Below are 144,179 nucleotides of genomic sequence, written 5' to 3' on the forward strand. Positions count from 1 at the left end.
CCCCGACTCCTGCCAGCCAAATCTCACCCCACCCTCATCCGCAATCCCGGACAAGGGTACTTTCAGCATAATAGGAGCAGGGCAGATCAATTAGCCAATCGAGCTTACTCCAACATTCAATACGATCCTGTCTGATCTTGGGTTTCAACCCTTTTTCCTACCCACTCCCCATATCACAGAATACTACAGTGCAGAACCGGCCCTTCAGCCCATCGAGTCTGCACCGACGCATGAAAGGCCCTGACCTGCCCACCTAATCCCTCTTGCCAGCATTTGGCCCATAACCTTCAATGTTACAATGTGCCAAGTACTCACCCAGGTACTTTTTTAAAGTATGTGAGACACCCCACCTCTCCCACCCTCCCAGGCAGTGCACTCCACACCGTCACCACCCTCTGGGTAAAAAGGCTTTTCCTCAAATCCCCCCGCCCCGACATTGAACATGTGACCCTTCAATTGACGGGAACAGCTGCTCACTATCCACCCTGTCCATACCCCTCATAATCTTGTCCTCCTCGATCAGGTCACCCCTCAGTCTTCTCTGCTCCAGAGAAAACAACCCAAGCCTATCCAACCTCTCTTCATAACTTAAATGTTCCATTCCAGGCAACATCCTGGTGAATCTTCTCTGCAACCCCTCCAGCGCAATCACATCCTTCCTATAATGTGACAACCAGAATTGCACACAGTACTCCAGCTGTGGCCTCACCAAAGTTCTATACAGCTCCATCATTGAAAAAATTTTTTTTTTAAAGAGTATCCAATTAATCTTTTCCAATTAAGGGACAATTTAGCGTGGCCAATCCACCTACCCTGCCCATCTTTGGGTTGTGGGGGTGAAACACACACAAAGACGGGGAGAATGTGTAAACTCCACACGGACAGTGATCCAGAGCCAGGATCAAACCTGGGTCCTCGGTGCCGTGAGGCAACCGTGCTAACCACTTGTGCCACTGTGCTGCCCTATACAGCTCCATCATGGCCTCCCTGCTTTTGTAATCTATGCACCGATTGATAAAAGTAAGTGTCCCATGTGTATCACCTCCCACTTTTCAGGGTTAAATTCCATCTGCCACTTATCCGCCCATTTGACCATCCTGTCTATATCTTCATGTAACCCAAGAAATGCAACCTCACTGTTAACCACCCGGGCACTCTTTGTGTCATCCGCAAATATAAATGACAGAAAATAGGGTGTCCAGCGCAGATCCCTGTGCTACGCCACTGGCGTCCAGACACAAAAGCAACCGTATATCCTCACCCTCTGTCTCCTACGGCCAAGCCAATTATGAATCTACCTTATCAAATCACCATGTATCCCATGTGCATTTGCCTTCTTAATAAGTCTCCCATGTGGGACCTTGTCAAAGGCTTTGCTGAAATACATGTAAACTACATCAAGTGCACTACCCTCATCTATACACTTGGTTGCATGCTCCAGAAGCTGTTCTCCAGTCCTCTGGCACCTATCCCATGGCCAGAGAGGAATTAAAAATTTGTGTCAGATCCCTGGCCATCTCCTCCCTCACCTCCCACAGCAGCCTGGGACACAATTCATCCAGATCTAGAGATTTGTCCACTTTTAAGCCCGCCAATACCTCCAATACCTTGTCACTCCCTATGACAATTTGCTCAAGAACCTCACAATCTCTCTCCCCGAGTTCCATAACTACCTCCTCATTCTCTTGGGTGAAGACAGATGTGAAATATTCATTCAGCGCCCGACCAATGTCCTCTGGCTCCACCCACAGATTCCCCCTTGGTCCTTAATGGACCCCACTCCTTCCCTGGTAATCCTCTTCCCATTGATATACTGACAGAATATCTTGGGATTTTCCCTACTTTTACGGCCAAAGCTTCCTCATCTCCCCTCTTTGCTCTCCTAATTGATTTCTTAAGTTCCATCCTGCACTTACTGTACACCACTGATGCCTTGTTGATTTGCTCCCCTTGTACTTGTTAAAAGCCTCTCTTTTCCTTCTCATCATATCCTGAGTGTCTCTGGTCATCCATGGTTCTCTGGGTTTATTACACCTTCCTGTCATCCTAGAGGGAACATATTGGGCCTGTACCCTCCCCATTTCATCTTTGAATGCCCCCCACTGCTCTTCTGTAGTTTTCCCCACAAGTAACTCTTCCCAGTCTACCTTGGCCAGATCCTGCCTTATTTTATTAAAATCTACTCTCCCCCCCCCCAATCCAAAATCTTTTTTTGCAACTTGTCTATTTCTTTGTCCACAACAATTTAAATTGAACCATGTTGTGGTTGCTATCCCTGAGACACCAAAAATCTGTCTGTTCCAGCCTTAAATATAGTCAACGATGGAGCATCCACAACCCTCGGGGGTTGAGAATCCCAAAGATTCACAATCCTTTTTTTTTTTTTTTATAAATTTAGTGTACCCAATCATTTTTCCAATTAAGGGGCAATTTAGAGTGGCCAATCCACCTAGCTTGCACCTTTTTGGGTTGTGGGGGCGAAACCCACGCAAACACGGGGAGAATGTGCAAACTCCACACGGACAGTGACCCAGAGCCGGGATCGAACCTGAAGATTCACAATCCTTTGAGTGAAGAAATGTCTCCTCATCTCAATCCTAAATGGTCGGCCCCCCCTTAATCCCGAGACCGTGATCCCGTGTTTTAGATTCCCCGACCAGTGGGAACAATTTCTCTATCAAACCCCCTCAGAATTGTGTAGGTTTCATTGAGATTACCTCCCATTCTTCTAACCTATAAAAATATAAACTCAATTTACTCAGCCTCTCATCATAGGGCAACCTCCTCACCCCCGGGGCCAATTTAGCGATCCTTTGCTGTACGGTCACCAATGCAAGTGAAAGTGAATGTCTCCATTGTCCCAGAGGACCATAGGCTGCTCTCCCTTTGAGAGAGCTGACTGGTGGTGATTTAACCTGAATTTATCCTCTCTTAAATGTGAAGACCAAAACAACAGAGCATTTCACATGTGCTCTCACCAAAACCCTGAACAATTGTAGCAAGACTTCTTTATTCTGGTGCTCCGATCGCCTTGCAGTGAAGGTCGACATGCAACTTGCCTTCCTAATCGCTTGCTGCATCGGCATGCATTCCTTGTACCAGCCCACCCAAGTCCCTTTGAATATCAAATGGCACGGTAGCACAGTGGTTAGCACTGTTGCTGCACAGCGCCAGGGTTCCAGGTTCGATTCCCGGCTTGGGTCACTGTCTGTGCGGAGTCTGCACGTTCTTCTCGTGTCTGCGAGGGTTTCATCCGGGTGCTCCGGTTTCCTCCCACAGTACAAAGACGTGCAGGTTGGGTGAATTGGACATTCTGAATTCTCCCTCTGTGTACCCGAACAGGCGCCGGAATGTGGCGACTCATTACAGTGTTAATGTAAACCTACTTGTGACAATAATAAAGATTATTATTACATCAACACTTACTAGATTTTTATGTTTTAAACAAATTTTGCCTTTTTTTATTCTTACAACCAAAATGAATAACTTCACACTTCCCACAATCATATTCCATGTCATCTTGTTTCCCACTCACGTAACCTGCCTGTATCTTTTTGCAGCCTCTCTGTGTCCTCCTCACAGCTTATCTTTCCACCTAGTTTGATATCATCAGCAAGCTTAGATACATTACTCTCTGTCTCTTCATCTAAGCCTTCAATATAGATTGTAAACAGCTGAGACCCAGCTGAGTACTCCACTATGCCTGCCAACTTGAAAACACCCTGTCTATGCCCACTCCCTGTTTCCTATCCAGTAACCAACCCTTTGTCCACGCTAATATGTTACCCCGAACCCATAGTCTTTTGCCTATTAACCTTTGGTGTGGCACTTTATTGAATGTCTTTTGGAAATCCAGGTATACAACATCTACTGGGTCTCCTTTATCCACGTGACTAGTTACACCCTCAAAACAGGATTTCCCTTCAGTAGAACCATGTTGACATATTTTAATCATACTATTCTTTTCCATGTGTTGGTAAGACTGCTTTAATAATAGATTCCAGCAACTCCCCGGCAACTGATGTTAGGCTAACTGGCCTGTCATTCACTGTTTTCCCTCCCCTTCCTCCCAATCTAGTGGGACCGTTCGTGAATCTAAGGAATTTTGGAAAATCATAGCTTGACCACATCCACCGACTCTACAGCAGATGTGGCTCCATTGCATTGGTGAGTAAGAATCCTGGCTGATTGACAAGAGTGGGACGTCACCTAAAATAATTATTGGTGCCGTTCAGGGAATTGAGGCTTCTGCTAGAAATTAAATTTGATTTGCAATTTCCAGCCAGAATTTTTGGCCAGTCCCACAGGAAATGTGAAATCCCTGGGCCTTTTCACGTCTCCAACAGCTGACCCAGCCAGTTAGATGTACATCATCCTGTGCAGGTTGATATACTAATGCATGACGTACTGTGCTACTGTGCCTTTTGACCAATTTCTTCTCTTATTTTCTTTTTGACCTAAACGGGTTCCACAATACTGAATGGGTGCAGCCATAGTTTTCCTTTGTGTCAAATTACCCAGTAGTTTTCCAATCCCAGTCAAACACTGGAGTAAAAAGTGATAACCCCAGACTCAGCCAGCAGCATTCAAAGTGTCTGAATGTCACTCTAGGACTGAGTAATCCTCCACAAGCTTTCCAAGCCCAACTGCTAGATAGATAGATAGAAGAATACAGCACAGAACAGGCCCTTCGGCCCACGAGGTTCTGTCAGTGTTTGTGCTCCACACAAGGCTCCTCCTTCATTGGTTGTTATCAACATATCCTGTATTCCCCTCTGGCTCAAACCTCTCCTTAAATGCATCCATGCTATTTGACGTGGCAGTGCTCCACGTTCCAACCACCCCGTATGGGTCAATGCCCGTATGAGGCGCAGAGTTAACCTGCTTTATCTTGCTCGGTGCCCGTTGGATTATTGCACACCCGTCATTCCTGCTGCACAGTAACTCCATATGGCGGGCTCCCCTCTGCTCTACAATCAGCCTCTTCCCTCTCCGAGCTTTCTTCAGTGAATGAGTCCACCCTTCCATCTCCCCCCAGCCATCTTCTACACCCGCAGGGCAGCTTCCAGCCAAAGTTGTGCACGCTGCACTTTTGGAACGTTCCCTCACCCAAGTGAACTTGGTGCCTGATCAAATTATTGAACCTGTGGGTCAAACATCACAGGTGAACAATTGCAGAACGGCCCTAATGAGTCAATATTTATCATTAATATATAGTAACACTGGTGTTATCCTGGTCCTCCAATTCCTTCTTGTGTTCAGTTCAAATCTCTTCATGGTCTCGATCCACCCTAACTCTGTAACATGCTGGCCAGCCTTACAACCCTCTTGTGTTCGTCCATCTCTTGTGGATCACTGAATTCCTTTGATTCACCATTGCTATGCTATGTTTTCAGCATTCCAGGCACTGCCACTCCACCACCTTTTCCATTTTGCCTGTCCTTCCTAAATACGGAATACCCCTGGATGTTCAGTTCCCATTCCTGGTCACCCTGCAGCCATGACTCTGTAATCTTCACTATATCATGCCCGTTTACATCTATTGCCCAATCAATACATCCACTTTATTGCAAATTCTCCATGCATTAGGCCATAAAGTCTTAAGGCCTGTCTTTTTAACATTAGTTATCCCATTCCACTATTATTTATTGAGGACCAGTTTGATTCTGGCCCTTAATTTCTCTGCCTATCACTTTTCTTATCCCCGTTACTGTCTTTTGTTCTTGTCCTGGATTCCTACTCCTCATACTCCTTGCATAGGTTCCCATCCCCCTGACATTTTAGTTTAAACCTTCCCCCAACTAGTCCAGCAAATAGTCGCCCGAGGGCATCAGTCCCGGTCCTGCCCATGTTTAATCCGTCTAATTTGTACTGGTCCCACATCCCCCAGAACCCAATGTCCCAGGAATTTGAACAATCCTCCCCCCCCCACCTCCCCAACACATACATAAAATCTCTTCAGCCATGTATTCATTTGGTATATCCTTCTATTTCAACTCTGACTCGCTCATGGCACTGGTAGTAATCCTGAGATCACTGCTTTTGATGTCCTACATTTCAATATACTTCCTAACTTCCCATATTCTGCTTTTAGAACCTCATCTTTTTTTTTACCTATGTGGTTTATCGCAAAGTATAGCTGGCCATTGGCCCTCCACCCACCCTCTTCAGAATGTCCTGTCATTGCTCTGAGACATCCTTGACCCTAGCACCAGGGAGGCAACACACCGTCCTGGAGTACTGTTTGCAGCCACAGAAATGACACTTGATTCCCCTGACAACTGAATTGATCTCCCGCCTGACGCAGGTGGTGAGGCTTGCAGAGGATAGCAAATGTGGTCCCTTTGTTCAAGAAGGGGAGTAGAGATAACCCCGGTAACTATAGGCCGGTGAGCCTCACGTCTGTTGTGGGTAAAGTCTTGGAGAGGATTATAAGAGATACGATTTATAATAATCTAGATAGGAATAATATGATTAGGGATAGTCAGCATGGTTTTGTGAAGGGTAGGTCATGCCTCACAAACCTTATCGAGTTCTTTGAGAAGGTGACTGAACAGGTAGACGAGGGTAGAGCAGTAGATGTCGTGTATATGGATTTCAGTAAAGCGTTTGAAAAGGTTCCCCACGGTCGGCTATTGCAGAAAATACGGAGGCTGGGGATTGAGGGTGATTTAGAGATGTGGATCAGAAATTGGCTAGTTGAAAGAAGACAGAGGGTGGTGGTTGATGGCAAATGTTCAGAATGGAGTTCAGTTACGAGTGGCGTACCACAAGGATCTGTTCTGGGGCCGTTGCTGTTTGTCATTTTTATAAATGACCTAGAGGAGGGCACAGAAGGTTGGGTGAGTAAATTTGCAGACGACACTAAAGTCGGTGGAGTTGTAGACAGTGTGGAAGGATGTTGCAGGTTACAGAGGGACATAGATAAGCTGCAGAGCTGGGCTGAGAGGTGGCAAATGGAGTTTAATGTAGAGAAGTGTGAGGTGATTCACTTTGGAAAGAATAACAGGAATGCGGAATATTTGGCTAATGGTAAAATTCTTGGTAGTGTGGATGAGCAGAGGGATCTCGGTGTCCATGTACATAGATCCCTGAAAGTTGCCACCCAGGTTGATAGGGTTGTGAAGAAGGCCTATGGTGTGTTGGCCTTTATTGGTAGAGCGATTGAGTTCCGGAGCCATGAGGTCATGTTGCAGCTGTACAAAACTCTGGTACGGCCGCATTTGGAGTATTGTATACAGTTCTGGTCGCCTCATTATAGGAAGGACGTGGAAGCTTTGGAACGGGTGCAGAGGAGATTTACCAGGATGTTGCCTGGTATGGAGGGAAAATCTTATGAGGAAAGGCTGATGGACTTGAGGTTGTTTTGGTTAGAGAGAAGGTTAAGAGGTGACTTAATAGAGGCATACAAAATGATCAGAGGGTTAGATAGGGTGGAGAGTGAGAGCCTTCTCCGGCGGATGGAGGTGGCTAGCACGAGGGGACATAGCCTTAAATTGAGGGGTAATAGATATAGGACAGAGGTCAGAGGTAGGTTTTTTACGCAAAGAGTGGTGAGGCCGTGGAATGCCCTACCTGCAACAGTAGTGAACTCGCCAACATTGAGGGCATTTAAAAGTTTATTGGATAAGCATATGGATGATAATGGCATAGTGTTGGTTAGATGGCCTTTAGTTTTTGACTTCCCATGTCGGTGCAACATCGTGGGCCGAAGGGCCTGTACTGCGCTGTATCGTTCTATGTTCTATGTTCTAGATATCAACAATGCCCAGATTGTGATTTTTAAAATCATATTTAATATTCTGAAAGACATTCACAAGGAAGTATTTCAAATACAAAGTCAGTAATTGAAACGACGTTTCCGATCACTGTTCTCTGGAATGAAGAGAAATCAAATGCTGCATCATTCTTCAGATCAAATAACATTTTCCACCCTTTAAAATTCCACAATCCAACTCATTCCAGTCAGAATGAGAACACTGAAATCCAGATCACCTAAAAAAATCAAATTTGAACAGAAAATAATGGTTAGACCTTTAATCAGAAAGAAAGATCTTGTATAAACAGACATGATTATGAGTTATTTTAGACAAGATTAGCTCAACTTCTGCTTTTATTCATCCAGTTCAAGATATTAAGAAAAGCCCTGTTATTCTGTCAATGCTGCAGACAGCAACATTAATGAGGTGATGCGCTCTGACGCCAGCCTGCACGCATGTCCACAAGGTCACAATGGGAGACCCAGGATATGGATGTGTGTGTGTGTGTGGAGGGCTTTGCAGGACATGGTAGATACTGTCACGATGGATGTGCACCAAGGTTGGGCGCGATTCAACCATCGCTTTGCGCCCGGCGCAGATCTGACCGTGCTGGGTGAATAGCGACAAAGTCCAGAGATTCGCTCCGGGCGTGAGCCATTTTGCGATTCACCCGACTCGCTCCTAATGGTGAGTTCCGGATCTCGCACAAAAATGGCGAGACTATCATTAACCCTCATTTCAATCTCGTTATTTAGATTTAGGACTGAGTTTAGGAGGAACTTCTTCACCCAAAGGGTTGTGAATCTATGGAATTCCTTGCCCAGTGAAGCAGTTGAGGCTCCTTCATTACATGTTTTTAAGGTAAAGATAGATAGTTTTTTGAAGAATAAAGGGATTAAGGGTTATGGTGTTCGGGCCGGAAAGTGGAGCTGAGTCCACAAAAGATCAGCCATGATCTAATTGAATGGCGGAGCAGGCTCGAGGGGCCAGATGGCCTACTCCTGCTCCTAGTTCTTATGTTCTTATGTTATAGAGATTAAATGCGAGTGCAGCGGCCTCCTGGGAATTATCCGACCACCCAATGGAAAGTCAAGTGAGCATTGGTTAGTACTCCTTTTCCAAAATGTGACGCTCGCGCAATGGCTGCTGAGGGGTAGTGAGGAGGTGACTAGACATTTCCATTTTCTGGCATGCAGCTCAAGGGCACCAGAGCGGCTGCCACAGTGCTTGGGGGTGTGGGAGATATCTCAGGGGAGTTGGGCTTAGTCAGGGGGCTGAAGCGTTCCAGACCTGGGGTTGCCCCTGGACCAGGGGTGAGTGTCTTTGTGTCTGTGAGGCCTTCAAGCCATCTTTAAATATTGTTGAGATCCAAAACAGGGGCAACCACAGATTCACTTCCAGGACAAAGCCCTGCTGTGGCTTCTTTCCTGAAGATCTATTTCACTCCCTTTGACTGTGAGCAGCCTCTAGCTTCACAACCGAAGGCTATTTCAAATGAAGAATTAGCTTTTTTGGTTGTGATAGCACATCATAATCCTAAACTCGCAAGTGCCTCCTCGTCGGCACACGTACCATGCTTCAGAGGGTGATTAGTGCACAGCATGTCCAGGAAACTTTGATGCCTAAACACTGCACCTGAACTCTAGGAGCGTCAGCACCATAGAGGTAGCTGCTAACAATCAAACACTAAAGAGCAGGGCTTCAGCACTGGGGATCTTCTCGCAGCCAAAGGGTGAGTGTGTGGATCAGGGGAGGGTATCTGAGCAAGGTTTCCTTAATCTTCCCGGCAGAGATCTGGGGCGAAATTCTCCCCGACCCGGTGGGGCGGGGGGCCCCGGCGTAGCGGAATGGCGCCAACCACTCCGGCGTCGGGCCTCCCCAAAGGTGCGAATTCTCCGCACCTTTAGGGGCCAAGCCCTCACATTGAGGGGCTAGGCCCGCGCCGGAGCGGTTGGCACCATGCCGACTGCCGCCAAAACCGGCAACAACGGCCTTTGACGCCCACCGCCCGGCTCCGGGGCTGGCCGAAAGGCCTTCGCCGGTTCGCGCATGCTGCCGCTGAAGTCACCACCGGTGCATGCGCGCTGGGGGATTCTCTTCCGCCTCCGCCATGGAGGAGGCCGTGGTGGCGACAGAAGAAAAAGAGTGCCCCCACAGCACAGGCCCGCCCGCCGATCGGTGGGCCCCGATTGCGGGCCTGGCCACCGTGGGGGCACCCCGGGGGTCCGATCGTCCCGCGCTCCCCCCAGGACCCCGGGGGCCCGCTCGAGCCGCCGAACCCGCCACCACCAGAGGTGGTTCAAACCACGGCGGCGGGAGAGGCCTCCCAGTGGTGGGACTCCGGCCCATCGCGGGCCGGAGAATCGCCGCAGGGGGCTCGCTGATCGGTGGGGCGTGATTCCCGCCCCCGCCAATTCCCGGGTGGTGGTGAATTTCTGCCACGGTGGGGGCGGGATTTTCGGCGGCCCCGGGCGATTCTCCGACCCTGCGGGGGTCGGAGAATTTCGCCTCTGGGGTCTAGGGGCTCCTGATGTGGCCAGGGTGTGTGTGCAGAGTAAGGTTTACCAGCACAACTGGCTTGCTGGATGGTACTCTGAGAGAAGGTGGGTCATGTGAGGGTGGGGGAGGTTTGAGGATTTTGAGGGTCCCGAGATGGAAGCCCTAAGTGCTTGTCTATCTCTCTTTCTCCGATTCCTTACAGGTACAACAATGTTTGCTGGTGTGGATTTCATGGAGGCCGTCCTCGCGTTGCTGGTGACAGCTAAGGCAGTCAGACGCTGGTGACGGCAGCAACATCAACACAGGTCAGAGGCAGCACCCCATGTGCAGGGGGCCTCCGCAAATCCTGAAAACCCAGCCGGCCATCAGGCTAAGTAGGGAACCAGAAGGGGAGGCCAGCGACGGCCCAAGGTGTAGGGGCGTCGTTGGTCATTTAATGAGCCGACGGACACCATGTGCCACAGAAGACTGTGTCTCGACATGGAGACAGTGCGGTACCTGTGCCATGCCCTTGCGGAGTTAGCACCCCATGGAGGAGGAGGACACCCTCTCCCGGTCACCGTGAAGGTCACCGCAGCCCTCGGCCTCTGTGCCACTGGATCATTCTAGGACTCAAGCGGCGACATGTGTGGCATTCCATAATCTACAACCCACAAGGGCATCCAGGAGGCAACCAATGCTCTGTATGCCCAGGCATGAGACTTTATCACCTCTGAGCTGGACCAAGTCCACCAAGATGTCTGGGCTGCAGTATTTGCTGCCATCACAGGGATGCCCCAGGTCCAGGGGTCGATTGGCCGCACGCATGCCACCTTATGAACACTGGGGCATCAGGGAGTGCTCTATATATTTTATTTTTTGGGTACCCAATTCTTTTTTTTCCAATTAAGGGACAATTTAGCGTGACCAATTCACCTACCCTGCACATCTTTGGGTTGTGGGGGTGAGACACATGCAGACACAGGGAAAATGTGCAAGCTTTACACGGACAGTGACACAGAGCCGGGATCGAACCCGGGTCCTCTGCGGCGTGAGGCAGCAGTGCTAACCCACTGCGCCACCGTGCCAACCGGGAGTGCCCTAAATTAACAGGAAAGGGTTCCATTCCCTAAGTGTTCAGATCCTGTGTTACACCATCTCTGAATCATGCACGTGTATACCCACAGGCAGCATGAATGTCAGCTACATCCTGGGGCACTTGGACATTCCCGGTGTCTTAAAGGACCACCCCAGGATGATGGGTTGGTTAATAATAATCTTTATTATTGTCACAAGTAGGCTTACATTAACACTGCAATGAAGTTATTGTGAAAATCCCCTAGTCGCCACATTCTGGCGCCTGTTTGCGAACACAGAGGGAGAATTCAGAGTGTCCAATTCACCTAACAGCACATCTTTCGGGACTTGTGGGAGGAAACCGGAGCACCCAGAGGAAACCCACGCAGACACGGGGTGAATGTGCAGACTGTACAGACAGCACAGATAGTGACCCAAGCCGGGAATCGAACCCGGGTCCCTGGCGCTGTGAAGCAACAGTGCTAACCACTGTGCTACCGTGCTGCCCAAATTCATGGGTGACAAGGGATATCCACTAAGGTGATGGCTGAGGCCCACGCTGCCACCCGTACTGTCACTGAGCGGTGCATCGAGCTGTTAAAAATGTGATTCTGATGCCAGGGCCGCTCTGGTGGTGCCCTGCAGTCCACCCCCCAGAGAGTCTCCTGCTTTGTGGTTGCCTCCTGGGCCCTCCATAATCTGGCACACCTACGGAGCAGCATGCTGGAGGAGGAGGAGCAGGAGGGTCATGCAGCCTCATCTGAGGAGGTGGTCCAGCAGGGGCTGAAGCACGAGCCAAGGACTAGCCTGAGGATGGAGGACAGACTGAGGCGAGGGTCCGCCATACCAGGAGGACCAGGGAGTGCCATTGTCTCCCGATTCTTATAGGGCAAGACTGTGACCATCAGCCCCCCCACATCTCTCCCTCCCCATTTCCCTCCCTTCCCCAATCCGATCTTTCCCTCATTTCCCTCCCTCACCCCAATCCCCCCTCCCCTCATTTCCCTCTCTTCCCCACAATCCCTCCCCCCAACCCCACCACAGTGTTCCACCCTCCAAGGGCCCGTGTTACATCACTCCAGGGTGATGGGCCTGTGTTGTCAGCGGGTCAATATACAAGGCAGGAGGGCGATGATAATTCGCTGGGAGAAAAGCTCTGGTGCTCCTCACTTTTTGCTGAAGTCTGACTCCTGCCTTTCTGCTGACAGCGCACTTACAGATGTGGAGGCAGCCGCTGATTTCAGCGCCCTGTGGCCTTTGATGCCCTTGGAGGGCATCCAATGGAGGGCCAGGAGCTGGAGGGCTGTGGTCGACTTTAGCGGTGTCACATGTGTCTCTGTGCCACCCTGTTCTGCCAGCTAGCCGTGAGATCCACTGCTGTCAGGACGGGCGGATTCGGAAGAACTGGAGACCGTCGGTGACTCCCTGGTGGCAGGTCCCAGGTTGGCCTCCCGATCTTTTTCCTACTTTTAAAAAAAATTTAGAGTACCCAATTCATTTTTCCAATTAAGGGGCAATTTAGCGTGGCCAATCCACCTACCCAGCACATCTTTGGGTTGTGGGGGCCAAACCCACGCCAGTCATGTGGTCACCAATCCCTGTACCATCACATTCAATTGCAGTGCCTGTGTTCGGATCTTCACACCAGTAGAGATGAGGGTCATGAAATTGCAATTAACAGCACATGAACCACGTCTGGTCACCCCGCACCACGTACACTTTCTTTCCTATTGAATCAAAGACCATCATTTAAATCACTCCCGAGATTTCAAAACAAAGTCTGCACATCTTGATACAGTCCAATTTGATTTTAGCGAGCTACTTGATCAGATACCCACACAGAAACACCTTGGGTAATTCCAAAAGAGATTCCAATTAGGTAATGCAAAGATGAGGATTGCAAATCTGCCAAAAAAATGCCTTGGAAAGAGATTCCACTTTTGACAATCGGGAGAAGAGAATTTCAAACATGTGAATGGACTGCAAGGTATGTCCATAATCACAACCGTGTGAAAGATGCAGATTGCAGCTAAAAGTCACCCTTCACTGGGCAGTCAGTCACAAAATGGAGCATGAATTTTTTGCTGACTGAAGGTTGCGCTCAATCATTATTTTAAAACAAGCCTCTTCAACATGTACTTTGTCACTCTGTAGGCCGAGTGTAGGAATATAAACCTGGAACTCGTGATCGTGGGATATATTGGGAAGTGGAACACCTCCGGCGGGTGATGAGCATTGGCGAGTGCAGTACCCCTCCTGCCACACAACAAGCCCCTCTCCAGCACCTACCTCCCTCGGTTCTGCTTGCAGGTTCGGCAGGCACCACACAGCTGAGCCGGCAGTTAGCAGCATTTACCCTGCTCCTGTCTGGGAATCCTAACGCTGGACCTGCCACTGAGTTCAAGAGTACACTCCCAAAGCAACCATTCTCCGCCTGCGCAGTCAGAGACGAGTGCTAAAGGGTACCAGGGTTCCAGCACTCTGCGCAACACTGCACAGCTACAAGCATTGAACATGAGGAACAGGGGTAGGCCATTCAGTCCTTTGAGCCTGCTCCATCATTTAGGCAGATTATGGGTGATGTATAACTTTAATTTTATTCAATTACCGTTGCTCCACAGCCCTTGATACCCCCACCCAATTAAAATCTATTGATGAAAGCAAAATATTGCAGATGCTGGAGATCTGTAATAAAAACAGAAAAAGAGTGAGGTTCTCTCTCTACAGATGCAGCTAGAGACTGGTTTAGCACAGTGGGCTAAAAAGCTGGCTTGTAATGCAGAACAAGGCCAGCAGTGCAGGTTCAATTCCCGAACTGGCCTCCCTGAACAGGTGCCGGAATGTGGCAACTCGGGGCTTTTCACAGTAACTTCATTGAAGCCTACTTGTGACAATAAGCGATTATTATCGTATTATTGTGGATAGCACAATGGCTTCACAGCTCCAGGGTCCCAGGTTCGAATCCGGCTTGGGTCACTGTCTGTGCGGAGTCTGCACATCCTCCCCGTGTGTGCGTAGGTTTCCTCTGGGTGCTCCGGTTTCCTCCCACAGTCCAAAGATGTGCAGGTTAGGTGGATTGGCCATGATAAATTGCACTTAGTGTCCAAAATTGTCCTTAGTGTTGGGTGGGGTTACTGGGATATTGCGATAAGGTGCTCTTTCCAAGAGCCGGTGCAAACTCGATGGGCCGAATGGCCTCCTTCTGCACTGTAAATTCTATGATCTATGATTATAATTTTTTAAATATACATTTACAGTACCCAATTCATTTTTTATTCATTCATTAAGGGGCAATTTAGCGTGTTCAATCCACCTACACTGCACATCTTTGGGTTGTGGGGGCAAAACCCACGCAAACACGGGGAGAATGTGCAAACTCCACATGGACAGTGACCCAGAGCCGGGATCGAACCTGGGACCTCAGCGCCGTGAGGCTGCAGGGCTAACCCACTGCGCCACCGTGATGCCCCAACAGAGGCCGATTTAATAGATGCAAATGTTTTGTATGAGTCACAACACGTCATGGGGGGGGGAAGTATGAAAATACTAAATTACTGAAATAATTGCAGCAGATGTTTCTGAACCAATAATTTCCTGTTGTGTACTCTTATTTCTCTTTGCCAATTCCTTCTCTCCTCTTCTGAAATGCTACGTTTGCGCAGTCATTCTCTGGTACCTCACCGTGCGGCTGACAGAGCAGCATGGTGCGCAGTGGTTAGCACTGGGACTGCGGCGCTGAGGACCCGGGCTCGAATCTGGGCCTGAGTCACTGTCCGTGTGGAGTGAGCACATTCTCCCCGTGTCTGCGTTGGTTTCACCCCCACAACCCAAAGAGGTGCAATTTAGGCGGACCTAAAAATTGCCCCTTAATTGGAAAAATAATAATTGGGTACTCTAAATTTATTAAAATAATATGTGTGAGCACTGATGCTGAATGCTGGCAGGATGTTTTATTGCAGAAGCCATCATGTCCGATCCTGTAGTTACAAATGCTGATGTCCAGTGGGCTTCATCAAATAGTGGTCACAGAGTTGAGAACCCTGGCTGACTTTCCATTTCCTAACCCAGGGTGCTGGGTCCATTGTCGCATCCATAAAAACACCTCAGGAGAGATCAGCTAACTTAGCACTGAGTGAGGAGCAAATCTAGGCACCTTCCTGGTCTGTGTCTCTCAGCTATTCACGCGTTGAGCCATCAAGGACACACACTTGTTTCATAAAGTGGACACGAGGACAATGCCAAGGAAAGTTGTACAAGAAAGTTTAAAACGGAATAGGATTTGGGCAAGGGGTGGGGGGAAAAGGGACAAAAGGTCTGCGATATGGTGGAAGACGGGAGAGATTAAATGACAGAAGGGGTAGTTTTACAGGGTTACGTGGACATCTTTTGCTTCCTTGTTTCTTTTCTTGCCCCATCATTATCCCCATGAGGAGGCGAATAGATGACAAAGCACTTGCACCATAGAAGGAGAATGCAAGAACTGGTGCGTGGCTCAGGCATCTGCTGTGGAATGAAAGTCAACACTGGCAAAACCAAAGTGCTGCATATCTCAAAATCACCAAGAAATATTCAGATACTCACAGAGGAAAAGAACTAGAACAGTACAAAGGTTCAAGTATTTAGGAAGCTTAATATCTGCAGATGAAAGAAAAAATAAATAAGAACAAGGTTCTTCTGGGAAATGCTGTATTTAGTGGTGTTGTGTATGGATGTGAGACTTGGACCTGATGGAAAGGGGAGACCAACTTGCTAAATGACACTACAAACATCACAAAACAGAATTTGGGGAGAAGGGCCACTCAACATGTATTAACTTATCCATCCATCTACATTAGGGCAACACGGTAGCACACGTGACTTCACAGCGCCAGGGTCCCTGGTTCAATTCCATGCTGGGTCACTGTCTGTGCGGAGTCTGCACGTTCTCCCAATGTGGGTTTCCTCCGGTTTCCTCCCACAGTCCAAAGACGGGCAAGTTAGGTGGATTGGCCACGATAAATTGCCCTTAGTGTCCAAAAAGGTTAGGAGGGGTTATTGGATTATGGGGATAGGGTGGAAGTGCGGGCTTAAATGGGCCGGTGCAGACTCGATGGGCTGAATGGCCTCCTTCTGCACTGTATGTTCTATATTTCTTCATCGTAGTCTTGACACAGGAAGGAGTGGAAGGCATTTACCTCCAATGCCCAACTGAAAATACTATTCCCAGTTTTGATCACCCTTTGAGTAAAATTCTTCTGATGTGTGTTCCGAACTCTCCTTTTATCAGTTTTGATCCATGTCTCTTTCTGCTTCAAGCATCCTGGCAGCTTAAAATACTCCCTGCCTCAGCCACATCTATGCATTTGACTAGCTTGTATTTGCCTACAAATAGAATGAAGAGAGTGCCACTTTAAAGTTGAAGTTACCTCTACTCACCGTGGATAGAGCTGTGGTCTCCTGTTGTAGCGTCCTGGTCTTGATCCTCTACCTGGGGTAAATAAACAGGCCATGTAAAACTCAACAATGAGAGTGCCTGCTTCCCAAGAGTGGTACCTACAGCTTCTTAAATTACTGTAGCCAATCAGTACAAAAGCAAAGACTTGTAGATATGCAGTGACTGTCACAACCTCAAATGGGGAGTCTGGAATAAACTTCCTGAGAGGGTAGTGGAGGTAGGTTCGATCGAGTTTTCAAAAGGGAATTGGATTGCTATCTGAAAAGAAAGAATGTGCACGGTTATGGGGATACGGTAGGAGTGTGGAACTGGGTAGAATGCTCTTTCAGAGGGTCAGCGCAGACTCGATGGGCCAAATGGCCTCCTTTTGCACTGTGAAGGTTCTGTGAAAGCATTTTACAACAATTTAAATACAGTGTGCTTTTTTGCAACATCAATCAAGAGCGGCTCCAATACTATTAGCTGACGATGCCACTGATTTGCTGGCACTTTACCTGGTGTTTAGTTTGGACTTTTCAAAATTTGGATAGAAATTTTAAGATAAAGACAAAAATTCCAATCTGCATTTCACCAGGAAAAGATTAATACAGAAACTCTTCATCAGAAATATTTCAGGGCACAGATAGGGGCACCCTCTCCACCCCGCACCCCACCTCCCCCAACATGGAATTATCAAGGAATTCTAAAAAAGCATAAAATGGCTGAAATAAAACCCAGTGCCTTGAACGGAAGAGTTAACATTATTTTTTTTAACCATCTGTGAAAATCTATCACAATGACAGCTAGAATCTTTAAAGATAAAGTACAGAATCAAATTAGATTTCAGATTTACGGACCAAAACAGAAAATGCGGCAAACATTGAACAGGTTAGGGAGTGTCTGTTCCAAAGGGCTACTCTGCTAATAAGACATGTCTGTTCGAGTGTCTGGATTTATCATACAATTTTGGTCGTAATTGCCGATTACCATAATTTGAATTTGCATAGAGGTACTAAATAGACACCTGCGGGTTTAGCACTTAAGTGCTCATTAGATGAAATTTTTTGTGGAGAAGTATTTGTGAGCTCCACGCGCCCACGTTCATTATATGTGTGGAATGCTCTAGTTGTCACACAGAGTGGCATGCTGCAGGTTGGCTCAGAGACCAAGGAGACCAAGGAGAGGACGCGTAGGCTCTCACAAATGCTGGCCCAGTCAGCGACACCCACATTCCGTGAAAAAATCTCCCAATGTGCATTCCTCATTAGTTGGCTTTGACTGGGATGGATTTCCATGTACATCACTTACCCGACTAACCGAAAATTAATTCTTTCATTCAATCTTTTTTTTTAAATTTAGAGTACCCAATTATTTTTTTTCCAATTAAGGGGCAATTTAGCATGGCCAATCTACCTAACCTGCGCATCTTTGGGATGTGGGGGTGAAACCCACACAGACATGGGGAGCATGTGCAAACTCCATACGGACAGTGACCAAGGGCCGGGATTCGAACCCGGGTCCTCAGCGTCGTAGTCCCAGTGCTATCTACTGCGCCACACGCTGCCCCTTTCATTCAATCATGATCTTTTCCCCTCCATTTCATTAATTCGACCACAGTTAGCACGCCTCTGAAATTTCCCCTCCTGTTCTATATTGTGAATAGAACATTCAACACATTATCATCGTCCTCCCTACATACGACTTTGTGATATTAGATTCAAACGTGAATTCACTAGGGTCTGAAAATTGATGAACTCCTTCCTTCCCTTGGTCCTCCCTTCCTGTTACTATTTACAGGCCAGGAATATCCTGAATGACTGCTAACTTGCCAACTCTTCCCAATTTATTCACCTTGCCCAATCGCTTCAACAGCGACTGGTATGGCCCTGAACCTAGGCTTCTCAATAATAAAAAAGGAATTTGCGTCTCTGAAAGTTGCCACAGTTTGTGTGGAAGTCAGGGAATTAAACACAAGGCTTTATTCAGTAATAAGAATGAAGAGCCAGCCGTAAATGCAGCGCTGACATAGTCAAAAATGTTTGTTGCACAATGCGCTGTTTTTACCAGGTTGGGAGGCAGGAAAAATTTTAAATTTCAATTTGCTCAGCACATGTTGCGGTATTCAAAAACTCATAAGAATTAATAAATCAAACACAACTCCCCGTTCGACTTGATCATCTTTTAAAAAATAAATTTAGAGTACCCAATTAATTTTTTCCAATTAAGGGACAATCCACCTACTCTGCACATCTTTGGGTTGTGGGAGCGAAACCCACGCAAACACGGGGAGAATGTGCAAACTGCACACTGAGTGACCCAGAGCCGGGACCGGTCAGCTGGTTGTTGCACTTCATACATTATAACAGTGACTGCACTGCAAAAAAAGTACTTCACTGGCTGGAAAGCTGTGAGATGTCCTGTGGTTGTGAAAAGCAATGTGAACATATCAGCCATGATTGAATGGTGGAGCAGACTCAATGGGCCGAATGACCTAATTCTACTCCTATATCTTATGGTCTTATGGGATATACTTTGCGATATCCTGTTTGCTGATGATAGTACACTAGCCGCTGGTTCGGAGCTGGATACACAACGTAGTATGGACCTTTTTACCAGTGCACGTAACAACTCTGGCCTTACAATCAGCACAAAGAAAACTGATGTATTGTACCTGCCCCAGGAAAGCCCTATCTCGAGCTCAGGGCTTCAGCAGCACATACATTCTGTCGAACTGTCTACATCAAGAATTGCCAAAGCAAGTGTAGCCTTCGGCAGGCTTCGAACATCAGCCTGGGGATGAGGAACAATCTGCCTAACAAACAAAGTCTATGGAGCAATAAATGTACCCACCGTGCTCAACAACACAAGATTCAGACTGTGTACCAGCATCATGCTAAGAAGCTCATTTTCACTTGAGCCGCCTTTGGAAGCTTCTGAAGATCAGATGGCAGAACAAAATACCAGACACTTGCTCGCTCCAGCTGGCATGCCAAGCATCCACACCATATTGAGGCAGCCACAATTGAGTTAGGTGACCATGCAGCCAAAATGCCTGACACTCACTTACGAAAGTGAACCTTCTATGGAGAGCATGAGTGTGGGGTGCGCTTTCATGGCAGTCAAAGGAGGCGCTGCAAGGATACTCTGAAGGCTTCTTCAGGAGCTTTGATCGAGATGTCAGGTCGTGGGAATAGCTCCTCTCAATTGCTGCACTTGCTGCAAGCTGATAAAAAATGGTGCGGCTCGCTTCGAAAACAAGCACGTATCAGAGAGTGACAAAAAACCCACTGGGAGGAAATCTCGAACCAGCAACTTGTCCAAAACTTAACCGTCCTATTTTCAGCAGAACCTTCCGGCGCAGATCGGCCTTAGCACTCAGCTACATACTCACCAGAACCCTACCAAACACCCTGAATGATGATGAACATGGTCACCTTCACAACAAAAGATGACAAAAGAGAGAAAAAGCTTAATCACAAGGGTGGGCATGACAGTTCAACCTAATATTGTTTGCTGGATGGATCATTATTATATCAGTCATCAAGAGGAGGGATTCTAGCTGCTTTTATCTCTCTCCCTAGCCAGATGACACTGCAGGACTTACTGGGGATTAACTAACTCAGCAGAATCTGAGATCGGGGTCGTGATCCAACGGCCACACTGCGCCCGAAAAGCAGCTCGCGTGGCCGATAGAAACTGGGAGACCCATTCCGGGATCTACCCCCTCGCAACATCTAACGCGATATCGCGAGGGGTTGCGATGTGAATCCCGCCAATATCGTTTTTTAGCAAATCTGCAAATTAAAGTGCGACAGCAAGTCTCGCTTCAATGTGCAGATTCCCGAGGTACCCAAGGCTTTGGGATCTATCCACTCCGCCACGGAGAGCTCGGGTGAGTGCCGTTGAGCACTAGTCCCCACAAACTGGGACCTGACAGAACGGCACCTGTAGGGCCGGATTCATGTCGAGGGCCTCAGAGATCAGGACGTCATTGGAAAATGGGGCTATGTGTTGCCTAGTCCACGCGTTCCCTGCTGAGGCCCCTTATTTAACGCAAGTGACGACGTATCGCCATGTGTTCCTCAACACTCGCATGGCTGAACGCGCTCGCTATTGGACTTTGTTCCCATTTAGTTGAATTGCGCCCCAGGTGTGGGGACTTGGAAGCATTGCGTATAGCATATTAGATCAGAGGGAAACTATGTTATTCTCTTTTAAGAACAGTTACTGTGTCAAACCTTGTGCTTTACTTGCAGCCTCCCCGACCCAGAAAGACAAAGATAGTGAGTGTAAGGGAGCATCACCACCTCCAATTTGCCCTCCAAGTTAAACACTATCTCAACTTGGAAATATGACTTCACCATTGGCAGGTCAAATTCATGGAACTTCCTACCTAACAGCACTGTGGGAATACCCTCATCAGGTGAACTGCAGCAGTTCAGGAAGAACTTTCTCAAGGCAACTGGGGTTGGGCAATAAATGCCAGACTGGCCAACAATACCCATGGCCAGAGAAATAAAAAAAAAAATTTCCACAGGATGTGGACGTCGCTGTCTCGGCCAGTATTTCTTTCTCATCCCTAACTGTCCTTGAGAAGATGGTGGGAGCCACCCTTTTGAACCACTACCGTCCATGTGGCACACCTTGTTAGGAATGGAACTCCACAATTTTGACCCAGTGACTGTGAAGAAAAGGCGATATAGTTCCGAGTCAGGATGGTGGGTAGCTTAGAGGGGAGCTTGCAGGTGGTGGTGTTTCCCATGCATCTTCTGTCCTTCTCCTACTAGGTAGAGGTCGCAGATTTGGAAGCTGCTATCGATGGAGCCTTGGCGAGTTGCTGCGATGGATCTTGTAGATGGTACACACGGCTGCCACTGTGCATCAGTGGTGAAGGGGGTGAATCTTAAAGATGGTGGATGGAGTGCTGGTCCAGCAGGCTGCTTTGTCTTGGACGATATTGAGTTTCTTGAATGTTGTTGGCAGCTGGACTCCTAACCTCTGCCTTGTAGATGGTGGAGTCAGAAGACAAGTTACCCACTGTAGAATTCCCAGCCTCTTGCCTGCTCTTGTAGTCACAGTATTTATGTGGCTGGTCCAGTTCAGTTTTTGGTCAATGGTAACCCCCAGGATGTTGATAGTGGGGGATTTAGTGAAGGAAATAACATTGAATGTCAACGGGAGATGCTTAGATTCCCTCATGTTGAATGGATCAATAAAATCACCAGAGGAAGTCAGAAGATTTTGTTTTGGGGGTGGGAGTTCCTTTTTAATTAAGCACCAAAACATAATAGATGATGATGTACTTGATTTTTAGCATACCTGTTTGTGCTCGATTGGCAGGACCAGGCTGTGGATACCTTCCCTGATACCCCTGGTGATGGCTGGGGAATGGAGAAGTGTGGGGCCGTTGCTCACACTGGGCCATGTGATGACTGCCTCCTCTACCACGGGCACCAGGCCTTTCCCAGTTCTCTAGCGCTGCAAAAGGCATATAAAGACAGATCAATTTTACTCAATACATTGCACACTACTGAAATAGTCAACAAGTAAATGATACTAAACTCATCCACAATACGAGAATATTATGTGCAATTTTACAAGAAGCCTTTAGTAGTTTTCAACTCCCTTTTTCTGCTGATTTTTCCTGTTCCTCACTTGCAAAGGCATTGGCAGAAAACACTTAAATATTTCATTCCATCTCTGGGATCTGTCCAATGCAGGAAAGGTGGCGAACAACAAAACTATTAAAATTCAGCCTTGGCAACTGACCTGCTACCCAAGGCCGGGGGTTGCTCTGTATGCTTCTATTCTTCCTCACACAAATACTGTTGATGAGGGACTTCAGCTTCTGAAACTCCTGTAGCAGGACATCCTACAACCAGGAACAAAAATGATCAGCAAGCTGACAAAGAAAATAAAGGCATCACACATCACACCATTGAGCAGCAGCCACCACTACAACAACAACTTGATTTTGTATAGTGCCTTTAACGTAGAGAAAGGCCCTATGGCACCTCACAGGAGCGCTGTGTTTTTTTAATAAATATTTTTATTCTCCTTTTTCACATTTTCATCCAACTTTACACCCACCAACAAACAATCAACAGTAACCAATACAATGTCAATCCCCTGGCCAACAATCCCTTCCGCCCACCAATCGCCAAACAACCCTCAATATTTTAAATACAAACATCAAAGGAAAGGATTCAGGAATCTACCATCCGCCCATACATAGTCACCAACAACATACACATCCTTGCCTTTGTGAGGTGCACCCGATACACCACCTTCAGCTGTATCAGCCTCAACCTCGCGCACAAAGTTGAGGCATTTACCCTCCAGAGCACCTCACACCACAACCCCTCTTCCATGCTCTCTCCCAGCTCTTCCTCCCACTTTGCCTTAATCCCCTCCAGCGGTGCCTTCTCCCAGAATCGCCCCATAAATCACCAATACCACCACCCTCTCTCCACTGCCCCTGTCGTCAGCACCTCCTCCAACAGTGTGGAGGCCGGCGCCCACCGGATAGTTCTGTATCTCCTTCTTCGCGAAATCTCGGACCTGCATATACCTAAACATTTCCCCCTGCCCCTACCAATATTTCACCCCCAGTTCCTTCAATCCCGCAAACCGGCCCCCTAAAAACAAATCCTTTAATGCCCTGACTCCCTTCCTCTCCCATCTCCGAAAACTCCCATCCTACTTTCCTGGCTCAAATCTGTAATTCCCCCGAATTGGCATTTCCCTTGACTCCGCCCCCAGCCTAAAGTGCTGGCGTAACTGCCTCCAGATCTTCAATGTCAATACTACTACCGGACTCCCCGAGTATTTCCCCAGAGCCATCGGGAGTGGCGCTGTTGCCAATGCCCTCAGCCCCGAGCCCCTGCACAGACTCTCCTCCATTCTAACCCACTGCGAATCCCCCCACTCCACTCTAACCCAGCTCCTCACCTTCTCCGTGTTTGCCACCCAGTAATAAAATAGGAAATTCGGAAGACCCAACCCCTCTGACTGCCGTCCTCTGTGCAACAGCACCTTCCTAATCCTACCACCTTCCACGAGGTAATCATCTTTCCGACCTCCTTGAAAAATGCTTTGGCAGATCTGCAGGCACTGAAATATAAACAAAAACTGCGGCAACATGTTCATTTTAACCGCCTATACCCGACCTGCCAGCGACAGAGGGAGACCATCCCACCTTTCCAGGTCCGCTTTCACCCGCCCCACCAGACTAGTAATGTTATCACAGGAGCATCATTGATCAAAATTTGACTCTAACAGACAACGGGACAGATGATCAGAAGTTCAGCCAAAGAGAGTGTTTTCAAGGAAGCCTTAAGGGAGGAGTGAGAGAGATAGAGATCGAGCGATGGAACCTTAGAGAGTGGCGGAGAGGAAATTCCAGAGCTTGGGCACTTGGCAGCTCAAGGTACACCTGGCATTAATGGGAATGATTCAAATTGGGGATGTCCAAGAGGACAGAATTGGAGAAGCGCAGCGGTCTCGGGGAATTGGAGCATTAGAGGAGGTTACAGAGATAGGGAGCAGCATGGCCCTGGAGGGATTTAAAAAGTAGGGTGAGAATTTTAAAATCAAGAACCTGGTCAACTGGAGACGCTGTAAGTCATGGAGCACAGGGGTGATGGGAAAATGGGGCTCAGGGTACGGGCAGCAGAGTTTTGGATAAGCCACTTTTTGGAGGTTGGAAAGAGGCCAGTTAGTAGAGCACTGGAAGAGTCAGATTCAAAGATAACAAAGCATTTAACGTGGGTTTCCATAGCAAAGCTGATCCAGGGTCGGAGAATTTGGAAGGCCCAAGAGAGGTGGTGGTGAGGCGGAGTGGGATGAGGATGGACAGTTTACCATTATTACAGTTGAATAGCATACCATTTGTGATTTTAATGGGAGGCATTTCTGCAGTGTCAGAGATGGAAACCTTTTATAAAAAATACATTTAGAGTATCCCATTCTTTTTTTCCAATTCAGGGGCAATTTAGCGTGGCAAATTCATCTATCCTGCACATCTTCTTGGGTTGCGGGGGTGAGACGCACGCAGGTACAGGGAGAATGTGCAAACTCCACACGGATAGTGACCCGGGGCCATCCCGTCACCGCTATAAAACATTAATGAGTCCACTTAAGGAGCCCCACAGGCTTTACGCTGCAAATGACTGTCCTGCCGGCTGATTCGCCGGGACAGCTTTCGTCAGCGCCCAGCTAACAAGGGAGAGCAGCACTGAAACAGATCCTGCACAGTCAACCCACACAGCTTGCAGCCATGCCGCCGAGAAGACGAGCTGACCTGGGCAGATTACTGGAGGCCAGACGGGATGACCTGTTCCCCTGAGGGTCTCGGAGAGTCAGCCAGAGTGCAGGCATGCTGCCTGGCAGGAAGTGGCAGCGGGCATCAACTCAGCAGCATGACCAGAAGGACCGGCACATAGTGCCACATGAAGATTAACAACATCCACCGGGCTGCATGGGTGAGTTGCCACCGGCTCCTGGACCCCCCCCCCCCCAAACACGGGCTGTCCGCCCCCCCCCCCCCCCCCCGCGATGATCGACACATGCGGCTAACGATGCCCCCTCTGTGTCCCTGCAGGGTAAGTTGGTCCACAAGAGATGGGAGAGGGAGCTGAACATCAGAGTCCTCACCCCCTATGAGGAACAGGCCCTGAAGGTCGCGGGGTGGGCAAGCACAAATCTTGAGGTCGGCATACGCCGTAGAGGTGAGGATCCACTAGCCCCCATCCAGATGAGTTGTTACTATTTAACAAATGTGTCCCCAACTTCCCCAATCCCCCGATGGTGCCAACCCCTCCCCACGCTCCCAGACCCTTCACCACACTCACACCATGCACCCAACCCCCCCCCCCCCCCCCCCACGTCCTCCTTCCCAGTGCCCTCTCAGTGATCCTCAAAATGTCTTCCTTGCTCTTCCTTGATCAGCCGTGATGACTGGCGGAGCAGGCTCGAAGGGCCAAAAGGCCTCCACCTGCTCCGACCTTCCATGTATCTATGTACCGCTGTGTCTAGGTGTGTCCCCAGGATGCTCATCAAAGGTGGAGGCAGCCTGCTGCCTACCACGTCTCGTGGCCTTTGATGCCTCTGGTGGGTGACCTCTGAAGCTGGAGACTGACCATTCCCCCCCACCGATCACATGTTCATTCTCCGCAGGATCTCCAGCCGACGGTGACGGCCCACCCGGGGTGGTCCATCCCCCCCTTGCCTCTCATGAGAACACCTCGGAGGAGAGCTCCGAGATTGCCACCCTCCAGCAGTGCAGAGACACATACCTCGGTGGGCAACAGTGAGCACCACATAGTAGCTGATGCACATCGGGTGGAGACAGGAACGCCCAGGTGAGACAGCAGTCGTGGAGGTCTGCTGGGTCGCAGTCAGATGCTGAGCCTCGGGACCAGGTTTACCCGGAGCTGATGCAGACACTAGGGTGCAGTTGGGACATTCAGAGGGAGATGTCAGCGACACACCAGCTGGCCAATAGCCGATTGGAGGAGTCCCAGAAGCTATGTGCACAAGAGATGGCGCCTGCGAGGCCAACACTCCTAGGGTGGCGACCACAGTGGAGAGGCTGATGCACGATAGCATGAGCGGAGGTGCCTAGGCGTGGCTCAGTTAGTGAGGCCGTAACTGAGCGCCTCGACAGAATGTCCGAGTCGCCGGAGAGACTTGACTCAATAGCAGGGAGACCTTGATGAGGCACTGCAGGGAATGTCCCAGTCTCAGGTGGGCATTGTTGAGGCCTTCCAGAGAACGTCCCGGTTGATAGGGGTGATCTCCCAGTCCCATGTGGGCATAGCTGAGGCATTACGGGACATGTCCCAGTCCCATGTGGGCTTAGCCGAGGCGCTGCTGAGAATGTCCCGGTCACTGGGGACGTGTCCCAGTCACTACCCCGCAGGCACAGCCTGGGCTCGATTCAGTTGCCCTTCTGTGCCGAGATGAACTCCAGGGCCCTATGAGCACCGGCCGGGAGGAGTGGGCGCTGAGTGGCGACAGTGGGCACCAGTTCCTCCGAGACCCATCCCACTGACGGCAGCATATCTTGGGGGTCAGCACGCCGGCAAGTGCGCCGGGGCCCTCCAGCCTCAGAGGAAGCCCACCAGGGCATCAAAGGCCTCGAGACGTGGTAAGCAGCAGGCTGCCTCCACCTCTGATGTGCATCCTGGGGACACACCTAGATGCAGCGGTAGAGCAAGGAAGACTAAGCACGTTGACGATCACGGAGAGGGGACTGGGAAGGAGTAGGTAAGGGGGGGTTGGGTGCGTAGTGTGCATCCCGCCGGGAAGGGGCGGCATCATCGGAGGGTTGGGGAAGTTGGGGACACAATTGTTAAATAGTAATAATCATTGACCTCAACCAATATAACACCTCTGGCACTTTCTTCCACAATGCGAGCCGAGCACCAATCCCATGGACCCACCATCTGGTCGCGGTAATGTCCCCAGTGATGGGGCCCAGCCCCTGGGTGTTTGGATATTGGCCATTGCACCCGTGGGGTTGCCTCCCACGGTATTCAGGCACAGTGTCCAGGCATCATGATCTGATTCAAATGCTAGGCAATAACTCCCACATGTCACATGGCCCACCCTCCCACGGGGGGTCCAGTTGGGAGGTGTGAAGTGCTCACTTAACTATGGTAAGAAGTCTTACAACACCAGGTTAAAGTCCAACAGGTTTAATGGCCTTGTCATGCTCTCGCCTAAGTGCAACGCGGCCAAGGAGATCATTTGGAGGAAAATGCTAGTTAAAGGCTGGGGCAAGGGGGTACCTGAGAGGAGGTTTGGCCAGTGGACTAGGGAAGGGAGAGAAGTGGCAGAAGCAGATGATGTCCTCAATTCTGGTGACAAAGAAGGTAATCAGCTCCTTGCACGTGTTGAAGGTGAGAGTTGAAGAGGCGGTGGTGGTGGTGGTTGGGGGGGGGGGGGGGGGGTAGGTATCAGGAGACTGTCTTGTCATACAGGAGAGATGTCGGAGGTTATTTTTGCATTGCAGGGTGATCTTTGAATGGTAAGCAGTTTTAGCAGAGGACAGCAGGACCGTTTCTGCTTTACGTGGTCCAGCCAGATACGGCAATGATTGACTGAATAGACTCTAATTGCTAAACGTTAAAGTCTGTGTTCCTGTGACTTAAGGGAGCAGAGATGAGGGTGTAACAAGGAGAATGACCAGGCTGAGGAAGGGATTTAACGGCGATATAGTCAACAAAGATAGAGGTGAATTTGTGATTGAGCAGATTGGTAGCTGCAGAAATGTTGTAATGAATGGAGGGCTGAAGGCTAGACAGTTGGTAATTAATGATGGAGAACAAGGAACACGCACAATTGCCAAAACCAACTTGGCAGCCGACAAGCACACAGTTAAAGCAGGCAGAGTGATTGAATTGGTAACAGGGCAACACCCACCCTTTCCATCCGCACCCCCAACTCGATCCCTCAGCTGGGGGAAAAGGAAATAAATGTTGCGCTCTCTCCCAACAACTACCCAGTGACCCTGCTGAAAAGTACCCACGTCGGTGTCAGGTGAGAACAGGATGTGATGCCCTGCTTGGTCGAATGGCTTGGTTGACACTGACATGTAAAGAGTGAGTGCTTGGGTGAAGCAGCATCTGTAGACCCTTCCTCTCGTGCCTTCAGCAGATGTGGGGAGAAAGCTGGACAAATACAGTAGCATACTGCAGTAAAAATCCTGCTGCACTTTACTCAGAGTTTGGAACACACAGAAATCGCAACCACAGCTCCTTAGTAAGGTCAACATGCAGCCACCTCAAACCTTTTTTAATAATACTGTTCCTATCTAAGAACATATTTATTTTTAATATACACAGGGTGTAAAAAGTTTATTACCTCACATATGTAGAGAGAAGCTGGCCTACATTGTACCATCGAGATTAATCATTAAGTTCACCTTGTTTGTGATAACCGGTTTTGCATGTGTGTTACCAGATGGTATTTGCTTTGGAAAACAATCTACTGTAAACCACTATCATTAGTTGAGAAATATCTCAAGCATGCACACTCCATCTGTAGACCTACCTTCTTTTCGAGAAGATCCTCCATTGTACATCCATTGTGAGACTGCAGATACTTTGTGTGGAAAAGCTTCCCGTCAAACACCTCCCACGGCATCAGGTCAACCATTTTAAATGGAAACCCACAGGCACTATTAGCTGAAACGAGCACGGACAGGCCCCGAACAAAAAGGGAGGCCAGGTGCACAGCCCGAGAGTCAACACAGGGCACCTGAGAAAGAGAGCCAAAGGTTAATGGCTGGACAATGACGGCAGATTATTCACTCCCTGCACTTACTGTGCGAAACAGTGGCTATCAGCAAGAGGTCCATCTGGTAGCATCTATACTAACAGAATGGCCAAAGTAGGTTTGAGCAGCACAGCCAAGAAGGCACACAAAACAATTTGCAAATACATTTTCTCTCCCTTGGCGAGGTAAAATCAAGCACTGAACTTCATCAATTGCCTCCGTAGCTGATTTAAGCAACAGTGATGCAGTCTGGTGCTTAACATCTGTAATTGCAAATTAGCACAACAGAAGGGTGAAACAGTCATTTTACTGTTGCATACGAAAGATGCAGAGTTACGGGAGAGCTAGACATGGTTGAAGGGAAATTGATCTCAGTGAACCTGTCAGAGATTACGAGAAATTGTGAGTTGTCTTTTTGGAAGCAGGACAATCACGTAACTCTGAGTTTGCAGCCCTCTCTGGCAAGGCAGCCATTTACTTCTGCACGTCCAGCTGCCCTGAGAAGCTGGTATCGCTAGACCAGGTCGGAGGGAAGTCTGACAATGTAAACTAGGTCAGGTAAGGATTGCAGAATCCTGCCATAAAGAACGCGAGTTTAAAAAAAAATGACAATCCTGTATCTTCAGGGCCATTTTGATTAGTATCAGTTTTACATTTCAATATTTGTTTTAAATTAATTTCAAATTCTCAAACCGCCATGGTAGGATTTGAACTCATATTCCTTGGGTTATTAATCCCGCTCACTGGTTTATTTTGATGAACACAGCTAGGTTTTATTTAGTATAAACTTAGCGAACCCAATTATTTATTTTCCAATTATGGGGCGATTTAGTGTGGCCAATCCACCTACCCTGCATATTTTTGGGCTGTGGGGGTGAGACCCACGCAGACACGGGGAGAATGTGCAAATTCCGCACAGACAGTGACCCAGGTCAAGATCGAACCACGGTCCTCAGCGCCGTGAAGCAGCAGTGCTAACCATTGTATCACCGTGCTTACTCGAGCACAGCTAGTTAATGCAAATGTGTTTTTGCTCTCCATCCAAACCCCTACCCTTCTCTCCTAAGCTGCTGGTTCCTGAGTGGATCGCACAAAGTATCAATGCGCGGGATTTTCTAGCCCCTCCCGCGGGAAGGATCTTCCAGTCGCGCCGAAGTCAACCAAGATTTGAATAGTTCTCCGCTGTGGGGGATCCCGCTGTGGCAGGGTGGGAAAATCCCAGCCCATGTGCCACATCCTGCTGGTAAAAACCCTGCAACAATGCTTACACTGGTGGATTCTTTCGTGTCAGAGTGGACAGCATCAATCAGGGAAGGATTGTCCTTGCGCAGTCTGGCAGACTGATCTGACATGGCAGGGTCCAATGTGGTTCAGTGGGTAGCTCTCTCTCAGTCGCCCTTGAGCTGGATGCCGTGTGTTCAAGTTGCATGTCAGCAACTGCACTGAGGCATTGCTGCTCCGCAGGTGCCGTCTTTCGGATGTGGCTTTAAAACCAGGCCCATGGCACTATTTTGAAGAAGCACTGAAATTCGCCCTGGCACCCTGACCAACATTTCCCCATCGACCAACTTCAGGTTGAGAGAACAGTTAATAAAGCATATTGTATCCTAGCCTCTATCAATAAGGGCATTGAGTGAAAAGCAAGGAGGTTATGTTAAACTTGTGTAAGACACCTAGCTTGGCCTCAGCTGGATTATGGCATCCACTTCTGGGCACTGCACTTTAGGAAGGATGTGAAAACATTGGAGAGAGTGCAGAAAAGGTTAAATGAGAATGTTTCCGCAAGGATGAGGAAATTCAGTAATAAATAGAGTGGAGAAGTTGGGACTGTTTTCCTCGGAGAAGAGAAGACAGAGTAGATCTGATTATTGGCAGAGTATTCAAAATCATGAGGGGTACAGGGCAGGATAGATAGGGAGAAACTGTTCCCGCTCATGAAAGGATCAAGAATGAGAGGACAAAGGTTTAAAGTAATTATTGGCTAAAGAAGCAAAAGTGACATGAGAAAAAGAAATGTGCACAGTGAGTAGAATGCCCTGCCTCAGAGTGGTGGAGGCAGATTCTATTGAAACATTCAAAAGGGGATTAGACTGTTACCTGAATGGGAACAATGTGCAGGGTTATGGGGAGAAGGCAGAAGGATAACACTAGGTGAATTGCTCATTTGGAGAGCCGGTGCAGATACGATGGGCCAAATGGCCTCCTTTGGCACTATACCAATTCTGCAGTTCTGTGACTAACACAGAATATCTGGTCATCATCACACTGCTATGAGGGCAGCACGGTGGCGCAATGGGTTAGCCCTGCTGCCTCAAGGTGCCGATGTCCCAGGTTCGATCCCGGCTCTGGGGCACTGTCTAATTCTCCCCGTGTCTGCGTGGGTTTCGCCCCCACAACCCAAAGATGTGCAGGCTAGGTGGATTGGCCACGCTAAATTGCCCCTGAATTGGAAAAAATGAATTGGGTACACTAAATTATCACATTGCTTTTCACAATTGACTGTTGTGTTTCCTACATTACAACAGGGACTACACTTCAAAAGCACCCCATTGGCTACAAAGTGCTTTGAGGTGTCCTGGTTTTGAGGTATTTTGAAAGTCACAAATGCAGGTCTGTTTTTTCCCTCCTTTAGCCCAAGGTCAGAATCATAGGCACAGCACAGACCAGTCTCTGCACTGCAAATAGCGTATATACAAACACAGACCCCCGACAATTTGAACAAGAAGCTGTGAATATTGATAGGAGTCCCCACTCAGAATTACTAGCTCACTTTGAACAGTCCTAGCTCAAGGCTTTCTGTGGAGAAATTATATTTTGCAAATTGAAGCCGAGGGAGGAAAAATAAAAGGGGAACGGCTCTCACAATGAGGCAAGGGGGGGGGGGGGAATCAATTACTTTATCATTACTATGGTTAGGAAATCAACAGGCAGAGATCGCACGCATAAGGACAGGAAGGAGGTTTTGAAAAGCGTCTGCTCAGAAATTTGTGGACGGGTAGTGCAAAACAAAATGTCAGTGACGTTATGTGTGTGGAGCAGCCAGTAACCGAATCACACGTCCGGGATTTCTGCAGGGCTCCAGTGAAGTTCCCAACCCAAGTGTATTCTTCTCTCCCAGCAGAAGTAGGACTTGCAGCTGAGGGAAAAATAAGGAAACAAAAGGAAGAAAAGCCAGAACCCCAGTAAAACTGAGCGCTCCCCACACGTGGGCAGAGAAAGCGGCTGGTCCGCAGAAGGCGAAAGACAATAGGACAAATGCGAGGCATCTAACATTACATTAAAATGAAGGGATTCCGTCTGCTGGGTTATAGATAACAGACAGTGGGGCTTTGTGAGCTTCGACTGACAGCAGTTAAAACAATACCAGTGTCCTAACAAATTTGCTACAAAACCCATTGCCAGTTTCTAAACGTGTACTGTATTTCAATTAGGTTCCTCATTGACCTGTACAGTATGGGATGCAGATAGGCAGGGGAAAAGTCAGTATAACAGTCCATGCCACATAATCAGCATTCGGTCTAGAGAATTTGTGTGAATTACCAGTAACGCAATATGCGCAATGCCCTTAGCTTTATTTTTTAAAAACTTTTTATTCCCTAATTTCTCACTCTTTCAAGCGGCCATTCGTTCGGCGCATGCTGAACTGGGCGAGAGCATATTGGCCAGCTATTCACCATGTTGGGGCTTCATGGCTTAGCCCGATCCCATTACCATTAGCTGTCTGCTTATCTGCACTTTCCACTGCCGGTCACTGGGAAAAAGAACGTTTATTTGGGAATTTCATCTTCCTAGTCCATGTGCTCTGAGCCTAAAGGCATTGCGCCGTACTGCTGCCAGAGGTCAGCTGATTCTGCACAGATCAGAGACATTGGGTTTTCTGGGGCTCAATTTCATGCTTTTTGGCAGGGTAATAATAATAATCTTTATTAGTGCCACATTAACACTGCAATGAAGTTACTGTGAAAATCCCCTAGTCGCCATGTTCGGGAACACTGAGGGAGAATTCAGAATGTCCAATTCACCTAACAAGCACGTCTTTCAGGACTTGTGGGAGGGAACCGGAGCACCCGGAGGAAACCCACACAGACACAGGGAGAACGTGCGGACTCCACACAGACAGTGAACCAAGCCGGGAATCGAACCCGGGTCTCTGGTGCTGTGATGCAACAGTGCTAACCACTTGAGGGTGGGAAAATGAAAAATGAACGGTCTGCTTGCCCCTGCTCCCACTGTCTGAGCCCATCAAATCAAGCTTTGCATGTCATCTGGGGGGCTCGTCGACCAATCGGGATCCTCGGCTGGGACGTCATGTGGCAGAGGGATTATGCCGTGAACAAGAAGTTGATCATGGCTATAAATTTTATGGCCTCCTACTCTCTTGCTTTCTGTTTTTTAACAATTGCAGGCTCCAAAAATGTTTTAAATTGTTTTAAGGAATCATACAGACACTGCCCCAGCAGAATCTGCTGCTACATTCAGCTGTGGTCCCTGTGACAGGCCTTGGGCGGGATTCTCCCTTTTGCCGGCGCTCGAGGATTTCCCGACGGCGAGGGGCGGCCCCACATTGGGAAACCCCATTGACTGGCCGGGGTAACGGAGAATCCCGTCGGCAGATTGAGGCAGAAATGCAGCGGAACGGAGAATACAGCCCCTTTACTTCCATCCTTGTGCTGCTTTATCATTGTTGCCGTAAAACACTCCCAAACCCTTTCACATCCGATACCCGGAAAATGCAGCGGGCAACAAAAAAAACTCAGACGATTGGATCATTGACAAGCTCAATAGCTTGTTAATTCCCATATTCAGAACAGCGGGTGGACTTCAGATTTCCGCACCCATTCACCTTCCGTAGTTTGAGAGACTGGTGTGATGACACTGTATTGCCAACCCAACGACATCACAACCTATTTTACATTGGCGCCAGGGAGCGGCTCACTTGATTTGAGGCCGTAGAATCCAGCCCCCCCATCGTTAGGCTGGATATTGTCTTTACCCATGAAGTCTCAGGGAAGCCAGAATGAGTCCATCAAAAGCCCACTGGTCAGCCTATGTATCGACCAACTACAGGCAATTTGAGAGTCATTTGCCACATGCTCCTCGGTTAATGAATCAAAGTGCTCTTCTACATTCAGTCATAACTTTTACTCATTTTTTCTTTGCCAGCTCATTCTTCTTCCACACTAAGCATCAGCCAATTCATTTTGCTTAAAGCAGTTAGCGTAGGGAAATACATGTGTCAGGTTTCCAGTCATTCTCAGTTTACAATCTAATCCCAGGAGCCAGCCTCTGACATGCTAGTCACTGGATTCCTTTACACACAGGCTTCATTCTTATAAAAAACGGTGTTCACATTTTCTTTGAAGGGTTTAAAGCTTTCATTTTCGATTGGGATGTCCTTCTCCTTTTAAGTGTGTTCAGAAATACTTCTCCGATCACAACACGTGGTAGGTAGATGGTGGTAAGTAGTTAGGAGTGCATTACAAAAGCGTAACACAATCGATAGGATGGGATGGGATGGGGGGGGGAAGGATTAAACAGCATCATGAAGTGCAACAGCAAAGCTCAAAACTATTTCTGCTCCTGACCTCCATATGCGTTCCTGTCTTGAAAGAGATGTGAGATATTTGTTACTCTGCAAACACAAAATGTGAGACAGGCTTAATGGCTCCTCTTGTTTCAGAGTGACACTTTGTGGATCGTGGAAGGGAGTGTACAAAGGTATCGCACAATCAACACCGAATGACCTACAGCTTTTATTTCACAGTCTGCCGCTGGGAATTGCAATGCTGTTTATGGCTATCTTAGAATAAAACCGTGGAAAAATCCGCCACTCCCAAGACTGGCGCAGACTTTGCCACGTCAGTCGCAACCCAGGGATAAACTTGGCCGTGATTTCTGAGGGCTAGTTGGTGTTCAATCACCTGTTTTTGAACCAGGTCTTTCAAAGCCAGAAGGATTAACAAAATGGGACAATTTTACTGATAGTCCGAAGCTGGCCATTGAAATACACAAGACCACCAGCATGTGAATATTTGAAGTTTCATGGAATGCTTTATTGTATTAAAGACAGGTTGTTGTTGTTAATAGAGAAAAGGCAGCTTAACTTTATCAGTGTGAATTTTTTTCTCCTGTGACTGATCACAAGAGAAACAGATGGGGAAGATATTCGGCCCATCTTAGTCCGTCTAGCCAGAAAAATGCTAACGTTCTTCCATTTCAGCATCACATTATTCAAATAGCCGTTTGGTAATACAGAACTTGAGTGCTGCCGGAAAAAAAGAGAGACTTTTTTGTCAAAGCTTTTCGTGTACCACTCACCAGGACTATTGCAAGGTACCAATTTTAGGGAAAACCACAAATTTATTTACTGTATGAGAGGAAAGATTGGTTGGCAAGTGGACTCTGATTGATAGAGGCATTGCCAAGCAGAATGCACCAATTGTTGGTGACTGAAAGTTAACTGAGACTGCAGCGGTCAAGAAGGCAGGTCACCTCCAACTTATCAAGGGCAACTAGGGATGGGCAATAAATGTTGGAATGGGCAATAAATGTTGGAATGGACAATAAATGTTGACCTAGTCAGCTATGCCCACATCCCACAAATGAATTTTTAAAATTGTTGAAATTTAAACCAGGCAGCTTGATTCTGATTGGTAAAGGCATTGCCCTGAGGAATGAAACAGCGAATGGCTGGCACTAATTATTTTCATTGGTATTCTTGCGATTGTCCTGCTGAGTGCAAGATGAAAAGCTTCGACAAAATGTCTCTATTTTAAGCAATAATCAATTTACTCCTTCAATGATTCCAGGGTTTTACCTCCATTACTCCATCTAGAACATAAGTAGTTTCAAGTTTGCAAACTTCCTGACATTAGCCTTAAATCTTCCTGCTTTCTGGCTTTTTCCCTTTCCTACTCACAACTTAATTTAAAAAAAAATAAATTTAGATTACCCAATTATTTTTTCTAATTAAGGGGCAATTTAGCGTGGCCAATCCACCTACTCTGCACATTTTTGGGTTGTGGGGGCGAAACCCACGCAGACACGGGGAGAATGTGCAAACTCCACACGGACAGTGACCAAGGGCTGGGATCGAACCTGGGACCTCAGCGCCGTGAGGCGGTTGTGCTAACCACTAGGCCACCGTGCTGCCCCATACAACTTAATTTAAAGCAATTTTCTGAACGTACCATTTCCCTTCCCTTATCTATCATATTTACCTTGACGGAATCACCTTTCAGATTTGTTAGAAAGGCACCAGAGATGAGGGATCATAACTATCTGAAGAGACTCCAGAGATTGTTCTCCTTACAGTAGAGAAGGTTAAGAGGAGATTTGATAAGAGTTGTTCATAAATCATGAATGGCCTTTTTAATAGAGTAACCAAAGGACACAGATTTAAGGTCATTGGCAGAAGAACCAGAGGCAATGTGAGCAAACCTTTTTAATAAGCACATCTGGGAAGCACTGCCTAAAAAAAGTAGCGGAAACAGATTAAATTGTAATTTACAAAAAGGGAGTTAGATAAATACTTGAGGGGGAATTTGTGGGATTATACAGAAAGATCAGGGACGTGGGACTGATTGGATAATTCTACCAAAGAGCTGGCACAACAATGAATGGCTGAATGGCCGCCTGCTGTATTCTATCAGCATGGTAGCACCGTGGTTAACACTGTTGCTTCACAGGTCCAGGGTCCCAAGTTCCATTCCCAGCTTGGGTCACTTGTCTGTGTGGAGTTTGCATGTTCTCCCTGTGTCTGCGTGTGTTTCCTCCGGGTGCTCTGGTTTCCTCCCACAAATCCCGAAAGATGCTGTTAGGTGAATTGGACTTTCTGAATTCTCCCTCAGTGTACCCGAACAGGCGCCGGAATGTGGCGACTAGGGGCTTTTCACAGTAACTTCATTGCAGTGTGTAAGCCTACTTGCGACAATAAAGATGATTTTTATATCTCCTTTGCAAGCTAAAAAACCCAGTCTTCCTTCATACCTCAGACTCTGATGCGAGATCAACCCCATAACTCCACTCTGAACTGCCTTCGGTGTTTCAATGGTACCCCTATGTCTTGATGACTAGAATTGGAACATTACTCGAAGTACAGCCTATCCACAATACCGCACAGTTTAAACAGGGCCTGCTCCAGTGTATACTCTAGTACTTTAGTTATGGTGAAGGAGCTCCTCTCAGACCATTGAATAGTTCACTGAGCTCTCAGTTCCAATGTTGACACACCTGCTTTGTGTTTCCACAATGCTTTGTAATTGTTTCATTTCCAGGTTACAGTTATCCTTTTTAACCCTGTTTGATTCATTGCCATTACTTCATTTCCAGGTTACAGTTATCCTTTTTAGCCCTGTTTTATTCATTACCATTACTTTTCTATTTACAAGAGACTGAGGGCTTAATTTGATAGAATCCCTACAGTGCAGAAGGAGGCCATTCAGCTTATCGAATCCGCACCGACCCTCTGAAAGAGCACCCTACCGTGGCGCACTCCCCCTCCCTATCTCGCAACCCCACCTATGGGTAAGTGAATGGTTTTTGAATGGGTCAATATTGGGCTCACCTGACTTCTACACTTGGTGCTATTGGCAATATAATTATCATTTCAGCATTTTAAGACCAAAAATCTGACAAATAAAACTATCAACAGACACATATATGGAAAGAATAATTGGAAGTGGCATTAATGTTATTATTATCAGAGTAAAGCTGCCATTGTGCACACTAGTGGGCTGAATAAATCACGGCTCCACATCGGCAACTCCGCAGGTTTGGGATATTGACAGGGAGTAAAGTTCCGACTTTGAGCTATGAACAGGGAAACTCACCCCCGTGGAATGTGCATTAGAGACTTGGAAGAGCTCCATACATGATTACAGACTTCAATTTGAATGGACCTGAATTTCCAGTTTGTGCTCCCATATGGAGCGGTCCCTGTTGGATCACGGAACTGGAACATCGCCTGGAAGATCGGAGAAAATTGCTACCTTTCCCAACCAACTCCCCACAAACACTATCTGGTAAAGTTTCTATTTTATCCTGGGACAAAGTAATGGTTAAATCCAGATCTTTCCAGCTCAATTGCTAGCACAGCAGGACAACAAGCCCATGTACGTGGGCTGGACCGGGCACTTCAAATAATATGAGGTTGAAAAACCAGTTTACCTCCATTCAATAAATGTTTTCTGGTAAATAGACCTGTTTATGTTTATACTGCTGGACTTTCAGTCGCGTGATTGGTCTTGCAAATGTAAGCAGGCACTAATCTTAAGGAGTTTGTTTTGTAACTAGCCCTGCATTCGTCAGTTTAAAGAGTTTATCAGGATGACCAGGCAAGGCCCTGCTGTTGCCAATATTTGGAGTAAATATTAAAGTTAACATATAAATTCTTCTACTGCATAGGGGATCTATCCCAAGTGATGTGGAGATTTGATAAGAGTAGAGAGGACAGAGAGGAACTGTTTCCACTGGCAGCCGGATTGGTAACGGGAGTTTTAAGGTAACTGGCAATAGAACCAGAGGGGACAGAAATATATTTTTTTGAACCTAGGGGGTTCTATAATCTGGGGAGGGTGCTAAAAGCAGGTTCAGTAGCAACTTTCAAAAGGAAACTAGATCGGTGCTTCAAGGGCGTACGGTTTTGTAAGATTTACGGAAAACAATAAGTGGGAGGACAGAAAGGAATTAGATCAATTCGACAGATCTTTCAAAAAGCGGCGGCAGAGGCATGATGAACTGCCTCCTCTTCCTGTGCTGCATGTTTCAGTCTTCGGGTGATTTTGCAATTCATGACACATCACTCACCCAGGCTGAACTGGAGGTTAACTTTGTTTTACTCACCAGCTTCAGCCTTAATGCACCTTTTATTTCGGTGGAAGGTTGATGCAGAATTGTTGCAACAATATCCACTGATAACATAGCGATTAGACAAAAAGCCATCACTTTCTATTAGGGAAACGCAGCTTTCTTTTGCTTGCCAAAGTCATTAATATTTAATTCCCTGGGAGTGTTTATGTCGGTCTAATCCAGGAGCTGGGAGTCGCGTTCGTTATCGGCAGCAGCATAGATACTGATAGAGCTCTGAGCATTCCCTAAACTGTAGCCAGCTGTCTCTCCCTAGCTGGAAATAGCACAAACCCTGGACAGATGCAACACTTGCCAAGACTGCAAACAATGACTGGATCTCCCACCCCGACAGGTGCATCAGACCTGCGGCAGATGTAACACTGTTGTTGTTGCATTCCAGGCCACCTGCAACAATGGTCACCCCACCCCCACCCACCCACCCTGCCAGCAGGTGCCCGGGACTGGTGGCAGATGACAGGCAGGTGTCCCAGGACGCTTCCCTGCCCCTCCCCCCTGGTTTACTGCAAGCCTGCGCCCTTCCTCAGGCAACACCTGCTGCGGCAGACACAGGCCTGCTCCAAAGAGCAATCCGATGCTTGTCTCACTGACTGCCAGCCCCACCCATGCAACACAAGCAGCCTTTCCGAGTCTCTTTAATCACTCACTTGGACCACTTAAGCGTTGTTTAACTATTGACTGGCAGACATTCTTCAAAGAGGATCAGGCTTTTGGTTTTTCAGGTACTGCCAATAACCAGCCACAGTGCATCCAGATCTACCCAGCCCCTGTCAGATTCCTTAATGAGAAGCATTTCCCTTAAACAGCAGGACATCCTCATTATAAATTACCCACTCTAGCACGATGGAATGTGTGCAGTTCAAATGAGGGATTGCAAGGGGCAAATTTTACTAATGAAAGGATTTGCTTTTTTTTCTCAAATTAAAGTGGGGGTGGGGTAAGGAAAATTTACATTTTCAGTTCTAAACTGAACCAATTCAATGCACTGTAATAAAAAAAACAGGATGTAAAATCCAAATTGGAAAAGACGGAAACATTACATAGCCTGACCTAAGTGTCGGCACCTGAAAGCATATTTCACAGCAGGTTCAAAACTACATTCTGCTGTTTCACTGCCGTATTTGGTATGCACAATAGATGTACAGCGTTCGCTGTTCATCTGTCTTCACTCCAACAGCAACAGTCTTCTGGAGGCAAGCATTGTGTGTGTTATAATGAGTCGTGTGCGCTATAGCAACTGCCCCGTAACACAGTATGAGAAAAGGAGTCAGGAGTCAAAGTTCAGCTGCCTTACAACAAAAACCACACTCTCAACTGCAGGCCTTTTAATGAGGGCCTGGCATATACCTTGGAAGTTTTGGATAATTAACCAACTCTGCTAGTTACACCTTAAAGCATCTTCCAGTTCCCCTGACTGCCTCAATGCAAGTAAAATGGTCAACATTCTAAAGTCCAGGATGGAAGCAGAGGGAAATAAATTAGAAGCCATTTGCAGTATTCTGTTCATAGTTGCATCTGTTTTGTCCACAACAGGCACACACAACTGCTAGATTTGGATGTTGCACACAAGTTTTGTTAACTGGTCTTGACTATCTGAGGTTTCTCGGAGCAGCTTGTGATATTCAGAGCCATCTAGTTTGAAACGAGTAAGATTCTTTTAGATATTAGTGTACCCAGGATGAAGCAGGTCAACAATCCCACATGAAGCAGCTCTTACATTTTCAAAATTCCTGTAACGGCACTTTACCTAATGATTAGCAATGACAGCTGAAGCTTAGCTTATTGACTCAAACGCTGTTAACCACAAAAGCATTTAGAAAGTGTGCTGAATAACTGCCCAGTGACTGATTCGCAAAGTATCCACTCATTCTGCAGCACTCCTGTGTCAGACTAGTATTCTGTTTGCAGTCTCAAAGATGTGTAGCCCCAATGGGTGGCACGATGGCACTGCTGCCTAACAGAGCCAAGGACCCGGGTTCGATTACAATCTTGGGTGATTGTGGGGAGTTTGCTCGTTCTCCCCGTGTCTGCGTGGGTTTCCTCCGGGCTCTCTGGTTTCATCCCACAGTCCAAAGATGTGCAGGTTAGGTGAATTGGCCATGCTAAATTGCCCCTAGTGTCCAACGGTTAGATAGGGTTAGAGGGTTACGGGAATAGGATGGGTGAGTGGGCCGAGGTGGGATTCTTCTTTGGCGGATCGGTGCGAACTTAATGGACCGAATGGTCTCCTTCTGCACTGTAGGGATTCTATGAATTCCACATCGAGCTCCGCCAAACCGGTGGGGCAAGTACAAGCCCTGTTGTGCAGCCAGTCCACATTATATAGAGCAGAAAGTGGTCATTCAGCCCATCATGCCTCTTTGAAAGGGCTATTCAGTTAGTTTCATTACCGTACTCATGCTATTTATCCTCCGCACGAGTCTGCAGACAACATGGGAGTCTTGTTCGCCAAGTGGATACAATCTCACTGTCATCCTGGCTCTGTGGCTGCAATTCAGAGGTCGGAGGTCCAGCACAATGGAGACATGATGCCATGCACGTCTGCAATGAGCAGACACCGAGCGCTATGCTAACATTTTGAGAAAGGCACTCGCCTCTCCAGTCCCAATTCTCTAATTAAATCCATATCCGTTTGAAGAGGCTGCACTTTATGATCACAGAAAAAGGGTACACGAATCTGGACGGGTCTAGCAGCATTACATCTAGGTGCTGTAACTATGGGGGATGAGAGGAGGAAGATTCCACTCAATGCAGAACAATGAGTATGTGGTGGGGCATGTCCTTTACTTGGTCTCTGAATGTGGCCTACATGAGCAAGGCTGCATCTAATGCCCAATCCCACAAAAACAACTTTAACCTAACCATACACATCTCTGGACACGAAGGGGCGATTTATCTCGGCCAATCCACCTAACCCGCACATCTTTGGACTCTGGGAGGAAACTGGAGCACCTGGAGGAAACCCACAAGACAACGGAGAATATGCAAACTTCACACAGTCATTTTCTCCCATACTTCCTCATTTAATTCCAAAAAATTTCCATCTACGCCCTTTTCCCTCGTGCGCTCATTTAGCTTCCCCTGAATTTCGACTCAGCTACCGCTTCTTGTGCGAACGAGTTCCACATTCTCACCACTCTCTGGGTAAAGAACTTCCTTCCGAATTCCTTACTGGATTTCTTGGTGACTATCGCAGATTGATGGTCTTTAGTTTTGCTGTTCCCCATAAGAGGGAAAATTTTCTCTGCACCCAAAAGGAACCATTCTGTTTGTCCTCTCCGAATGGTTAATAATAATTGTTAATAGTGTCACAAGTAGGCTTACATTAACACTGAAATCCCCTAGTCGGGTGGCACGATGGCGCAGTGGTTAGCACTGCTGCCTACAACGCTGAGGACCTGGGTTCGATCCCGGCTCTGGGTCACTGTCTGTGTGGAGTTTGCACATTAGCCCCATGTCTGAGTGGGTTTCACCCCCACAACCCAAAGACGTGCAGGTTAGGTGGATTGGCCACTCTAAATTGCCCCATAATTGGAAAAAAAATAATTGGGTACTCTAAATTTATGTTTTTTAAAAAGAAAATCCCCTCGACACCACATTTCAGCGCCTGTTCGGGAACACTGGGGGAGAATTCAGAATGTCCAAATCACGTAACAGCACGTCTTTCGGGAGAACCTTGCAGTATCACCCATATAAATATTTCCTGTGCTCGAGCCAGTGCTTCTCTATTCTTTTTATTCATGGTTATTGGAATTGTACACAGTACAACACACAGGTGTGGTCTAACCAAAGTTCTGTAGAGGTTTAAGCAACTTCCCTACTTTTCAATTCTATCCTTCTAGAAATACACCCTAGGGCGGCATTTTCCAGCTCTGCCCGCCGGCAGGCTCATCCTGCCCCGCTGACGGTGAGCCCCGCTGCCGGGCTCCCCTGGAGGTTCAAAAGATGGGGAACCCCTTTGACAGCGGCAGGACTGGAACATCCCTCTGCCAGCCAATGCTGCCACAAAACGCACCCACGTCTTCTGCCAGGTTTTTTTGAATGGCCTTTTTATATTTTTTTTTATTTAGAGTGCCCAATTTTTCTTTCCAATTTGCGCATCTTTGGGTTGTGGGGGCGAAACCCACTCAAACACGGGGAGAATGTGCAAACTCCACACGGACAGTGACCGTGAGTCGGGATCGAACCTGGGACCTTGGCACCGTGAGCAGCAATGCTAACCACAGCGCCACTGTGCTGCCTGAATGGCCTTTGAGTGGTTTATTTGTACTCCCAACTTCATTTGCTTCTCTACCCCATTTAAATTCTTATTCTTTTATCAAACTTAGCGTGGAAGCTTGGCCAATGAGTAGACAGTCCTTCAAAGACGAATCTTAGTAGCCATCCCGTCTTGCTGTGATGATGGGCTGTAATGTGACAAGCTGAGTGAGTTGACATGGACATGACGCAGGTTCAGTGGATTGTAACCATTTGGGAAAACCTGCAAACCTGATCTGAAATCATTCTCTCCCTGGGCCAATGTCTGTCCTCCATCATGACCTGTGCTGCTGATAAGCAATAAGATGCCATGCTCTTCAACATGACTACAGGATGTTATCTAATCCAATCATTTGCAGGAGGGGATCCAAATGTATGGAGGTAGGGAAGATCAAATGAGTGTTGCCTTAACTTCACTAGGAGGAAATGAACCCGGCAATGAATTCCCCAGTTAATGATAGGAGGTGTTAACAATATTTTTTCCAATTAAAGGCCAAATTAGCGTGGCCAATCCACGTAACCTGCACATCTTTGGGTTGTGGGGGCGAAACCCACGCAGACACGGGGAGAATGTGCAAACTTCACATGGACAGTGACCTAGGGCCGAGATTTGAACCCGGGTCCTCAGCGCCGCAGTCCCAGTGCTAACCACAGCGCCACGTGCCGCCCCTTGTTAACAGTATTCATCCTGTACTTCCTATTGAATGCAGCTGCACTGGTTAGCACTGCTGCCTCACAGCGTCAGCACCTGGGTTCAGTTCCGGCCTTGGGTGACAGCGTGGAGTTTGCACGTTCTCCCCGTGTCTGCGTGCGTTTCCACCGGGTGCTCACTGCAGGTTCCTCTCACAATCCAAAGATGGGCAGGTGAGGTGGATTGGCCATGTTAAATTGCCCCTCAGTGTCAAGGGATGTGCAAGTTAGGTTATGGGTATAGACCTGGGTCGAGTGCTTTTTTGGAGGGTCTGTGCAGACTCTATGGGCCGAATCGCCTCCTTCTGTACTGTAAGGATTCTATGAACAGCTTTGCATGCTATCAGTATTGGTAACGCATTTATACTGTCCCTTTGTTGGAAGGCACTATTTGCTGTGTCAAAGATAACTTTATAACAACGGCCATGTCTAATTGCCGTTTTGGTTTGATAGGAAGTTTTCTTTTGCTATTGGAATATTAAATGGTAGATATAGAATAAATAAATAAATAGGGCTGGTTTAGCACTCTGGGCTAAATCGCTGGCTTTTAAAGCAGACCAATGCAGGCCAGCAGCACGGTTCAATTTCCATACCAGCATCCCTGAACAGACGCTGGAATGTGGCGACGAGGGGCTTTTCACAGTAACTTCATTGAAGCCTACTCGTGACAATAAGCGATTTTCATTTCATTTCAAATATATGTGCTTGGTGATGGCACAGTCACCGGGCTCCCTGCTGTGCCCTAAGACCCAGGAAATGTGTATTGAAGGTTATCAGGGTCAAGTAGATGAGGAGAGTAAATCACTTACCTGTATCTGAGCGAGATGGTCAGTTGGCTTGTCCCGGATACAGACAGCCTGAGCTAAATATGCATCCAGGTCCTCCTGACAGATCTGGCTTGCCTAAAACAAACAATGAAAGACCTTTTGAACATCGGGTTCCGATCCTACTCCAGGGTTTGAGCACAGGAATCAAGGCTGGCACCCTAGTGTGGTTCCGAGGAAGTGGTGCACTGTCAGATGCCAATTTCAGGTGAGATATAACACAGAGGCTCCATTTACCTGCTTCCGTGGATGTAAAAGATCCCGCAGCGCTATTTTGAGCAAACTATCCCTGGTGGAGTGGCTAAAATTTATCCCTCACCAGACAAAAATGGGAGGACGAACTGGGGACAGAGGTAGGGTGGGGACTCTGGAGCGAAGCACTGAGCAGGGTGAACTCCCCCTCCTCCTGCACAAGGCACAGCCTAATGCAGCTCAAAGTGGTGCACAGAGCGCACCTGACCAGAACCCGAATGAGCAGGTTCTTCCCAGAGGTGGAGGACAAATGTGGGCGGTGCCAGAGGGGCCTGGCCAACCACACCCACGTTTTGGGCTTGTCCCAAGCTTGCTGGGTTCTGGACAGCCTTCTCCGAGGCAATGTCCAAGGTTGTGGGGGTGAGGGTGAAGCCATGCCCAATAGTGGCAATCTTCGGGGTATCAGAGCAGCTAGAGTTACACATGGGGAAGGGGGTTAATGCCCTTGCTTTCGCTTCCCTAATCGCACGCCGGAGAATCCTGCTCGGCTGGGTGATCGGATTCACGCCGCCCCCCCGGGGATTCTCCGACCCGGCGGGGGGTCGGAGAATCCTGCCCCTTGTGTTCTAAGGAGGGGATGATGTGACTGATTTTGCTCTTGGTCAATAGCACTGTAGGTAACAGATGAGGAACATATCAGCCATGATTGAATGGCGGAATAGACTCGATGGGCAGAATGGCCTAATTCTGTTCCTAAAGCTTCTGAACTTATTTAGTGATTCTCAGTTCATATTTAATTGACTGAAATTCCATCAAATAAACCTTCATGTTTTATATACTGCTGCCTTAAGCCAAGGATCCAACGAGTGGCGATCTCCCAGCAAATAGTTCAAAATCTTTTATTTTTCCTTTACTGTGCAGTCTGTCTCTCTCCGCTTAAATTTACTTCTAGTTTCTTGTTTTGTGGCAGCGCTGAACCTCAATACGGCTACATTTATTGTAAAGCTTTTGGGAGGGCTTTCATCTTGGTCAAGCATAAATACGCCTTTCCTCAAAGAATGTCCTCCTTCTCACTAACTGATCAAGAGCCATTTTACTGCTCCCACCTTGTACTCAAAAGGCGTCTTCATCCCTTCATGTATCGTCTCACTCGCCCTCCCTCACTCTCACACTCTGTCTCTCTCACTCCCCCCCCTTCCTGCTGATCTGACTCTTCCCTTTTAGTCCCACTCTTTCCCTCTCTGCCAAGTTTAACTCTTCCCCCATCCGGGCAGCACAGTGGTGCAGTGGTTAGCACTGCTGCCTCACGGCGCCGAGGTCCCAGGTTCGATCCCGGCTCTGGGTCACTGTCTGTGTGGAGTTTGCACATTCTCCCCGTGTTTGCGTGGGTCTCACCCCCACAACCCAAATATGTGCAGGTTAGGTGGATTGGCCACGCTAAATTGCCCCTTAATTGAAAAAAATGAATTGAGTACTTTAAAATTTAAAAAAAACTCTTCCCCCATCCGATTCGGCTGCTGCATTTTTATTTTTTGTTACTGGGCTGTGGGATTCGCACTGACGTTTAGGAACTCGTTTTCTGTCCACCACATCATTAAGGCCACAAAAAGGAGCAAACATATCTCCCTACCTGCAGCGTGACATAGATCAGCAAGCAGCAAAGAGCGACAGCAGTGGGAGGCTCGAGAGGAAGTAACTCCTCAGCAAAGTCTTGTAGGCCAAAACATGCAAGAAATGTGCAGTAACGTAACTTCTGAACCTCTACCCCTTCTGTCAGCCACAAGGTTTGCAGATCTGGTGTTCCTCCTGCAAATAAAATATTTGGCTTCGAAGTTTAAGACATACTTTAATCGAGCACCATCACAGTGCAACTAGATAACTTTTAGGGAGCAGTCAAAGTCGTGCCTTGCAAATGATGATTCCCCTCGCTTTAAATTAAGGAATGGCACAAAAGTGCAGATGGGAGCTGCCCTGATATAGTCCGAACAGAAGTCTCTGCCAATTGCTGCTGCTGTGTGCCAAATTAACTGGCCACAGCCCGATTAGTAGTAGGGCCACTACAATTAGTCTCAGTGCCCCTGTCGTAGAGAAGGAAAAAAATCATTCAGGGTTCCTGCTATCCTCTGAGGCCCGGTCGGAGACTGCACACGTGCAGACGTCTGCTTGTGAACTCCCCCACTGCCAAACGGAGCAGAATTTTCCTAGCTTACAGAGGTCAGTGATGAGGGCAGCATCTCCAAAAGCTCTTTTTATTTGATAATTAGAGAACATACTCACTAGGAGCATTCAGATGAAAACAGTGTGCCGGAAATACACAGCAGGTCTGTCAGCATCTGTAAACTGAAAAGGCGGGTTAACGTTCAGCAATGGGACCCCTGGGATCCGACCATGGATCTCAGCCCAGAAAGGTTAGCTTTTTATTAAAACCCCACTCTCCTTTCAGAAGCTGTCAGGACCTGCAGCTTATTTCCAGTATTATCTGCTTTCAAAGCTGCAATTGTTTTCTCTTTCATCTCAATTACCAGGTTTCCTTTCCAGAAGCTGAGGAGAAGTTACAGTGCATGGATTATAATTAATACTGTTGGAAATGCTGAAAATAAGATGATTTATTATTTGCTCACAGGGGCTCACAAAAATCCCCACCCAATGCCATTTTCCGCCCAATCCCACGAGGTGTGCATCGGCTTAAGGAATACTACCAGTGCTGGAAAACTGAACATTTCTCCAGATTCTGCAGTCAAGCATTCCCATCAGGTTTAGCACAGCTAGGGGCAGCACGGTGGCGCAGTGGTTAGCAGTGCTGCCTCACAGCGTTGAGGTCCCAGGTGCCAGGGTCCCAGGTTTGATCCCAGCCCTGGGTCACTGTCCGTGTGGACTTTGCACATTCTCCCCGGGTTTGCCCCCACAGCCAAAAGATGTGTAGGGTAGTTGGACTGGCCACGCAAAATTGCCCCTCAATTGGAAATAATGAACTAATTTTGAAAAAAGGTTTGGCACAGCTAGATATGTCTGTTAAAGGGGGAGAATTTTCCACACATGTTTCCCGATGGCAGGTCCTGGCTGAAAATGGGATTTCCCATGGAATCTAACCCCTGCTGGTTTGGGGATTCGCCGTTGATGGGACCGCTCGATCCCGCTGGCGCGAGCAGCTGGAAAATCCCCCCCTAATATTGCAGTCATGTCACAATGAAGGGCATGCTCTTGTCATGAGCTTGGTGAAAGGTTAGGGCATTATTCTTAAGTATATATAACTACTGGTGGGCAGCACGGTGGCTTAGTGGTTAGCATTGCTGCCTCACGGTGCCAAGGTCCCAAGTTTGATCCCGGCTCTGGATCACTGTCCGTGTGGAGTTTGCACATTCTCCCTGTGTCTGCGTGGGTTTTGCCCCCATAACCCAAAAATGTGCAGGGTAGTTGAATTGGCCCTTAATTGGAAGGGAAAAAATGAATTGGGTATTCTAAATGTATTTTTAAAAAATCTTTTTAAAAAGTATATATAAGATCTGGTTTCCACCTGTAAGGGAGGCGGGGTGTGAGGAAAAGGGAGTCTCTACCTGTGTTCCCTGGCTTTTGTGTAAAGACTGGCTCCAGATTCCTCGATTACTCAGTGAATGAGCATTAATTTATAAGAGTGTCAACTATCCCTCAACCAATGCCACTAAAGCTTAACTGATTAACGCATTGATTTCATTGTAGTTTGTGGGATCTTAGTGTGTGGGCAGCACTGTAGCAGAGTGGTTAGCACAGTAGCTGCAGAGCTCCAGGGTCCCAGGTTCGATTCCCCACTGGGTCACTGTCTGTGCGGAGTCTGCATGTTCTCCCCGTGTCTGCGTGGGTTTCCTCCGGGTGCTCCGGTTTCCTCCCACAGTCCAAAGATGTGTAGGTTAGGTGGATTGGCCATATTAAATTGCCCTTCAGTTAGGTGCGGTTGCTGGTTTACGGGGATACAGTGGAGGTGAGGGCTTAAGTGGGGTGCTCGTTCCAAGAGCCGGTGCAGACCCGATGGGCCAAATGGCCTCCTTCTGCACTGTAAATCCTATGAATCTATGAATTCTATGAACATCAGCCACTGCGTTGCCCCACATTCCAACAAGGTCTGCAGTCCAAAGAACTTTGTTGATTGTGAAATGTGCTGGGCTGTCCTGAGGACACTAAAGGTGCTACACCAATGCAAGCCGTTACTACTTGTTTGCCTAAATTATTGAAACGCATAAAGATAATGAGGGCAGTACCTGGTAGCTCTGGTAGTAAAGCTGGCACAAGATCTGGCTGCTGGAGCCTGTTACCCGGATACACAAACCACTCTTTCACGGTGGGGCAAGATTTGGCAGCTCCTAGTTGGCCATCTAGATGCAAGAAATTCAAGAATTATTGATTGTCACAGGATGTCCTCTCTTAGTTGACTTGAACACATCTTCGTAATATTTTACAATGTGGAAGGAAATCATCCAGCCTGGCATGCCTGTGCCAACTCTCTGAAAGAGTGAGCCAAATAACCCATGTGTGCTGGGACCACAGGAGGTTGAATGAAGTTCAACTCAAGTGAGTTAATCATAGCCGGTGGTCGTCCTGCCCTTCGGGTCTGTCCTAGTTCTTTGAAAGAGCTATCCAATTAGCCACTGTCCCTTTCCTTCCCCTTTGCCCTGGAGATTTTAACGCCTATGTCATTAATCAGAAACTGCATGAGAAAGATTATTCTTGAAGCTTCTTTGATGCTCAACTAGTTAGAGCAGTGAGTCAAATAGGCCAGGGAGAGAGGAAGATAGGCCAGGAATGCTCCACCTACTGATTACCATCCAACAACCCATTATGGATTAGAACAAGAGTAAATAGGGCCGTCCAGGGCTGGGAAGCATGCCAATCACCACATTGACAAGAAAATGGAGGATACCCGATGACCACTGAGCCATACTTGACCAGTGGCCTCAGATTCGTTTTTAAATTTAGTGTACCCAATTATTTTTTCCAATTAAGGGCCAATATAGCATGGTCAATCCACCTACCCTGCACATCTTTTGGGTTGTGGGGGCGAAACCCATGCAGACACGGGGAGAATGTGCAAACTCCCCAGGACCGGGATTCGAACCCGGGTCCTCAGCGCCGTAGGCAACAATGCTAACCACTGTGCCACCGTGCTGCCCCTAGTGGCCTCAGATGAGGAGGAAGACAAAGAAGAGGAGGGAGGAATGAAACATTTCAGGAAAATATAAATACTTTTCAACATTAAGTTTTTCTAGTGCTTCAGGAATAGTACTTTCGCAGAATGGTTTCTCAGTGTGATTTTGGGCACGATTGGCAGGATGTTTTTTGACGGCTGTGTCAAAAATTAGCCCCCCATGAGCTCCTCGCCATTGCTGTCTGTTTCGCCAGACTCGTGGCTCAGTGTCTTTTTATACAATAATCTTTATTGTCACAAGTAGGCTTACATTAACATTGCAATGACGTTACTGTGAAAAGCCCCTAGTCGCCACACTCCGGCGCCTGTTCGGGTACACAGAGGGAGAATTCAGAATGTCCAACTCACCTAATAGGCACGTCTTTCGGGACTTGCCGCTAACAAGGGGACTCCCCCAGCACTCACTCCCAGTCAACACATAATCATGGCAGCGCGCGGACCTGCGATGCCGAACTGGCCAGGCTTCTCAACGCTGTGGGTGCGAGACGGTACATCCTGTTCCCCGAGGGGGTTGGAGGACCAGCAGCAGGGTCACCAATTCCGCATGGGAGGGAGTGGCTGTCAGTGCGGGCAGCATGACCGGGAGGACCGTCATCCAATGTCAGAAGAAGACCAACGAACTCCACCGAGCTGGAACAGTAAGTTATCACCTCTCTCCTGGCATCAGTTTGGCCTGCCACCCCTCAAATTCCCAACACCCCTCCCCACAAATGACTGGCTGACACCTTGCACCCACCCCACATCTGATCTTCATGCTTGTTCCTCAGAACCCCCTGGAACCCACCAGTACGACCCCTTCTTGTCCGGTGCGGTACCCACACATTGACCTATCCAGTGTGTGGCTCACAATGCCCTCTCTTTGTCCTCCATCTGATGAGGCTGGACCATCCAGAGTTGTTCCCTTCTGCTCCACCCAAGAGACCACCTCGGAGGAAAGCTCTGAGGATTCGACCATGAACTCGTCACATATATCATTCCCACTTCCACCAGCTCAGAGACACACGCCTCGGCGGGTGACATTAGTGGACAGTCTTCTGGGGCACAATCTGGTGAGCCCCACACAGTTGCTGATGAATATCAGGTGGAGGCAGGAACATCCAAGGCAGTCAGCAGTCGGAGGTCTGCTGGATCCCAGGACTCAGCTGAATCCCAGTCAGATGCCGAGCCTCTGGACAAGATTATCCTGGAGCTGATGCAGATGATGGGACAGAACCATGAGATTCAAGAGGGGATGTTAGCAACATTCCAGCGTCTGCGTAGCCGATTGGAGGAGTCCCAAAGGCTACAGATGCTGAAGTTGACGTCAGCAATGCCTGCCACTGAGGCCAACACTGCTGGAGTGGAGACCGCAGTGGAAAGCCTGGAGCACGACATCCACGTCTTGAGTGTTGGTACCCAAGGCATGGCTCAGTCTGTGACAACCATGGCTGACAGCCTCAACATCATGCCCCATGCTGAGGGACATGTCCCAGACGCACGTGATCAGTGTTGAGGCAATGCAGAGCATGGCCCAGTCACTGAGAACAATCAATAAGGATATTGACACCATGGTGCAGATAATGGAGAGCCGCCAGGACTGGCAGAGCCTGATAACTCAGAGGCCTCTGTAATACACTCCAGCTGCCCCTCTGTCCCATAGAGACCCCCAGTGCCCTAAGGGCACCGTCAGGGAAGAGAAAGCATAGAAACATAGAAAATAGGAAGAGGAGTCCATTCGGCCCTTTGAGTCCGCTCCACAATTCATTATGATCATGGCTGATCGTCCAACTCCATAACCTCATTCCACTTTTCCCCCATATCCTTTGATCCCCTTCACCCTAAATGCTACAACTAGCTGCTTCTTGAAAACATAAATGTTTTGGCTTCAACTACTTCCTGTGGTAACGGGTTCCACAGGCCGCCTATTCTCTGGGTGAAGAAATTTCTCCTCATCTCTGTCCTAAATGGTCTACCCCGTATCCTCAGACTCTGACCCCTGGTTCTGGCCACACCCACATCAGGAATATCCTTCTTGCATCTACCCTATCTAGACCTGTTAGAATTTTAAAGGTTTCTATGAGATTTCCCCCCTCATTCTTCTCAACTCCAGCGAATACAATCCTAACCCATTCAATCTCTCCCCATATGTCAGTCCCACCATTCCAGGAATCAGTCGAATAAACCTTCACTGCACTCCCTCTGGAGCAAGACATTCTTCCTCAGATAAGGAGACCAAAACTGCACACAATATTCCAGCAGTGGCCTCACCAAGGCCTTGTATAATTGCAGCAAGACATCCCTGCTCCTGTACTTGAATGTTCTCGCTATGATGACCAAGATACCATTTGCCTCCTTTACCGCCTACTATACCTGTATGCTTACCTTCAGTAACTGGTGTACGAGGACACCCAGGTCTCATTGCACATTCCCCTCTCCTAATTTATGGCCATTCAGATAATAGTCTGCTGTCTGGTTTTTACTACCAAAGTGGATAACCTCGCAATTCTCCAAATTATACTGCAACCCAGGGCTTGCCACCAAGGAGTATGTTCCCAATCCCCTCCTCCAGCACATCTCAGGGCAGAAGGCAGAGCAGGGTGTCATGGCGACGCCACTGAAACTGCCAAGTCGCTGAGGCCACCCGGCTCCAGGCCCTCCAGAGGACATCCGCCAAGGGACAACAATGCATACCACATGGAGCGGAAAACAGCAGGCGGCCTCCACCACTGATATGCATCCTGGGCACACATCTAGATCAGACCACGAAAGATCAAGCAGCGAGATCACTGAGTGATCATAGGGGTGGGGGCACCATCTGTAGCCAGGGGGAATGGAAATGTCAAATGTGCGCAATTAAAACACCGGATACAGATGAAGCCTCTGTCACGTTAATATTCACAGAGGGCCTGCCTGCAGCCCCAACCCCCCCCCCCCCCCCCCCCCCCCCCCCCCCCCCGGGCACTGTGGTAAACAACAGCAAACAGTCTCGATGCAGACCCCGTTCAACAGAAAGACAGGAGTCAGACTTTACCAAAAATTGAGGGGCACCAGAGTTAACCTCACAGTGAGTGATCATCACTCTTCTGCCTTTTGTAATGACCCGCAGACAGTCCCAACACAGGCCCATCACCCTGAGGGGATGTTACAAACACCCTTGGAGGGTGGATCAAGAAAGTCGGAGGGGGTGGAATGGAGGATGGAAAAAGGGAAATAGGTGGAAAGGAGGGGAGAGTGGAGGGGTGGAGGGATTCAGGGAGAATGAAGGAAGGAGGGATTGGAGGGGAGTGGAGGGATTGGGAAGGGAGGGGGAGCTGACGGACAAAGCCTCATCCTATGAGAATTGGGTGAGCTGAGGGCCTCACTGGTCCTCTGGGAATGTCGGACCGTTGCCGACATCTGTCCTCCATCCTCTGGCTCCTCCTGCGGGTCCTTGGCAGACTTGTCCTCCATCTCCTACTGGTCCGCCTGCTCCTCCTCCTCAGATGAGACCTCATGTCCCTCCTCCTCCAGCACAGCAGACCACCTCCAAGCGGGAGGCCATTGGGGGCGTGTGTATGTTTATGTGTGTACATACTGCAGTGCACCATCAGATCAGCCCGATGTACTGCTCAATGACAGCATGCGTGGCAACATGGGCCCCTTACATCAGGTCTCCGCCTTGGTGTCTGGCAGCTGCAATGGTGTCATCAGTCAGGACCTCAGCAGGTACCCCACATGCCCCAAGAGCCAACCCGTCATTCTGAGGTGGTCCTCGAAGATGTAGGGGATCCCCGAGTGTCTCAGGATGAAGCGGCCATGCACGCTTCCTGGGAAGCGAGCACACACACGCATGATCCGAAGGTGAAGGTCACACACGAGTTGAAGATTCAGGGATGCAACCCCTTCCTGCACTCCCTGATGGTCCAGCTCGCGCAAAGCGACATGCGTGTCATCAATGAGGCACGGTGGCACAGTGGTTAGCACTGTTGCCTCACCGCGCCAGAGACCCGGGTTCAATTCTGGCCTTTTGATTGTCTGTGTGGAGTTTGCACGTTCTCCCTATGTCAGCTTGGCTTTCCTCCGGGTGCTTCAGTTTCCTCCCACAATCCAAAAAAGTGTGGTTAGGTGGATTGGCCATTCTAAATTGCCCCTTAGTGTCCAAAGATTAGATTAGGTTAGATTAAGATTTATTGTCACGTGTACTGAGGTACAGTGAAAAGTATTGTTCTGCATACAGTCCAAGCAGATTGCTCCATACATGAAAACATAAGACATATGATAAATACATGATGATATATAATCAAAATACATAAACATAGACAGTGGGTGATGTATACGGTAAATAGTGCTACAACTATAGAGATGATGCATAGAAGATCAGTCCAGTCCATACGATCAGGTTCAGACCCTAAGAGAGTCTTTCAGGAGTCTGGTAACAGTGTGGAAGCAGCTGTTTCTGAATCTATTGTGAGCATACCCTTGAGCTGCATACTGGAAAATGGAAATGGCTACTCATCTCCTCAGTTCCCCTCAGCAGCCATTGCGCCAGCTTCACGTTTGTAAAAAGGAGCACTAAACGGCGCTCACATGTTTTCTTGCTGGGGAGCCGGTTAATTCCAGAGAGGCCACTGCATTCGACTTCAATCTCGCAAATGAGATGGGAAAGAATAAAGAATGCAAATGAGGGTTAATGATATGCTTGCTAGATTTAGTATGATCCGAAACTTGCCACCGGGAGCGGACCGGTTAGATAGCAAAACTGATCCTCACCTGGCGCAAATCTCAATTTTGGTCTTTCCCGCTATTTACTCACCGCGCCTAGATCTGTGCCGGGCGAAACACAGTGGTTAAATTGCACCCGTTGCTCCTGGGTTGTATGACTCTGTGATTCTAAGAATGGCCACTTGGGTGAAGAAGCAGAGAATGCATACAGTCCGTGAAGTGTTTTTTTATTCATTCAAGGGTTGTGGCCTTTGGTCGCCTTTATTGCCCATCCCTAATTTATTACCCATCCCTAATTGTGCTTGAGAAGGTGGTAATTGAGCTGCCTTCTTGAACCATTGCAGTCCTTGAGGTGAAGGTACACCCACAGTGCTGTTAGGGAAGGGCTCTCAGGAGTTTGAGCCAGTGACAGTGAAGGAACGGCAATATATTTCCAAGTCAAGATGGTGAGCGATTTGGAGGGAAACTTACAAGATGGAGACGGTGGCATGGTGGTAATGTCATGTGACTAGTATTTCAGAGGCCCAGGCTAATGCTCTGGGGATATGGGATCAAATCCCACCATGGAAGTTTTAAAATGAATTTGTTTTTAAAAATCTGGAATTGAAAGTGTAACGTCGCAGGCAAGTGACCACCCAAAAGCAATGACTGTAAAAAAGTTTCAAATTATTTGCCTTATAATTTACAGCTCATACTCCCCGAAGGGTTTCCCACACCTGGGCTGGGGTACTTATGTCCCAGCAGTCCTAGGAGAGGAAGGGTAGCCCCACCCCATCATCTGGGAAAATCATACTCGGGTGAAGCCACAGGGGCTCTGAGGTTGCAGATCCCTGGGCCTCCTGTAGGGCTATAACAGAAAGCTAGGTGCAGTGATGAAACACTGTTGTAAAAACCCATCTAAGTTTGCAGATGATACAAAGGTCTGCAGAGGGACAGGTAGTATTCCAGAAGCAGGGGGGCTACAGAAGGACTTCGACAGGCTAGGAGAGTGGGCAATAAAGTGGCAGATGGAATACAATGTGGAAAAGTGTGAGGTTATGCACTTTGGAAGGAGGCATAGACTATTTTCTAAATGGGGAAATCCTTAGAAAATCAGAAGAACAAAGGGACTTGGGAGTCCTTGTTCAAGATTCTCTTACGGTTAACATGCAGGCTCAGTTGGCAGTTAGGAAGGCAAATGTAATGTTAGCATTCATGTCGAGAGGGCTAGAATGCAAGAGCAGGGATGTACTTCTGAGGCTATATAAGACTCTGGTCAGACCCCATTCGGAGTATTGTGAGCAGTTTTGGGCCCCGTATCTAAGGAAGGATGTGCTGGCCTTGAAAAAGGTCCAGAGGATGTTCACAAGAATGATCCCTGGTATGAGGAACGGTTGAGAACTTTGGGTCTGTACTCGTTGGAGTTTAGAAGGATGAGGGGGGATCCCTCGGGGCCTGGATATAATAGACATGGAGAGGATGTTTTAACCTGTAGAAAAAACTAGAACCAGAGGACACAACCTCAGACTAAAGTGAAGATCCTTTAAAACAGAGATGAGGAGGAATTTCTTCAGCCAGAGGGTGGTGAATCTGTGGAACTCTTTGCCGCAGAAGTCTGTGGAGGCCAAATTACTGAGTGTCTTTAAGACAGAGATAGTTCTTGATTAATAAGGGGTTATGGGGAGAAGGCAGGAGAATGGGGATGAGAAAAATATCAGCCATGATTGAATGGCATAGCAGACTCAATGGGCCGAGTGGCCTAACTCTGCTCATTTGTCTTATCTGGCTCCCATATCTTTTCGGGAAGGAAACCTGCCATCATTACCTGGCCAGGCCAACATCTGACTCCAGACACATTGCTCTCTGAAATGGCCTCTCAGTTCAAGGGCAGTTAGGGATGGGCAACAAATACTGAACTTGCCAATCTCGCACACATCCCATGAAAGAATACATTTTAAAAAATAGAGCAGGAAAAGTATGGGAAAACTGGAAAATAAATCAGAAAAATGCTATGCCGCAGTGACGTATCACACAGCGTCTTCACTATACAAACAGTTTGTGTACGGTTTTGTCGAAGAGCAGATCACAAAGACCTACGCAAACCTGGAAATTTTGTGCAAGGTAAGAAATTAGAAAAATGGAGCACCCGAGAAGCTTAACCCTCTTCTTCAAACCACTAAGTACACTATGGTTACTTGGAGTCTGAGCCTTTATTTCCGTGGTTTTCTTAGTGGTCTGTTTAAATGAGCAAGTGACATCAGGGGAAAAGGCATGCTGGGATTGTGTGAGAAAGGCAAACTAATTTCAGCTCCCCTGATGTCTCCAATGATAAAACTGACCCCATTTAATGACCAAATTCCCCAAAGAGCGGCACATTGAAGATTCATCCCACAGTTATTGACCTGAGGGTTCAAGTTGATGTGCATGCGCACAATAGCTCCACATCTTCGCACTGTCAGGCTAAGTCACTTCACTTGGTTCACTGAGGCTGTTATTTCTATCAGCAGTTATAAATACAAATAAGATCAAAAGCTCACTGCTCTACATGAAACAGCGTCATCAGCCCTTAGAACACTCAAAAGTATCGGCAGAAATCCTTACTTCGTTCAGTTAGAAGAATGCCATAAATGCACTGTCGAGCAGGTCGGTAAACGATGGCTTGCCCAGGAAGTTCCGTATCCAATTCGTCTTCCAGAGTGTTGCTGCAATCTACCTCCCTGGCATTCAGAACTTTGTAGACTGTGGAGCTTTCTGCTTTGATGTGCTTCTCCTTTGCAAACTTTTTAAATTAAAGAAAAAATCAAATCACAGATTTAATGAGACTACGATTAAGGAAATTGGCTTCGTTGGCAAGGCTGGCATTAATTGCCCTTTCCCTTGTTGCCCTTGAAGACTGCTTTCTTGAGCTGCTTCAGCCCAAAGGGTGAAGGTGTGCCCAAGGTGCTGTGAGGGAGGGTGTTCCAGAATTGTTGCCCAGTGACAGTGAAGGAAGGGTGATATATGCCCAGGTCAGACTGGTGTGTGAGTTGGGTGAAAGCGTCTCCATGAACCTGCTCCTTTTTACAAATCATTCCTACCTTCCTGCTTGTTCATCACAGCTATTCTCTTTCTGGAGTTAAGGTGAGGGATAAAGTAACTAATTTTCATTTATATAGTACTGACCAGCCAGACGTGCCGAGTGGATGATCCATCTCGGCCTCCTCCAGAGGTCCCCAATATCACAGATGTCAGACTTCATCCAATTCAATTCATCTCACGTGAAGGCCCTGGATACTGCAAAGATTATGCTCCCCCGACAGTACTGTGGCAATAGTCCTGAAGTCGTGCTCCAGAACTTGTAGCTTCCCAGCAAAGCTGTTTCAGTGTAGCTACAACGCTGGCATCTACCCAGCAATGTGGTATGTCCTGTATACAAGAAACAGGGAAAATCTATACCGGGCAGTTACTACCCCATCAGTCTGCTCTCGAACATAAATAAAGTGATGAAAGGAGTCATCAACAGTGCTATCAAGCGGCACTTACTCAGCAATAACCTGTTCATAGATGCCCAGTTTGGGTCCCACCAGGGTCACTGAGCTCCTGACCTCATTGTAGCCTTGATTCAAACATGGACAAAAGAGCTGAACTCAAGAGGCGAGGTGAGAGTGACTACCACTAACATCCAGGCTGCATTTGACCGAGTCTGGCATCAGGGAGCACTGGCAAAACTGGAGTCAATGGGAATCAGGGGGAAAACTCTCCGCTGGTTGGAGTCATACGTGGCACAAAGCAAGATGGTTTTGGTGGTTAGGGGTCAATCATCTCAGCTCCTGGACATCGCTGCAGGAGTTCCTCAGGGTAGTGTCCTAGGCTCAGTCATCTTCGGCTGTTTCATCAATAACCTTTCTTCCATCATAATGTCAGAAGTGGGGATGTTTGCGAATGACTGCACAATGTTCAGCAACATTCGTGCCTCCTCAAACATTGAAGCAGTCCATGTCCAAATGCAGTAAGACCTGCTTGGGTTGACAAGTGGCAAGTAACTTGCGTGCCTCACAAGTGCCAGACAATGACTATCTCCAATAAAAGAGGATCTAGCCATCGCCTCTTGACATTCAATGGCATTAACATCTCTGATTCCTCACTATCAACATCCTAGGGGCTTACCATTGACCAGAAACTGAACTGGACTGGCCGTATAAATACTGTTGCTACCAGAGCAGACCAAAGGCTAGGAGTCCTGCAGCAAGTAAAGGGTCCTGAGGCAGCACCTTCCAAACCATTACCATCTAGAAGGACAAGAGCCCAGATACCTGGGGACAGAACCACCTGGAGGTTCCCCTCCAAGTCACTCACCACCTTGACTTGAAAATATATCACAATTCCTTCACTGTCGTTGGGTCAAAATCCTGTAATTCCCTCCCTGACAGCACTGTGGGTGTACCTGCATTTCAGAGATCGCAGCGGTTTAAGAAGGCAGTTCACCACCACCTTCCGAAGAGCAACTAAGGATGGACAATATATGCTGGCCGAGCCAGCAACGCCCACATCCCGTTAATGAATAAATAAAATAAAAATAAGTTGTATCTCACACCTACCTCCATGGCTTCAGGATGTCCAAAGTACTTTACAGCCAATTACACCCTCTGCAAGGGTAGTTACTGTTGTATAAAGGAAAGAGAGCAGAACTAGATCTCACAACTACAGGAGCTGTTTTCAGTGATGTTGGTTGAGGGATGAAAAGTTAACCTAGGTGATGGCTCATGTCTCCAGATTTCAACCCATGGATTTCAACCCATGGATTTCAACCCATGGATTTCTGCCATAAAGATGCACATGTTAATAAATGCTAACTGAACTGTTATGATCAAGATCCACAATTCTTAGACTGAGCACCAACAACGCAATGAGACAAATGGATTCAGTGCACTTTATCACATTTTGTTTAACACTGATGAATAGGATTACAAGATCCCAACATGCAAACGCAATTCACTTCTAACTTGGGCAATTTAACAATAAAAATCAATTGACAAAATCATATTGGTCAACCACCTAAAACTGATACTGCCTCCTGAGGGTCACTGGTTACTAGTGGTCTACTTGAATAAACTATTCTATTTCAATCACCATGCTCCATTAAAACTATTCTTCCACCAAAGGCTCATTCCAAGCTTCATTTTTTTTTTGTAGAATTTACAGTGCAGGAGACCATTCGGCCCATCGAGTCTACACCGGCCCCTGCAAGAGCACCCTATTAAGCCCACACCTCCACCCTAACCCCGTAACCCAGCAACCCCTCCTAACGCTAGGACCACGGGGTAATTTAGCATGACCAATCCACCTAACTCGCACATCTTTCGACTGTGGGAGGAAACCGGAGCTCCCGGAGGAAACCCACGCAGTCACGGGGAGAACGTGCAGACTCCGCACAGACAGTGACCCAAGCCGGGAATCGAACCTGGAGCTGCGAAGCAACAGTGCTAACCACTGTGCTACCGTGCCGCCCAATACACAGAAGTAATTAACAGAAAACTTGATTAGGTGGCGGCTTTTCTGAGGTTTAACTTCAAATCTTGCCGGCTCGCCGCTGTCTACTAGATGTGAGGGTCATTGAACAGTTCCGGGTGGGTGTGGGTCCAGTAATTTGGCAATCTCACTCAGAGGCGTGGGAAAAAGCACACACAGTTGGGGTGCTCTTTTAAGTTTGATGTCGAGGCACATTGTTGAGGAAACTTGTTTGCTGTGCCTGATCTGGGAGTGCCAGCATTAAGCCCTTGCAGCTCACAGATACCATGAGTTATATATAGATCTACATCTCCACTCTGCCTGCCAATTTTCTCCCAGTGGAGGAAGCAATTCTGCATCAATGCAACATTACCACTTCCCACATTAACCATCCTCGTCAAACAGGCTTTTTGACCATAATTTTAAAATCCGTTAACAGGATGTGGGCAAAGCTTGCATATATTTCCCATCCCTAGCTGGGAAAGGTGGTGGGCTTTCTCTTTAACCCACTGCAGTTCCTTGCGATGCTTTTGTTCCCGTGATAGTGTCAAATAGGGAATTACTCGGGGACATTGGCCTAGTGACAACAGAAAAATGGTGATAAATGCCCAAGTTGAGGGTTGTGTGTAACTTTGATGGGAACCGGGAAGTTACCGAATTTCCACAATATTGCTACTCTTAATTTTCTCACTGGTAGAGATCATGGGGCAGGAACCACAATTGCAGTAATACTGGCGAGTTGCTGCAGTGTAACCCTCCATTTTTTAGATGTAATGTTAAACCAAGGCCCTGGCTACCCTCTCACGTCAATGTAAAAACTTTTACAGCACTAATTGAAGGGCATCAGGGAGGTTATCCCCGGCAAATATTTACCTCTCAACTAACATGACCAAAGCAGGTTATCCAAGTTATGGCGGTTTCTAGGAGCTTGCTGTGTGCAAATTGACTGCCACCGTTTCTACTTTACAACAGTGAATGCGCTTCAAAAGGGCTTCACTGGCCGTAAAGCAGTTTGGGACATGAAAGAGGCTATATAAATGCACGAGGACGGATACAATACAGAGTCCATTGTGCCAAAATGAAGCCAGTTTGCACTATGGTCCCTCAGCTCGTAAAAACAGGGTTGCAACTCATTTCAGCCAGGGCAGTCAGAACATTAACTTTGAGCTGGATATAATCCTGGGTCCCAAAGGTGAAATGGCTTGTACTAATTCATTACATCAAACTGTCTCCAACAAAACATCTCAAAATTAAGGTGCTGTTGGTTAAATATGTTCCATAGCTCTCTCAAGTCTTATCTCTCATCCTCAACTATGTCACAAAAGTGGTTTGCATTTAATAATAGTGACTATTTCCTAAACTTGCTACCCTAATTGCTTAGATGCTTCCAACCCACCAATGTTTTCCATCGAGTACATGTTACGAACCTTACTGAAATTTAGATGACGAGTTACATACACACCTGCAAAATACTTTGAAGTGGGCCCGTGGCATTTTCATGTTGGTCTGTCCCTGGAGGTGTTCCACTTTTTGGAAGCCAGGGTGAGTCCTGGCCAGACAGTAAGTAGAATCTCACACCCACCTCCAGTAAACTTTCACGTGAAGTGTGTTGTATGTTTCTCTCCACCTCTCTCAATCCGTCATGAGACCGGGAAATGCCGGAGATATAATGTGCCACTGCCGCGACTACCTCCTTCCTCTGCCTCGCTCTTGAGTCACTTGGTAAGTACCTAGCCAAGCACTGCTGCTTCAGTCCTTCCACTGCCTGTTCTGGCACCACATCATTGCTGAGAAGACATGCCAAAAGTGGCAGGTCCGTCTGCTGCAGGCAGAGGATGCGGCAAAGACTTTCTCGGGAGTACATGACAGTGGTCAGCTTGCCTAGTTGCAGCTTGTTCACTGAGAGATATGGCACAGTGTCATAAATGAGGTAATCTGTGTCCTGGCTCAGGATTGCCATACAACCATTTAACCTGGCATAGTTGGCGATTTCATAATCTGCCTCCTTCAGGGAGCTTATGGTATCCAAGCCCATGGACTTCAAGGCAAAGCGAGTGAATGTGGCCAGCCCAGAGGGAATGCAGAACATGTTTCTTCCTGGTTGGCATCCATTTGCCTTGATAAACTGAAAGATGTTTGCTATTTCTGTGTTGTTCCTTAGCCGCCGTTTGATCCACACATGCCTTTTCTTCTGTTCGATTACCCCATCAAAGAAAAACACCAACTTGATGTCAATGGCTGAAAAAGCATCCACAAAGGTGTTCAGGCTCCGCATGTACTCGCGCCATTGCCCGCCATGCACCCAAGCCTCTGGGGTGTACCAGGACCGCAGACATGCCATGGCATCCACCACCAATACAGGAGGAGATTCAGGATGGGAATGCTGGTGCTGCTTAGCCATCTCCTTCAAATTCACCCACATGCTTGCTTGTGGGCAGGCATGATCCACGAATCCCTGGAGACCCTTCACACCCATTGCCGCCGTCAGCTAATAAACCCTAAAAAATAACATCCGCAGTCTGGAGAGAAAGGAAGGAAAGTAACAAACCATCAAATGTAAGGAAAGAAAACTCACTTTCGTGCCACACACTTCAGATTCTAAGGTGTTTCCAAGCGAATGAATTGTATTCAAACCCTAGCCATTCTTGTTTTGTAGGTAAATGCTGTGGCCTGTGAGCACACAGCAAGCGTAAAATGAATGACCCAAATTTGCAGTGTTAACTGAGAGGTAAATGTTAATAGACGCAAAGAGAACCCCTACTTTTCTTTGAAAGAATTGTCATGGGATCTTTTTGTCAGGCAGAGGGAGGCCTCAGTTCAAGGTCTTAAAAGATTATTAGGGGTACAAACAGAATACTAACTTAAAATATAACTTTTGATAAAAACTAACATCTAAGTTTATGATATATTCTTCCTTTTAGGATAGTAAAGGAAAACTCTGAAAGAGAGCAGAGTTTGAAAAGATACCACAATAATGTGACAATGGGAAATTATGTCCAGTTAACTCACAGCAACAATACCTTGGGACTGTCTGTGGGAATTGTCTTTGTGAGAAAGTACAGAATTTAAATGTATAGGCCCCTCTATACAGATATGGGTCTTTGAGATAAGAGATGGTCAACCGCAGATGGATATGAAACCGAGGTCTGATGGCGGGACCCTCGCTCCCTGGGTGGTCTGATGGGGTGTCACTGATGGCGGTGTCTCTGTTGGGTATCGCTGATGGGGGGGGGGGGGGGTCGGTGGGGGAGGTCGGGTTACCTTCATTCATGCGTGCGTGCTGTGGGGGGGGGGGGGGTAAGTCATTATTCCCATGACAGGGGGAGGTTCATATGCTGCAGCTTAGGGCCTATACGGACTGCGGGTGGGGCTCAGTACACTTCTAGCTGAGCAAGTACAAGCCATGTGGAATGGGAGGCAGTGGTGCAATGGTATTGTCACTGGACTGGTAAACCAGAGACCCAGAGTACTGGTCTGGAGGCCCAGGTTCAAATCCCACCACTGCAGATGGTGAAATTTGAATTCAACAAAAATCTGGAATTAAAAGTCTAAGGATGACCATGAAACCAATGTCGATTGTCGTAAAAATGCATCTGGTTCAGTAATGTCCTTTAGGAAAGGAAATCTGCCATCCTTACCTGGTCTGGCCTACATGTGACTCCAGACCCAAGTAGTTGACTCTTTAACTGCTCAAGAGCAATTAGGGATGGGCAATAAGAGCTGGCTCAGCCGGCGACACTTACGTCCCATGATCAAATAAACAAAAGGTTACTTTTGCACCAATTTTATGCCTAGAAAAATGGTCATTAAATTGCCATTAAATTTCTAGACCACGTGCTGTGGCAGTATACATGCTCTTACTGCTATTTCATTTGGTTGTTTCAGGTGAACATCATAACATGTTTTCAGTCAACAACTAATTTCAAAGCCTATCTTTTACAATTTCAGTTTAGAATAGGCATACCTCATTATTATAAACCTTAAAAGACTAATGTTCAGATTCTGAACACTTGAATTCCTAAACAGTCAGTGTCTGTCACATCAATTCCCGATATGATATACTCAGAGCAAGACAATATAGTTAGATCTAGGGCACACGTCTAGCGGAAGGTCTCATCCATTAATTGTGCTGCCAACAACACTTTAAGCTGTGACTTATGTATTACATTACACAGCAGGGCTGTAACAAGGGAATTTTCAGTATGTGTGCTGCAGACCAATTTTACTGATTGCTTGGCAGTCAGAGGTTACTCTCTATATAACCACTATGAACTAGGGATGGGATGAGAGGGGGAGGAGAGGAGACATCCACTTTGAGTAACATAGGGACAATTATTGTATTATGTTTCATGCATTCAGTTAAATCCTCAAGAGTACAGAAATTTCCATGAAAGCGCTTGCTGTAAATCACCTGCTGTTTGCCAAAATTGCTCTCACCAGGAAGTCCTATTTGCATTGTCACTAACCTGGTCCCCAAACTAATTATCAAAGTTGGAGAAAGGCATCAATGCCTGCACTCACCTCCTGTTAGCAATGCAAAACAAGAGCCGACAAATGTAAGAAATTCATCTTCACCGGCCTTCGGGAGAGCTCAGGGCTGAAGGTGCTCAGGAACTCACTCTCACTGGCAACGTATATGGGGCTGGGAGCTGGGTCTCCGACCTCAACAGTGTCCAATTCCGGGGACTGACAAGAAAACGTGGACCTTGCCTCTGACCTGCAGTAGGAAATTGGGAACATCAAACCCTGACTTCAGAGAAGGTGGTGCAACAAAGCATACTGCGGCATGGTGGCACAGTGGTTAGCACTGTTGCTTCACAGCGCCAGGGTCCCGGGTTCAATTCCTGCTTGGGTCACTGTCTGTGCGGAGTCTGCACGTTCTCCCATTGTCTGTGTGGAGTTCCTCCGGGCGCTGTGGTTTCGTCCCACAAGTCCCCAAAGATGTGCTTGTTGGGTGAATTGGACATTCTGAATTCTCCCTTTGTGTACCCAAACAGGTGCCGGAATGTGGCGACTAGGGGATTTTCACAGTAACTTCATTGCAGTGTTAATGTAAGTCTACTTGTGACAATAATAAAGATTATTATTATAGACAGTGCAACATTAAGAAATTGGCCCAACCTGATTTGAAGCTGGTCTCCATTCATGTAAGCTCCTCCAGAACTCTGCTGCCTATTCCTAACTCACACCCAATCCCATTCACCTATTGTCCCTTGGAACGTCTCAGTGTTTAAATTCTCAACCTTATTTTCAAATCCCTACATGACCTTGCCACCCCTCTTCAGCCTCACTACCCTGCGACATAACCGCCCACCTTCAATTCTGGTCTCATTCAGCATCCCGTTTTGATTGCTCGATCATGGAGGGTGGCCATGCCTTCAGCTACTGAAACCTTAAGCTCTGGAAGTCCCTACCTAAACCTTTCAACCTCTCTCTCCCTTAAGACAACCCTTAAAACATATCATTTTAAATAAACGTTTGGTCATTTGCCCTATAATCTCCTTACGTGGCTCAGTGTAAAATTTAATTTGATAACACTCCTGTGAAGTACCTTGAGGCATTTTACTATGTTAAAGGTGCTATAAAAATGCCAGCTGTTGTAGCTGTTGTGAAAGCTATCTTGCTGCAGTTTGAGAGCATTTTCTCCCTGTGCATTTCTGACTACTTGTTTGGAACATACTGTACATTAGTGAAGGCTCCACTTTTGCACATTCTTTGGGAGGAGGCAGGGTAGAATGAGAGGTTGGTGTGGGGGGTGAATCGAACATTACTGGGACCCCTGAATGATGGTTTGTCCCATCCCATCCCCTACTTGTTTAATGTTTGTGACCCCAAACACACACAATCTTGAGACTGAAGTCGTTCCATTACAATGGAGCTAAAGCTGTACACAAAATGGGTTAATTTGAGTAACTCTACTTTTTAAGTAAAGAATCCCATTGAATTAAGAGAAGGAAACTGTACTGAAAAGTATATGAATGGATTTGGGAATTCCCATGATATCTCCACCGAGCAACGCTGTAAAATCCACTTGCATTATATTAATATCGACTCAATATTGACTCTTCATGTGCAGCCAGCTGTTTCCACGGAGAAGCTGTCATCCAGAATTTCACGGTCAGTCTTACTGGTATCACTCATTTCCATGGATCAATTCCATGTGCTTGTACAAATTTTGCTACAAACCCTGAAACAGATATCAGGCAATCGAGTTGTGGTTTAACCCAAATCATCACGGCATTGTCCTTTCTTTATTATCTGCTTTTCTATGTTATTTTAAGCTAGTCAGGGATAGTGTTATACTGATAATGCCCGCTGGGAAAGGAAGAGGGAAGCCAGTCAGCCTCACATTGTGGACAACATATTCACAGTAAGAAAACTGAATACTGGACCAGCACAAGAACAAAACTGGTTTAATGTCTTTACCAGGGACTAGTTCCCCTCCCAGTCCTTTCAGGATGTCTGTGACCGTCAGCTTCTTACCCCCATCAGGCAGCGCGGTGACGCAGTGGTAGCACTGCAGTCTCACAGCGCCGAGGTCCCAGGTTCGATCCGGCTCTGGATCAGTCTGTGTGAAGTTTGCACATTCTCCCCGTGTTTGCGTGGGTTTCCCCCCACAACCCAAAAGATGTGCAGGCTAGGTGGATTGGACACGCTAAATTGCCCCTTAATTGGAAAGAATTAATTGGGTACTCTAAATTTTTTTAAAAAGCTTCTTACCCCCATCATCTCTAACCTATGCTATCCTCTCTCACTTGGTGACGTATGTTGTTGTATCAAATCCTGTGCCCGTTCCTCCCTATGTGAACACCTTCAGGCTGGTTTTTCATCTCAACCACAGCATCGAGGCGAACTGATAAATGTCACTCAATGGCATTCTGTCCAACAACCATGGTACAACGCCCTTTCTCATTCAGCTCAAGCGCTTTGTCACTTTCAGGATGGTCAACCACAGCATCCGATGAGTACTTGCACGAGGAGGCATGCCGGATGGGAATGGGGGAGGGGGGGGGGGGGGGGGGGTTGTGAGCAAAGTGCCTTAGTCTTAGGAATACCAATGCTTCAAATTTACACCCATTCCCTGAATTGTGAGGTAAAGGCCAAATTTGCTGGTGATAAAACAGGAAAGGCGGTAGAATTGGAGGAGGCACCTCAAAAATTATAGAAAACGTTGGACAAAAAACATATGTGGACAGAACAGTGGCAGACAATATTTAATACAGAGAAAGCAAAGCACTGCACACTGCTATATCTGTGCGTTGTCCTTAGAAGCTAAGGAAAAGTCAGAAAAAAACACAAGAGCCCCAACACTCAACATGCCCAAGCAATGTCAAGCAACAATCAACATTGCCGAAGAAATGTTGAAATCTACTGCCAAAGGTTCAGACCTGCAATCAGAGCAGCAGATAGGTATGAAATATTACTTTGCAGGAGTAGGACTGAGTAAACAGGTACAAGTAGAGAGAAAAACATAAAGAATTTAGGACTGATATCAGCTTCATACAAGTAGTCACCAACACCTAGTCTGACTTCCAGAAGTAGACACAAGATCTGGATGAACATGTAGGTTTTGAGGAAGCTTTCGAAGATGCCAAATACGCTTTCTCAAGTCCCATTCGGGGAAGTTTGGGGTTTGAATACAAACATCTAGGCTGGGCGGCATGGTGGCACAGTGGTTAGCACTGCTACCTCACAGCACCAGGGACCTGGGCTCGCTTCTGACCTTGGGTGACTGTCTGTGTGGAGTATGCATGTCTGAGTGAGTTTCCTCTGGATGCTCCAGTTTCCTCCCACAGTCCAAAGAAGTGCAGGTTCGGCAGATTGGCTGTGCTAAATTGCCCTTCAGTGTCCAAAGATTAGATGGGGTTACGGGGATGGGGCAGGGCTGTGGTAGGGTGCTTTTTCGGAGGGTCAGTGCAGACTCAATGGGGCGAATGGCCTCCTTCTGCACAGTAGGCATTCTATGACATCCCAGTGTAGTACTGAGAGAATACTGCACTGGTGGTGGTGCTGCCTTTCGGAAGAGAAGTTAAACTAAGGCACCATCTGCCTGCTTGGGTGGATGCAAGATATCCTGTGGCACCATTTCAAAGAAAGGCAGGGAAGTTATCGGCAGTATCCTGGAGATTTTTAAAAATATATCCCTCAGTCAACATCAGTAAAACAAATTGCCTGCTCATTATCAGATTGTTGATGTTTGAGCTCACTGTATGCAAACTGGCTGCTGTGTCTCCAGAACAGTGGCTACAGTTCAAAAAGTACTTCATTGGCTGTAAATTATTTTGAGAAGTCCGGTGTTTGTGAAGTGTTACATAAATGCAAGTCGTTCTTTATTGTATAAATTGAGAATGTACTTAGCTTCCCTAATTTCTTTGTATATCTCAACAATTTCATTCCTGGCTTATCTTTTTCACTATTTTGCTCTTTCTATGCACACTGTTAATAACAATGATCTTTATTATTGTCACAAGTAGGCTTGCATTAACACTGCAATAACGTTACTGTGAAAATCCCCAAGTCGCCACATTCCAGCCCCTGTTCGGGTACACAGAGGGAGAATTCAGAATGTCCAATTCACCTAACAGGCACGTCTTTCGGGACTTGTGGGAGGAAACCGGAGCACCCGGAGGAAACCCACACAGACAATGGGAGAACGTGCAGACTCCGCAGACAGTGACCCCAGCCGGGAATCGAACCGAGAACCCTCTTAGCTGGGTTCAATACTCCATGTGATGGTTTGACGAATGTTTCATACAGGTGGAGGATCCCATCCATGGATTTGGAAGAGATGGATCTACTCGCATGCTGCAAATGCTGTCATTGGCATTTGAGTGAAATGTAATGGTTTTGTGTGTAACATTGGCAGACTATGGGCAGGGTTCCTCCCTCCACCCCCGGGAACCCAACACGAGAGGCGGGGTGAGGGGAGGGGCGGGGAGGTCACCTTTGGTGGGACCAGAAGATCCCACCATCGGGAAGGACCGGAAAATCCTGCCCTATTTTCTCAACAGGTGAGAAAGACCCAGTAGTGTAATTATAGCAATATCCCACCAATCTTTTTCTTATGTCTGGGGAGAATGTTTGGAGCTGGGAACACAAAAATGGTTGTGGCTCCCTCATGAACAGTGACTGCGGCAGCAATTTGAGCTGATGGATTAAAAATATCACACAAAAAAGCTTCCAGTGCGATTTTTCCCCTTACTTTCTGGGACCAATTAAATCAGGTGGTAACTCTCATGTGCCTTCGGTAACCATTGTCTTACACTGTAACGATGCTTCATCTTTTCAGCAATTATCATGGCTGGGGCAGGGAAAAATGATTAAAACTGAAACAGTTGAGAGGGGACATTGCATATGTTTAAGAGATGCAACAAAATGAGGAGTCAATCAAGACCCCTGGGGAAGGCTTGATGCTCAAAATAGCTCAAAATACAGAAAAGATTACAGCGCCACAGACAAAAGCTTTGACCCAAGGAAGAGTTTTAAAATGTCCCAGCAAACACGAGCAACACTAAAATTATGTAAATTCTGTAATATATATGCACCCAGTGTAGACTCCCCTCCGGGGTGTCTTAATCGTTAGAAAATCCAAGATGTTTTTCAGAGCAGATGTTCCAGTGACAATAACTACCTATTTTAATTAGGTCCAGGACTTCATTTTATTGCCCAAAATCGAGCTTCTGAGATCTGCAAAGACTCCACTTGTGCGTATTGACTGCTGGATATTCACTATCTTATATACAAGGGATATTACGCACAATATTATTCCCAGTTACTATTGCTACTCCCAACAGCCATTCGCTGCAGCTGGACTTGATCCTGATCATGATACTTAATTCTAGATAATGTTTCACGGTTGGAGTGGGTTGTCCCTTTCTCCTCAGCCTGTACTGCGCTGTAATGTTCTATGTTCTTTGCTGAAGGAGTTGATTCCTTGATGAGATACAATTCTGCGGGCACAAAGCAACCTCCTGTACCTACTCGAGCGGCCATTTGTGTATCTACTTACTTAGTGAGCACTGACACACACTTCATCCAAGGAAAAGCATGTCTTTCCTTCAGTTGATGTCCACACAGGTAAACCCCCAGCAGGACTGGTTACCCTTGTTGACGAGACCTAATTTTTAAAAGATTATTTCATGGGATGTGGTGTCGTTGGCTGGGCCAGCATTTATTGCCCATCCTTAATTGCCCTTGAGGGGGCATTTTAAGAGTCAACCAGATTGCTGTGCGTCTGGAGTCATACGTAGGCAGGTTTCCTTCCCTCATGGACATTAGTGAACCAGGTGGGTTTTTACAATGGTTTCATGGTCATTATTAGACTTTTATTCCAGATTTTTATTCAAATGTCACCATCTGCCATGGTGGTATTTGAACCTAGGTCTCGAAATTACTAGTCCAGTGATAATACCATTACGCCAATGCCTTATATTGTGGATGTGCATGGTGTGGGTCTCTCATGAGCAATGATAGCAACAGTGGCAGTAATTTGAGCTGGTGAATTAAGAACTTCACAAAAAGCTTCAAGTGCGATATTTAGCTTTACTTACTGGCATCAATTAAACCTTGTGGTAACATCTCATGTGCCTTAGGTTATTTACTACATAAGCTTGGCATGAGAAGTGGAATGCACTGTCTGAAAGGGTGGTGGAGGCAGATTCAACCGTGGCTTTCCGAGGGGAATTGGATAAGCACAGAAGGGGAAAGATTAAGGGCATAGGAGAGGCCCAGTGAGCGCAACTACTAAATTACTCTTGCAGTGAGCCAGCACATACGTGGCAAGCCGAAGGGTCTCCTTTTGTACTGTGACCATCTTATTATTCTATAAGAAGGGAGGCCATTTTGAATTGGGTTGAACTAGGAATGTGGCCTAGTCTTCCGGCTGTTTGTGCTGGCGGGATCTTCCTTCCCATCGATGGTGCCCCCGCCACAGGTTTCCCGGTGGTGTGGGGTGGATCAATGGGAAATCCTATTGGCAGTGGCGGGACCAGAAGATCCCGCTGCAGGGAGGCCAGGGAATCTCACCACTGAGGTCTGGTTCAATCCCACTTTAGAGTAGTTCTGAGTATCACACTTCCAGACATAGAGGTTTTTCTAGTTGTTGGGGGAGACCAAAAACAGATACCATAAGTACAAAATGGTCACTATTAAGGGCAATAAGGAGTTCAGGAGGAACCTTTTTACTTCGAGTGGTAAGAATGTAAAATATATAAGGACGAAAGGAATAGAAGGACATGCTGACAGAGTTGGATAAGGTAGGACGAGAGGAGATTCACTAGATGTGTAGAAATCTCAAAAACAAGATGTCTTGTGATGGGAGGCACTGTGACACAGTGGTTAGCACTGTTGCCACACAGCACCAGGGACCTGGGTTAGATTCTGTCTTTGGGTGACTGTGTGGAGTTTGCTCTTTCTCCCCGTGTCTATATGGAAGACTCTGACTTCTTCCACAGTCCAAAGATGGGCAGGTTAGGTGAAGTTACAGGGATAGAGCGGGCCTAGCTATGATGCTCTTGGTAGGGTCAGTGTAGATTTGATGGGCTGAATGGCCTCCTTCTGCACTGTAGGGATTTGTGGAGATTCACATGGAGCATAAATATATGCACAGATCAGGTGGGCTGAAAGGCTTGTTTCTATACTGTAAATATTGTGTATTTTTCTCGGCTTCAGATCTCAGGATGCTTAAGCTAATTGTGGATTTATCCTTCCCATGCCATACTGACCAAGATCAAACAAGGAATTAAACCCAGTTACACACTGTGTTTACCGAATGAGTCATAACGAGAGCTCAAGAAGTAAATTAAAGCATTTCCTTAGCATCTAATCTACTTTCAGATCATTAAGTGGCAGCCCTGGAATTTGTCTTAGCTGAAATAAATAAACCCAAACCTAAATGGAAGACAAACAGTGGCACGAGTCCAAGTCTAGGCCATTGAGTCCTGTACCAATCACCTGGATTGTGTCTCCAGCAATTTCTTGTCAAGAGACATGCATCAACCATTTATCAGGGCTCAAGTACACTCTTGCCTCTTGAAGCAAGCAGAAGTGTAAGATCATGAACCAAGATGTTATTAGCAATGATTTACAAATTTGACTTGCAGCTTTTTTCCACTAATACTCAAAACCATCGTGCCTTAATAACAGATAAAACTGAATATGCAATTTCCAAGTTACGTCTACAAATTGAAGGCAAGGCAAACGCAGTCCTGGCTAAACTATAGGAAATAACAAGAATAATGCAGTAACTGCTGTGATTAAAAAGAAAAAGCGCTGATGTCACATTCAGCAGTGATCTGGTGCAAATTTAATCCAGAGTTTATTAAATTCTGTTCCATTTACTATTCCTCAGAGTGCAATCCATCTGTAGTGGAGATTGACACTCCCCTGAAACAAGGCATTAGAAGGACTGGACGAAAACTGTATTGTAGAGGGAGCAACTGATCCTAACTAAACCAAAACTAATGGGATACGTTTGCAGCTTATCACATTGCTGGCAGAAGTCATTTTGAAATGCGAAAGGACAGTCGTTCAATAATTGAATATAAATATTATTTCCAGCATTTTCTGTTTTTCAGATTACCAGCATCCACAACATTTTGCTTTTATTTCAATGTTAATGGATGAAAAATGCAGTAAATTCCAGTTAGCCCAAAATTTAAAAAACGCAGTAAATTCCAGTTAGCCCCCTCTGTGCTCCCTGCTTGATAAATAGACAGGTGGAGGGTGTAAAAAATACCAATAAATTGCTCAGAAACAGTTGTCCTGAGCATGGACAATTTTGGGTAAGGGTGTCTCAGAATAGCTTGGAGGGGACTCCTGTTTACTTGCCAAAATGGGAGATATGGCCAATAATTTAATAGTTTTGTAAGGTTCCATCATCTCGTCACAGTTGCAAACCCCCCCCCCCCCCCCCCCCAACCATCACATGCAGAATCCAGTGTGGTAAGTGGCAGAAGCTACGAATGAGAGGACCCTTGTTCTGGATTTGTTCGAGCATTGTTGAGAGTTTCACGGCAGTCAAACAGAGAAACTGCCATCTCCGAGGCAAGCCCATCAGCTTTTGTTGAGAATGCTTGCTTTCTTAGTTGGGAAAAGGAGCTGTCTAGGTGCTGAAGTTCCTTGACTTCCATCTTCACAGCTATGTCCTTACTTATTGCTGCTGGCAAGAGGAAGACCGATTAATAGCAGGAAAATGAGATGTATGTTCTCTGAAGATATGCATTGGTCCTTGGGTTTTGGTTGACTCCTCATGCACACGTCTCTCAAAGAATAATTCAATAATTCATTGTGTTGTACTGCCTGTGAAATACCAATTTGAGTCCAGCGACTATGTAATAAAAATTTGATTTGTGGCTCAGTGAGTAACTGCATCGTCCGCTGTGTGACAATCAAAGCCGGCCTGATCATCTTCCACCTCAGGAAAACGCACAAGGGTGGAAATTTGAATTCAGATAACGCTCAAGCATTTGGCACAAATAAATGCTATATCTGCATATGAACACAGAACAGCATGTGCCAGAACATCATTACTTCTATTTCTAAAAATTCACTTTGCAAAATTATGTACGGTATCATTTCAGCTGCCTTATTTTATATATTGATTCATTTTTCAATAACTTCAGAGTACCCAATTATTTTTTTCCAAATAAGGGGCACTTTAGCATGGCCAATCCACCCAATCTGCACGTCTTTGGGTTGTGGGGGTGAGATTCACGCAGACACAGGGACATTGTGCAAACTCCACACGGACAGTGACCCGGGGCCGGGATTGAACCCGGGTCCTCGGCACCGTGAGGCAGCTTGCCTTATTCCAATTCAGTTTAATTTGCTCTCCAAATCTACCAATCAGGTGGCCCGTGACTGTTGCTTAGAAATTCATGAAGTGTTCAAATTTCCAGAAATAAGCATTTCAACATTCTTTTTTTTAAATAAATTTAGAGTACCCAATTATTTTCTTTCCAATTAAGGGACAATTTAGCATGGCCAATCCACCTACCTTGCACATCTCCACACAGACAGTGACCCAGGACCGGGATTCAAACCCGGTCCTCAGCACCGTAGTCTCAGTGCTAACCACTGCACCACCATGTTGCCCCAACATTTCAACATTTTTAACACTAGAATCACTGAAGTTATTGCACAGGCCATCCAGCCCATTGACATATCAGCATCACAAAAGAGTGACCCACCTAGTCCCTCTGCCCCACCTTTGTCAAGTAGCCCTCCAATTTATTTTATTTTCAGATTATTGTCCAATTCCCTTTTGAATCTGCCTCCGCCACACTTTCAGGCAGTGTATTTTAGATTCAAACTGAATAAAGGCTTTTCCTCAGGTCATCTTTGGTTCCTCTGATTCGCCATCCTCCTACCAATGGGAAGAGTTTCTCTCTATCTATTCTGTCTAGACCCCACGTGATTTTGAAAACCTCCATCAAATCTCCTTTCAACATTCCCTTCTCCAAGGAGAACAACCCCAACTTTCCGCATGGCCCATGTAAAACCATTCTTGTAAATCTTTTCTGCACCTTCTCGAAAACCTTCACATCCTTTTCACAGTAACTTCATTGAAGCCTACTCATGACAATAAGCGATTTTCATTTCATTTTCATTTCTATAGTCTTCAATGCTCAGAATTTAGCATCATACTCCAATTGAAGTCAAATCAGCTGTGTTTTTTCAACAATTTCCTTGCCTCTCTTTTATAAAACCCATGATCCCAAAATCTTTTAAACCGCTTTAACCATAGAGCAATTGAAAATTTTAACTACCTCACTTTTTCCTTTGAAATGAAAATATCATCTCACAGCTTCGCAGCTAGAACTAACTTCCCTTTACGAAGCACCTTTCACAGCCTCCAAAAGCACTGTTCAGCCAATTAAGTACATTTGAATTGGTCACTGCGGCAATGTAGAAAACACTGCTGCGAATTTACAAACAACAATGTGGCAACAGATAAATCAATTTTAGTAACATTGGTTGAGAGTGGTGAACAGCAAGATCGCGATCAGAGAACCAGAAAAAGGGGGACGGGGATGTGGGGATCAGAAAAGGGGCTGAAGGAGCACTTTGCAGAGAGGGAGGGATGGGATGGGATGTGGATGCGAAGGTGAGTGTTCTGGAGTGCAAGGGCAAGATAACTGGAGCAGTTGTCTCCACTGGCTTGATGAAGCACCTCTATCACTGGATGAGAGTAATCTGCCAGAAAACATTAAAATGACCACAACTATTGACATAAAGCATGTATTTTCCCCCAATGACATATTATCACCAACACTCAAGCAGACTGGAGCCCAGCCGGGGGGGGGGGGGGGGGGGGGCTGCAAATAAAAATGCCTCATTCAACTCCAGTCACAGTAACCTTTTGCTTTAATCCCACCTCAATAAAAGGTTTGATTTGAAGCAGAAACGTGTTTGCAACTGTAAAAGGTGTGCTGACACAAATGGCCAGACACCAGGAGCTACTGGGGACTCTCTCCAACACTGCTGAAGGGTAGGAGCAGGCTTTATACCCGACGCCCTCGACTCCGGCTCCAGTCCCCATCCGCCCGGGTAAGGTACAACCAGAGGCAGCCACGGCTTAACTCGAGGCCGGGGATGAATGCGGCCTGGGGCCAGTTCCCTCCTCACAGCCCAAAGCGGTGGCTCCGGGAGGGCAGAGGGAGATTTAAAGCACTGGAGCCTTAAGGAGGCGCAGAGGCAGGTCTGAATTCCCACCTTCGGGAGGTTAAAGTGGACGGAGAGCCGTCGGAAACGCCTCTAAATAGCTGCTTACCTGGGCCCGCCACCACCGTGCGCGCCCCCACCGGGCTGACGTGCGCGCCCCCCGCGGCAGCGCCCCCTGGTGGTACTCCTCCCAGCGCCGGCCAGATCACCACCTCCTCCTCAGCCTGGGTTCAGGGGCAGCTCCTTGCCTGAGCACCCAGAGCTCAGTGCTGTTTGGTGGGCTCTGGGACAAAAGGAACAGCCAGTCACCCAGCGAAGGTTTACCAGACTGATTCCTGGGGCATGGCGGGACTGACGGACGAGGAGAGATTGTATTCGCTGGCGTTCAGAAGAATGGAACATAGAATATACAGTGCAGAAGGAGGCCACTCAGCCCATCAAGTCTGCACTGACCCACTTAAGCCCTAACTTCCACCCCAACCCCGCAACCCAATAACCCCTCCCAACCTTTTTGGTCACTAAGGGCAATTTATCATGGCCAATCCACCTAACCTGCACGCCTTTGGACTGTGGGAGGAAACCGGAGCACCCGGAGGAAACCCACGCAGACACGGGGAGAACGTGCAGACTCCGCACAGACAATGACCCAGCGGGGAATCGAACCTGGGATCCTGGCGCTGTGAAGCCACAGTGCTATCTACTTGTGCTACCGTGCTGCCATGCAGCAATGCGGGGGGGGGGGGGGGGGAATCTCATAAAAACCTACAAAATTCTAACAGTACTAGACAGGGTAAATGCAAGGAGGATGTTCCCGATGGTGGGTGTGTCCAGGACCAGGGGTCACAGTCTGAGGATACGGGGGTAAACCATTTCGGGCAAATTTGGAGAAATTTCTTCACCCAGAGAGCGATCGGTCTGTGGAATTCATTCACAATTCTTCAACGACACCTGATGGCAAGAGAAGGCCTGATAAAGGAGCCTGAGAAAGGAATATCAGCGATCTAGCATCCAAAGAATCCCTGCGATTTAGAGTCCCACTCCCGGAAACACCTGTCAAATGTGCAGTCGAAGATGCGGTTCTAGAATTGGACTTATCAGCCAGGCAAGGCCCAACAGAAGCCATGACCATTAACACAGAGTTTCTTAGGTGGACAATCATACTCGTTAGCGGGTGATCGCCAAAGAAGGAGTTTCACGTCAGGATGCTGTGTGGCTTGGAGAAGAGCTTGCTGATGATAACGTTCTAATGCATCTGCTGTCCATTCCCCTCACAATAAATGATAACATTTGATTAGCTTTCATACTTGCTTGCTGCACAATGGCAAGTTGCTACAGTACATCTTGTACATGGTACACACTGACGCCACTGTGCATCAATGGTGGAGGGAGTGAGTGTCTAAGGTGGTGGATGGTATTGAGCTTCTTGATGCTGCTGGAGCTGCACTCACCCAGGCAAGCGGAAAGTATTCCGTCACAGGTGAATGAGATATCAAAAAATAATTATTTGTATGGGGAAACTAAGCCTCCAAAGGGAGTTTTCAAATAATTCAATAAATGTAAGCCTGAAAGATGCCTTGAGTGGCGTCATAATCGGACTTTTTACTCATAATCCCAGTTCAGGTACTGGAGTGATTGATAAACATCAAGATAAAACTAACTAAAATACAAATGGAGTTAAGGTAGATCAATAAAATGAAATGAAATGAAAATGAAATGAACATCGCTTATTGTCACAAGTAGGCTTCAAATGAAGTTACTGTGAAAAGCCTCTAGTCGTCACATTCCGGCGCCTGTTCGGGGAGGCTGGTACGGGAATAAATCAATATTAAAGCACTAACTTAGTTCAAACTGCCCCAAAGGGACAGCAAAGCCCAGTGGCAAGATGTTCCTGTGGTGAATGCCCGACATGAAGCTAAATTACCGAAGGCACAATGAAAACAGACAATGAGGTTGCAACCCTCAAACCATAATTGGAGGAATAGCAATGAAGACTAATATTTATGAATAAGCAGGGTTGAAGATGAGTAGAGACTGGTTTATTGAGGAGTATTTCCCAATTTTTCAGTAGCAGGCTTGTACCTTTAATGTGGAGATGCCGGCATTGGACTGGGGTGGGCACAGTAAGAAGTCTTACAACACCAGGTTGATGAAGTCCAACAGGTTTGTTTCAAACACTAGCTTTCAGAGGATTGTGAATCGTTGTAGTTTACAACCCCAGAGGGCAGTGGACGGTCAGTCATTGGGTATATTCAAGACTAAGATTGATAGATTTGGGGCAGCACGGTAGCATGGTGGTTAGCATAAATGCTTCACAGCTCCAGGGTCCCAGGTTCGATTCCCGGCTGGGTCACTGTCTGTGTGGAGTCTGCACGTCCTCCCCGTGTGTGCGTGGGTTTCCTCCGGGTGCTCCGGTTTCCTCCCACAGTCCAAAGATGTGCGGGTTAGGTGGATTGGCCATGCTAAATTGCCCGTAGTGTCCTAAAAAAAAAAGTAAGGTTAAGGGGGGGGGGGGGGGGGGGTTGTTGGGTTACGGGTATAGGGTGGATACGTGGGTTTGAGTAGGGTGATCATTGCTCGGCACAACATCGAGGGCCGAAGGGCCTGTTCTGTGCTGTACTGTTCTATGTTCTATGTACTCATTCCTCAGTGATACCTCCGGTGATCCTTCACCTGAGGAAGGAGCAGTGCTCCGAAAGCTAGTGTTTGAAACAAACCTGTTGGACTTTAACCTGGTGTTCTAAGACTTCTTATTGTACCTTTAGACATCCAAAGATTTGTTTTATTTTCGACAATAGACCAATCTTGCGTGGCTTTACTAAAATTGGGCCAGAATAAAAGCTGTAACATTGTGACTGGCAAAGAAATATAGCATAGCGGAGCTTGTTCCCTGAAGTGGTGAATGATAATGGAACTGATTTGAGGTATAAAGGTCTATTGAGGGGAAAACACAACACGCATAGTATCAATTTGAAATAGCCTCATTTAAAATCCATCCCAGTGTGCATTTATCAATAGTTTTCTGGACTTAGTCCTGAAGTTTTTTTATGTAGTATTCTGCCTGCCATTGAGATTTACTCGGGAATACAAGGGGCTGGTTTAGCACAGTGGGCTAAACAGCTGGCTTGTAATGCAGAACAAGGCCAGCAGCGTGGGTTCAATTACCGGCCTCCCCGAACAGGCACCAGAATGTGGTGACTAGGGGCTTTTCACAGTAACTTCATTGAAGCCTACTTGTGACAAGAAGCAATATAAATATAAATAAAATCTTCAGTGTTCCCTAAATCCATTGTGGACACTGGTGGCCTTTCGTCAGAGGACAGAATAATGTTGTGCCACCACAGAAGGACTCCTTGTTATAGAACAGTACAGCACAGAACAGGCCCTTCGGCCCTCGATGTTGTGCCGAGCCATGATCACCCTACTCTACCCACGTATCCACCCAATACCCGTAACCCAACAACTCCCCCCCTTAACCTTACTTTTTAGGACACTACGGGCAATTTAGCATAGCCAATCCACCTCACCCACACATCTTTGGACTGTGGGAGGAAACCGGAGCACCCGGAGGAAACCCACTCACACACGGGGAGGACGTGCAGACTCCGCACAGACAGAGACCAAGCCGGAAATCGAACCTGGGACCCTGGAGCTGTGAAGCATTTATGCTAACCACTATGCTGCCGTGCTGTCCACGTTATGTTGGAAAGGTTTTGATTTATGGTTTTGGGCAGATCGGGGAAAAGATCCCAAGCAGTAATTATTAGGCATCTCAGAGAACATTAGACGAGGAGCACGCCATTCAGCCCCTCAAACTTATTCTATCATTCAATTAGATGATGGCAATCTACACCTAAAACTCATTTATCTGCCTTTGACCCACAAGCCTGGATACTCTCACCCTTCATGGATCTGTTGAACTCAGTCTTTAATGCTCCAATTGAGGCAGCATCCACATTATTTTGGGGGACGACGTTCCAGATTTTTGCCACCTTTTGGGTGAAGAGTTTCCTGATTTCACACCTAAATGGCCTGATTATTTTATTTATTAATTTTATTTAGAGTACCCAATTCATTTTTTCCATTTAAGGGCAATTTATTGTGGCCAATCCACCTACCCTGCACATCGTTTGGATTGTGGGGGTGAAACCCACACAAACACGGGGAGAATGTGCAAACTCCACACGGACAGTGACCCAGGACCGGGATCAAACCTGGGACCTCGGCGCCGTGAGGCAGCAGTGCTAACCACTGCGCCACCGTGCTGCCTACAAATGGTTTGATTCTATAATAATAATAATCTTTATTGTCACAGGTTGGCATACATTAACACTGCAATGAAGTTACTGTAAAAAGCCCCTAGTTGCAACATTCCGGCGCCTGTTCGGGTACACGGGGGGGGAATTCAAAATGTCCAAATTACCTAACAGCACGTCTTTTGGGACTTGTGGGAGGAAACCGGAGCACCCGGAAGAAACCCACGCAGACACGGGGAGAACGTGAAGACTCCACACAGCCAGTGACGCAAGCCAGAATCGAACCTGGGGTCCTGGCGCTGTGAAGCAATAGTGCTAACCACTGTGCTACCCCTATTGTAATGGTCAGATTGCAGCCTCTTGTTCTGGATTCCTCTGTCAAAGAAAACAAGATTATTTTCAGCTAACCTAACCAATCCTTTAATCGTTTTGAACACTTTCATCAAATCATCTCTTAATTTCCTATGCCTGTCCCGTCTTCACCAATTTCCTCTTGATGGCCATGATTGTAGTTGCATGCCCCATGTCCTTGATTCCAATAAATGGTCACTCCTCAAGCATGAGCCTGATTAACCATGAGAATTGCACTCAAATTCTATCCTGCCTTCCACCAAGCTTGTCAGCCATGATTAAATGTATTCCTGGAGGTTTCATCACATGACTTGCCTCCACGCTTCAGCCATTAGTCGGACAACACAATCCATCCTTGTGACGTACGGCCTTCCTACACCAATTGCCAAGCAAAAGAACTCATTACCTAATTAGATGATGCTTAACCATCAGCTAAACAGCCTTTTTCTCCTCATTTTCAATATCTTTATATCTGGTAAAGGTAAATATTCATAGCAAATTACAAAAAGAAACAATCTTGTTCAATGTCCCGATGATTTTTCTCCAGGTTGCACACAGCTATGTCCTGGAGATTGATCTTCAATTCTGAGAGAGTCCAGGTCAATCCTGGCAACATGACCCATCAGTGACCTCAGAGATCCAAACTGAATATTAGTAGTGATCAGGAGTTTGAGCCTTGGCTAGTTCATCCTTTCCCTGTCTCGGTGGCATTGAGACCAATAGCAGTGAATCCTTTTCATTATCTAAGATTAAACCAGAGAGAAAAGGTGGCACCTTCTTGGTTTCTATGGCTCCCTGGGAGTGCTTACCCCCACCAACTGAGAGAGCATTCTCAGTGAATATGTTTGGCATTTTCACCCCCGTAAGGATGTCAAGGGGAGCTTTTCAGGGAATAAAGCATTTTCCTTACTTTTTTTCCTCATAGAATTTACAGTGCAGAAGGAGGCCATTCGGCCCATCAAGTCTGCACCGGCTCCTGGAAAGAGCACCCTACCCGAGGTCAACACCTCCACCCTATCCCCATAACCCAGTAACCCCATCCAATACTAAGGACAATTTTGGACATTAAGGGCAATTTATCATGGCCAATCCACCTAACCTACACATCTTTGGACTGTGGGAGGAAACCGGAGCACCCGGAGGAAACCCACGCACACACAGGGAGGATGTGCAGACTCCGCACAGATAGTGACCCAAGCCGGAATCGAACCTGGGACCCTGGAGCTGTGAAGCAATTGCGCTATCCACAATGCTACCATGCATTTTTTTTTAATTTAGAGTACCCAATTCATTTTTTCCAATTAGGGGGCAATTTAGCGTGTTCAATCCACCTAGCCTGCATATCTTTGGGTTGTGGGGGCTAAACCCACGCAAACACGGGGAGAAAGTGCAAACTCCACACGGATAGTGACCCAGAGCCGGGATCGAACTGGGACCCTGGAGCTGTGAAACAATTGTGCTATCCACTATGCTACCGTGCTGCCCCAAACTACTGTACTCAACCACTACTCACCACTACTTGTAGTTGAGTTTGTAGTGCAAAGAAAGGTGAATGATTTGATGATGAGCAACAAAAGGTGAATGCTAATGGAATGGGTCCTTTATAGAGGTCGGGTGGAATGGTGGTCATTTAGTGGCGGCACAGTGCACACTGGTTAGCACTGCTACCGCACAGTGCCAAGGACCCGAGTTAAATTCCGGCCTTGGGTGACTGCCTATGTGGAGTTTGCACATTATCTCCGTGTCTGCATGGGTTTCCTCTGGGTGCTCTGGTTTCCTTCCACAGTTCAAAAATGTGCAGTTTAAGTAGATTGGCCATGTTAAAATGGACCCATAGGTTAGGTGGGGTTACGGGGATACTGCTGGGAGTGGGCTGAAGTTAGGGTGCTTTTTCAGAGAGTCGCTGCAGACTTGATGGGCCGAATGACCTCCTTCGGCACTGTAGGGATTTTATGGATTCTATGAATTAATAAATGGGCAAGCACACTTTTTAAACATGTCGCATTCTTACCCAATGCATAGCTGCTTCCCCCCCTCCCCATGAATCTAACTACTTAGCAGAACTGACGAGTGATGTCTTTCATTTCATGAATGAGAATTGTAAAGTGTCGTGCAAATTGGAATTACACACTTACATATTTGACTGAGACTCAGGCATGCCTTGATGTACATGTACAGTCACATCGATATCTGGAGATTGGGTTACTCATATACAGACCCAAAACAGGGCACAGCTATGCAGGCGCATACCTGGGTAAGTAGCATCAGGCTAAATAAACTGGAAAGGACCCAGAATGAAGAATGCTATATAAGGAGCCACATGACACATATCCACCTGTTGTGGAATCAGCAGCTTCTGAAAGAAGTCATTCAGCCCATCGATGGCTATCCACAGGAACTTACATTCCTCGGTACCATTCGACCAACTGGCTATCGATTAGCCTGTGATAAGCTGTTAAAAGTCTTTTTTTTTCTCCACGTGGAACTGGGGTACAGGGGGGTGGGAGAACTCCGATGGATCCCAATTGATTCTTAAGAAGAGGATTTTTTTAAAGCAGGGGTTATTAGGGGTGCCTTTATTAGCTCAAAGGCAACGATTCCACCAGTGCACCTGTACCTTTAGTCCCGCTGTCTCCAACGCTTTGTTCACTCTGTTGAAGGCCAGTGTTTTATAGAATTATATAATTTACAGCGCAGAAGGAGGCCATTCGGTCCATCGAGTCTGCACCAGCTCTTGGAAAGAGCACCATACGCCTCCACCCTACCCTCGTAACCCAGTAACCCCACCTAATATTTTTGGACACTAAGGGCAATTTATCATGGCCAATCCCCCTAACCTGCACATCTTTGGACTGTGGGAAGAAACCGGAGCACCCGGTGGAAACCCACGCAGACACGGGGAGAACTTCAGACTCCACACAGACAGTGACCCAGCGGGGAATCGAACCTGGGACCCTGGAGCTGTGAAGCAACTGTGCTAACTACTGTGCTACCATTACTGCAATACACAATCAACACTGCTTAGCTAATAATAATAACAATAATAACAATCTTTATTGGTGTCACGTTGGCTTACATTGACACTGCAACTAAATTACTGTGAAAATCCCCTCGTCGCCACACTCCTGCGCCTGTTCGGGTACACAGAGAGGGAATTCAGAATGCTAAAACCTCAAGCCGATCTGTTTGTGTGTGGTGTTTATCTTCTTTCTCCTCTGCCCTCTGTTGATTCCACACAGGGCTGCCTCCATTCAGGCACAGAAAGAGTCTGCATTTCAAGATGCAGCGGTGCTTCTTCTGTGTGCAGGGAGACCCAGGAATCACAACATACAAATACAACTCTGGCGGGTGTTAACAACGGTCTTTGGTAGGTGGCAGGAGGAGGGGAAAATTAGAAACAAAATCAAAGTTTGGACCCGTGCATTGCCTTTCTGCATTGCCCTCAGGTACGCACTTCTAATTAGTACCGTTAAAAACTAAACCACAGGCTGTTAGTGAATTTAATGGCAGCCCAACTGCAGTACTGTTTTTTAAAATAAATTTAGAGTACCCAATTCATTTTTTCCAATTAAGGGGCAATTTAGCGTGGCCAATCCACCTAGCCAGCACATCTTTGGGTTGTGGGGGTGAAACCCACGCAAACACGGGGAGAATGTGCAAACTCCACACAAACAGTGACCTAGAGCCGGGATCGAACCTGGGACCTCAGCGCCGTGAGGCTGCAGGGCTAACCCACTGCACCCCCGTGCTGCCCAATTGCAGTACTGTTGAGTATTTATGTAGAATCGTGACATTTTACAAGAGAGAGATCTTACGGCAATATTGTGTCACAGCGCCCCTAAAAGATCTTATTCAGCCTAATCCCATTTTCTAGCTCTTGGCCCTGAGCTCTGTGGGTTACAGCACATCTAGTGCATATCCAATACTTGTGAAAGAAATGTGTTGAGGTTTTCTGCCTTTACCAACCTTTCAGGCAGTTAATCCCTTTCCTCCCACCACCTTCTGGGTGGAAGATATTTTCCTCATTGCCTTTTAAGTCCTTCCACGGGTGATTTTAAATATTTTGTCCCTGGTTATTGACCTCTCTGTTAAGGGAAATAGGTCCTTCCTACCCAACCTATCCAGACCCTCAATTGAATCTTCCCCGATATGTTCCTTAAAAAGATAAATCCAGCCAATCAAAGGGTAGCAGGATGGCACAGTGCTTAGCACTGCTGCCTCACAACGCCAGGGACCCAGGTTCAATTCCAGCCTCGGGTGACTGTGTGGAGTTTGTACTTTCTCCCTGTGTCTGGGTGGATTTCCTCCGGGTGCTCCAGTTTCCTCCCACAGTCCAAAAGATGTGCAGATTAGGTGGATTGGCCAAAAGATTTTTTGGACACATTTCGTGTCCAAAAGATTAGGTGGGGTTACTGGGTTATGGGGTTGGAGCAGGGGGCCTGGGTAGGGTGCTCTTTTGAAGGATCGGTGCAGACTCGATGGCCTCCTTCTGCACCATGATTCTAAGTTCACAAATATTTCTTCATGGCTAAAATTCTCCAGTCCTGTCAACACCCTGGTAAATCGCCTTCATCGCCTCTCTAGTACATTCACATCCTTGCTGTAATGTGGTGACCAATACGTAGTACTCAACTGTGACCTAATTAGTGTTTTATACAGTTGCAGTACAACCTTACTGCTCTTATATTCTGAATCTTGGCTAATAAAGGAAAATATGCCTTCTTCACCACTTCATTTACTTGTCCTGCTAACTTTAGGGATCTGAGACATTCATTCCTCTGTCCCTCTACACTTCTCCTTTAGTGCATATTCCCCTGCTTTGCTCTCCTACCAACGTCTTCAATAATCCTCTCCATGTATATGGGTCTGTCTATGTGCATATATGTGTGTGTGCATGTATGTGTATATATGGGAATTGCCCTGGGAGTCCTCAACTTCGACTGTGGACCCATGAAGTCTCCTGGTTTCAGGTTAAACATGGGCAAGGAAACCTCCTGCTAATTTCCACGTACCATCCACCATCAGCTGATGAATCTGTACATAATAAATATAATAATAATCACTTATTGTCACAAGTAGGCTTCAATGAAGTTACTGTGAAACACCCCTAGTCGCCACATTCAGGCACCTGTTCAGGGAGGCTGGAACGAGAATTGAACCTACGCTGCTGGTCTTGTTCTGCATTACAAGCCAGCTGCCTTAGCCCACTGTGCTAAACCACAGGTATGCCTGTTGCTGCTCCTGGCATGCCCTCCTGTACTCTTCATTGAACCAGGGTTGATCCCCTGGCTTGGCGGTAATGGTAGAGTGGGGGATATGTCAGGCAGTAAGGTTACAGATTGTGGCTTAATACAATTCTGCTGATGGCCCACAGCGCCTCATGGATGCCCAGTCTTGAGTTGCTATATCTGTTCTGAATCTATCCCATTTAGCACGGTGGTAGTGCCACACAACATGATGGAGGGTATCCACAATGTGAAGATGGGTCTTTGTCTCCACAAGGACTGCGGTGGTCATTTCTACCGATACTGGCATGAACTGATGCATCCACAGCAGACAGGTTGGTGAGAAAGAGGTCTAGTATGTTTTTTGCTCTTCTTAATTCGCTTACCACCACTTATTGCAGCCCCAATCTAGCAGCTATGTCCTTTACGACCTGGCCAGCTCGGTCTGTGATGGTATTACCATGCCACTCTTGATGATGGACATTTATGTCCCCCATCCAGAGTCCATTCTGTGCCCTTGCCACCCTCACTCAGTACTTCCTTCAAGTGGAGTCCAACATGGAGTGGTGCTGATTCATCAGCTGATGGTGGATGGTATGTGGTAATTATTTCATAGATTTCATAGAATTTACAGTGCAGAAGGAGGCCATTCAGCCCATCGAGTTTGCACCGGCTCTTGGAAAGAGCACCCTACCCAAGTTCAACAACTCCACCCTATCCCCATAACCCAGTAACCCAGTAACCCCACCCAACACTAAGGGCAATTTTGGACACTAAGGGCAATTTATCATGGCCAATCCACCTAACCTGCACATCTTTGGACTGTGGGAGGAAACCGGAGCACCCGGAGGAAACCCACGCACACACGGGGAGGATGTGCAGACTCCGCACAGACAGTGACCCAAGCCGGAATCGAACCTGGGACCCTGGAGCTGTGAAGCGATTGTGCTATCCACAATGCTACCGTGCTGCCCCGCAGGAGGTTTCCTTGCCCATGTTTAACCTGAAGCCAGGAGATTTCATGGTCTACTACCCGACTTTGCAGCGTTGACAGAGCTGGGTTTGCTGTTGTCGTTTCCAGTGCCTAATCGATGCACTGTATAGTTGTTAGTTGCTTGCTAGGCCATCTCAGACGGCATTTAAGAGTCAACCACATTGCTGCCAATCTGGAGTCACATGTAGGTCAGACCAGATTTCCTTCTCTAAAGGACATTATTATAGGTATGTATATGTGTTTACATGTATGCATATTTGTGTGTATTGTATATCTGTTTGTGTATGTGTGTTTATGTATATGAATGTGTATATTTGTGTGCTGTGTGTATGTATGTGTGTTTGTGTGTATTAATGTATCTGCTTGTACGCATATATGTGTGCATCTATATGTGGTTATGTATATGAATGTATGTTGGTATGCATCAATATGTGTATGTATGTAACCATTTTTATGTATGTGTATATGTATCTGTGTACCTTCAGGACCATTGCACACACGTTGCAATGTGGCAGTCCCCAGGTTTAAGAAGTCCAATGCTTTCCCAGTCTGTATTCTGGAAACAACAGACAAACGCTCGTCCTCTCTAGATTCTCAAGGCCACAAGGTGCTGATCCAGATTATCACTGCAGTTTCAGTGCCTGTATAAAACTTCCACACGACCGTGTGGCATGGACTTGCACCAGCCTGTGTGGTAACTTCCATCCCCTCCCTTCTTTCATGGACAATATATCTTTAATTAGGCGGAACTAGGCAAAGCTATTCCCTGAAGTGAATGCAAAGAGGGAGGAACAAACCGAATCACCTACCCGAACTTTAGCACTGTGTTTAACTGAAAGGGCAACAGGTGGAAGTTAAATAACTTTACAGGTTGGGCAAAGGACCTTTTAAGAGGAGATTTAGGGATTAGTCAGATGTTATTGCTGGTATAAAATTAAACAGTGCAGAGCTCTGGGGAGTGTAGCTATCTGAGAGATTAATATATTGTGGAATTGGGCTCACAAAGCCGATCCATTGTGGTGATGTATGAGTGAGGAGTGAATGGGGTGAAACATATGCAGGCTGTCACCGCAGGTGCCGACATCTGTTCATCTTGAGGCAGATGCTTATAGAAAGCCGATAGAGGCTCCGCAGCCCCTGCTCCCTTCCATTCAGACCCCAGAGCTCAATACCTAGTGTAATAAATCAGATCACATTGCACCGCGATGTTAAAGCGTTGGCGCAAAGGGACGGGGGAAAAAAGCTGGAAACTATCGGAATTCACTGCTGCTTTTTAAAGTGTCGAAGTTGCCAATATTTTGGTTGTATGGCTGGGAGCGAGGCGGTGGGATGGGTACAATGCTGGGGGTGGGCAGTGTCGGAGCAAACGTATTTTACAGATTGCAGGCTCCTTTGGAGAAAGTTGATCAATGCGCCTGTTTTGGGGGCTGGGATAAAACTATCGCCACTCTCCTCGCCCTAAACATCGGCGAATTAAAGCAGCAATTCAGCATGGAGACCCACACCAAACCTGCCGCGGCGCACAACTCCAGACAGTTAGATTCTGGGATTAAACTCCCCACTTTCTGGGCAGTGAAACTCAACATTGCATTTTAATGCGAGGACAATTTCCAACAGCCCATGGCTATGGAGAGGAATATTGGTCAATTGCAGCCCCCCTCCACCCAAGTCTGGAAGTCTAGCTGATCCTTATTGTGGGGTGGGGGGGGGGGGGGGGGGTTAATTGCATTAACGAAAGCTTGGCTGTATTTGGCAGGAAGGGTGTTTGGGGATAGAACCTTTTCCCTTTTCGCCCTCAGAACTGCAATATGGTTTTTTTTGTTTTGTGGTGGTGTTGGAGAGATAACACACATTCTCAAGAAGAGGAGAATGCGGTAGCCCCCCTCCCCCCCCCCCCCCCCCCCCCCATCCATCCCTCCCTCGGCTCTGGCAGTCTGCTCGTCCGGAGCTGTGCAATAGCCATTGTGCAAATCATAGCCTGAAGTTATGTGTAATCCCTTTGTCACAAGTTCGAAGGCTTTTTCCCCAATCTCATTGGTAATTAGCCCCGGAGCCAGCAGATGTTCCTCTGCAGAAATCGGCACGCGACTGGTCTCAACCCCACCAGAATATCCCAACAGAATAATCTCTCCTATTCCCCAACCCCCCCCCCCCCCCCCCCCAGCCTCCTCTCTCTTTGCCCTCCCTGTGATAGTACAGCAGAGAGAGTGGACAGATTCCCTCCCCCTTCACCCCCCTCTCCACCCCCCCTTTAAACCCAGCAAGAAGGGACGGGAAGGGGAAGGGTACACAGAGAGAGAGAGAGAAAGGATCAGGGGCAGAGAATGGGCAGAGCCTTGCAGTATAAAGACACGCAAGGGCGCAGCTGGCTGCAGTAATCTGATCGGGGAGTGGAAAGGAATGCCCCCTCGGTTCTAAGATCACAGGTAAACATCCCGGTTTTGTTATGAAAATGAAAGCTGCGAGTTGGCTGCAGCAGATGACAGTGTTTGAAAAGGGAACCCCCCCCCCCCCCCCCCCCCCCCAGTCTCCCATCAGCTGCGTTGCTGTGCGCTCGCTTAGCCCGGGACACGCGACTGTCCCTTTCTCATTGTAATGAGCGCATGCCTCAGCAATAACCAGGGCCACTTGGTGCTCAGAGCACTCTGCAAAGAAAAAAACCTCTCTCTTCCTGTGTGTTTGTTTGGAGGGGGAAAAATGACAGAACTCTTTTTTTTAAATCCGAGTTTTTACAGATTTATCCCCCTCCCACCCACCCACACACACACACACACACTGAGAATCATCCAGGGTTAATCACAATAGAAGTGACCCCCCCCCCCCCCCAAAGAAAATCGCTCCACAAAATCTTCAGGGCGCTTTAACAACCAATTGGCTCATTTCTCGCGTTCCACAACTGGTCTCATCTCTCAACAAATCCCAGAGTGTTGATAGAATTGATCTAAAAATTCAGCATGGTCACATTTGGTCTCTGTTTCTCTCTCCCCAGATGCTGCCAGACTCGCTGAGTTTTTCCAGCACTTTAGTGTCTGTGAAAGGTCTGATTCCCCGGGTCGTTATCATTTAAACCTTGCTTTAGACTAAATTGTCCCGCTCAGACCCTTGGTCCCGGTTTTCTATCATGTCCAGCCCTTCCATTCCAGTCAGGGTGGACACCATTGACCCCACACTTTTATGGGGGCCAATTTGAACCTTTGATAGCACAACTTCACAACGTGAATTCAAACTCACAACAACAAAAAAAGGGTAGGAGTCAGTACCTCCTTCATCAGGTGGGTGAGGAGGTATGCTGTGTGTTTGTGTGACCCACCTCTTCACTCACCCGATGAAGGAGCTGCGCTCCGAAAGCAGGTGATTCCAAAGCAACCTGCTGGACTATAACCGGCGTTGTACAACAATGCAAACAGTGCTCCAGGCAGCTCGGGGGGAGAGTTGTTGACGGTGCCGTTTTCACAATTGTGATCCACTCCTGGTGCATTCCCGCAAACTTTTCTACCCCCCCCCCCCCCCCCTCCTCTCCCTCCTCTTCATTCTCTTTTTAATAAAAAAATAATGACAAACATATTCAGGTCTGTTACATTGCACCTGGTCAGTGGGGGCGAGGAGGGGTGGCAAAGTACATTTGACTTTGTTCCAAATGACGGAAACTTTGAGATGCAGTTCCACTGGGAGGTGCTAATAAAGCAATTTCACCCCCCTTCCCCCTGGCAAACGGGTCATGTTTATGAATTATACTGGGGTTGATAGCCTTGTAAAACCACGTGCTATAACCACTCTTGCCTGTTATTCTCCCAATTCATCATATGGCTGGCGAGGGGGTGGGCTTCAGTAATGGACTATCTAAGCCACATGCCATTTGTCATACCGTTACAGCTAGTCGGAGCATTGGCTTTGTCTCATTTGGATCCGAGGACCGAATGGTGTTAGTAAAGTCACACAGAGACACGCCACTTTTAGTGGGATAGCGCCATTTGTTAAGAACAGATGGCCGACTAGCGGCTGACCGCATTTGAGGCCTGCCCCCCCCCCCCCCCCCAGATCGAAATCCCCCAAGGGGTTCCTCTTGTTTTGCTAATCAATGAAAATTAAACTGGGAGAGGAGAGAAGAGAGAGGAGGGGGAGAGAGAGAGAGGGGGGAGGGAGCGAGAGGGGGGGGGGGGCGAGAGGGGGAGAGAGAGGGGGGAGAGAGAGGGGGGGGGGAGGAGAGAGAGAGAGAGGGGGTGAGAGAGAGGGGGGGGGGGGGGGAGAGAGGGGGAGAGAGAGCCTGCAGAGTTGGAGCTGGAGTCCCCAGCGATGTGGCCTCTTTGTTCTGAGTAACTGGTAAGCAGGAGTTAAAGTACATCCAGCCTCCAACACAACCACTTAAAGTTAAACAGTCTCTGTGTCTCCTTTCACCCTTCTCCACCACCACCACCCTCTCCCCTCCTGAAAGCCAGGCTTAAGCCAGCTACAAGGAGGAGGAGGAGGCGGCGAGAGAGAGAGAGAGAGAGAAAAGGAAGCTTTCTGCCTGATTTCACGAAAATAGAATCGCGTGGCATAAATTAAGCCTGAATAGAAGAAGCGCAGTGCTAAGAATTGCTATGTTTTAGTGTAGCTTTCAGTTACGCTTTACAGTGGCAATCGAAAAATCTGGGCCATGTCAATTCAACAAACGCATGCTGGGGGGGGGGGGGGGGGGGTTGGTTGAGAAAGGCATAACTTTTGTAGATTTAAACCCCTGCGTGTGGAAGTTATTTACACTTGTCTCTTTTAAAACAAAATCCAAAGCATTCAGCCTTTTTTTTCTTTTACCCACAACGCTTTAACTTACAGACCATCACTTGACGCGTGTGCATTCTAAATAAAGATTTGAACAAAAACACAAATCTCTTTGCAAAAGCATTAATTGGTGGAGGAGGAAGGGACACTATCTGAATCACTTGCCGCATCCTCCCCTCTCTGAGAGTTCCAGCAGGTTCCAGCACAGTTTTCATTTTAACCTCCCCCCCCCCCCCCCCCCGCCGCCCAAGTCAATGTCTTTGACTCTGGATAGACTGTTGAGGGTGGATTTGAGTCTCTCAAGCCCTCCTCTGCATGTCCTGTTATCAGAAATCCGCTCAGGTGAAGCCTCTAGCCCAGGGTAGAAGAGGGTGCCGTGCTCCTACATCCACTTTCACATGCACCTGAACTCTCATGGTCACCCTCCCAACGCTTTATTTATTTAATATAGTGAGGTGCTGGGGAGTGTGGTTGGGGGGGGGGGGGGGGGGGGGACGTTCCCCGGGGGTAATTGACAAATGAGGAACACTGAGGGACACTGCAAACTTTTGACAGTTTAATGCTTTCAGGGCGCGTTCCCAGCTGTTTGACACCGCCTGTTTCTCGGTGATGTTGGAGGAGGGAGACGTGTTCACAATAAAGGAATTTTTGCCCTTAAAGTTGGATTTGAGCGTCCGGTTAAAACAGTTCTTTTTAAGAACTATTAAACTGAAAGGTCACGAGTGTGTGTGATAGTTTTGTTGTAACATTTATATGGATGAGCTGGCGATTGGTCAGAGTGCTCGTGCGTGTGTTTGTGTGCGTGTTGTTGTGTCTTTGTTTGTGTCCCCGTGTCTGTTTGTGTGTGTGTTTGTATGTATTTGTTTGTGAGGGTGTGTGTGTGGGTATTTGTGTGGGTGTGAGTGTTTGTTTGTGTGTGCGTGTGTTTATTTGTGTATTTGTTTGTGTGGGCGTGTGTTTGTGTGGGTGTAAGTGTTGGTATGTGTGTCGTGTTCGTGTGTGTGTTTTACGTATTTGTTTGTGTTTGTGTGTGTGTCCGTCTGTGTTTGTTTGTGTGTTTGTGTGTGTGTGTGTTCGTGTATGTTTGTTTGTGCATTTGTATGTGATTGTGCATGTGTGTGCTCGTGTGTGTGTTTGTCTGTGTGGGTGTGTGTGCATATGTTTGTGTATGTGCGTCTGCCTTTGTGTTTGTGTGAGTGGGTGTTTGTGCATGTGTTTGTGTGTGTTTTTGTATGTGTGTGTTTTTGTACGTATGTTTGTTTGTGTGTGTATGCTTGTGTCTCTTGTGTATGTGTGTGTGTTTGTGTGCAGTTGTGTGTGTGAGTCTGCGTGTTTGTCTGCGTGTGTGCATGTCTGTGTGTGTGTATTTGTGTGTATGTTTGTTTGTGTGTATTTGTGTTCATGCTTATGTGTGTGTATGTGTGTGTATTTGTGTGTATGTGCGTGCATGTTTGTGTGTGTGTATCTGTGCGTGCATGTTTGTGTGTGTATTTGTGTGTGCATGTTTGTGTGTGTTTGTGTGTGCGTGTGCATGTTTGTTTGTGTGTGTATTTGTGTGTGTGAATGTTTGTGTGTGCATTTGTGTGTGCATGTTTGTGTGTGTATTTGTGTGTGCATGTTTGTGTGTGTTTGTGTGTGCGTGTGCATGTTTGTTTGTGTGTGTATTTGTGTGTGTGCATGTTTGTGTGTGTGTGCATGTTTGTGTGTGTGTGTGTGCATGTTTGTGTGTGTGTGTTTGTGTGTGTGTGCATGTTTGTGTGTGTGTGTTTGTGTGGGTGTGCATGTTTGTGTGTGTGTGTGCGCGCATGTTTGTGTGTGTGTGTGTGTGTGCATGTTTGTGTGTGTGTGTGCATGTTTGTGTGTGCATGTTTGTGTGTGTGTGTTTGTGTGTGTGTGCATGTTTGTGTGTGTGTGTGTTTGTGTGTGTGTGCATGTTTGTGTGTGTGTGTGCATGTTTGTGTGTGTGTGTGCGCGCATGTTTGTGTGTGTGTGTGTGTGTGTGCATGTTTGTGTGTGTGTGCGCATGTTTGTGTGTGTGTGTGTGTGTGTGTGCTGGCTGGATTCAGTGCAGGGCTAGGGCGCAGATATTGATGCAGGAGGGGAAGGCTCCGTTCGCCGAGGGGAGCTGTTCCATTGTAGGGAGCAGGTGCTTGCGAGTATTAACATACAGCTGAGAGCGCACAATGAGCCGCCTTGAGCTGAACAATACCAACTGCCGTAATGACAGCCACGCGAACGACACACACCCACCAACTTTTTTTTAAAAAGCACAGCTTTCGAGAAACAAGCACCCCCCCCCCCCCCCCCCCCCCCACACACACACAAAATCCACAAAATGTCCTAACTTTCCTGGGGATGACTTCAATTCTCCCCCCACCCCACACACACACATACACCCCCCTCCCATACACACAACCCCCGCGACATTTCTGTTGACAAAATAAAATGAAACTCGCGGGAAAAAAGTCAGGACTTTCAAACACGCCTTCTGGTAGTATGTGTGCTGTTATTTGGTGTTAACTAATGCATGGTTAATGGGAGGGGGAGATGCTTGCGTGTGGGTTTCTTATTGATATATTTTTTCTGCAATTTAAATGAGTTTGTGTGTGTACCCTGTGCATTGCCCATTTTACAGTTCAGTGATCATTTGGCGATCTATTGAAGAGGGTGAAACAGCCTCTTTTGTGCCAGATCGTCAGCACGGGGGTCAAATAATCTGCATGTCATTACAGAGGCACAGTTGCTGCTGTATATAAAGAGCAGGCGAGGCTCGCGATGCAGCACAGGTTTGGGGTGTTGCAGATGCCACTCGAGGTGAATTAGAGAACGCGCGCGTGTGTGTGTGTGAGAGAGACAGACAGACAGACAGAGAAGATAAAACAAAACGACAGGACAAAAGAGGAACAACAAACAGGATCTGACTTTTCTGCAACCATCAGGGGGTTTCTAGCCCTCCCTTCGCCGGGCACCTTTACCAGTTTGCACACACACACACACACACCCAGGCAAAGAAAAGTCGAATTATCGTCAGGAGGAATTTCGCATCCCGAAATAAAAATCCTGGGATCGTTTACGAGTTTGTGTTTGGAATTAAAAGCCCCAAGCATCTGGCACAGAGACGGGAAAACAACCCACACGCCACACAGAGAGAGAGAGATAGATCGAGGTGTCCAGCAAAGCACACCAGTGTAGCTATCGACCTCTCTGCTGCTTTCAACCTCTTCCCCAGCAAGCGACCCTCACTGAAAAGAGCTGTCAGTCACTAAGGGAAAGGGAGGGTTCTCTGCAGACGGGGGAGCAGCCAAAGGATTGGAGAGAGGAAAGCAGCAACACTCTGAGTGGAGTTTGGAAGCGGCGAGGCTGTGGCTCCGGAGTCTCCATTCGACACAAGGCTTGAGGAGAATCAATGGTGTGCGGGGCAATGGCACAGAGCAGACTCTGCCTCCTCTTCACACAGCTCGCTATCCTGCACCAGGTAAGAGGGGGGCTCTGGTCACTATTTGCAGCCGGGCCTCTAGAATTATTCTGTCCTGCATCTGGCTGCACTCTTATTCCAACTGTGCCTTGTTCACTCCCCCCCCCCCCCCACTCCAATGTGTGCCCATCTAACTGTTTCCATTTGTTTTGAAATCCCAGGTCTTTTCCTCTGGTGTCTTCGAGCTGAAGTTACAGGAGTTTAATAACCGCAAAGGACTGACTGACAATGTGAACTGCTGTAAGGGCGCCTCGGCGTCTAACTACGGGCTGCCTTGCGAGTGCAAGACCTTCTTCCGCGTCTGCCTCAAGCATTACCAGGCGAACATCTCCCCGGAGCCGCCCTGTACCTACGGCAGCGCCCTCACCCCCGTGCTGGGCTCCAACTCCTTCTCCATCCCGGACGCCGAAGCCTTCAGCAACCCCATGCGGTTCCCATTCGCCTTCACCTGGCCTGTGAGTTGTGGTGCACTTTTGATTGGTGTTTATTGAGGGTGGAGAGGGTGAAGGGGGGTGGGTGGGTGAGGGAGTGGGGGTGGGGGGTGGGGTGGGGGGGGGGGTGAGGGTGTGTGAGGGACTGAGGGTGAGCGGGTGGTGTTGGGGCTGAGGGGATGGGGGATTGAGGGTGTGGGTGAGAAAGGGTGGGGTTGGGAGCTGAGGGTGAGGGGGTGAGGGTGAGAAGGGTGACGTGGTGGAGTTGGGGGCTGAGGGGGTGAGGGTGAGGGGTGGGGGTGGTGAGGGGGGTTAGGAGTGGGGTGGTTAGGGGTGGGTGTGAAGTGGGTGAGGGGGGTTAGAGGTGGGGGTGAGGGGGTGGGGTAAGGGATGGGGACAGTTGTTTATCCCCCCCCCCTCAGGATAAAAGCAGACATAACAACAGCAAGCCAAACACTTGAAAGATGTGGCAATCTCACAGACCCTCTAACAGTCTAACTGACAATCTTCAACCCAGCGTGAGACTCCAGACGGCTTCACCTCCACAAAGTTGTGGGGAAACAAGGAAATTAAGCGTGAAGGAGGCTGACAACTGCCAATATCCTACACTGCAGCCCCCCCCCCCCCCTCCCCTTAGTCTTAGCAACACAGAGGCTGCAGAGTGTGTGTCACTTAACTTGATCAAAACTATTGCTCAACGTATTTGACTGGATTGAAATGACTTTCTCCTTTTCCAACAGGGGACCTTCTCTCTGATCATCGAAGCTCTACACGCCGAACCCACAGATGACCTGAGTTCAGGTAAATTCCTCCGCCCACTTTCTCCCCTCGCCCCAATTTTAAACCCGGGAGGGCTGAATTTCCACACTTCTGCCCCAAATTCCTATATAAACCCTCGGCGCTTTCTTCCCATGTCTCTCTCTCTAACTCTCTCTCTAACTCTCTCTCTAATTCTCTCTTTAACTCTCACTCTCTGTCTCTCTCTCTCTCTAACTGTCTCTCTCTAACTCTCTCTTTAACTCTTTCTCTCTCTAACTCTCTCTCTCTAACTCGCTCTTTAACTCTCACTCTCTGTCTCTCTCTCTCTCTCTCTCTCTCTCTAACTGTCTCTCTCTAACTCTCTAACTTTCTCTCTAACTCTTTTTCTCTCTTTGTGACTCTCTCTCTAACTCTCTAATTCTCACTCTCTGCCTCTCTCTCTCTAACTCTCTCTCTACCTTTCTCTCTAACTCTCACTCACTGTCTCCCTCTCTAACTCTGACTCTCTGTCTCTCTCTCTCTCTAACTCTCTGTCTCTCTCTCTAACTCTCTCTCTAACTCTCACTCTCTAAAACTCTCTAACTGTAGCTCTCTTTCTCTAACTCTCTCTCTCTAACTGTCTCTCTAACTCTCTCTCTCTAACTCTCTCTCTCATTCTCCCTCTAACTCTCTCTCTCTAACACTCTCTCTCTCTAAAACTCTCTAACTGTCTCTCTCTAACACTCTCTCTCTAATTCTTTCTCTAACTCTCTCTCTGTCTGCCTCCAGATAACCCGGATCGCCTCATCAGCCGCCTGACCACCCAGCGACACCTCACCGTGGGGGACGAGTGGTCCCAGGATGTGCACATCAGTAGCAGGACCCAGCTCAAGTACTCGTACCGCTTCGTCTGTGACGAGCACTATTACGGGGAAGGCTGCTCCGTCTTCTGCCGGCCCAGGGACGATGCCTTCGGCCACTTCAGCTGCGGCGACAAGGGGGAGAAGCTGTGCAACCCGGGCTGGGAAGGACCCTACTGTACTGAGTGTGAGTGTTCCTCCCTCCCTCCCTCCCTCCGTCACTGAAACCCACCTCTCCCTCAGCCAGCCTCCCCCTGCAAACACAGCCTCGTGTTAACACTCTGCATCCCTCAGCAAAACGGCTCCCTTCAAAATGATTTGGACAAAACAAAAAGAGCTGGGGTTAGTTTGCCGGCTTCGGAAGTGTCAAAAGCAGCCCCTGTCCCTTTGCTGTGTGGGCTGCATCGCTCCCACCTCCATGTGTTTTGACTTTCTGAGTGGCCAGTGTAAATGGTAGTGGTGGGGTTAGGATTCCCCCTTCACTCCACTCCACCCCCCCCCCCCCCTCCCCCTCCCCCTCCCCCTCATTGGGCCATCTCGTGTGGGTGCCCGGTTAGAATGGGGCTGGCTGGCTGGCGAGCGGGGCTGGCGGGCTGTCTGGCGGTGGTGTGTATTGTTGAAGTGTTCACAGGTCCACCAGGCAGCTGCGTTCTGAGCTGAGAAGCAGCAATAACAATGGAGCAGCTGTCCTACCATAGGCAGCCTACAAACCAGCTGTCCACTCTTATCTACACACACACACACACACAGCTAGATATGAAGGGGTGGAGGAGTTGGGCAAAAAAAAAGGACTTTTGACCAACATTGAAAAGAGAGAGAGAAGAAAGAGGGTGGTGGGGTGGGGGGTGTGGTGTGTGTGTGTGTGTGGGGGGGGGGGGGATAAAAGCTTTGTAACATTCCCTTTTGTGTGTGTGTGTGTGTGTGTGTGTTAAGCAGAATCTTTAGTGAAGAGCCAAATAGTCAATTATCACTTCCAACCACCCCCCACCCCTTTAACAAAACCACTTGTAAAACTTCTCTCTCTCTCTGTCTCCTGAGGTTTATTTATTCCCCAAGTCAGAAAGTCACGGTTCTTAGATTTGCCAAATCTGACTGTGGTTTGATGTGATTTTCTTTTTTTGTTGCCTTCAGTCAATCTAACTTTCCATTCGTGTCCTCTCTCTCTCTCCCCAGCTATCTGTCTTCCTGGCTGTGATGAGCAACACGGATACTGCGACCGACCTGGGGAATGCAAGTAAGTAATGAGAGCTTCTTCCTCCACCCCCCCCCCCCCCCTCTCTCTCTCTCTCTGTTGGTTAACAGTACATAAAAGAGTGGGTAAATGATCTCTATCAGAAGGTGCGTGGGAATGGAAGCAGCTTCTCGAGTTCAAAGCTAATCATCTCCTGGTAGCTGTTAGGTACATTTTGGAAGCCTGGGAAACTTCAGGTCTTTGGGGATCATATAGCCGAAGGAAAACACGGCTGTTAACTTCAGTTTACAATGCCCTACTGGGAAGTAAATTTACTATAATTACCAAGTTAAATGAGTGGCTGGACCAATTATAGCAGTTCCCTATCTTCCTGTTGCCCAGCAGCGGGGGGGGGGGGGGAGCGCCCTCTGTTGGCCTCCGTTTCATGTTCCCTCTGGGAGAATTTCCTGGTGTGACCTACTGGGACACCATTGAATCCAGAGGGGACAGGGAAATTATTGGGATCCCCCCCCCCTCCACCCCACATTTCCTCTGGTGAACCATTTTCCACTTTCAGCAACTATTTTGTGGTGCCAGTATGTTGCAAATGACTGTGTTAGCCCTGCCCCCCCCCCAAAAAAAACAACAAAAATAAACATCATTTTCATCTTAAATGTTCTCCAAAACTGGCATTGTATCATGGAACCAGGAACAATCTACTCACTCTTCACTCCTCCGACTGAGTTAAAGCAGTAGAAGTTGGCTGTGGTCGATTCAGACCTTCAGTCCGCCTTTACAATTCAAATATTTCTTTTGGAAAGTCACACCAGAGAGGATCGCTGCCTGACCATGTATTTTAAAATCTCTAATTTAGGTTTGTAACTGGTGCAGTACAGCAGCACAATGGTTAGCACTGCTGCCTCACAGCGCCAGGGACCCGGGTTCAATTCCAGCCTCTGGTGGCTGTGTGGAGTTTGCACGTTCTCCCCGTGTGTGCGTGGGTTTCTTCCGGATGCTCCGGTTTCCTCCAAAGATGTGCCGATTAGGTGGATTGGCTGTGCTAAATTGCCCCTTCGAGTCCAAAGATGTGCAGATTAGATGGATTGGCTGTGCTAAATTGCCCCTTCGAGTCCAAAGATGTGTAGGTTAGATGGATTGCCTGTGCTAAATTGCCCCTTAGTCCAAAGGTGTGTAGGTTAGGTAGGGTTATGGGGATAGAGCAGGGGAGTGGGCCTAGGTATGGTGCTCTTTCAGAGGGCTGGCGCTGAGTCGATGGGCTGAATGGCCTTCTTCTGCACTGTAGGGATTCTATCTTATTCCCTGCCAGAGACCTTTGTGTGCATCATTATCATCACAACAGCGCAATGGCTTGTGCTGGAAATGTGTGGGGGTGGGGCGGGGATGGGAATTTTACAGTTTGGGAAAACTGTTTGTTGTATTAAATTCTCTTAAAGTTTTAAGTAATTTGTTAGAAAAGTTGCTGAAAGGTATTAAGCCATTTCCCTTTTTGTTTGATTTCCAGGTGTCGGGTGGGATGGCAAGGGCGCTACTGCGATGAATGTATTCGCTATCCAGGTTGTCTTCATGGGACATGCCAGCAGCCTTGGCAATGTAACTGTCAGGAAGGATGGGGTGGTCTCTTTTGTAACCAGGGTAAGCTGTGATATATTCCTGCTGCTTTTATAAAAGGCCATTTATTTTGGTTGCTATTTTTGTCTTCATTCTATTACTCTTGCCACTGGCTGATTTCCACTGTCCGCCCCCATTTATTCCCCCCTCTCTTCGTTTCCCCCAGACCTGAACTACTGTACTCATCATAAACCTTGCAAGAATGGAGCAACGTGCACCAATACTGGTCAAGGAAGTTACACCTGTACCTGTCGCCCTGGATACACTGGCTCCAACTGTGAAATTGAGATCAACGAGTGCGATGCCAATCCTTGTAAAAATGATGGAACCTGCACGGTAAGTGGGACTGAACTACTGAAGTTAAGTCAAAAATAAAATCTAATTCTTCCTGATGTACCGCCAGTATGCCTGGATAACTAACCGATGGACTGAATTCTTGCCTTAGGATCTGGAAAATCACTATTCTTGTACCTGCCCACTGGGCTTCCATGGTCGAAACTGCGAATTAAGTGCTATGACTTGTGCAGATAGTCCCTGCTTTAACGGAGGAAGGTGCACAGACAAACCTACCGGTGGCTACAGCTGCCATTGCCCTGCTAGTTACTCTGGCTTCAACTGCGAGAAGAAAATTGACCACTGCAGTTCTGACCCGTGCACCAATGGTAAGCAGTACTGTAATGTGAACGTTCAGATGAACTCTAGGTTGTGGGAATATCCCTGAATGGCTTTACTCCCAACAACATCCCCTACCACCATCCTATCTTCCTGCCCAACAGATCTCTGTCCTGCTTCAATTTCAGCCTCTTGGGCATTCCCTGATTTTGAACTCATAGAACCATAGAATTTACAATACAGATGGAGGCCATTCGACCCATCGAGTCTGCACTGGCCCTTGGAAAGAGCACCCTACTTAAGCCCACATCTATACCCTAACCCCGTAACCCAGTAACCTCAGCTAACCTTTTTCTTTTGGACACTAAGGGCAATTTAGCATCTAATGTGCGCCTTTGGGCTGTGGGAGGAAACCGGAGTACCCGGATCAAACCCACGCAGACACAGGGAGAACGCGCAGACTCCGCACAGACAGTGACCCAAGCCGGGAATCGAACCTGGGACCTAGGAGCTGTCCAAGTGCTCACCAGCCATGATTGTATGGAATGGTGGAGCACACTCAAAGGGCAGAATGGCCTACTTCTGTTCCTATGTTCCTATCCGGTATCTTATCCTCAGCTGTCTCGGTCCTAAGCTCTGGGATTCTGTCCCTAAATCTTTATGCCCTCTCCCCCTCTCTCTTTCTTTAAGATGCTCCTTAAGACCTTCCTCTTTGACTGGGTCTTTGGCCACCTCCGTGAAATATCTATGTGCCAAATTTTGTCTGATAGCACTCCTGTGAAGAGCCTCGGGAACATTTAATCATATTGAAAGTTGCTATGTAAGTGCAAGCTGTTGTTGTAAATGTCACACCATTGCAGAACTGAAGTTCGCTCTTTGTTAAATCGATATTTTCCTCTTTTGTTCAGGTGCGCTGTGTGTGGATATTGGGAATTCCTACATCTGCCAATGCCGCGCTGGCTTCACCGGAAGACACTGCGACATTGACACGGACAACTGTGCAAGTATGCCCTGTCTTAATGGCGGAACATGTCAAGATGGAGTTAACGATCACACCTGCACCTGCCGGCCTGGATTTAGCGGAAAGAATTGCAGCATCTCCATCAGTAAATGCATAAACAACCCTTGCCACAATGGCGCGACCTGCCATGAGAGGAACAACCACTATGTCTGCCAGTGCGCCCGTGGATACGGTGGGCTCAACTGCCAGTTCCTGTTGCCAGAACAGCCTCAGGGTGAAACTGTTATCATAGACGTTAAGGATAAATACACGGAAGCTGAGAACAAGGGGCAGTTTCCGTGGGTTGCCGTGTGCGCTGGGGTTATTCTAGTCCTAATGCTGCTCCTGGGGTGTGCGGCCGTTGTGGTCTGCGTGCGTGTAAAGCTGCAGAAGGGGCGGCAGCAGCCGCCCGATATCTCCAAGAGCGAGATAGAGACGATGAACAACCTCACCGACTGCCACCGCGAAAAAGACATCTCCATCAGCATCATCGCTGCCACTCAAATCAAAAACACCAACAAGAAAGTGGACTTGCACAGCGACAGCTCTGCTGAGAGACATGGCTACAGGGTCAAATACCCTTCAGTGGATTATAATCTGGTGCACGAGTTAAAGAATGAAGACTTACTTAAAGCTGAAAATGAGAGGGGAAATACTAGTAGCCAGGAAGCAGAGCAGAAAAGTGCTACACAGCATAATGGGTAATTAAGTAAATCAACCTCCTCTTAATTTGGTTTTGTCATGCAGATTTTATTTTTTTATCTGGGTTACTCGGTCAACTGCCTACCAGCCTAACTCTTATTTTTATTTCAACCCAATAGTGAACCCTCAGAAAGAAAGCGGCCAGAGTCCACATACTCTGCCTCAAAAGACACCAAGTACCAGTCAGTGTATGTCATATCTGAAGAGAAGGATGAATGTATAATAGCAACTGAGGTTTGTACTGCTTTCTATCTTACTTTCCCTTTTCGCCTCCGCAATACATGAAGATGCCAATGTTTGTGTCAGGAGTGCTACCAGCTCCTTTCTCGTAGCAATATTCAGCTAAAACCTCGCTTGGAGAGTTCCAGTACCCAAACCCATAGACTTGACAGTAGCTCTGCTTGATTTCTCCGTAGGTGTAATTGGAAGTGCCACGATGGGTGTATGGTTTCCTTGCCAAGAAGAGATTTGACTCCAGTAAACTGCTGCTCAGATTAAACTGGCTCTCTGCTGAGGTTGGCAAGAAGACTCAAAGGACAGACAGGAAGCAAAGACCTGTAACCCACGGACATCTGTTGCACTGCCTTTTCATGGCTTTTTTGAGAGAAGAAAAGTCCATTGCACTACAGACAAACGGTTGCTTCTTGTACACTCTATGCGGACCTAATGCCGGACTGGAAAGCCTGCACTGCCTTGAGTATAAGCTCAGGAGCAGTAGGAGACAATGCTCTTGTACTGGAGATGCGAATACTGCCTCTGATGCCTTTTTTGGACAGAAAATGTTTTCCAATTGATCAGGAGTGGAGAAGGAAAACACAAAAAAGTATTGTTTCAAGCGCTGAAATATTTTTCAAACGCATTCGTGCAGTCGATGGTTCTTGAAGTCCATTTCACATAATTTAAAATTCTGGTAAATATGTAATAAAAAAAGGCACTTCGGTTTCTATGTCTATATTTTGTACATAACCGTATTTATAGAAACAGGTGCAAAAAATTATTGGAGTTGTTTGTATTGTTTTTGTTTTGTTACTGAAGAAAAGTGTTTTATAAATATTTTTTCTAAATAAATGAAATTGATTATAATTTTCTGATGTTCTACCCTGTTCTCTTTTATGGAGCAAAGTTGAGAGTCTGGCTCCAACTTTCCGTTAAACCTATTTTTCCTCACCTGATTCAATAATTCAAGATCAACTTTATAGATGCTTGCCTATCCCTGTTTTGAATCAAAAAGACCTTAAACCAGTGCTTTAATTTAAGGATATTTAGTCTCTTCAATCTGGAACAATTATGGTAGTACTTCCAGTTTCTCAACTTTACATAAAAGCAAATTACTGCGGATGCTGGAATCTGAAACAAAAACAGAAAATGCTGGACAATCTCAGCAGGCCTGACAGTATCTCTGCTGAGAGAAGGGAGCTAATGTTTCGAGGCTGGATGACTCTTTGTTAAAGCTTTGACAAAATAATCATCCAGACTCGAAACATTAGCTTCCTCCTCTCTTCACAGATGCTGTCAGACCTGAGGAGATTGTCCAGCATTTTCTGTTTTCGTCCCATTTTATATCTTGTTCGGTAACCTTTATGGATTGGCCAAATGATTAACTAAAAAGAGATGGTCTGATATAACCAATTGGCTTTCTTCTCTGCGTCTGGTCAATTCAGCATTTGGGACCATTTTTAAGCTGTGCGGGATGGCTGCAATATTTGTCTTGCGGTTGGCAATTTTTTTGCAATTGTCCTAAAATTAACATTAGTAACACTGGGCAGGGTAACCTTGCCTTTGGGTGATATCCATTCAGATGCCAGTCATATATACCTCTTCTAATTTAGGGTGGCACCGTCGCACAGTGGTAAGCACCTCTGCCTCAGGGAACTGAGGACACGGGTTTGATCCGGCCCCGGGTCACCGTCTGTGTGGAGTTTGCACATTCTCCCCGTGTCTGGGTGGGTCTCAACCCACAACCCAAGGATGCATTGGCCACGCTAAATTATCCCTTAATTGGAAAAATTAAAAAAAACTCCCTAAATTCCATTCCATCCTTTCCCCCCTCAACAGTCACTTCCCAGTGGAGTATCGGATTGTCTTGTTTTGTTTTGTTTATAGATCCCAGTGCTCCAGTAGTCAGTTGAACAGTGATGAAGCTGGATGGAGGAAGAGTAGGCAGGTGGGACCTTTTCATTTGAAGGGTAATATAGTTAAAGAATAAATGAGCAGAGAAAGCCATCCAAAATGGACACTATAAATGGAGGCAGTTATTTGTTTGGGGGAAAATTAGGAGACCTCAATTTCTGATAAAGGGGTTTGGGCTGTATGCCCCAACTTTTTTTCCTCTATTTATACCGGGGATATTTGACCTTTGACCCGGTGTTGGCTTCATGTTTTATTCCTATATAAATTAGGTTTTCCTGTTTAAAGGGACTGTGTTGTGCACTTATGATTAGTGGCTTTGAGTTGAATGTATACCAGCTGTACTTTTACTTTCCAGTGTAAACAGGAATTGAAGTTTGGCCAGAACACGCTCAATCTTTTTGCCAGTTGAAAATGATGTTTGTATTCCTCTTTTGCTCTTTCTGATATTCTCCGTTCCCCCCCTCCCCACTTTCACTCGAGAATTGCGTCCTTGCACCTGTGCTATTCTTAGGCAAGTGGGATGGGAGGGTTTTGTAGATAATTTGATAAATATTGCTGAATGATGCTTCGTCAAACAGGAAGGTGCAGAGCTTCTGTCAGTCTTCAGATTCCTTCCTTTCCATCCCACCCTATCCTCTCACAAGAGCTCTGTAAACTCAGGACTAAGTCAAAACCAACAAACATTTTCCTTATGGGAAGTTTAAGTGAAATTGGTAATTGTTTGACCGACGCGTGAACTGCAGCTTTTTAAGTCTTCAAAACACAAGGGATTTATATTATTACTGAGCTATCCTGGGAGAGGGCATTCGGAAACTCTTCCATGTGACCAAAACTAAATTTCAACCAGCAGATTTGAATTCCTGATGCAGCAACTAGAATGTAATTTAAGGATCAATGCTTTCACTTTCATATTATTTTAGATGATTGGACATAACCAGTTGGAGTCTGACAGTCTGAATAGAAATGAAAATTACGCAGATTTTGTCACTGTGTCCATTTTATTAGCTGTGACTTCCTAATATGCACAATGACCATTTTAATGATTTAAACATTTTAAAAAGATCAGTAAGTTATATTGTGCATGGTCAGCATGTGGCGCAGTGGGTTAGCCCTGCAGCCTCACGGCGCCGAGGTCCCAGGTTCGATCCCAGCTCTGGGTCACTGTCCGTGTGGAGTTTGCACATTGTCCCCGTGTTTGCGTGGGTTTCGCCCCCACAACCCAAAAATGTGCAGGGTAGGTGGATTGGCCACGCTAAATTGCCCCTTAATTGGAAAAAATGAATTGGGTACTGTAAATTTTGAAAAAAAGTTATATTTTGCTAAAAACTCAACACTAAAGATTTACTTTGGAGTGAACATTTGGAAGTGTTGGTAAGGAATATTTTGGATGTAATTGGGTGAGTGGATAAGCCAAGTGACTTCGCAATTTCGTTATCCGAGAGGGACCATCCACAAAAGATCCTGGAAATACCTCTTACTCCGTTCCATTACTACCCTACGACCCCGCCCCCCCCCCCCCCCCCCCCCACCCCCGCTCACCAACCCAACCCTTCCCAGACACTCTCTCAAGCTATGTCAGGAATTGCACAATGTTGGAGGCCTGTTTATCCCAAGATTGGCTTCCTCCTTCCCTTTTGGCTGCTATGACCACGACTGCTTTTCTTTCCTCCTCTATTCTCGTCTGCCTCCGTCTCCTGCCCCCATCCTATCCTGAAATTTTCGGCCATTCCCTTCATTTGCCTTGAGGTTTGACTTCATCAACACCCTCCTCCCTGGCTCCCTTGCATCAGCCCGTCAGTTTCAACTCAGACAAAACATTGCTGCCCATTTCCTCACCTGCTCTTAACCCCACCCTCCCATTACCCTGCCCTCTCCAAGGCCAAAGGTTTCCAAAGTTGCAGCATGTCCGAGACAAAATTCTCACCCTTGTTTTCAATTTGAGCCATGTCTTCACACCAGCCTACTCCCTTTATACTTCCCTTCTGACTTCCCATCCGTCCTTTTTAAAAACCCTCTCCACTGTTCACACTTTCAATTCTCCAGTGCCTGGCGTATCCCTTTGTTCACAATAATGTGCTGGAGGTTTATTCCTGCACTGGAACTCTGTATGAAAAATAAAGTACACTTACATTTATGTTGTATCTTTAAATGCTCAGAGGCCCGATTTAATATAAAACAGCAGAGTCCCATTGACCAGGGTGTTTCCTGCAGCTTGCAGCACCGAGGACAACCCTGCTATCAAACTGGACACTGCTTCTTTTTAGAGGAACGCCCCACCGAGGCCGAAGTGCGTCTGATTTCCTGCACTAAATAGCTCAGCACAGCAGTGCTGGGAGAGTTCGGAAAATGGTGCCCCTATCTCTCAACGCCCCACCCCCGCCCCCGCAGCCTCCGCACCCCCCCAATGCCCCAATTCACCAATTAGGGAGTCCTCAAGGACCCCGCACCACACCTCATAAGGGGAGGGCAGCCCTGGGCCTGATCCCCAACATGGACAAATTGCTACTTGGACACCACGGCATTACCAGCATGGCACCATGGCACTGCCCCTGCCAGCCTGGCAGTACCACCTGGGCATCCTGGCATTGCCAAGGTGGCACCCATGTGACACTGTCAGGGTGCCAGGTTGGTAGTGCCAAGGTGCTCAAGTGGCATCGGGAGTGCTAGGGTACCACCTTCCCAGACCTGACAACCCGAGGGCACCTGATCGCCAGAGAACCCCCCTGATCGCCAGGGAACCCCCAACCCCCAACCCCCCCCCCCCCGCCCAACCCCCCCAACCCCCCCCGCCCCTCGCCCCCCGCCAAATGCCGTAGCACCTGATGTTTAGCACTGATTTATGGAAACCAGTGCTAAACATCATCATGACAGGGTTTCCGAGGAGAGGTCATACGATCCTGCACCTTGAGTAACTACGGTGCAGACATATTCAACTGAGGCTAAGTGAGAAACACGCAGCTGGGAGACCAGCTGACACCTCCTCCAGCGGAGCACTCCTACAGTACGGCACTGAAATGCCAGCTTAGATTAGGTCTCACCCATGGTCAACCTGCTGACTCTGAAGCAGGAGTGTTGCCACCATAAACGCAAGTTGCTGATAGCTCCCCAATCTACGTTGATCAGAAGTAATCATTTGAAATAATTTTTGAGAATTGCTTTTCCTGAAATATATTTTCACTAAAGCTGGCTCGATGTTACGTACCCTCAGTAAAACAGAATCAGAGAATCAAAGAAATGTTACAGCACAGAAAGAGGCCATTCAGCCCATTGTGTCTGCACCAGCCCTCTGAATGAACCTTATTCCAATCTCCCACCTTCTCGCCGTGACCCTGCACATTCTTTCTTTTCAGATAACAGTCCGATTCCCTTTTGAATGCGTCAGTTAAACCGGCCTCCACCATACTCTCAGGCAGTGTGTTCCAGGCCCTCACCCTCCTGCTGCGAGAAACAGGTTTTCTTCACATCACTATTGCACCTTTCATTTATTACTTTAAATCTGTGCCCTCTCCTTCTCGACCCTTTCACTAGTGGGAACAACCTCTCCCTATCTGCTCTGTCCAGATTCTTCATGATTTTGAATATCTGCAGCAGTCTCCTCCCAGCCTTCGTTTCTCCAAGTTAACACAGTCCGGTTCCCCAATCCGCCTTTACAACTGGAGTTCCCCGGAACCATTCTTGTGAATCTTCTCTGCACTCTCTCCAAAGCCTTCACATCCTTCCTGACGTGTAGTGCCCAGACATTGGACACTATGGGCGAAATTCTCCCAAAACGGGAGAAATCGTCAAACTGCCGTAAAACCCGGGCGGGTTTTACGGCATCGCGCCCCTTCCCGACGGGGGACCGATTCTGGTCCCCCGTCGGGGCTAGCAGCCCGACGTCGGAGGCCCCGACAAGTCGGGCTTAACGAAAATCGTTAAGCCCGCTTGTCGGACTTAGCGCCGGCTGACGCGTCATATGACGTCAGCCGCGCATGCGCAGGTGGGAAGACTCCACCCGCGCATGCGCGGGTGACGTCATCGCGTTTTTGCGCGAAACCCGCGCATGCGCGGTCCGGGTTGCCCCTCAGCCGCCCCGCGTATTGATACTGCGGGGCGGCGGAAGGACAAATAGTGCGCGGGCATCGGGCCCGCTGCCCGCGATCGGTGGGCACCGATCGCGGGCCCATGGCACCCTTGGCACGGCCGTGGTACTGCCGTGCCAATCGGTGCCATGGTTATTTTTTTCCAGGTGGTCACGACGTTTTTACGAATGGCAGGACCAGGTGTGTTTGCCGTTCGTAAAAAGGTCGTAAAGGGCTGGGACTTCGGCCCTTCTAACAGCTGTGAATCGCTGCGGCCGTAAAAAAACGGCGGCAGCGATTTGTGTCGGGATTTCGGCGGGGGGGGGGGGAGAATAGCGGGAGGGCGTCAAAAAAGTCGGGAAGGCCCTCCCGCTATTTTCCCACCCGTCGTGGGGGGGGGAGAATTTCGCCCAATACTCCAGCTGAGGCCCAAACAGTGTCTTATACAAGTTCAATGTATCCTCTTGTACCCTACGCCCCTATTAATAAACCTGGGATACTGGAAGCTTTATTAACCACACCCTCATCACATTGTCACACCTTCAATGATTTGTGCACATCTACACCCGGGTTCCTCTGCTCCTTCACTCCCTTTAGAATTGTGCCCTCCATTTAATACTGTCTCTCATATTCTTCCAAATAAAAGAACCACTTCACATTTCCCTGCATTGAACATCATCTGTCCGCCTACTCCACCGACTTGTCTATGTCCTTTTGACGTCCCACACTATCTCCTCACAGTTCGCAATGCTTCCCGACTTTGGATCATCCGCAAATTTGAAATTGTGTCCCGTACACCAACACCAGGAAAAGCAAGAGTCCCAACACTGATCCCTAGGGAACTCCACTACAAACATTCCTCCAGCCCAAAAAACATCCACTCGGCACTACACTTTGTTTCCTACCACTCAGCCAATTCCAGATCCATGTTGCTGCTGTCCCTGGAGTTATAGCTTTGCTCACCAGTCTGCATCAAACGCCTTTTGGAAGTTCCTCTTCCTTCTACAAACAAGGATGTTTGTTCAGCATATCATTCCATCAATGCTAAGCTTTCAAAAACAGTTTCAAGGTAGTGTTATTTAATGGCCTGAAAGCAGTGACACATTGACTCTGAAGAGTCAATGAATTTTATTGCAATAAAATTCCACAGCCGGTCACAACTTGGGGTGGACGTCCATTTATTTGAAAGCTTCATATTGTTAGAATCATTATAGCTGTTATTAAAATATTAGCATTTGCTGAACATTTGCAAATGTATAAACACTGCACACAAGTTGAATATCCTCCTTAACTCCAAACATCCTCCAATCACTTTTACAGAGGCTCTTTCAGATGGGTGTATGATAAAGGCATCGGGTTTCCATATCTGTGGGGAAAAAAACGACACTTCTAAAAGACTACGGGTGCGATTCAGTGATCCTGTTGCACCCGGCACGGCTCCGGGCGCAATGGGTGAATTGGGCGCAAGGCCAAATTGGACTCCATGCCAGGCTGACTGTGAGTGACCCGACTCACTCAGCCTCATTGGCCGTGATCCAGATCTGAATATTTAAATGAGCATGTACAGCTCAGTTAAATACCCGGATGCCGCATTCATTTGACGCCCGGGACCACCGCCTGCGCCTCAGAGATCTCGCCAGGGCGCCATTTAGTACTGGTCCACATGGGGGTCTTCCATGCTATTGAAATCATAGAATTCCTACAGTACAGAAGGAGGCCATTCAGCCCATCAAGTCTGCACCGGCCCCCGACAGAGAACCCTACCCAAATCAAATCTCCATCCTATCCCCTTAACCCCGCCTAACCTGCACACTAAGGGGCAATTTAAAATCGCCAAACCACTCTAACCTGTATATCTTTGGGCTGTGGGAGGAAACCGGAGCACCCAGGGGAACCCAATGCTTCACGGGGCGAACTGTGGGGGGTGGACATGAGGGTGGAGACCCCCGGGTGGTTGGGGACAGGGTAGCACATGGGCACCTTGGTACCTCTGTAGCCATCTGGGATGGCCACTTACACCAAGAAACATGGACGTTCACAAAGCTTAAAGGGAAATATGGACAATATAAGATTCAGGCAGGCACAGAGCCTGAATGTATATTCGGGAGCAGAGAATCCAGACAACATCGGAAACCCCCAACCGATTAGCATTTTAATGGCCCATCTCCGTAAGACAAGGGACTGATACTCAGGTAAGCGATAGAAGTCCAGACATTTCGGCACCACTCCCTTTACTCAGGAAGCATAAACAGCCAAGGTCAATGACCGCTACGGACACACCCAGTCATCAAGGCACCCGTCCCTTTATTGGCTCAGATCGAAGGCAGTGATCGAGAACTGACCAATTAATTGGGGCCAAACCTAAGGACTGCCCAAAAGAGCGCGAAACCCCCCCAAGGATAAAGAGAAACACTGCCATGTGTTCGATCTCTTTTGGACCTGGCGTCCGGCAACGTCCATCTCCAACTGCAGCACCACGACCAGAAGCAAGTTCAAGTTCAACGCTCGCTACCAGACGGATGAGCCCAGCTGAACAGCAATTACTGCTTCAGGACCAGCGGATCCAGATTCAAACAAAGGCCACTGTTCCTCTTACCTAAGCTGGGTGTCTGAAGTTAAGTACAGGTTGTCATAGTTGTTAGGTGTAGTTTAACTCGTAGTGTTTATGTTGCATGTATAAGTAATCTTGTGTGTAAATAAAGTATTATTGAACTTGAACTAACTAACTGGTTGTTGGGTCTTTGACTGATAACCGGTTGAACCTTGTGGTGGTATAATTTGATACCTGGCGACTCTGAAAGCAATATAATATCAATATCTAGACAAAGGAAGGACAACCTTATTGACTGCCATATTTTTAGGAGGTAAAAAAGGCAACACCTCCATACTGCCACCCTGGCAGTCAATCAGGGTGCCCAGGTGCCAGTTTGGCACTGCCAGAGGTCGGTCCTAGAGGGCCTTGTCAGGTAGAGGGTGTGTGATGGGGTGTCCCTGGGAGCCTCCCCAAGGCAGCACGGTAGCATGATGGTTAGCATAAATGCTTCACAGCTCCAAGGTCCCAGGTTCGGTTCCCGGCTGGGTCACTGTCTGTGCGGAGTCTGCACGTCCTCCCCGTGTGTGCGTGGGTTTCTTCCGGGTGCTCCGGTTTCCTCCCACAATCCAAAGATGTGCGGGTTAGGTGGATTGGCCATGCTAAATTGCCCGTAGTGTCCTAATAAGTAAGGTTAAGGGGGGGGGGGGTTGGGTTACGGGTATAGGGTGGATACGTGAGTTTGAGTAGGGTGATCATTGCTCGGCACAACATCGAGGGCCGAAGGGCCTGTTCTGTGCTGTACTGTTCTATGTTCTATGTTCTATGTTAGGGGGTGTGAGGGGGGTAAAAAAAGCGTGGGGGCCTGAAGTTGGGGGTGAGGGGGGGGGGGGGGGGGTGAAGATCAGAGCAGCCTTCTTAAATGGTGCCCCGATCTGTGAGCAGCCTTTCCTGTCAGAAATCCCTTTAAGTGCGGCATTGGTGGGGAGGACCTCTCCAAGGCCAAAGAAAACGGCAAAGTGCCGTTGGATAGCGGGAATGTTCTCTGTGCTGTAGCCAGTGAGAAACACCCGCTAAACGGGCTGTTCAACGGACTTTTACTTGATTTCGCTGAATCGCACCCTATAATAAAACAAGATTATTTCTAATCAGGGGAGACTACACAGGTTGGGACTCTGTTCTCCACAAAAGAAAAGACCTGAGTGATAAAGGTCTTTAAGTTGATGAAAGATTATATAAAGGAGATGTTTCCACTGGTTGAGGAGGCCAAAATTAGGGGCCAGAAAGAGAAGACACTCAGCCATTAATCCAACGTGGATTTGAGGGGAAACGTCTTCAGTGGAGTGAAGCGCGCTACCTCAAGGAGTAGTTGGAGCGAAAGGAATGTGTGCATTTAAAGGAAAGCTGGTAAAAATATGAAGGAGAAAGAAATAGCAAAGATATTGTCGATGGGGTTAGATGAGGGAGACTGGGAGGAGGCTAATCTGGAAACACCTGCATCGAGTTGTTGGGCTGAATGGCCTATTTCTGCACTGTCACTACAATGCAATTCTATATAATATTATGCTGGCAACATCGAAGGAAGAGGTAACATCAGCTTGCCTTTATGCAGTTCCATTCACAGTCAGGAAACACATCTCAAGTGCACTCGACATAAGGAGGACCATCACATTCTCAGTTCCCGAAGCACCTGTGCATTGTACATATCTTCAAGTATAGTTATGCAGCTGCCTGATGCTCATTACGAAATAGCTCACCACATTTCGTTTTGCATTGAAGCAGTAATTGAGAAGTAGCACACTCCTAATTGAGGGTTGTGACTGCAGGCCAGCTCCCTCCATCCAGCTGTCTATTCTTAATTGCAATCTATTGTACTTGCAAGTGATTCACTATTCTATTCAGTTAGATCTCAATGCTGTTCACATTTTTGGGCCAGATTTTAAGCTTTGTTATTTTCATGCCAGATGCTTTCTTTTTAATGCAGCTTCTGTGATACCACAATGTGGATATCAAAGAGAATAAAATCTTTTACCCAAACTGGGAGAGCAGCAAGCAAACAATCAGAGCTCAATTTAAATCAGGTATGATTGTATCGGGGCAGCATGGTGGTGCAGTGGTTAGCATTGCTGCCTCATGGCGCTGAGGTCCCAGGTTCAATTCTGGGTCACTGTCTGTGTGGAGTTTGCACGTTCTCCCTGTGTTTGCATGGGCTTCACCCAAAAGATATGCAGGGTAAGTGGACTGGCCACACTAAATTGCCCCTTTAATTGGAAAAATGAATTGGGTACTCTAAATTTATAAAAACATAGGTATGATTGTATCGCTAACGGTACAGCATTTATTTATTTTTAATCATTCTTAGGATGTGAGCGTCACTGGTAAGGCCAATTTTGCTGCCCATCTCGGATTGTCCTTGAGCAGGGGGTGGCGAGACCTGAGTGTCTTATTCAGCCATTCCAGAGGGTCATTAAGAGTCAACCACATTGCTGTGTGTCTGGAGTCACATGTCAGCCAGACCGGGTAAAGATGGCAAAGTTCCTCTTCTGAAGGACAATTCGCGAACTAGATAGGTTTTTACACAAATCCAGACATTTTATAATCACTATTAGTCAGACTATTTAATGAATGACATGAGTTTAAACTCCTCCAGCTGCTGTGATGAGATTTGAAATCATTAGCTCAGGTTTCTGCTTTACTTGTCCAGTAATAATTATTGCTCTCCTGAACCTACCGTTTATGTGTAACTGAGATTGTGCAGTATTTGACAAATTAAAATGGACATTTACTAAAATTAATATCATATACATTTTACCTAGGCTTCACGTCTCTATATTTTGAGGATTTTTGAAAATGTTTCACAAAATGATAGCGTTGTGCTTGGATTAACTGCAACTGAGCCATTGTGATTGATGAGCCTTCTGATTTCAAGCTGTCATTAACTTTCCTTATAGTCAAGAGTACATCTCACCTCAGTGAAATGACTCCAAGGCTCCTGATTATTCGGCTTGGACACGTCTTCGATAATAATAATAATCTTTAGTGTCACAAGTAGGCTTACATTAACACTGCAATGAAGTTACTGTGAAAAGCCCCAAGTCGCCACATTCTGGCGCCTGTACGGGTTCACTGAGGGAAAATTCAGAATGTCCAAATTACCTAATAGAACGTCTTTTGGGACTTGTGGGAGAAAACTGGAGCACCTGGAGGAAACCCACGCAGACACAGGGAGAAGGTGCAGATTCTACACAGACAGTGATCCAAGTGAGAATCGAACCTGGCATCATGGTGCTGTGAAGCAACAATGCTAACCACTGTGCTACCGTGCCACCCGCATTAGGTTTATAAGAGAGAAATCAAAAGGGTGTGGGTTTCTACTGGGGAAAATACATGTAATGAATGCATTGCATCTGTCGTTAAATGTAATTATTTGAAATTTGTTGAGAGAGAAACTTAATTAAACTGTAAAGGATAATTGGCATCGTTACTGAGAGGAAACCCCAGCTTAGCGAAATACATGGTTGAAGGACAAGCATAAGGTTCTCTGCTCAAAAGCAAAATGGCTCATCTGATCCCTCCCTTTGCCTCCTCCTATTCATCTCAAATGCTAAGCTTGAGTTGTTCATGGATTTAATTGTACCAAAGATCCTTTTACTTGCTGGCGTCTGTCATTTGCTTTCCTAACCCCCAATCTGTGACACCAAACCAACGTACAGTTTCACCTCCATCTCTCCAGCATCCTTTGCACAGTTAATCTCCTCCACAAACCCGCCTCCTGTGCCCTTGACAGTTCCCAACTCAACACCTCACCTCACAAGTACCTGTGCTGTCTGATGTAAATATACGCCTCCCTCTCTTCCAGCACTGAGTCCCACCTCCAATCTTTGGAGACAATCCTGAAACCCCCGTCGCCTCATTCAAGTTCCTCAATGTAAACTCTACCCTTCTTATTTTGAACTTGTTTGAAGCCTCCTTCTGTCTGCTCCACTTGCAGCTACAGAACCTTCAGCCACTTTGATCCTGAACTCTGACACATTCTCCAGATGCCCTACCATGTTTGGGACAGTTCCCTCTGCTTCAGAAAAGTTCTCAAAACCTACTGCTATTCATCTTAACTTCCGCCTCCATCTCAAATCATTGTCTATCCATTTCCTGTTTGGGTTATTTTGCAGCCATGTAGAGGTGTTTGAGGCATTTGCTTATATTAATGAAGTTCCATAAGTGCAAGCTGTCCCTGATTTCAGATTCCAGCCTCTTATTGGTTTCAGACGAGGGATTAAAAGGAAAGAGTGGCAGTGGAGGTGGCAATATTCTTTAGGAAGGCAGGTAAACCTGTGAGGAAGGATGATATGCTGGCAGGAGAATCAAATGAAGTCATATTGGATGAACTGAGGAATAAAATAGGGACACTGGCACTGCTCGGAGCTGCCTAAACAGAGATGGAAGAACAAAAACATTGTCAAATTGCTGAGAAGTATGGGAAAAAAGGGGAATAATAGTAGGGGAATTTCAATTACCCTAATATTAACAGTGGTAAATTCGGAGTAAAATCTACAGAATGTTTTTAAAAATAAATTTAAAGAACTTAATTCTTGTTTTTCCAATTAAGGGGCAATTTAGAGAGGCAAATTGACCTACTCTGCATGTCTTTGGGTTGTGGGGGGTGAGATCCACGCAGACACGAGGAGAACGTGCAAATTCCACATGGAAAGTGACCCGGGGTTGGGATCAAACCTGGGTCCTCGTTGCCATGAGGCAGCAGTGCTAACCACTGCGCCACAGTGCCTCCCTCACGTACTGAATTTTTAATATGCATTCAGGAGTCAGCAGGTAACAAGCCCAGTGAGGGACTGTTCTGGGTTTAATTTCAGGGAATAAATCTGGGACACTAGAAGGGAAGAACATAGAACGCAGAAGGAAGTCATTTGGCCCATCGGGTCTGTACCGACCCTCTGAAAGAGAACCCCACCTAGGCTCAATCCCCGGCCCTGTCCCCAAAACCCTGCCTACCCTGCATATTCTGGACACTAAAGGCAATTTAGAATGGCCAATCCATCTAACCTGCACATCTTTGGACTGTGGGAGGAAACCGGAGCACCCGGAGGAAACCCACGCAGACACGGGGAGAACGTGCAGAATCCGCACAGACAGTGACCCGAAGCCGGAATCGAACCCGGGTTCCGAGGGGTATGAGGCAGCAGTGCTAACCACTGTGCCACCGTGCCGTCCTTGTGTGTGACAGCATTTTGTTGGTGGAGGTCAGGATGTAGTCAGATATAGAGGCTCCATTGCGAGTCCGCCCCTGCTACCGCTGTTAGTGAGTATTTGGCGCCCAACCAAATCTCCCATTCGCTACACCGGGATCGGAGGTTCTCGCTGCCGTGAAAGAACAAAGAACAAACAAAGAAAATTACAGCACAGGAACAGGCCCTTCGGCCCTCCCAGCCTGCGCCGATCCAGATCCTTTATCTAAACCTGTTGCCTATTTTCCAAGGTCTACTTCTCTCTGTTTCCCGCCCGTTCATATATCTGTCCAGATGCATCTTAAATGATGCTATCGTGCCCGCCTCTACCACCTCCGCTGGCAAAGCATTCCAGGCACCCACCACCCTCCGCGTAAAAAACTTTCCACGCACATCTCCCTTAAACTTTCCCCCTCTCACCTTGAAATCGTGAAAGGATGGAGAATTCCGGCCTCGTCATTTTGGAAAAGGGTAGAGATAGACCGAGTAAATAGTTAAATTGGGGAAAGGTTAATTTTACTAAACTGAAATGTGGTTTGGCAAAAGAGGACCAGGGATCATTATTTGAAGGTAAATAAATGAGTGTCAGAGTACTGGCGGACATTAGAGGAAGAACTAAAGGGGTTCAGAACAAATATTTTTCCATTTAAAAAAAAGGTGGGGCTTCCAAATCCGGATCCCCCTGGATGCGAAAGAGCATGTTGAGTAGAGTAAGGCAGGCAATAGGAAGCTTAAAAAAAGCAGCATAAGAACATAAGAACATAAGAACTAGGAGCAGGAGTAGGCCATCTGGCCCTTCGAGTCTGCTCCGCCATTCAATGAGATCGATCTTTTGTGGACTCAGCTCCACTTTCCAGCCTGAACACCATAACCCCTAATCCCTTTATTCTTCAAAAATCTATCTATCTTTATCTTAAAAACATGTAATGAAGGAGCCTCAACTGCTTCACTGGGCAAGGAATTCTATAGATTCACAACCCTTTGGGTGAAGAAGTTCCTCCTAAACTCAGTCCTAAATCTACTTCCCCTTATTTTGAGGCTATGTTCTGCTTTCACCCGCCAGTGGAAACAACCTGCCCGCATCTATCCTATCTATTCCCTTCATAATTTTTAATGTTTCTATAAGATCCCCCCTCATCCCTCTAAATTCCAACGAGTACTGTCCCAGTCTACTCAACCTCTCCTCATAACCAGTGACACCTACATCCTGCTAAAGAATAAAATAAATTGTCAGCTGTCAAGAGCTCAATACTGCAGTGAGTCTGGAGGAGTGGAGTTATAAAGCGAATTAGGAAAGCATGAAAAAAGGGCACGAAAAAGATATTGGCACGTCAAATCAAGGAACACCCAAAGATATTCCATTTAAAAAATGAAAATCGTTTATTGTCACAAGTAGGCTTCAATGAAGTTACTGTGAAAAGCCCCTAGTCGCCACATTCCGGCACCAGTCCGGGGATCGGACCGTGCTGCTGGCCTGCTTGGTCTGCTTTAAAAGCCAGCGATTTAGTCCAGTGAGCTAAACCAGCCCAATATTCAAAGGACAGGAGGATAAGGAAAGAGTGGCCCCAATTAGAGACCAAAAAGGTAACCTGGGTGTGGAGACTAAAGGTGTGGGCATGGTTTTTAATGAATACTTTGGGCGGGATTCCCATGATGGCTAAATTCTCTGTACTCACTGGCAATGGTGATGGGACGAACTCGAATCGGAGAATCGCGGCCTTTGTGTCTTTTTACACCAAATGGAGGAACAAGGCAGACATTGCAGTTAACGAGGAGGTGTGAGGAGAAATATTAAATAGGATAAACCTAGCGAGGGATTAAATATTAAGGTGTTTAACATCATTAAAAGTGGATGGATCACCAAATCCAGATAAAATGATTATGATAGTTTCGGTTTTATGGGACAGCAATGAATAATCTGGGTATTTTAATACTGCTTTTATCACAACGTACCCAATTTATTTTTCCAATTAAGGGGCAATTTAGCGTGGCCAATCCACCTACCCTGCACATCTTTGGGCTGTGGGGCCAAAACCCATGCAGACACGGGGAGAATGTGCAAACTCCACATGGACAGTGACCCAGAGCCGGGATCAAACCTGGGACCTCGGCGCCGTGATGCAGCAGTGCTAACCCACCGCGCTACCGTGCTGCCCTGTGAATTGGATATTCTGAATTCTCCCTTTGTGTACCTGAACAGGCGCCAGAATGTGGCGACTAGGGGATTTTCACAGTAACTTAATTGCAGTGTTAATGTAAGCCTACTTGTTTTTTAAAATATAAATTTAGAGTACCCAATTCATTTTTTCCAATTAAGGGGCAATTTAGCGTGGCCAATCCGCCTACCCTGCGCATCTTTGGGTTGTGGGGGCGAAACCCACGCAACACGGGGAGAATATGCAAACTTCACACCGACAGTGACTCGGGGTCGGGATCGAACCTAGGACCTCGGCACCGTGGGGCAGCAGTGCTAACCACTGCATCACTGTGCTGCCCCAATGTAAGTCTACTTGCGACAATAATAAAGATTATTACTATCACGGGAGGTGGTTAAGATTAATAGTATAGATGCATTTAATTTAAAGACCTTGCATTTGGCATGGGACGAGTGTCACTAGCATGTGCTGAGACAGAGTGTCACAGGTGTCAAACATGCTCCAGAAGCTCTCCGATCTGGTGGAAGACCAATTCCAATTCTTTTACCGCACTAAGGTGGACTTCTGTTTGTTTCCATAGCTAGTAATTCCTTGGAATAGATCGCTAGTCTGTTGCCAGGGCTTTATAGCTTGCGGGGCGCCACTCCACATCAAACATGGCGGAAGAGGAGTCTCTCTCACTCTTACCGCCAGCCATATTTATTTGGCCTCATTATGAACACACTTCCCTTGGCCATCAAGTCCTGGTGGGACTTTAACTCTGACCTTCTGGCTCAGAGGTAGGGGCCTTATCCACTGCGCTACGAGACCTTCTATCTGGTTAAAGCAGCAGGTTCAAAATTCCTCGTTTATGAAGAGTAATGCTCTGGCAAACATTACTTAAGAAGGAAACACTGATAATTTCCCATGTTACATTAAAAGGGAGATTTCACCATCTTGAATATTCAGGAAAATGTTCTTGGTTCTTGTAGGTTCAGGAACAGGGTTTTGCGGCTCAGACAGTAGTGACCCCGCCTCTGAGTCAGAATGTTCTGGGTTTGTTGGTCATGGGAAAACTCAGCCACTGGTTCAGGCAAGCAAGCATGTACTGGCGGCGATCCCCAGCCCGGGTGAACGGGGAACGTTGGCAACAGGAAGGGTAGCTGGCTGTAACCACCTGTCACCTCCATCAATGACGATTGATATGAATAGAGATGGAGAAGAATACCAAACCGGCACTGTGATAATTCCATGTAACACGCAAAACACTGAGGGAGAGAGAGAGAGACCGTTGTAGCATAAGGGTGGACTGCAGCTGGATTTGTTGCTACTGAGACACAGATAATTGCCGGGACAACTCAGGCAAGTTGAAGCACAATTAAAGACCTGCAGAGGTTGGTGGAGAGCCCTTCCAGTACTGCGACAGATGAACGCTGTGGGATGCGAGGGAGACCAACACTCAACCAAGCAGACGATCATGCTATTGTACAAAGGTCAAAGGTGCAACAAGTCATGAGGCAGTGCAAAGGTGAGGCCTTCATCTCAAAGGCCTTAAAGAGCAGTGACCATGTAAGGAGTAACATATTTTCCCCATGACTGGAAACGCCCACAGGAAACCTATTCCATTTATTAATCATTAACCACGTTCTGTCACTGTCCGCATTCATTCTGGCCAGCCTGCACATATGTGTCTGAATGGAAGTGAGGTGACATCTATTATTGACAACTACTGCATAATGAAACCGAGAGCACTTGAGGTGAAGATATTTAAACAGTGAAATGGGAAAATAGAAACGATGATATGCTGGATTATGAACCATGTTCGTTCCTCACGTGAAAATGAAATTTCCGACAATAAACATTCTTCAAGAAATCAGTTCAATGCCATTTAAGGTTTTTAAAAAAATCTCTCCCCCCCCAAAACTCTGCCTCCTTTGAAGTCCCAAGCCAGTGCTGGAGAATGGAGCTGCACTTCAGTCAAATACCGAGTGTTATGTATCAGAATAACACCATTGGCTGGTGTAACATCACGGGTTACACAATGATGACATCGGAGTGCTTCGCGGGTTTTTGTGGAGTTCACCACTGTATCCTGCTTGAGCAGCATCCTGTAAATAAACCCCTGGCACAAACTCAAAGTGTACCACCTCTGATTCTTTCTCTTTGCGGCGTCAACAAAGAATATAACAAAACAGAAACTGGGGACGAGATCTGGGCCGCTAAAATCGAGGGAGAAAAACAACTTTCGACAACGATTTTGTGAGACAGATGAAGGAATCATCGACAGAGATACAGGCCCGCTCACCATCAGGAGTGAGGGCGAGAGAAATATTGGCGACTTCCAAGGCGAAACCATCGTTGTGGCAAGTAATAATAACTCAGGTAAATGCTTGGATGCCGCACAGTTTGTAGAGGGACGTTGGCGTACCATCCGGTCGATTGTGACAGCTGCTCGTGCAAGGAAATGGATTTTAAAAGCAAAATAATAAACTATCGTTGACTGTGAGTTACTGGGGGTTTACTTCAAATGGAGGATCAAAGCTTTCAGTACACTTACCGATGCAGTGGGTAGAGCTGCGGAGACTGCGCACGAGGCACTGAAACACAAACCCACAGGGCTGCGATTCTGCATCCTACTGCTCGGGAATCGATAGCGAGGCACAGAAACAGCCAGTCTGCTTGCGTTTGTCTGCGTTGAACAGAGGGACAATAAACAGCAGGAAAGGCAGGCTGAAGTGTGAGTAGCACAGATTAGGGAGCTGAAATCCAAAATGGCAGGAAGAAAAGGCAGCATGGACAAGTTTGATGAGGAGACATGGAACTCTTCTGAGGAAAGGTTGTTTCTTGAAGCCAATCAGATACCAGCAGATCTGAATACTGTGACCTTTCTCAGCTCAGTTGGGTTGAAAACATTCAGGTTACCATAGAATTGGGCAGCACAGTGGCGCAGTGGGTTAGCCCTGCAGCCTCACGGCACCGAGGTCCCAGGTTCGATCCTGGCTCTGGGTCACTGTCCGTGTGGAGTTTGCACATTCTCCCCGTGTTTGCGTGGGTTTCGCCCCCACAACCCAAAAAAAAGATGTGCAGGTTAGGTGGATTGGCCATGCAAAATTGCCCCTTTAATTGGAAAAAATGAATTGGGTACTCTAAATTTATTTTTAAAAAGTTACCACAGAAATCATACAGTGCAGAAGGAGGCCATTCAACCCATCAAGTCTAACTAGGCCCACTCATCCGCCCTATCTCCGTAACCCACCTAACATGCACATCTTTGAACACTAAGGGGCAATTTAGCATGGCCAATCCATCGGCCCTGCACATCTTTGGATTGTGGGAGGAAACGGGGGCACCGGAGGAAACCCACGCTGACACGGGAGAAAGTGCAAACGGAATCAAACCCGCATCTCTGTAAGGCAGCAGTGCTAACCATTGTGCCACCATCCATAGGAAATTGTTGACTGAAGGTGCATTAACCCTGAAATCTGCTTTAGAAATTGAAACCTCTATGGAACTTGCTGCATGAGAAGCTTTGCTGACTGGAGTTTGAGCTAAAGTCCATAAGATGGAGTCTGAAAGAAGCAGGTTGATCAGGAACTTACCGTGTCATTGCTGCAACCAGGAGCAACGCTTTTGGGTCCATCCAAAATTAAATGGGAACACTATTTTTTTAATAAATTTAGAGTACCCAATTATTTTTTTCCAATTAAGGGGCAATTTAGCGTGGCCAATCCACCTACCCTGCACATCTTTGGGTTGTGGGGGAAAAACCCACGCAAACATGGGGAGAATGTGCAAACTCCACACAGACAGTGACCCAGGGCCGGGATCGAACCTATGACCTCAGCACTGTGAGGCAGCAGTGTTAACCACTGCGCCACCGTGCTGCCAAATGGGAACACTATTGTGATGGAAGTAGAGAGCGGTGCTGCAGGATCACTTATACCTGAATCGATACACTGTCAGAAATTGAAGTATCTGCCATTGCAACCATCTGATGTGGTCTTGAGGACATATACTGAGAAGTTGTGTTGCTTAAGGGCTTCATCAAGGTAACTGGAAGTTGACGAGCAGAAAGTAGAGTCGCCTCTGCACATTGTTGAAGGTAACTTTCCAGCATTATTTAGGAGATCTTGGATAAGGAAGATTAAGCTCAACTGGGCCATCGTGAACCAATGTGTTGATTCTATGAACGGTCTTCAACCACTTCTGAGAAAGTATGCAAAAGTATTCAAGGAGTCACTTGGATCCATGACTGGGGTCGTAGTGAAATTCAAGATAAAAACAGATAGTGTGTCTAAGTGTTTGAAAGTGCGCACTGTACCCTATGCTATTTGAACTGAAGTGGAAGAAGGATTCGTGAGGTCACCACCAGCAATGGACAACACCAATCATCCCCATCTGAAGAAGAATGGTTCCATACCAATATGCGGGAATTTCAAAAGGACTATCAACCCTGTATTATGTGCTGATCAATACCCTTTACCACTTATTGAAGATCTTTTTGCAGGTTCTCAGGAGGCCAAACATTTAGTAAAATTGGTCTCTCCCAAGCCTATCTGCAAATGAGCAGAGTATGGAGTGACAACCGTTACAGACCACAGGAAGACTCAAGGGTTTGTTTTGGTATTGGAGGTTTCCGTTTGGGATGACTCAGCACTGGCTCACTTCCAACAATTTATGTATCAGGTCTTGAGTGGGCTAACACGGGTGTAATGCTACCTGCAGCACATTTTGATTACAGGTTCGAATGACTTAACATAACATAGAACATAGAAAAATACAGCACAGAACAGGCCCTTCAGCCCACGATGTTGTGCTGAACTTTTGTCCTCGATTAAGAACAAATTAATCTACACCCCATCACGGGCAGCATGGTAGCATTGTGGATAGCACAATCGCTTCACAGCTCCAGGGTCCCAGGTTCGATTCCGGCTTGGGTCACTGTCTGTGCGGAGTCTGCACATCCTCCGCGTGTGTGCGTGGGTTTCCTCCGGGTGCTCCAGTTTCCTCCCACAGTCCAAAGATGTGCAGGTTAGGTGGATTGGCCATGATAAATTGCCCTTAGAGTCCAAAATTGCCCTTAATGTTGGGTGGGGTTACTGGGTTATGGGGATAGGGTGGAGTTGTTGACCTTGGGTAGGGTGCTCTTTCCAAGAGCCGGTGCAGACTCGATGGGCTGAATGGCCTCCTTCTGCACTGTAAATTCTATGATTCTATGATCATTCTACCGCAATCCATGTACCTATCCAATAGCCGCTTGAAGGTCCCTAATGTTTCTGACTCAACTTACTGAGAGCATTTTAAAAACTTAGACGTTACTCTTGCAAGGCTGCAACTACATAGGTTAGCGCATTCCAATCACCTCCCTTCACTCTTGAGTTATTTTGAAATGTTTAGCTGGAAATTGATAGCACTTAACTCTCTTTGAAGTGGTTGTTGTTTGTAAACATTGTGGTTACAGCTCTTTAATGTTACTCATTTATGAAGGAAGATGAAGGGAGCAAGGATGACACCTGAGTTTATGGAAGCTGTCCCTGTCTGGGTCAGCTATCCTGACAGAACTCTTTTTTCTGGGAGCCTGTGTGGGGATGGGGGATGGGAGGGGGTGGCTCCTTCAGTTAGGTGGACTTTGTGAGGGTCCCTTTAGTTAGCGGGTCTCGGGATGAGAAGTCCCTTCAGTTACGGGATCTCTGTTGGACGTTCCTTTAGTTTGGGGATCTCTATTGGGAGTTCCTTTAGTTTGGGGATCTTTGTTGGGAGTTCCTTCAGTTACGGGATCTCTGTTGGAAGTTCCTTTAGTTTGGGGCTCTCTGTTGGGAGTTCCTTTAGTTAGGGGGTCTTTGTTGGGAGTTCCTTTAGTTTGGGGATCTCTGTTGGGTTCTTATAGTTATGGGGTATCTGTGAGGGGTTTATTTATTTCAGGGATCTCTGTAGGGGGTTCCTTTATTTAAGGTATCTCTGTTGTGTGTTTCTTTAGTTTGGGGGTCGGGGACATCATGTCGCACAGGGACTAGCACTGGGACTACGGCACTGAGGTCCCGGGTTCATAGAGCATACAGTGCAGAAGGAGGCCATTCGGCCCATCGAGTCTGCACCGACCCACTTAAGCCCTCACTTCCACCTTATCCCCGTAACCCGATATCCCCTTCTCACCATTTGGACATGAAGGGCAATTTAGCATGGCCAATCGACCTAGCCTACACGTCTTTGGACTTTGGGAGGAAACCGGAGCACCCGGAGGAAACCCACGCAGACACGGGGAGAACGTGCTGACTCTGCACAGACAGCGACCCAAGCTGGGAATCGAACCTGGGGCGCTGGCGCTGTGAAGCCAAAGTGCTAGCCACTTGTGCTACCAGTTCGATACCCGGCATTGGGTAACTGTTCGTGTGGAGTTTGCACATTCTCCGTGTGTCTGCTTGGGTTTCAACCCAAAAGCCAAAGATGTGCAGGTTAGGTGGATTGGCCACGCTAAATTGCTCTTTAATTGGAAAAAATGAATTGGGCACTCTAAATTTATAAAAAGAAAGAAAAAAAGAAAGATATCCTTGTTGATATCATTTCAGCTATTTAATTACATTTTTGATGAGGCACATCAATGTGCAATACATCACATTTATTTGTGGGATTGTTGTGGGTGTTGCTGGCTTGGCCAGCATTTGTTGTCCATCCCTAATTGCCCTTGTGAGCAGACAAGAGTAAACCTTGGGCCCGGAGTCACATGTAGGCCAGACCAGGTAAGGACGGCAGATTTCCTTCCCTAAAGGACATGAGTGAACCAGGTGGGTTTCTGCGAAAATCAATGCTAATTTCAGGGTCACCATTAATAAAGATTATTATTATTCCTGACCGGCTTTCAATTCCAGATGTTAAAAAAATTAATTGAATTTAAATTGCAGCAGCTGCCATGGTGAGATTTGAACCCATGACCCCAGAGCATTAGCCTAAATCTCTGGATTAATACCCCAGAGACATTACCGCAATGCCACCATCTCTTGCTACATAGTTTCTGGAATATCCTGAGATTGTGGAATATTCTATCTCCCTTCCTCTGATACACTCCAAAATAACCATTCTTTATGTGCCAAAGATTTTTTTTTACAGGTATTACCACAGAGACAGGTTCCTTTTTTAAAAATTGAATTTAGATACTCAATTTTTTCTCTCATAGAATTTACAGTGCAGAAGGAGGCCATTCGGCCCATCGAGTCTACACCGGCCCTTACAAAGAGCACCCTACTGAAGCCCATGTATCTACCCTATCCCCGTAACCCAGTAACCCCCACTTAACATTTTTTGAACATTTGAACAATTTAGCATGGCCAATCCACCTAACCTGCGCATCTTTGGACTGTGGGAGGAAACCGGAGCACCCGGAGGAAACCCACGCAGACACGGGGAGAACGTGCAGACTCCGCACTGACAGTGACCCAAGCCGGGAATCGAACCTGGGACCCTGGAGCTGTGACGCAACTGTGCTAATCACCATGCTACCGTGCTGCCCTGGGACCCCGGCGCCATGAGGCAGCAGTGTTAACCACTGTGCCACCCTGCCGCCTCACAGGGACAGATTCTATTTGCATCTAGTGGCCTAGTACAGGTGCTTTCTAGTGAGATTCCTGGATGGGTGTCAGCTCCATGAATCCTGTCTGACTCTTTCTGGCCTTCTGTTCACTCAGACCAACTGGAAAGCTCCTCATTTCACCTCAGCTGAGCTTTTACTGAGAGTGGACCAGGGATCAAATGTCTGCCTATTTCGCTGTACCAACCATAGGCCCCCCCATGAAACACTGAGCACTTACACATGGTAAAGTGGAATAGGTTACTAATCAGCATGAGTTATAGACTATTTAGGAGGCAGGTCAAAAGATTTGGTTTGTGCCTTCAGTTCCCTTGCCCTCGTGACCAATTCCCTTGCACGACCACTGTACAGTTAACTTCTGATCTTTGCCGAAACCTGCTCTCGGCCTAGTATTGCAAACCCCCGTCTCATTATTTATGATTGTGCTGAATTGCTGATCCAAGCATAATGTTCAAACACAAAATCGTCAACCAAGCAGAAAATGTGCACCAATTAGCCTTTTTAAAAAAAAAATGTTCAGCATGTTAAATATAACCAGCACACTGCCAACCCTCACTTAACAGCGTCCTTCTTTTAAGAAACCTGGCCACTTTTGTGCAAAATATATATTGTTGTTTGCCCTTGTGTTTTCCTTTCTGATGAATTGATGAATGGCTGATTTAGTTTAGCTGTGGCGGGACAATTTGCAAATTAGCTACTTTTATGGACAATTCACACAGTTTCTTATCCAAGTCTAGTGTGTTTTTTTTTTGGCAAACTGGCTGTATGTTTACCAAATTTCAATCGCCAGACCCAGCACTGTTACTTGTTGATCTTATTGCTTGTTTTTGTGGAATCGGGAGGGAGGGAAGGGGGGGGGGGGGGGGGGTGATGTTTCTGCGCACGGATAGTTCCCCCACAACAAAAGCATTTTTTGGGGCGTCTCTGTCGCGGTAAAACAGCCCCCAGGTGTGAAAACAGGGAAGAAAGAATTGATGCCAAGCCGAAGAAGGAGGCATCAGGACAGGTGAGCAGGCGTTTGGCCGCCAATTGCGTTGTTTTGAGGGGGAGGAAATCGCTTTGTTGCCCTTTAATAAAACAGCAACATCTGTATGAGCAGCCAAACAAATATACGCTTGGAATGGCAGAGTGAAGGAAGCTAGGCTGGCGGGCGAAGAAATGACCCAGCAGATTACAGCACCCAGTATAAAGGGAAACTGCATTAATGGAGCCATTGAGCGAGGAGCACTGACCAAACAACATTATGATAGACATATATTGGGAATGACACCCTATTCCTCTCTGTGTGGTTATTGTTTTGCCAGGGGAAAATCAAACAGGCACCAAAAACAGATGAGAAAAGAGAACAGATTGTTGTCACTTTGCATTCACTGCAGACTTTTTTTCCTTTGGTTGTGGTTTGTGTGGCGACCACAATTGCAATGTGTCGGAGCGTTAGAAAAGGTACTGTAATACAATTTCCCCATGCAATGTATGAACTGCTCCGACCGTCTCTGAGGTAATGCCTAGCATATGTAGATTGTTTTGAATTAATTGGCCTGTTCAGTGGAGGAGGAATGAGTTTTGCACTAATCTGTATTAGCATAACAAGAGATCTCTTGGAGCAGTTGTTAACACAGCAAAGAGGTTGTTTAAGTCAAGCATGTGTTTCAGCTCCACAGGCTGATTAATCTTGTCACTGATTTTCTGAAGACTTTCCACTGGAGGCAAAGAGAAAGAGAATAGTTGTGTCCCGCCTTCGAACCTGTCCCTGTGTGTACTCTTATTTCTGCCTGGATTAGTCAATATAAAGCTGTTTTCTGCAGCTAAGATCTTCAATGGCGAGTTAAATTTGGACAGATTGTGAGGAGCGAAGAACATGAAGCTGAGAAAAGAGATCTAGCTCCAACTATGACCCACTCTTTGTCCGGGCATACTAGTCACCTGTCAGAATGCACAATGCCCGACCCCACCTCTTCTTGTGCTGCTGCAGCCTGACCCCCCCTCGGCCCCTCCTGATTGGGCGAGGGATCTGGTTAAGGTTGTTGCTGGGGGAGTCTTGGGAAAAACAATCAGAATTCAGCACAATTAAAATGCACCGATTTTTTTTTTGGGGGGGGGGGGGACAAAAGAAGGGTGATAGTAGGGGATCTCCGGCCAAATCGTGAGAAGACCACATGCTGCAGCCTCAACAATGAACACAAGCAAACAAAGCTGCCAAAACGCAGACACTATTAAGTGTATTCTTTTGCAACGAAAACCCTCTGGCTTTAAATGAGTTTCTCAAGAAAGCTGGGCGCAATTCCTTTAATTTTGATTGGAGTTTAGTTCTTTATTTTTATAAAGTGAAGCACCGGGATATCTGGGTTCGCTATTAAGGTAGCTGAAATGAAACCTTCTTCTCAGCTGCTAGATTTACCAAGCCAAAACTCTGGTTGTCTATAAGAACAAGGCAATATTTAGTAGTAATTTTAATTTTGTCACGATGCTGCCCCCTCCGCTTGCTGAGAATTCCATAACTGTTCCAGAAAGGTATGTGAAGAAGCAAATCCTCTGAATGTAAACAGAGTTTATCTTTCAACATCTGTTGTGTATTCCCTATCTTACCCCATGGGGTGGGCTATTCTGTGCTGACACTGAGGATATTGCCCTGATTTAAATGTAGCTCTCTGGAGACCTTTCTGCTTGGAAACTCTGATGCCGAAAGTTCCCAGGAGAAGCTCTGAACAAATTCACAACATTGACATAAGGACACGGCAGGATGACAGCTGAGGACACCCATGTCCATCAGGACCCTGCGGTGAAGCCATTTAAAAATCAGTCAAATAAATCATGGCTTGCAATGGTTAACTGCAGCCCTTAATAATCACTTCAAGAAACCGAGATACTTATCTTTAGTTGGCTTTGCATTTGAATTCTGAGCAATGGCTCAAATCCACTACAATTGCACCGAGCTTATTTGATGCTGCAGCAATAGATAATACCTTTGTCACAATTTTTCAAATCGATACAAGGGTTTATTGGAATGCTATGTTGGTAGCAACTCAACGGGGGGAGTAGTACAAACGAGCTGTACTGCGCGCTGAGAATCCGGTACAATCCATGTATATGTGAGATTTATTTGTTAGTGTCTATTAGTAACACTATGGTGTAATCGGGAACAGTCTGCAGTCCACAATGATGGAATTAGCAATTTCAGATACAAAGGCACCTTTGGATGAAGCCATATCTTATGGGGCGCTGGGAGTGGAGAGCAATAGAAGCAGATGCTTTTATGTCCTGACTACAACAGATGCTTCCTGGCCAGTGTTCAGCCAGTGAGATCTGAGCACATCATTCATACACAACACTGAAAGGAGCATAATTTTGGCATGAGTGGACCTTGGCGGGTTGGAGTGGTGGTGGTGGAGGTTGGGGGGGGGGGGGGGGGGGGGGGATGTGTGGGGGTTGGTGGAAACAAGCACATCGATAGACAGAAGTTAAGGACAGCAGATGGTGATGGCTCCAGGATTTGAGCACATCGGGGTCAGTGCTGAGTGTTCATGCTGTCGCTGCACTGTGCAGGTTGACAACGGCTTTGAGTTTAAGACACGTGCTTTACAATTAATTTCCACAAATGCATCGAAATGTTCGGGAGGCTGCAATGGCACCTTTTTAATTTATAAAGTTTTCCTTTGCCTCCAGTTGCCTTTTAAAAATCAGTTTGCAGCTTTCCGTTCTGGGAATTCTATTTGCACCCATACAATAGCGCCCCGCATTGAAATATTTCAGAGCCCTTTCCACAGAGTTCTGAAGGCCAGGCCATTTGGTATCGGAACTTTCTCAGACATCAATGAGATGAATTCATATTTTTGCGCTGGCATTGTTTGAGGGAAGAATCTGGGCCAGGAGGCTGGGAGGACTCCCCAACCTTTCTTCACAAAACTGCCATGCATTCTCTAACATCTGCCTGAATCTCCAGGCACTGACAGACACGACCTGGGTACAACATCCCATCCAAAAGGTTGGCACCTCAGACAATGTGGCACCCCCTCAGTACTGCACTGAAGTGTCAGTGAATGATATGAGCTGAAACCCACCAGACCTAGGAGCCTTCCAGACCCGCTTTATGATTGTTACACATATTCTTTTTTTTAATATAAATTTAGATTACCCAATTATTTTTTCCAATTAAGGGGCAATTTAGCGTGGCCAATCCACCTACTCTGCACATTTTTGGGTTGTGGGGGCGAAACCCACGCAGACACGGGGAGAATGTGCAAACTCCACACGGACAGTGACCCAGGGCCGGGATCGAACCTGGGACCTCAGCGCCGTGAAGCGGTTGTGCTAACCACTAGGCCACCGTGCTGCCCTTTGTTACACATATTCAAAGAGGATGCGAACATAGACACAGCTAGAAGCTACAAGCCCATTAGTCAGGCCTCACCAGCACCTCTGGAACCACTGACCCATCACTGTACCCACATTCAAACCCCTGAGCATCCAAATACATTCCAGCTTTTCCAATTAAAATGGGTAGCTGCACGGCGCTGAGGTCCCAGGTTCGATCCCGGCTCTTGGTCACTGTCTGTGTGGAGTTTGCACATTCTCCCCGTGTCTGCGTGGGTTTCACCCCCACAACCCAAAAATGTGCAGAGAAGGTGGATTGGCCACACTAAATTGCCCCTTAATTGGAAAAAATAATTGGGCACTCTAAATTTATAAAAAAAAAAAAAAAAAATGGGTAGCTGCTTATTCTACCCAGCTGCATCACCTCAAAAAATCTCTTCACTTACATGTTATCCATACCCTGAACACCTTTATACATCAGAAATGGATCCTCTGTAGAAACATAGAATTTACAATGCAGAAGGAGGCCATTCAGCCCATCGAGTCTGCGTTGGCCCTTGGAAAAAGCTCCCCACTTAACCTCCACCTGCAGCCTACCCCTGTGACCCAGGAACTAGACCTAACCTTTTGGACACTAATGGGCAATCCACCTAACCTGCACATCTTTGGACTGTGGGAGGAAACTGGAGCACCCGGAGGAAACACAGAGACACGGGGAGAAAGTGAAAACTCCACACAGACAGTGACCCAAGGCCAGAATTGAACCTGAGATCCTGGGGCTGTGAGGCAGCAGTGCTAACTATTATGGTGTAGGAATGCAAGGGCCAAAATGATGACATTACTTTAAATAAGGATTCACTAATCTTTTATATAATAATAACCTTGACAAGTTGGCTTACATTAACACTGCAATGAAGTTACTGTGAAAAGCCCCTAGTCGCCACACTCCAGTGCCTATTTGGGTACACGGAGAGAGAATTCAGATTGTCCAATTCACCCACCAAGCACGTCTTTTGGGGCTTGTAATAACAATAATAATAATAATCGCTTACTGTCACAAGTAGGCTTCACTGAAGTTACTGTGAAAAGTCCCTAGTCGTAACACTCCGGCGCCTGTTCGGGAAGGCTGGTACGGGAATTGAACCCATGCTGTTGCCTTGTTCTGCATTACAAGCCAGCTGTTTAGCCCACTGTGCTAAACTTGCCTCTTGTGGGTAGAAACCGGAGCACCCGGAGGAAAGCCACGCAGACACGGGGAGAACGTGCAGACTCCACACAGATAATAACCCAAGCGAGAATTGAACCCGGATCCCTGGCGCTGTGAAGCAACAGTGCTAACCACTGTGCTACCATGCCACCCATACTGATATTACAACAGTGATTTTCAACTGCTGATTGCCCATTTTGCAGGTGAATAATAACTTGTACAGAGAATTGAGCCGAGCATGCTTGGGTTTTGACAGGCCTAACTGGCGATCATTAAAATGTCAACTGGAAATCTCTCTGAAAGCATAAATGTCTCCCTTTTTGAAAAAGATTTGTGTGGGGCCCTGGCAAGCGGAATTATTGACCCAAAAGCAGAAAATGCTGGAAATACTCAACAGCTGTGGAGAGAGAAATAGAAGTCCCGATTCTCACCACGGTGAGAGCCTCCCCATTGTGGCAAAAATGGTGGCTGAGATCTGAAATCCTAAGTCCCATCCCCGAATTCAGCATTTACGATTTTCACGGAGGCAGGACTAGAGTCGGACCAGGGTTTGTGCATGCATGATTTACGGAACCAGCTGGCCAATTAAATCATCATGTATCTCCATTGAAGTGGGCTTTTTATAGGCCAAGGGTGTGAAACCCAGAGTGCAGATTTGACGAGGTAAGAACTGGTCTGAACTTGGGGGATTCATTTGGGTAGCTCGGGTACCCTATTGGAGAGGTAAGGTACCCCTTTGGAAATTGTCCCGAGGCACCTTTGGGAGAGGTAAGGTGCCCTTTGGGGTTGTTAAAAGTAAACATAACGTGTAAAAAGTGCATTAACTCATTGGAACTGTCAGGGCAGCATGGGTGGCACAGTGGTTAGCACTGCTGCCTCATGGAGCCGAGGTCCCAGGTTCGATCCCGGCCCTGGGACAGTGTATCTTTATGGAGTTTGCACATTCTCCCTGTGTTTGTGTGGGTTTCACCCCCCACATCCCAAAAATGTGCAGGTTAGTTGGATTGGTCACATTAAATTGTCCCTTAATTGGAAAAAATGAATTTGGTATTCTAAATTTAATTTTAAATAACTAATTTGAACTGTCAAAGCTGTCAAAGAACTGTCAAACCTCATGGGAATGGTCAAAACTCATTGGAACTGTCAATGTTTTCCATGGATTAAATTCTGCGGGGCTTAAATTAAAAAGCAGTCTGGACTTCAAAAATAAATCAGTGCTCGATATTTCATTCTGCCTGTTGTCATACACCTGATAGTTATCGTTCTAGGATTTGTACCACCTCATGGTTCCCTCATACCCACTATGCAAATCCATGCCCCTCTATCCACTCCCCGTGGTCTCCCACACACTCTATACCTCACATCTCCATGGCTCTTTATAGCCCCTATGCCAACATTTTGCCAACTCATGCCAACCTATTCCCCACCCACCACTTTTTGCCCTTACCCTCTCCTTGCCAATCCTTGTAGTGTCCATCATGGGCAAACCTCAGGAACCATTCTGACATATAATAAAGTTATGTTTATTGATGATGTCACTGTTAAAAATAACACTCTCATTGATTAAAAACCATTCAATACATTGAAATTCCTTCCACTACTGTCTTATGAAAACAAACATTTCTATCCTATAACCACATGGAGCTGTCAATCAAAATGCGCACTTAATGGGGACCCCACTGTGGTAATGTTGGTGTGTAAAATCTGAGGGACATGGGTGGCATGGGGACATAATGGTGCATAGAGAGGGGGAGAGGGGCATGGGTTTGTATAGCAGACACAATGGACCATGAGAAGTGGGTGAGGGGCGTGGAGTGGCATGGTGATATTTTTTAAAAAATTTATTCATGGGAAGTGGGCGTCGCAGGCTGTCCCAACATTTATTGCCCATCCCTAATTGCCCTTGAGGGGAAGCTAAGAGTCACCCACATTGCTGTGGGTCTGAAGTCACATGTAAGCCAGACCAGGTAAGGATGGCAGATTTCCTTCCCTAAAGGACATGAGTGAACCAGATGGGTTTAACAGACCATGGGGTTGAAAATTCAGCTCTGGCCTGTACAGGTATCTTGGCAATTATCATGATGCCTTTATCCTGCGTCAGTCCCCATTCCTCCTCTCTCTTACATCCAGATCATCGGGTCAGAGGTTGGTAATCATGGACAGAAATGCCATGAAATTCTCTCCCGCAAATAAGGCGTGTGCACATGGGTTACATGTGCTACAGTGTGTTTCATGGTTTAGCTCACTCGGCTAAATCGCTGGCTTTTAAAGCAGACCAAGCAGGCCAGCAGCACGGTTCGATTCCCGTACCAGCCTCCCCAGACAGGCGCCGGAATGTGGCGACTAGGGGCTTTTCACAGTAACTTCATTGAAGCCTACTTGTGACAATAAGCGATTTTCATTTTTCATTTCATTCAAGATGAAAAGGTTTTGGAGATTGCAATATTGAACAGGGTCTGTATTTAAATGTAACAGCTGTGTTTGAGATTCAGTCCGACAGGAATGAATGGGCTGTGCAGTGCTGTAATAAGGTTAGATGCGTAGGTGTGGTATACGATTATTGGGACAGCTGGACATCCTATTAACAATATAATGTTGCTACACCCAGCATGGAAATGGGTGTCATCTTCAGGATATGAATCCATCAGTTTTATTCCTGGCTTTGAGAAAATTGTTCCCTTTAGAAGGAGTTTATTTGAACACAGGAGAAATATTTTGTTGCTGTCTCTCCTGTCCATTTCTGTCCCTATTTAGCTTGGAGCACACGAACAGTAACGTTCCCTCATTCACTTACCTCAGCCTTTTTACGCACAGTTTGCCAAAGAAAATCTGAGGGATTAAAGAGGCTAAAGGAGAAAACAGGGAAGAAAACAGTATTGGGTGCGGACGAGTGGTGTGCAAGTCTGATGTCACCCTGCCATGTCTCAAGTGTATTTTTAAAAAATAAATTTAGAGTACCCAATTCATTTTTTCCAATTAAGGGGCAATTTAGCGTGGCCAATCCATCTACCCTGCACATCTTTGGGTTGTGGGCGCAAAACCCACGCAAACACGGGGAGAATGTGCAAACTCCACACGGACAGTGACCCAGAGCCGGGATTGAACCTGGGACCTCGGCGCCGTGAGGCAGCAGGGCTAACCCACTGCGCCACCGTGCTGCCCTGTCGCAAGTGTATTAAAGTGTTTCCTCGACCGGTATCTGAATGGGGAAAAGCCTCGGAGAGAAAGGACATTTAGCCTTCCAGTCTTTCAGTTTACCATGAAGCACGTATCGGGTAAGTGACTCTGGTGTGGGAACAGCATGCCAGACTGCGGCAAGTGCCAGTGTCTGATTGATGGTGGATATTAAACCCTCCACTTTGCTTGCTGCAAACATGTTGCGTGTTCCTCAGTGGCAGATGGGAAAGTGGTGCGAGATCAGGTAATGTGTCACACAAGGTTCAGAGACAAAAAGCCAAAGTCATTGGAATGGTAATGACAGCGTCTGTGCAGGATTTCAATTGCAAATGAATGTGCTAATGCTTCCTAGAGGTATGTCTCTCTCTGTGCCACCCTGACTGCTTGTGGTATAAATCATCTGCGCAGTTATCTCCAATAAGCACCATTAGTTGCTGTCGTGTCCTAGCTACCCTCCTTCACATTTGCTCTCAATCTGTCACTCCCTAACATCGATTTTGAAAACGTTGTGTAGAAATGTTAATGCTATCAGGCAGAGAAGTGACCTATTCTATATCAGATTCTGTACCTGGGTTGGCTGATGTCTAGTATCCATGTTTAATTCTGCAATTTAAGGAATATTGACACGGGCACCCTGCAGCCTAGAGGGCTGCGTGTTTTATATAAACCCTCCGAAAAATACAAGGGGAAATATCACAGCTCAATTAAATCATTAGCCTGAAAGAAAATAACAGGGATCTCGGGGAAAGCCTTTGGATGTGGATCATTTTCAGGCCCATAACCATTGGTGTGCATGGAACATGCACCCCGGCTGGTCATCAGGCCTCATTTCAATAAGTCACAAGTTCCAGGTTCAAGTCCCACTCCAGCGTTAAGCACAAAAAAAATCTAGGCTGACACTAGGAAATCTAGGAAACTAGATCTAGGAATCTAGGAAAACAGAGGGAGAGCTGCACTGTTGGAACTGCTGTCTTTCGGATGAGGTGTTAACCCGAAGCTCGGGTGGATGTAAAAGATCCCGCTGCACTATTTCAAAGAGGAGAAGGGGAGTTCTCCCTGGGGTTCTGGGCAATAATTAATCCCCAATCAACATCGCAATACGGATTATCCAGCCATTATCACATTGCTGTTTGCGGGATCTTGCTGGGTACTTTGTTGGTGGTAAAGCACTTCGGGAAACCTGGTGGTTACGAAAGGCGCTATATTAATGCAGCACGGTAGCATGGTGGTTAGCATCAATGCTTCACAGCTCCAGGGTCCCAGGTTCGATTCCCGGCTGGGTCACTGTCTGTGCGGAGTCTGCACGTCCTCCCCGTGTGTGCGTGGGTTTCCTCCGGGTGCTCCGGTTTCCTCCCACAGTCCAAAGATGTGCGGGTTAGGTGGATTGGCCAGGCTAAATTGCCCTTAGTGTCCTAAAAAATAATGTTAATGGGGGTTGTTGGGTTACTGGTATAGGGTGTGTACGTGGGCTTGAGTAGGGTGATCATTGCTCGGTACAACATTGAGGGCCGAAGGGCCTGTTCTGTGCTGTACTGTTCTAATTCTAATTCTAATTCTTTTTCTTTACCGTAAGCAAGCTGCTAGCTTCTGCCATTTCCCCAGACGAAGCTTGCCTATTAGTAGAGGATGAATTTCAGGTCGCTTGCCTTGCTAGCAATGGCCTTCAGGTAAATCCTGGAGGGTGAGGGTGGGTGGGGTGAGTGAGCAGTGGTCCTCAGGAGTGCTGCCAAGTTTGAAGGAGGCCTGTCGATTCATCTTTACATCAGTCGGGCAGCACGGTGGCGCAGTGTTAGCACTGCAGTCTCACGGTGCCGAGGTCCCAGGTTCGATCCTGGTTCTGGGTCACTGTCATGTGGAGTTTGCACATTCGACCCGTGTTTGCATGGGTTTCGCCCCCACAACCCAAAGATGTGCAGGGTAGGTGGATTGGTCACACTAAGTTGCCCCTTAATTGGAAAAAATGAACTGGGTACTCTAAATTTATATTTAAAAAATCTTTACATCAGTCAACCTTAAAAGAAAAAAATGGTCAACATTATGTTACACCGCTGCTCTTGCACCAGGTAAAATGGCCTATCTGTTACTCTCAGTGAACCTATATTTACAGGAGATGATCTGTAATAGGTGTCCCTTAGTGATATATAAGGCCTGGACATTTAAGGAACTGTTTTTTTGCTGGGCATTTTTAAGAAGTCTTTGGTACTCAGTACATTGTTGTATATTCTGAAAACTAGAACAATGAAAACCGTTTTCTACCCCTTGTATTTCTGATTTTGTATAATATCTTTCTCATACATTATGGCATTCTCATTGTGAATACTAGCATGAGATAATCTCAGAAAGGCCTTGCAATACAGACACTTGTCACTCGTCTTTGCTGAATTTGTTTCTCTCTTGATTGTCTGTCTCTATTCTTTTTAAAATTTAGAGTACTCAATTCATTTTTTACAATTAAGGGGCAATTTAGTGTGGCCAATCCACCTAGCCGGCGCATCTTTAGGTTGTGGGGGGTGAAACCCACGCAGACATGGGAAGAATGTGCAAACTCCACACGGACAGTGGCCCTGAGCCGGGATCGAACCTGGGACCTCAGCGCCATGAGGCAACAGGATTAACCCACTGATCAATATTGCTGACGATAAATTAAAATTATCCAAGAGCAACATCGCAAATAATAGGGTGAAGACTACCTGTGCTTGCGCAGATCCAGCAAGATCATTGCAACGGGCAAAGGAAATCTTCCTCAACAAGCCCAAATGTGCTTTCACAAACTCTTTAAAACATGATTGGCTTGAGGTAATTAGGACTGAGGAACAGAAGGAGGCCATTCAGCCCACACAAACCTGTTCCATTCAGTGAGATTATGGCTGATCTGAACCTTAACTCCATCTGGTCACCTTGGTATCCATTCATGCCCCAGTCTAGCAAAGGCCTGTCCATCTCAGACGTAAGATCATTGATTGAGGTGGGAGAGTGTTCTACAGTTCTGCCATTATTTGAGTGAAGTGTTTCTGGTGTTCTTTCCTCGATGGCCTGCTCAGTTTTATAGTTATGTTCCCTCCTCCCAGATTCTCCACCAACAGAAGGAAGTTGATCTCTATCCATCCTGTCAATATCTTCCAAAATCCTAAAATCCACAGTCAAAAAAAATCCCTTAACCTTCTATATTCCGGGGGACGCAGGCCTGGTTTAGATAATCTAAGGGGCTGGTTTAGCACAGTAGGCTAAACAGCTGGCTTGTAATGCAGAATATGGCCAGCAGTGTGGGTTCTATTCCCGTACCGGCCTCCCCGAACAGGCGGCGGAATGTGGTGACTAGGGGCTTTTCACAGTAACTTAATTGAAGCTGACTTGTGACAATAAGGTATTATTATTATCTCTCCTTATCATTTAAAAAATATTATTTAATGGGATGTGGGCATCACTGACAAGGTCAACTTTTGTTTCCCGGCCCTAATTGCTTCTTGACCTGAATGGCTCGCTAGGCCATTTCAGAAGGCCTGGAGTCACATGTAGGCCAGACCGTGTAAGAATGGCAAATTTCCTTCCCTCAAGGTTATTAGTGAACAAGATGGGTGTTTACAACTATTAAGACCCAGGAAGTCATGTGGTAAGGTGAACATTGGTTTTAATCGAGGTCACATAAAGTTTGCCCACGGCAACAAACTATTTACACAGTACAATCCCGTTAGGACAACCAACATGCCGGTCCCTGTCCAGGCCGGCATTTATACTAGATTCTTATGAGCCCCGGCTGGGTGGATCTCCATCCACTAACTGGGAAGCTCATATTCTACGAACCCCACGGGGAGATCAATCAAAGCATCACTGTGGGCCTCGTGGGGTTTTTTACACCCCTCCCTACACCAAGTCCGGAAGTTCCCCCTCTGCCACAAATTGAGGAGGCCCTCTGCGCTGCTTTGCACATGGCTGTACTTCCACCAGCAGCGGGCCTGGGTCAGTTGGCCTCTATTGGTTGGCATACCGCCTTTTCTAGATGATATCCGGAGGGCTTTTGCCAGGAATGTGGCCCTGGACACCACATCGTCCGTCTGTATGGATGCTTTGGTGTCCATCTCCCAGCGGGATTCGTCATCGTCTTGATGGTCCGGGTGTTGGACCACAGCAGGTTGCATGCCTTGGCCGGGAGTCCACATGTTCAGGCCCTCACTTCTTCATGGGCAACATGTTTGCACAAAGTCTTCCCTTGGGCCTTAACCTTGTAAGATATGGGCGTGGTTTTCTCGAACACAATCCCTGGGAACCAGAGAGCACTATCTCTGAAGTTGCAGCTGTAAACAGCAGCCCCCAATTGAAAATTCCTCTCTGCTGTCCTGTGGACATGGTACGTCCACTGCATGTCCTGCTGTATGTCTTGCTGCATGTCTTGCTCATGTTTTGCTGCATATCTTGTTGCATGTTTTGCTGCATATCTTGCTGCAGCTCTACTTTTCTGCCCAAGTTTGGGAAAGTCAGGCTTGATCAGGTTCTGAGGCATCGGCCCACCAGCAGCTCCGCCGGTGCTACTCCTGTGGTGACATGCGGCGTGGTCCTATAGTGAAAGAGGAACCTCGCCGGTCACTGTCTAGGGAGCCCATGGTTTTCCTCCACATGCCCCGCTGGAATGTTTGTACCGCCTGTTCGGCCAGGCCATTTGATGACGGGTGGTACAGGGTGGTCTGGATGTGTCTGATTTCAATCATATCTGTGAATGTGGAGAACTCCTGGGCCCCTTTATCAGTGACCAGCACCTCAGGAATCCTGTGGGTGCTGAATGAGCACCTTGCGTTTTCAACAGTGGTTTTTGATATGGTGGCGGCCATCCTATATCCGTCTCACCACTTAGAATGGGTGTCAGCAAGGATTAAGAACATGGACCCCATGAAAAGTCCAGCGAAGTCGGCATGTAGCCTTACCCAGGGCGCCCTGGCCATTACCAGGTTGAAGAGAGGCCAAAGGAGGGAATTTGCTTCTGGTGCTCCTGACATGCCGATCATCTTCTCATGGCCTGCTCGATGTCTCCATTGATCCCTGGCCAGACGTAACTCTGTGCAGTATCTTCATTTATGAAGCCCCTGGTGGGGCGGCATGTGGCACAGTGGATAAGACTGGGACTGCGGCACTGAGGACCCAGGTTCGAATCCCGGCCCTGGGTCAATGTCCGGGTGGACTTTGCACATTCTGCCCATGTCTGCGTGGGTTTCACCCCCACAGCCCAAAAATGTGCAGGTTAGGTGGATTGGTCACACTAAATTGCCCCTTAATTGGAAAATAAAAAAATAATAATTGGGTACTCTAAATTTATTTTTTTTTAAAAACTGCAAATCCTGCAGGATCAATTCCTGGTCTGGAATGACCACACAAGCCCCCCACAAGAGGATGCCGTCTTTGATGCTCAATTCCTGTTGTTTCTCGACAAAGGGCTGCTGGGGGGGGGGTCTCTGTAATCTGCCATGCAGTAACATGTGCCCAAGGTTCACCAATGTGAGATCTCTCTGCATCGACATGCATATCTGTGCAGCTATTACCGGCAGAGTATCCATGAGGTTTATAGACGCAATCAATGACTTTGGCCACCACTGGTGGAGCCGGGGTGGGGGTGCGTGGTTGGGAGGGGGGGTTATTGTGGGGGGAAGGCTGGCGGTGGGGTGGGGGGGTCTGCAGCAGGGTTGGGGTGGGGTGGGGCGGGGGGGGGAATGGGCTCTCACAGGCAGTGGGGGATGTCTGAGGGTGCCGGCATGTGTAATCTGGACACCTGGGCGATGATGAAAAGTGTTTTTGTATGCTGCCAGCAGTCATGCCCTGCACTGAATCTGGGCTGAGGCCATGGGGGGAATCCCCTTGTCCCCCTAAAAGAGACCCAACAGTGGCTTGTGGTTGGTTATAAGAACAAAGTGCCGCCCATAGACATAGCGATGGAATTTTGTCACGACAAATTTCACAGTTAAGCCTTCTTTCACTATCTGGGTGCAGCAACGTTCCATATACCAGGGTTCTGGAAGCGAATGCGATGGAGCGCTCTGTGCCATCGTCCCATCGGTGGGAATGCACCACCCCAATTACATAAGGAGAGATACAGGTGTGAACGAACGGCCGGGATGGATCATAGTGGGCCAGCAGCTGGGAGGGTGACAGCTGTCTCTTCACTCCTGCGAATATCTCCCCCTGTGGATCTCCAGGCCCACGTCTGGTTCCTCCTCAGCAAGATATGAAGGGATGCCATCAGGGTGGCCAAGTTTGGACTAAACTTCCTGCAGTAATTTATGAGACCCAAAAATGATCACAATTCCGTGGCATTTTGTGGAATTGGGGCCCCTTTTGTGGCCTGAATTTTCTCCTCCACAGGATACAAGCCATCCTCATCCACTCTATAACCCTCTATAGTGTCATTGCCTTTGCTCGGACGAAGCACTTGCCTCTCTTTAGGCGGGCGCCTACTTGCGAGAAACATCTGAGGACCTTCTCCAGTTTGTCCTTGTGCTCTTTTTCAGTGGTCCCCATGATGAGTATGTTGTTTAAATACACCACCACTTTGGGTAGCCCCTGGAGGATGCCCTCCATCACCTTAGACTAGACGGGGTAGATGCAGGGAAGATGTTCCCGATGGTGGGCGTGCCCACAACCGGGGTAACAGTCTGAGGATTCAGGGTAAAGCGTTTCGGACAGAGATGAGGAGACATTTCTTCAGCAAGAGTGGTGAGGCTGTGGAATTCATCACCACAGGAAGTAGTTGATGCTAAAACATTGAATATATTCAAGAGGTGGCTGGATATAGCACTTGGGGAGAATGGGATCAAAGACTATGGGGAGAAAGCAAGATTAGGCTATTGAGTTGGATGATCAGCCATGATTGTGATGGCTCGGGGGACCAAAAGGCCTCCTCCTGCTCCTCTGTATCTATGTATGTACTCTTTGAGACCCCAAAGTGAAGGTGGGTATATTCCAACTGCCCTCTGTGGGTATTTATAGTTGCACATTTCTGTGATGCAGTGTCCAATTCTAACTGCAGATATGCGTGGCTTATATCCAGTTTGGTGAATGAGTATTCTCCAGCCAGTTTTGTGTACAAGTCCTCCTCATACGGCATAGGGTAATGTTCCAGGTGGGATACTGGCCTGTTTACAATCAGTTTCTAATCCCCACAGAGGTGAACAGACTTGCCCGGCTTCATTACTGGAACCACAGATGCGGCCCACTGGGTGTATGATGCCCAAACTTTCCAGGTGCTGCAACTTGACATCTGTCTTTGTGAACAAGATGTATGGGACTGGTCGTGCCCTGACCTACCTGGGCTGGGCCTCTAGGACCATGTCAATGCTTGCCTTGGCTCATTTGATCTTGCTTAGACCCATCTGGAAATTCTGCTGCCAATTGAAGTGGAGTACATTGAGCAACCAATGATGCCCCAACAAGGTTGGTCCTGGCCCTTGCACCACGACCAAAGGTAGCCGGGCTGTTTGTTGCCTGTGGGTCGCTGGGGTCACAGTGGTTCCTATGATGCTCAGTGGTTCCCTGGTATACGTCGCCAATCTGGCCTAGGCATCAGGCAGGCTTAGTGGCAGGATTCCTGTGCGGAGTCGGTGGAAGGTCTGCTAACCGATGATGGAGACGTCAGCCCCTGTGTCCATCTCCATCACTAAGGGGTGTCCATTCACCTGTAGTTTGACCTGAATTGGCGCCACTTTCAGGGCAGTGATGCAGTTCAGTTGTATGATGTTGTCCTCAGATGGGACCACGTGCAAGGCCCTGGCTCGGGCGATCTCATCGTCTATCCAAGGAACCGCGTTCTCTGCTGATTCTGGTGACCTTGGTTGCTGCATGTTCTACCACCCAAAGGCCTGGAAATATTGCCGGAACTCCCACTCGCCCTCAGGGAAGCGTCCCGCTAGTTTGTGGCGGCCCCGGTATATTGAGCCCACATGTGGTGGTGTACCCTTGTTTGTTGTTTTGGAGGTGACCTGGCCATCCGAGCACTGCCCCGGTATGGAGTTCGAGCAACACTATGAATGCCGCAGTCCATGGAACCGTGAAGCTCCTGAACCCCTTTTTCCTCATTTTCACAGGACAGCACTAGCTCAACTTTCCTTTTGAAATCCAGCATAGGTTCCGCCAACAGCTTCCCCTGTGTGGCCGTGTTATTAATTCCGCACATTAGCCGATCCCTCAGCATCTCACAAAGGGCTCGGCCAAACTCACAATGCTCAGCCAGCCATTGGAGTTGAGTCAAGCAATGCGTAACTGACTCCCCCAGATTTTGAACAGCAATGTTGCACTCCTGCATGATCACTGACGGTTTTGGGTCATAATGGTTGGACACCAGCACTGCTAATCCATCAAACGATTTTGAATCCGGAGCAGCTGGGTAGGTGTGGCTTTTTATAATGCCGAAGTTGGGGCCCAGCAGGCTGTCAGGAGGATTGCCTTCTGTCGGTTCTCTCCCAAGATCCCGTACAACAACAATCAATGATAACTGTCTTGGTGACAATTAATCAGACTAGCTTTCAATTCCAGATTTATTGGGGGTAAATTCCGCCTGCCAGGGTAGGATTTTAACCCATGTTGCCAGAGCATTAACCTGGGCACATGACATTAACACAAAACCACCAACAATCTCCACAATCTAATGCTTTGAGCGCTGATATCATTCGGGTGAAATCTGACCTGCACAGTATCAAAGGCCAAGATATTGGCCAGGATTTTATGCCCCCACTTGGCGAGTGGGGGATGGGAGGGAAGTGGCAGGAAGGCGAGTGAAACTGCAAGGACGAGATTCCCTCTGGGTTACCGCCTGTCCGGCCTTGCACTGAATTTACACAGGGGCGGCGGTCAAGTCCTTGGACGGGAACCCCAAACAATGGCCACTTAAGAGCTATTTCCCACCCAGCTTCAATTTTTAGGCTGGTGAGCAGACTTAATCTGTGGGGGAAAGTTGAAAGTTAGATCTCAGGTGGGAAGTTGGCGTGCGGGTCGGGGAGGGGGAGGTGGAGGGGTGCCCCCATCAGAAGACCTCTTCCGACTGAGGGCTCTCTCCCCTTCAGTCAATCCTCCAAGACAACAATTGCCCCCCTCACAAACCCTGAGGTTTCCCTACCCTCCCCGCTCTGTTACCCCTTTCATTTTCCTGGGTCTCTGATTCGTGGAGCTTTGTCTGAGGCAGCTCTGTGCAGTTCCTCTTCTGGCCACTGCAGCGCTGTTGCTGCAGGGACTGGCGAGCTGCTGGCTCCGCCATCCTAAAAAAATTCAAGGCACCCTTTATCAGATCTTGTGTAAGTAAAGTAAGTAAAGCCCCCATAGTCCCAGATGACCATCGGCTGCTTTCCACTTTGAGGGGGCGAGCTGACTGGTGGTGATTTAACCTGAGGATCACCACACCTCAGGTGGGGGAAAAAGGTGTGATGGCTCCTGGATACCCTCAGCTGGTACAGGAATTGAACCTGTGCTGTTGGACACACTCTATATCATAAGTCAGCTGTCCAGTCAACTGAGCTCAACAAAATACTTCCAATGCCGTATAATCCAGGGTCTTGTATACCTCTAGCAAAATCTCCTCCCATTTATATTGTAATTCTCTAGTTATAAAGTATAATCTTCTAGTAGTTATTTTGACTTTTGTGCCCAACTGTGACATTTTAGTGAATTGTTTATCGTGGACCCCTGAATCTCTTTGGACCTCAACCGTTCCTAACTTTTCACCATTCAAATCATTCCTGGATCAATCCAAAATGGATGACCTCACACTTACAAGAACAACTTATATTTATATCGCACCATTCTCATAATGG

The 144,179-nt window shown here is 47.2% G+C and overlaps 2 protein-coding genes across 7 annotated transcripts; one reads left to right on the forward strand and one right to left on the reverse strand.

Moving 5' to 3' along the window:
* Positions 1–7,773: 7,773 nt before the first annotated feature.
* Positions 7,774–75,988, reverse strand: fam120b (family with sequence similarity 120B). 5 transcript variants are annotated; one of them, XM_038815789.1, is made up of 12 exons: positions 75,935–75,988; positions 61,625–62,681; positions 57,277–57,454; positions 49,073–49,186; positions 46,471–46,646; positions 44,634–44,726; positions 28,786–28,992; positions 22,498–22,600; positions 22,048–22,206; positions 16,731–16,782; positions 15,897–15,950; positions 7,774–7,995 (listed from the first exon to the last, which is right to left on the reverse strand). In XM_038815789.1, the coding sequence occupies exons 2-11, from the start codon at positions 62,636–62,638 to the stop codon at positions 15,944–15,946; spliced, it is 2,103 nt and encodes a 700-aa protein (XP_038671717.1). In that variant the 5' UTR covers positions 62,639–62,681; positions 75,935–75,988; the 3' UTR covers positions 7,774–7,995; positions 15,897–15,943. The 5 variants fall into 5 exon arrangements, with proteins under 5 accessions (XP_038671717.1, XP_038671708.1, XP_038671744.1 ...); XM_038815780.1 differs by lacking the exon at positions 75,935–75,988 and adding an exon at positions 64,684–64,879; XM_038815816.1 differs by lacking the exons at positions 44,634–44,726; positions 75,935–75,988 and adding an exon at positions 64,684–64,879.
* Positions 75,989–94,179: 18,191 nt separating this feature from the next.
* dld (deltaD) lies at positions 94,180–103,107 on the forward strand. 2 transcript variants are annotated; one of them, XM_038815836.1, is made up of 11 exons: positions 94,180–94,881; positions 95,043–95,336; positions 96,053–96,113; positions 96,840–97,097; positions 98,084–98,144; positions 99,604–99,734; positions 99,877–100,046; positions 100,156–100,372; positions 101,231–102,023; positions 102,144–102,258; positions 102,441–103,107. In XM_038815836.1, exons 1-11 carry the CDS (start codon positions 94,813–94,815, stop codon positions 102,444–102,446), a joined length of 2,175 nt encoding a protein of 724 aa, XP_038671764.1. In that variant the 5' UTR covers positions 94,180–94,812; the 3' UTR covers positions 102,447–103,107. The 2 variants fall into 2 exon arrangements, with proteins under 2 accessions (XP_038671764.1, XP_038671755.1); XM_038815827.1 differs by having other exon boundaries at positions 102,144–103,107.
* Positions 103,108–144,179: the final 41,072 nt, after the last annotated feature.

The sequence above is a fragment of the Scyliorhinus canicula genome, chromosome 1 (assembly GCF_902713615.1).
Source record: "Scyliorhinus canicula chromosome 1, sScyCan1.1, whole genome shotgun sequence".
Classification (NCBI taxonomy): domain Eukaryota; kingdom Metazoa; phylum Chordata; class Chondrichthyes; order Carcharhiniformes; family Scyliorhinidae; genus Scyliorhinus; species Scyliorhinus canicula.

Excerpts from the sequence above, each read along its gene's own strand:
- dld (XM_038815827.1), top strand. The coding sequence starts at position 94,813 with ATGGTGTGCGGGGCAATGGCACAGAGCAGACTCTGCCTCCTCTTCACA. Across the intron at positions 95,337-96,052 it reads CATTCGCCTTCACCTGGCCT|GGGACCTTCTCTCTGATCAT; the intron begins GTGAGTTGTGGT and ends CTTTTCCAACAG. Across the intron at positions 100,373-101,230 it reads TTCTGACCCGTGCACCAATG|GTGCGCTGTGTGTGGATATT; the intron begins GTAAGCAGTACT and ends TCTTTTGTTCAG.
- fam120b (XM_038815789.1), bottom strand. The coding sequence starts at position 62,638 with ATGGGTGTGAAGGGTCTCCAGGGATTCGTGGATCATGCCTGCCCACAA. Across the intron at positions 28,993-44,633 it reads ACCATCTCGCTCAGATACAG|GTGCCCTGTGTTGACTCTCG; the intron begins GTAAGTGATTTA and ends TCTCTTTCTCAG. Across the intron at positions 22,601-28,785 it reads AGGATCTTCTCGAAAAGAAG|GATGTCCTGCTACAGGAGTT; the intron begins GTAGGTCTACAG and ends TCCTGGTTGTAG.